At 39.2% G+C, this 124,425-nt stretch overlaps 9 protein-coding genes across 20 annotated transcripts in view; 3 read left to right on the forward strand and 6 right to left on the reverse strand.

Annotated features, from left to right (window-relative positions):
• Positions 1-35,780, reverse strand: part of ablim2 (actin binding LIM protein family, member 2) — an 83,769-nt gene extending 47,989 nt beyond the window's left edge. For 3 of the 4 annotated variants that reach the window (XM_066663440.1, XM_066663437.1, XM_066663439.1), the window contains exons 1-2: positions 21,740-21,879; positions 11,542-11,700 (exon numbers count right to left, since the gene is read on the reverse strand). In XM_066663440.1, the coding sequence (XP_066519537.1) occupies positions 11,542-11,700; positions 21,740-21,755 (175 nt within the window). In that variant the 5' untranslated portion in view covers positions 21,756-21,879. Of the gene's footprint in view, positions 1-11,541; positions 11,701-21,739; positions 21,880-35,562 lie in introns of those variants that run through there. The other variant, XM_066663438.1, reaches the window with a different exon arrangement.
• Positions 35,781-38,149: 2,369 nt separating this feature from the next.
• On the forward strand, positions 38,150-55,794 carry zcchc4 (zinc finger, CCHC domain containing 4). Of its 4 annotated transcripts, none has more exons than XM_066664320.1 (13): positions 38,150-38,359; positions 39,739-39,857; positions 39,940-40,022; positions 40,189-40,464; positions 40,832-40,912; positions 44,478-44,550; positions 44,659-44,806; positions 44,968-45,068; positions 45,275-45,396; positions 45,527-45,602; positions 45,688-45,739; positions 45,962-46,112; positions 55,160-55,794. In XM_066664320.1, exons 1-13 carry the CDS (start codon positions 38,278-38,280, stop codon positions 55,179-55,181), a joined length of 1,386 nt encoding a protein of 461 aa, XP_066520417.1. In that variant the 5' UTR covers positions 38,150-38,277; the 3' UTR covers positions 55,182-55,794. The 4 variants fall into 4 exon arrangements, with proteins under 4 accessions (XP_066520417.1, XP_066520418.1, XP_066520415.1 ...); XM_066664321.1 differs by having other exon boundaries at positions 45,986-46,112; positions 55,160-55,789; XM_066664318.1 differs by lacking the exon at positions 55,160-55,794 and adding an exon at positions 46,900-47,344.
• Positions 40,923-44,420, reverse strand: si:dkey-219e21.4 (nuclear factor 7, ovary). 2 transcript variants are annotated; one of them, XM_066664322.1, is made up of 7 exons: positions 44,143-44,420; positions 43,594-43,727; positions 42,778-42,873; positions 42,361-42,591; positions 42,090-42,109; positions 41,847-41,980; positions 40,923-41,694 (listed from the first exon to the last, which is right to left on the reverse strand). In XM_066664322.1, the coding sequence occupies exons 2-7, from the start codon at positions 43,723-43,725 to the stop codon at positions 41,099-41,101; spliced, it is 1,209 nt and encodes a 402-aa protein (XP_066520419.1). In that variant the 5' UTR covers positions 43,726-43,727; positions 44,143-44,420; the 3' UTR covers positions 40,923-41,098. The 2 variants fall into 2 exon arrangements, with proteins under 2 accessions (XP_066520419.1, XP_066520420.1); XM_066664323.1 differs by lacking the exon at positions 44,143-44,420 and having other exon boundaries at positions 43,594-43,936.
• On the reverse strand, positions 47,355-59,474 carry mfsd8 (major facilitator superfamily domain containing 8). 3 transcript variants are annotated; one of them, XM_066664314.1, is made up of 12 exons: positions 59,178-59,474; positions 53,456-53,529; positions 53,280-53,323; positions 52,656-52,896; positions 52,409-52,522; positions 51,317-51,461; positions 51,104-51,162; positions 50,728-50,836; positions 49,856-49,990; positions 49,355-49,458; positions 49,014-49,240; positions 47,355-48,905 (listed from the first exon to the last, which is right to left on the reverse strand). In XM_066664314.1, the coding sequence occupies exons 1-12, from the start codon at positions 59,234-59,236 to the stop codon at positions 48,696-48,698; spliced, it is 1,521 nt and encodes a 506-aa protein (XP_066520411.1). In that variant the 5' UTR covers positions 59,237-59,474; the 3' UTR covers positions 47,355-48,695. The 3 variants fall into 3 exon arrangements, with proteins under 3 accessions (XP_066520411.1, XP_066520414.1, XP_066520412.1); XM_066664317.1 differs by lacking the exon at positions 59,178-59,474 and adding an exon at positions 57,126-57,184; XM_066664315.1 differs by lacking the exon at positions 59,178-59,474 and adding an exon at positions 55,438-55,513.
• A 783-nt stretch (positions 59,475-60,257) lies between these two features.
• LOC136692633 (uncharacterized) lies at positions 60,258-71,537 on the forward strand. 2 transcript variants are annotated; one of them, XM_066666196.1, is made up of 8 exons: positions 60,258-60,854; positions 60,947-61,317; positions 61,876-61,993; positions 63,664-63,893; positions 64,246-64,362; positions 64,475-64,720; positions 67,482-67,763; positions 68,130-71,537. In XM_066666196.1, exons 1-8 carry the CDS (start codon positions 60,815-60,817, stop codon positions 68,673-68,675), a joined length of 1,950 nt encoding a protein of 649 aa, XP_066522293.1. In that variant the 5' UTR covers positions 60,258-60,814; the 3' UTR covers positions 68,676-71,537. The 2 variants fall into 2 exon arrangements, with proteins under 2 accessions (XP_066522293.1, XP_066522291.1); XM_066666194.1 differs by having other exon boundaries at positions 60,258-60,595.
• A 589-nt stretch (positions 71,538-72,126) lies between these two features.
• LOC136692947 (CD209 antigen-like protein E) lies at positions 72,127-75,247 on the forward strand. 2 transcript variants are annotated; one of them, XM_066666691.1, is made up of 7 exons: positions 72,127-72,241; positions 72,540-72,627; positions 72,812-72,922; positions 73,126-73,254; positions 73,633-73,793; positions 73,956-74,074; positions 74,595-75,247. In XM_066666691.1, the coding sequence occupies exons 2-7, from the start codon at positions 72,573-72,575 to the stop codon at positions 74,725-74,727; spliced, it is 708 nt and encodes a 235-aa protein (XP_066522788.1). In that variant the 5' UTR covers positions 72,127-72,241; positions 72,540-72,572; the 3' UTR covers positions 74,728-75,247. The 2 variants fall into 2 exon arrangements, with proteins under 2 accessions (XP_066522788.1, XP_066522790.1); XM_066666693.1 differs by lacking the exon at positions 72,127-72,241 and having other exon boundaries at positions 72,535-72,627.
• Positions 75,248-76,175: 928 nt separating this feature from the next.
• Positions 76,176-83,472, reverse strand: si:dkey-219e21.2 (E3 ubiquitin-protein ligase TRIM39). Its single transcript, XM_066666645.1, has 10 exons — positions 83,442-83,472; positions 83,156-83,301; positions 82,843-82,941; positions 79,830-79,973; positions 79,423-79,554; positions 78,896-79,024; positions 77,793-77,844; positions 77,609-77,635; positions 77,478-77,504; positions 76,176-76,880 (listed from the first exon to the last, which is right to left on the reverse strand). Exons 1-10 carry the CDS (start codon positions 83,470-83,472, stop codon positions 76,348-76,350), a joined length of 1,320 nt encoding a protein of 439 aa, XP_066522742.1. The 3' UTR covers positions 76,176-76,347.
• A 3,191-nt stretch (positions 83,473-86,663) lies between these two features.
• On the reverse strand, positions 86,664-103,269 carry capgb (capping protein (actin filament), gelsolin-like b). Its single transcript, XM_066664518.1, has 10 exons — positions 103,166-103,269; positions 102,917-103,073; positions 94,410-94,603; positions 93,367-93,521; positions 92,446-92,607; positions 91,833-91,982; positions 90,658-90,744; positions 89,733-89,865; positions 88,826-88,917; positions 86,664-87,622 (listed from the first exon to the last, which is right to left on the reverse strand). The coding sequence occupies exons 3-10, from the start codon at positions 94,600-94,602 to the stop codon at positions 87,557-87,559; spliced, it is 1,038 nt and encodes a 345-aa protein (XP_066520615.1). The 5' UTR covers position 94,603; positions 102,917-103,073; positions 103,166-103,269; the 3' UTR covers positions 86,664-87,556.
• A 2,630-nt stretch (positions 103,270-105,899) lies between these two features.
• polr2a (RNA polymerase II subunit A) lies at positions 105,900-120,008 on the reverse strand. Its single transcript, XM_066665018.1, has 28 exons — positions 119,775-120,008; positions 118,635-118,767; positions 118,384-118,520; positions 118,084-118,257; positions 117,687-117,968; positions 117,425-117,586; positions 117,079-117,299; positions 116,400-116,532; positions 116,177-116,301; positions 115,858-116,068; positions 115,496-115,705; positions 115,176-115,344; positions 114,981-115,075; positions 114,669-114,872; positions 114,343-114,565; positions 114,045-114,228; positions 113,755-113,926; positions 113,282-113,387; positions 112,608-112,813; positions 111,978-112,449; positions 111,741-111,841; positions 111,544-111,648; positions 111,212-111,394; positions 110,875-111,078; positions 110,562-110,748; positions 110,335-110,448; positions 110,034-110,183; positions 105,900-109,909 (listed from the first exon to the last, which is right to left on the reverse strand). Exons 1-28 carry the CDS (start codon positions 119,859-119,861, stop codon positions 108,759-108,761), a joined length of 5,901 nt encoding a protein of 1,966 aa, XP_066521115.1. The 5' UTR covers positions 119,862-120,008; the 3' UTR covers positions 105,900-108,758.
• Between the last annotated feature and the right edge of the window lie 4,417 nt (positions 120,009-124,425).

Below are 124,425 nucleotides of genomic sequence, written 5' to 3' on the forward strand. Positions count from 1 at the left end.
GCCGTCAATGCCGTCAATATAGCCACTGTCAAACGTCAAGTAGGGGAATTACAAGCTGAAATTCCGAACATTAAAACCCAATTAGACAAACAGCAGCAGCACCTGCAAACCATTGGGCAAACCCTACGTGGCACCGTCGTAGTGCTCAACGCTCACAGTGTCGCTTTGAACAAAACGCTCCAGACGGTTAACTCCATGCTTTCAGTAGTACAACTTGACCTTGCCCACATCCAGCTTGTGAATATGTTATTGTCTGATATGCTACAAGAAATCAGCTCCTCTGTAGATAGCCTAGCCATGGGGAGAATCCCTCCCTACCTGGTGCCCCTATCCTTAGTACAGGAGATTTTATCCACAGCAACTCGAGAAGTAGTTACTGATCTCCAGGCCCACCTAGCCTATACCTTAGGTAGCGCCATCCCAATTTATGTTAATCCTCAAGACCGAGAATTAGCATTCATTATTAACCTTCCCATAATGGCGCCTGAAAACATATACCGTTTGAAAGATGTTGTCAACGTTGGCTTCTGGCAAGATTCTGCCTACGTTCGTGTGAAAACAACATCTCTTGTAGCATACCAAGACGATAACCCTGACCTATATCTGGTACCCAATTTGCTTATGTGCACACTCACTAAAGACATTCACTACTTGTGCCCTAGCAAACCTTTCATTCGTGACAGCGCAAATGGGATCTGTGGCCTTAAGCCTATGATGAGTAATACTCAATGCCCGGTAGTCGTCACGCCCCGACGTTTGGTAACCAGTACTCAAGCTGAAATTGTTGGAAATCGTTGGTTGGTTAACACCCCCTTTAGAGAGGCCCTACTAACCTATGATCAACATGACACCTCAGAAAGGGTACTCCTTCCTAGCCAAACCTTCTGGGTAGACGTCCCCGTAAACGCAATCTTACATGTAGGAGACCTGGCCCTGTATCACCTAAACCCTGACCAATATGAGAGCGACATAGAAATCTCAGAGTTCTTCTCCAAACACACCATCGAGCTAGATACTAAAACCCTAACTCGCCTAGAATATGAGGGAACCCAAGTCATTGACCTAACCCCCATAGATAACACTCTTAGAGAACTATCGTCTCAACCCCTATGGCCAGTTCAGCCTGTCACCTATGCATGGTCCACCCCGGACACCTTACTAGTTACCCTGGTAGGATTAGGATATCTTTTGACCTTTGGTATAGCTTGGTTCTATTTCAAACGCACTCGAGCCCTCCAGAGCAGGTTAGAAACTTGGTCTAATAAAATGGTCAAATTCATTAGACATAAAAGAGCCCAGAGAGGTGAACCCCCAAGTTTTAGATATGAAGCCGAAGGCCATGTCGAAGAATCAGCTCTCGAGGTTGCGTTTGAACAAGACCTACCCCTAAATAATTAGGATCCCTTCAGCATGCAAACATACACATTCCATATACACCCATACACTAATAGGAATACATCAGCTCTGGAAATGTGTTTGAATATGCTTGCTGACCTCACCTTCCTCCACAGCAAAAGTTCTTTTCAGCTCCATGATCCCTGACGAACCATAAAACTGAAAAGAAAGGGGGGAATGTAGTGGAGTATGAGCCAAATATGAATATCGGACAATCAAGAAATGAAAAGTTTTGAATTAAAACTTTTCCAGTCTGCAGAAGACTTTTCGTCTGCAACATAGCAGCCCCCACACACACAACCAATCTAAAGACATCAAAAGAACCCTTTTAAGTAACACATGGCCCCAACACCCCCCTTCTCTCTTTTAACTAACAGGAACTGTCGAGATAACTAACTTAAAGAGACAGGAACCTCAAACAAAGAAGAGAGCTTTTACGGCCCGTTTTTATGACAATGGCACCTAAATGTCTAATCCTTATCTTTCACGGAGATCAACAGATGTTCAAACCAAAGTGACCTCGAGTGAACTCCCGTGAATCACCAACCGAAACACGGATTAACAACGACACCAAATGGACACTGGCGGAACTACACCTCGCTCGGAGTCGCCGCAAGACAATAGCGAAAATAGTCGATCTCTGAGTTATTTGTGTATAAACGAACGTATGAATGTCACTTTCTGTACCCTCAGATGAATGCCTACCTTCTAATGAAATGATGTATAATGCCGATTGTTTCTATTACAAAGATCAGTTTTGTCTCTGAATGAGAGAAAATGGATTAATGTTTTATTTTTCAGCGTATCATCACGAATTGGACGTGAACAATGTACTCAAGATGGGACCTTATGTAAATGTCTGATATTAATAGTCCAATGTACTCATTGTTATAGGTTGATAACAGGTATAAGAATTTTGATACGAGAAACTCATATTCCTTATGTATGAATCACAGAGTCAAACCCCCTCCTCCTACTCTCTCTCTCTCTCCCTCACGAGAGTCACGTGAGTCTGGACTCGCGTCCAATCAGAAAGAGGACGCCTCCCATTAGGGCGTGACCGCGCCAGCCTTGAAAAGGCCAAACAGCAAGACAGACAAGGAGTTCGAAGTTTGAAGAGTCGCGAGGACTCTACAAAGTAACGGACCACTAAAAAAGGAGAGGACCACGAGGAGATTCGAGAAACCTTAAACAACAAAAAAACGCTGTCTCTTCCACGCCGACAACGAAACAAAGGAACCCTCTCAGAGACTTCAGAAAAGCTTACGAGAGACGTCTCGAAATTAGCTAAGAGTATGAAGTTTAACTAATAAGTCGAATAATTTGAATATCTTTCTTTTCTTTTAATCTTGTTTATGTTTATTACCTATCGAAGTGTGATCTCACGAGTGATCAAGGCGGGTGAAACTTATTTGTGGCCAAAGTAAGGTATCAACCGTTTGAGTAATCGATAACAGATATATTAACGTTATAAGCTGATTCCTGAAGACATCAATCCTGGAAAGCTGAACAACGAGACTAGCTAATACTCTGAAAAAGCCTCTCCACTACGGTGGAAAACCAGCCACGCCTGTGAAAAACCGAAGAAGGGAAATCTCGATCGACGCAGCTCAGCTCGGAATCGAGGGTCTTCAAATCGACTGTAAAGAGATCCTCCATAAGCGGGCCTGCTTCTCACCACGTGGGAACGACGAGAACACCCCGGGACACGGAGATTAAACAACAGGACGCGACGGCTCGGTGAAACGGCGAACGAGTAAGCTAGCGTATTTAACACCTTTTCAGTAGCTGATGTCTAAACAAACCCTCTTTATAATTTACCATTTAATTAAACCTTAGTTAGTAACCTTAGTCACAAGTTAGAAGTGCCTAGCTCACCTTAAGGTCAAAATCAGTTCCCCCTGCCGGACACCGTGAGATTACAAGGTTGTGCTATGTTAACTAAATATCTTCTTTTTATTAATAAAACTCTCATTATTTGAAGTCACAGTGTTTGCAATTTATTCATTAGAATTTCTGAAAATCCTGAAGAACTCATTTAGCATGATTATTATTCATTCTCAAACTAATTATTAATGTTTTAATTGCTTAAACCAATTATAAATCTTAATTAATATCATTAAGTCAAATATCAGAGGTTGGAGGAGTTTGAATAAGGTCAAGGCTATAAAACAAATTATAAAATTATATATATATGTGTCGGGGTGTATGACCAACATCCACTACACTTACTATACCCCAAACAGTAAATCAGTGATGGTGAAATCAGCTCTATACAAACACAATGTGTAGGAAGACTGTACTATGTGCACATACTGCATCATGCCACTGTGGGAAGATTTATCTGCCTCAAACAAGCATTATCAGAGGTTTTCATATTCATCATGAGCTATGAGTGTGAACTTATTTCTAGTGCATAACCAGCAGCCCACAAATATAAGGAGCAATAGAATGTAAAGAAATAAACTGAAATCTGACAACTTGACTGCAAATGGACTAGTGAAAGCAATCATACTAATGGGCTGAAGAAGAGAGCCAGAATGAGTACTTCAGGGAGACAACAGTGAAACTCAATCTGCTCTCAGCTGGCTCTATCTTTCACATATCCCACACCAGTAATGTCCATTAAAATTCATGTGTTTAGGTTCTCACCAAGTCAGGTTGTGCTCTGAAACTTTCACTGAGCTGAAGCAATACAGTGTATTTTTATGCATTTGGTGTTCCTTTGCTGCTGTAAAAGTTATACTCCTCTTAGAAGGATTTAGACTAAATGGTGGTGCATTACTGCAAATATTTGAAAGCACTCAGTCATGGGAACATTAGTGAGGTCAGGTACTGTGTTGAACAATTAGTTCTGGATCATAACCTCCGCTCCAACCCATTCCTAACATGCACTTCACTCAAGAAAACACAGTTCCACTGCTCCATAGCTCAGTGAAGGGGGGCTGTAGAGCAACCCATTCTATTATTGAATGCTTTTCTATGCAAACTTAAAGCAAAACAAGAATTCTTAATTGCCATAAATTACCTTTCTTTCACCCACTCTGAAGAGCACAGTGAATCATAGCTTTCTTTCATCCTACATTACAAGTGTGTAGGGTATTATTGATTTCCATGATGCATGATTTACACAAGCTGGTATAATGCAGTGCACCTTAACACATAGTACATTACAAACAGGACAGGTACACTGTTCATTATTTCTCTATTTAGAGTAGCAGAACACAGCATGTCCATGCTGTTTGAAAAGCATTACAAAAATATTCTCATATATATGGGAATTCATATCACTTTAGCCAGGAGTACTGCAATTTCCCATCAGGAACACAGGTTTTAATATGAATTACTTACATCTTTTATGTGAGTACATTTAAAGACAACAGCCTAATTACTCACAGCTACTGCGATGACAGTAATATAACACTTTCTCTGTTATATTACTGCCTTGCCTTGCCTTGTTCATCAACTATAATAGCAGAAGGATGCTATTATAGTTAGCATTTATAATGATTCATTATATTTTGCAATGTGGTAAGGTGAAGAACAACATTCATTCATTCATTCATGATCTGTAACCGCTTATCCAATTCAGGGTCACGGTGGGTCCAGAGCCTACCTGGAATCATTGGGCGCAAGGTGGGAATACACCCTGGAGGGGGCGCCAGTCCTTCACAGGGCAACACACACAGTCACTCACACTCTCACACCTACGGATACTTTGGAGTCGCCAATCCACCTAACATCGTGTGTTTTTGGACTGTGGGAGGAAACCGGAGCACCCGGAGGAAACCCACGCAGACACAGGGAGAACACATCAACTCCTCACAGACAGTCACCTGGAGGAAACTCACGCAGACACAGGGAGAACACACCAACTCCTCACAAACAGTCACCCGGAGGAAACTCACGCAGACACATGGAGAACACACCAACTCCTCACAGACAGTCACCCGGAGGAAACCCACGCAGACACAGGGAGAACACACCACACTCTTCACAGACAGTCACCCAGAGCGGGAATCGAGGTCCCTGGAGCTGTGTGACTGCGACACTATCTGCTGCGCCACCGTGCCGCCCTGTGATGAACAACATAATATCCAAAAACATACAAATATATACTGGGTAGATGTATAGTATTTGGGGTGCACTGATATTTGCTGCTGGGAATTTTGGGCCAACGTCAATATCTGACGTTTGCATGTTTTGTGATCTTACTGATGCTTGTGTTTGAACATTCTAAAATGCAAAAAATAGATTTAGATGCAGAGATGTTTAAAACATATTTCTATAGGGTTACGTATCAAGTAAAATGGACCAAACTTAAATATTATAGCACAGCAGCTCAGTCATTCATCCAGTCATTTTTTGTCTGTAACCGCTTATCCAATTCAGGGAAGCATGAGGCCTGAGGCCCCCTGGAATCAATGGGCACAAGGTAGGAACATAACCTTTACGTGGCAGCAAAGCAACTCAACATCAACAAAGAATCCTTCTGTTCTGTACAAGTACACCAAGTACATTATCAAATATAATCACTGATCTAATCTAACATTTGTCCCATGCATATTTACATTCACATTTTAAATTTAATATCTTATGATATAAATATTATTCTGATGTTATCATGCTTCCCTCCTTAAACTGTACATTCACTTACTCTCCCTGTGATCCGACCTCATGAATTATTGTGAGAGTTGTATTATAAACAACATTAATATAGACGAGGCTGTAGCAGTGTCTGACATAACAGAGCATCCTGGGAAAAACAGTCGAGTAAGCAGATGAGTGTGCAACACACATACTTCCCATTTACTGCACTCTCTACCAGCATTTGCAGCTTAAACTCTTAACCCCGGAAATATCTATTTATGTGTGAGGTATTTTATTTAGTGAGATATTTACATTAATTTTTTTCGTTAAACATGAAATTATGCAAACACTGCAGCTTATGTTTTTAATGAGTACCTCATGTTTGTCTCAATAATAATAAAATTATAATAAATAATAATAATAAAAATTATAATAAATATAATAAATAAATAAAATCCTACTTCTAAGGCTTTACCTGAAAATATGCCTCTTGGAGAATTAATAGCACATTACAATATGATAACCTCAGGCATGCAGCTGCTGTCTTTCTCTGCATGTGTCTGCATGTCACTGAAGAATATATCTGTGTTCCCTATTCTATGCAATCTCCTGGCTGATAAAACAAGTTTTTTTAGGTTTTCTTGCCTAAGGCCTCAATTATTATTAGTCTAAGACAGTTAAACTGATGATGCCTGTACTCAATGATGCCTCAATGAGCCACATACCCAGTCATATCAGAATGTAAGTACCACTTCCTTGTTCCTACATAGACTCTACATTCTTTCAGCCCCACTGACCAAACAGGAGCACTTTGTAATTCTACAATTACATACTGTAGTCCATCTGTAACTCCTCTTTTTTGCCCCCTCTTCTATGGTCAGTACCCCACCAGACCAGCATAGAGCTGGTATGATTTTTTGGTGGATAATTCTCAATGGTGAATAGGCACTTATGTGTTGTACTGTGTACTGATTCTGTACATTAGACATTTCTGTCATTCATCAATATCCTACTTTTGTTGCTTTCATAATACTGAAATCTTATGGGGTGTCCTTTAATATACCCTTCCAAATTAAAAAAAAAAATGTTCTTACACAGAGTTACACCCACCCTCCATCATTACACCCCCCCCCACCACCAACGCACACACATGGCTCTCCCCACCCCACACCATTATCTGTAACCGCTTATCCAATTTAGGGTCGCGGGGGGTCCAGAGCCTACCTGGAATACACCCTGGAGGGGGCGCCAGTCCTTCACAGGGCAACACACACACACACACACACACACATTCACACCTATAGACCCTTTGGAGTCACCAATCCACCTACCAACGTGTGTTTTTGGACCATGGGAAGAAACCGGAGCACCCGGAGGAAACCCACGCATATCATTTATTATGTATTATTGTTTAATAATCAATATTAACAAGAATAGTATAGACTGAATCTATATATACAGGTTAGATATTACTGGATCACTAATTTCAAAATGTCTAGTAAAAGCACTAGTAGTACTACTAGAAACAAGATGGTGTTGTTGATCCTTATGTGTTGTTGAAAATATGACCTACATGCAATAAGTGTAATCTGGCTCATACGTGTTGCAAGTGCAAAAGTGGAATGTTCCTAGACTCCCTCCTCTGTGTGAGATCTGAGTATCCCCATTATACTCATATCTTTTCAGTTTCTTTCCCCTCTCTCTGCCAAACTCCCAACACAATCTGATGACCCTCCTGGACTATGGAGTATTTAAGTGTGTTGTGTGTGTTTTGTGTGTGTGTGGGACACGTGTGTTTGAGTGTTGGAAAAAAACAACAGACACCATGGGACTGAGGAAAATAAAAGGCAGCTGCACTTGGGTGTTCTCAGTAGGGTGTAGGTCACTCATTGTAGGAAAGGCATTTTCTGGAAAATTGCACATGCACACACACCCACACACACTGACAGAGAGAGAGAGAGAGAGAGAGAGAGAGATGCAGAGAAACAGGAAGAGCAAACAAACGTTATTATTAACATGTATTAATTAAGAACGTTTAATCATTAATGCATGTAATGGGGGAACAAAGCTTATGTATTTGCTACTCCAGGTACTGCTGCACTACAGAATCTGCACTATGTAACATTTGGAGGCAAGCAGATAGTTGTGTTGATCTTAGGTTAATTGTTTATTGTACATTTAAATATACATTATTAGAAGCTTCAGGGTTTCAGAACTGTGTGATTGATTAGTTCATATTTTAAAATCACTAAAACTGATTTATCCCAAAATTGGGATACGATAATACTAATCAAGGCCCATTTCCCGTTCATTGCCTGACTGCCAATCACGAAGCACTAGCTAAAGTTTACCAGTGTCTCATCATCATAAATATCTTGCAGAAACCCAAGTGTCTGTTGCTATGACATTATTATACATTGTCAAGCAAATATCAGTTTATCAAGTTAATAAATGCCAAGGAACCAACTGCACAGTACTACTGTATTAAGTAGTAACTAGAAAACAGGAAAGTACATTTTAATGAAATGATCATGGTGGCTCTACTCCATTTATAAGGGCCTCAGCTACAGTGAAAATGTAAATGGTAAATTGCAGCTATACTGAGGACCATGTTTGAGCACCGTGTCCTCTCTTGACTTTTGATAAATGAAGAGCAAATAGCTCTGTATTCTTACACATGGATTTGCTTTTCATCAACGCATATAAAGCCTTGTGTGGGTGTGGGTCCACCGTGTGACGTAATGCCCTCCCAGCGGTGCAAAATAATACTCTCATGTTTTCATGGTCTGTTCAGAACAAGAACAGGCAGCTCTTTTCTAGAATCTTTCCCAATGTCTTCTATCGATCTGCCAGACAGCTATCAAAACCTTCCAGTAGGGTTTGCGCGTCCAAAAACAGCATTACAACAACATTATCTAGCCTCTAAACACTTTACATAGCAAAGAAGTGAGTGAGAGGACAATGTGTGTTGAATACATACACACTCACATACACAAAAATATTTCCTGTGAAAATAAAACCAAACAACCCCCTGTGGCCAGTGTGAGGTCATTCTATAAGAACACTGTCACTCCCATGTCACTCAGCATTTCAGAGCAAAAATAAAGGCTTGTATAAGATTTCCAAATAAACTGATCCATAAAGCTCTTAAGGACAAATCTGAACTGTTATCAAGCCACAAACAATTAAGTCCCAATAGAATTCAAAACATTACAAGGAGCATTGAATGAAGATTGGTGCACATCTAAAATAATGGAAAAATCAAAAACCATCTTTTTATTTTTATTTTTTCCAAAATATAATAGCACAATTGCTATTATATATTAATTATTAGGATTTCAGGCCTGGTTCTGAGTGTCATGAATGTTTACATCTGGTGTGATTTGGATCTGTAAAAAAGGATTAATGAATTAATGTGAATTAATGTGATAATTGCAAAAGACCAACACGTTCTCTGGGAGTTTTCCTTCAGGCAGCTGGTACCAGGAGCCTTCTGGCATGTTCATACACACACACACACACACACACACACACATGCCAATACCCATGTACTGCTGTCCACTGGCCTTAACTGAAATTACTTATCAGTACAAACCTTTGATTTGTGTGCAGGTGAACATGGAGTTTCAGAGAGAGAGGGAAGAAATGTCCCTTTAGGCTGCCATGTCTCTTCTCTACTAGTCCAGGATGAAGTCTTATCTATCACAGTATTTGTGTCATACAGTTATACAGATATTAATCTGCAGCAGTATTGATGAATAACTACAGCTGTAAGGCATGTAAAGTGTTTCAAACAAATAGATTTGAAACAACAAAGTACAAAATGTCTAATGAAATAATAATAAAATAATAAAAACATTAAGTTTCATTTTTGTAACTTAGGTTTCAGTTTGGTTTACATTTGAAACAATGTGTTCACTTTGCCAGGTTTCTCCCAGCAGTACCAGTATTCGTGATAGATGGGTTCATGTAATTAAATATACATTGTCTGTTTCATTTGATGGAGTAATAGTGTGAAATATTTGGAAAATATTTGATCACAAATTGAATCAAATCCTATCAAGCACAGCCAAAGTTTAATTTTATTTATTTACTCTAGCGTCTCTCTCTCTCTCTCTCTCTCTCTCTCTGTCTCATTCTCTCTCTCTCTCTCTCTCTCATTCTCTCTCTCTCTCTCTCTCTCTCATTCTCTCTCTCTCTCTCATTCTCTCTCTCTCTCTCTCTCTCTCATTCTCTCTCTCTCTCTCTCTCTCTCTCTCTCTCTCATTCTCTCTCTCTCATTCTCTCTCTCTCTCTCTCTCTCTCTCTGTCTGTCTCATTCTCTCTCTCTCTCTCTCTCTCTCTCTCTCATTCTCTCTCTCTCTCTCTCTCATTCTCTCTCTCTCATTCTCTCTCTCTCTCTCTCTCTCATTCTCTCTCTCTCTCTCTCTCATTCTCTCTCTCTCTCTCTCTCTCTCTCATTCTCTCTCTCTCTCTCTCTCTCATTCTCTCTCTCTCATTCTCTCTCTCTCTCTCTCTCTCTCTCTCTCTCTCTCTCTCTCTCTCTCCCCAGTTTCTTGACACGTAAACCAGATGACAGCTGGTAGAAACTCTATATTAGATAAAATGTAATTTATCCTGAATTCAAGTGTAAGGAACTCATTCACAAAAAATGTGTGTGTGTGTGTGTGTGTGTGTGTGTGTGTTTGTGTGGTTCTTACATACTGATGTAAGAATATCTTTGCTCAACTCTCACTAGGGTCCCCCCGAGGTCACCTAGCAACCAGCATCTGTGTTCACAACAACATTATACTTACAACAGCCGCTTGGAGTAATAGTCCTGCTTATAGTACACAAGCAGGTGCACACACAGAGAGACACATACAGTCACAGTCACACAGAGTACAAAGCTGGAACCTTTCTAAAAAGTTTCCTAAATTAAATTTGTCTGCATGTGAACTTTTAAACATGAAAATTTGCTGAATCTTTTAGCTAGACAGGTCAATCAGGATTGGTTTCAAAAACAGAGTTTGCTTAGCTTAGCAATTCTTTTGTTATCTCCAGGATTCAAGCTCACAACATAATCACTCAATGTATACCTACCACAGCAATACAGTTAGATCTGCACAACTACTGTTTATCTAAACAATGTATGTTAAATTAATCAAATTAATCAAAATCTAAAAAATTAATTGTTATAACACAAATGGCTGCTAACTTATTTAAAAATTAATTAAGATTAAAAAAAACAAAAGATAAGAACAGGAAAGGAATCTTCAAGAGATATAGGTAGCACCACCTTCGGTAGAATTCACCCTGCATTTATCTTTTGTTTCCTCAAAGATTTCTGTTCTAACTGGCGTGTGGTTTCAGATGCGCTGGCATTTCCACAAAACTTTTAAAAAACACATTTGTTCAGTCAGATAATCCTGAGACTCATTTAATGTAAATGTCAATAGATAAGCCTCTAATACACTGCTAATGACTGCGAATGAATGAATGCCAAATCACTGACATCTTGTAAGACTTATCTCGGTGAGCTTGGCAAGTGTGAGAGTGCATGATTTGACTTGTTACCTTTACACACGAAGCATTTGATGTGGAAGTGTTTGTTCTGAACTCGCAGCACCTCGCCCTTGCAGGCCTTGCTACAGTTCTGACACAGGATCGGACCGCTTTGAGGTGGGGGACCCTTAGACTGATCCAGAGGACCATGAACCGCCTGCTGCTGAAATGCTGTAGTGAATAAGAGAGGGGGGAGGAGGGGCAGAAGGAGAAGGAGAGACAGAAATGCAGAGAGCAAAAGAAAGATGTAATGACAAAATGGGTGACGGGGGGAAAAGAGACATAGAAAGTGAAATGAGGAGATGACCAATAGACGGAGAGATAGTAAAGAAATACAGAAAAGAGAGGAATAGAGAGAAGAAGGAAAGGACAGTGAGATTCAGAGAAGGTAAACAAGGGAGAGGGGGGAGAGAGAAAAAGGGAAAGTTAGATAAGTGTTTCATTGTCAAATTAAAGAACTTGTTCCCACTCATCCCTATCACAACAAGTGAACACACACACACACACACATTGTGCACGTCCATGCTTCTTTGAGTCTGCAGATCGCTGAAAATATACTGTCTCAGAAAATGTGATTGAATAGTTTTCAGAGCTAAAGGGCAGGCAGAAAAAAGGTGATGGATTCCTGTGTCATGAGGTCACACATGAAAACATGGTTTGTGTTCTTATAATAGCACCTGAGATTGCTAGTTTCAGCTTGCTGCCAGTGACAGAGAGGTTCTTCTGCCTGTTTTTATATGCAAAGCATTTTACACCAAAAAATTTACACTTAGTGAGCAGGTGTCTACAGATGTTTGACCCTAAAGTACATACTGAAATTGCTTGAACGTCGGTAGTTTTTAAAACTAGGCGAGGAAAGTTAGTCTTGTTGTGTACTTGATGTGAGGATTTAAGATCATTTTCAGGAGCACAGCATTGTTTCTGTTTCTCAGCTGCACTCTCTTGCTTGTGAAAGGGTGTGGAGTAAAACCGGTTTCAGTCGGATATCCCACCTTCTTCTTTAGTGGACTTAAACAAGGGATGTTCCTTTAGCTGATTATTCTCTGAGGCTTAAAGCTCACTTTGGAGCTCATTCACTGAGCATTTTTCGACGTGAAGCCGGTTTGACAACTGTTCAGAAACAGGGCTGCTGGGCCTTCATTTTGATCAAAGAGCTTTGAGCTGAGAGCTCAAGATCAGGAGAGGAAGAATACAAGAATACAAAGCACATTTGAAGCATGTGATGAAGGAAGGCAGATACTTAGGAGCAATCACATGTTCCCCTGTTCCCATCAGCCTGGGAGCATGTGCATCTGCCAGGAGCAAGTCAAAGCTCATGCAGAGTAAATAACTTGTGCCTGTCATAATGCTGTATTTGAATATATTTTCATTAGGCAAGTGGCAATGCACATACTTTGATATTTTACTTCTATTTCTAATTTTGAGGTCAAGGTATATGTCTTCACTCTAAAGATCTCCCATTTTAAACTATATATTTTATACAAAAAGGTAGCATGTTGTTTTGTAATGGTCTTAAAAAAACTATTTATCTCAGTAAGAAACAACACAAAATCCTAGAAACCTCCAACAGCAAGTATGAATGTCTTAAAATGTAAACGATTCCTGTTTTGTGGTTACTGTTAAATAGGAGATTAATCATTATTATTATTATTATTACATTGGGGCGGCACGGTGGCGCAGCAGGGAGTGTCGCAGTCACACAGGTTGTGGGTTCGATTCCCGCTCCGGGTGACTGTCTGTGAGGAGTGTGGTGTGTTCTCTCCGTGTCTGAGTGGGTTTCCTCCGGGTGACAGTCTGTGAGGAGTGTGGTGTGTTCTCCCTGTGTCTGCGTGGGTTTCCTCCGGGTGACTGTCTGTGAGGAGTGTGGTGTGTTCTCTCTGTGTCTGCGTGGGTTTCCTCCGGGTGACTGTCTGTGAGGAGTGTGGTGTGTTCTCTCCGTGTCTGCGTGGGTTTCCTCCGGGTGACTGTCTGTGAGGAGTTTGGTGTGTTCTTCCTGTGTCTGTGTGGGTTTCCTCCGGGTGACTGTCTGTGAGGAGTGTGGTGTGTTCTCCCTGTGTCTGCGTGGGTTTCCTCCGGGTGACTGTCTGTGAGGAGTGTGGTGTGTTCTCTCTGTGTCTGTGTGGGTTTCCTCCGGGTGACTGTCTGTGAGGAGTGTGGTGTGTTCTCCCTGTGTCCGCGTGGGTTTCCTCCGGGTGCTCCGGTTTCCTCCCACAGTCCAAAAACACACGTTGGTAGGTGGATTGGTGACTCAAAAGTGTCCGTAGGTGTGAGTGTGTGAGTGAATGTGTGAGTGTGTGTGTTGCCCTGTGAAGGACTGGCGCCACCTCCAGGGTGTATTCCTGCCTTGCACCCAATGATTCCAGGTAGGCTCTGGACCCACCGCGACCCTGAACTGGATAAGGGTTACAGACAATGAATGAATGAATTTTTATACACTGAAATTAAGTTTGATTTCAATGAAAATCGTCCATATATTTGCCACAGAAAAGCTATGACCAGGAAGTATTCTGAACCAATAAAAATGCTCTGAATTGGCATGTCAGAATGTAAGGGCTCTGATTTAAAGTTTGGAAATTTCCCTGCCCAAGAACCTTGTTGATGTGGAACCTTACAACAATGCTTGTTGGTTTGTTTGTTAACAGGCGTTAAATCTATGGGTGGTTTCCCTTGAATGGTCAGTTAAACAATCAGCTCCGAAATACAGTAATTTCCTTTAGCAACAAATCTACCACTACGAGAGCAAGTCACTGCCAATGGTAATTAAATTAAGATTAGCTCATAAAGAAATTCAATATGGAGGGTTCATGGTCTTAACAATGCATGCACTGCTTGACACCAGTGTAACATACAGTGACACTGCTGACCCGGCCAGCACAATTTATTGGTCCCTATAAGAATTCTTTTATGCAGCTGCACCTAAAGCAAAGCATGTTGGGAATGTTTAAAGGCCCCTTTGAGCTAAAATGATTTCCTGCTCGGAAATATCAGGTACACTTGTTAAACAGCAGAGGCCACACAGACCAAACCCAATACAAACACATCTCTTCCAGCCCTAAGACAGTTCACAGTAATCACACAGTAGATCAACCTGCTGCAGCTGCCAAGCTCAGGAGGATTCTTGTCTTTTCCATTCCACATTTACTGAATCACACTTTGGCTAACTTGCTATTTCAACAACACTGACCACACAATAATCATGTTTCATGTTCATGACTCTTCCAGGTTAAGGTCTAGAGATTTAGAATACTGACAAGCACAAAGAGGGAAAATACAAGTAATGAAAAGAAAACTGAAGTGAATGTAAAACAGTTACGGGAGTGATGCCCACTGTTTGACGGTTCCAACATGAGTCCACTACGAGTGTACAACATGAAAGCATGTTTCCAATAAAAACAAGAATGTTCAGGTCAGGCAGCCTTACAAACAAAGGTGTTTTAGAGACTCAGGTTTACTTTATTTTAAGGCAAAGCCGAGTGTTTAATGGTAATGTTAAAAGATGTAGGTGAAACAGCGCATTGTCCGCAACTCAGACTCTTACAATCTACATCATTGGTGCATGGATTAAATATTATAAATGAAACAATATGGAGGGGCGGCACAGTGGCGCAGCAGGTAGTGTCGCAGTCACACAGCTCCAGGGGCCTGGAGGTAGTGGGTTCGATTCCCGCTTCGGGTCTGTAAGGAGTTGGTGTGTTCTCCCTGTGTCTGCGTGGGTTTTCTCCGGGTGACTGTCTGTGAGGAGTGTGGTGTGTTCTCCCTGTGTCTGCGTGGGTTTCCTCCGGGTGACTGTCTGTGAGGAGTGTGGTGTGTTCTCCCTGTGTCTGCATGGGTTTCCTCCGGGTGCTCCGGTTTCCTCCCACAGTCCAAAAACACAGGTGGATTGGCGACTCAAAAGTGTCTGTAGGTGTGAGTGTGTGAGTGAATGTGTGTGTGTCTGTGTTGCCCTGTGAAGGACTGGCGCCCCCTCCAGGGCGTCCAATGATTCTAGGTAGGCTCTGGACCCATCGCAACCCTGAATTGGATAAGCGGTTACAGGTAATGAATGAATATGGGACTTGTGGGCTAATGTCAAGTTATTTCTTTACATATCACTTATCACATGCTATTACATACACAGTTATTAAGTAAGACTTACTCCACCTAGATCAGTGACTGTCAATCCTGGTCCTGGAGGCACCCTGCCATGTACATTTTAGTGGCTTCACTATTTTAATACTCCCACTATAACCAAGAAAGTACATTTAATAACTGATTAGTTGAATTAGATCTTGTTTTGAGAAGAGAAAACAATAAATGTGCAGGGTAGGGTGCTTCAAGGACCAGGATTGAGAAACCCTGATCTAGATGAACATAATAGAGATTCATTACAGAAATACCACTTATATATTTATTAAGTTATAAACACAGTATCAACTAATACACCATCAAATATTTGTTTGTAGTACTGGATAAACCTAAACATATGTCAACCGTCAATAATTTGAAAGCAAATATTTAACAATACTGATATGATTCAGATATCATACATCACTAAGAAAAATATCAATTCACTACATCGAAAGAAAAAAACTGATTTTAACTGAGCATTCCACACCCAAACTTGGGTTGTCCCTATCACGTTATTTGCCCCTGACCTCAACAGGAGTCATTTAATATTTAATATATGTCCACACTACAGACATATTAGCCATGGCCTGAAAATTTACTCACATTTCATGTAGCTACTTAAGGAGTTTAAAATGTGGTATGAAATGTACTCTGTGCATTTAAGGAAAAAGGAAAAAACTTAAACTGTGACCACAGCAATGGTAACGTGAGTACTAAGTAGGTCTTACGTTACAAGATCACCAGTAACTTGACAATTAATCAATACCTTTGGGTTTAATATGTCACATAACTAAAATGAATCCTTGTAACCCTCTTAAATCTGGTAGAACACATCTATATGCTCAATGCATCTAAAGATCCAACTCCCAGAGCAATGTTTTAATGGCTGGAGCATTAAAAAGCTTGGAGCAGTGGTAGGATGTCTGCAAGTATATTAGACCCAACCTTCTCCGTTACACTGAGCTGTGTGGCACAGATGTTCACACCATCCATCATCTCCAGCTCACAGTCTTAGCCCCTGTGGCTTCACCTACCAAATGTCAGCACATGAGGGAAAACGGACACATGCAGAGTTTCATACCAACACAGTATACACCATACACACACACAGTTAAACTTACAAACACACCCATGCACTTGGGCCTTGTTTTTTATTGAGCCTGTTTGGAGTGAGTTGACACAGTCGTCCATCTTTAAGCAGGTTTTCTATAAATAGGGGGTCGTTCAAACTCCATCATGCTGTGCAACATTCCGGTGGGCTTCTATATGCTCAACCCTTCACTGTACTCAGGTTACCGTTTGTCCCTCTGCCACACACCACACCAAGATACCTTAAAGCAAGGGTAATAAAGCAAGGAAGGCAAGATTCACTTAACTACTGTTCAAGAAATTTAGCATGAAAATAACTTTTAAATAACAGGAACATAACTATACATATGCTCCATCACTTCAAAGAACTTCAGGTCCACAACCCAATGCCAGGGGTCTTTATACTTTAGCCAGTACTTGACACAGGTTACTCTGTGCCTGTTTGTCCTTGTGCAGCTGCACCAGAGTATCTCATTCTATTGATCAATATGTTACATTAAGAATAAACCAGCTCCATGTGAGTAAAGTTCGTTAATTCATTCATTCATTATCTGTAAGCGCTTATCCAAATCAGGGTCGCGGTGGGTCCAGAGCCTACCTGGAATCATTGGCCGCAAGGCGGGAATACACCCTGAAGGGGGTGCCAGTCTTTCACAGGGCAACACACACAGTCACACACTCACTCACTCACACCTACGGACATTTTGGAGTCGCCAATCAACCTACCAACATGTGTTTTTGGACCGTGGGAGGAAACCGGAGCACCCGGAGGAAACCCACGTGGACACAGGGAGAACACACCAACTCCTCACAGACAGTCACCCGGAGGAAACCCACACAGACAAAGGGAGAACACACCACACTCCTCACAGACAGTCACCCGGAGGAAACCCACGCAGACACAGGGAGAACACACCACACTCCTCACAGACAGTCACCCGGAGGAAACCCACGCAGACACAGGGAGAACACACCAACTCCTCACAGACAGTCACCCGGAGGAAACCCACACAGACAAAGGGAGAACACACCAACTCCTCACAGACAGTCACCCGGAGGAAACCCACGCAGACACAGGGTGAACACACCAACTCCTCACAGACAGTCACCCGGAGGAAACCCACGCAGACACAGGGTGAACACACCAACTCCTCACAGACAGTCACCCGGAGCGGAAATCGAACCCACAACTACCTGCTACGCCCCAGTAAAGTTGGTTAAATATTTTAAAATTTACTGTGACAATATATGGTAACTTATAGTTATATAAGAAAACGGTATCTGCCTAAAATTGTCTACCATTCCTTACATCTACACAGCTTTTTTTTCCATTCAGAATCTCACTTTCATGGATTTACATCAGCATGTGGCATTTGACCTCAATATATCACTAAGAGGTCTCAGGTCAAGTTAAACCTGATGATTATTCCTGAGCACAACAGTGGGACTAGTTCTGGCCGGAACAGTCATTTAGCTAATATTACACTAAACCTCAGCTGAAAAAGTGACTGGAATTGAAAGGTAGGCAGGAAGCTATGGTACAAATGAGAGTAGATGCAAGATGGTAAAAAAACAGCGGACGCATACAAATAATTTGATGTATCATTCTTTAACTGGCACAGCTGGAAATGTTTATTGCCTAACAATGTGCAACATGCTATAACACCATTACATAACTATGACAGAATTCATGTTAACACATAGTTATAACGACAAGACATTCACTGGTCTATAAATAACAATGCATTGCAGATAGGTTGGAATAATTCCTCTAACTTGGAACTGTGTATTGCATCCCAATCTAAGGCCTTCTATGTCAATAGTGTAAAATAGGAATGGTAAGTCTCACGCCTCACAAAGGAACCTCATGTACAATAAGAGATCACACCCAGTACTTTGGGCAGTCCACGTGTTTAGCAGCTGTTTATTTGCTTAAAATACCACTGCTGCTAAATGTTGTTGTATAAGCAGAGGCTCTATGTAAGATCTTATCATGTGATAAGCTGCTCATCATTGTTTGTGAACTAAAAATGTAGGTTGGCGCCCAGATATAGGAGTCTTTATTGTTATTGTGCTCATGTCCAGGACGTGTAAGAAACCAATCAAAACACTAATACATTTTCAAAAGTAATTAACGCATGCAGAGGGCACCATCATTCATTTAACTCTGCGTTACATTAAAGAATAACATGCTGAATAAATCTGGTCAGAACAGTAGTCTCTGGGGGTAGAATAAAGTTCTGGAAGTGCTGTAACACCATTAGAGTGAAAAAGGATATGTAACTAAAGTGTGCACCACAATGTTTCTAGTTTGTTTATATCACATGGTTTAAAGTTTCACCTTGTAAACTGGAACTTTGATAACAGGCTAGATTCCCATATCAAAGAATGAACTCTTTGTCCTTAAGGGAATATTAGCCAAGCAAATATGAGATGAATTATCCATGCATTGCAAATGATTCTAGTCTAATGGCTATACATTTTCAATACATTAGCTACATAGATTTTAGCTTCAGTAAATAAATAAGGAAGCAACCGTCTGAGACCAAACAACTACCTGAAAAACAATGCAACCAAACTCTGACCAAACTGTCATTACTTTTTTAAGTAAGTGTGCTGTGCGTCAGTGCTGTGTCAGTGCTGCGGTGTGTCCAGGTCTGCCATCTCATGTGACAGAAGCGGTAGTCAGTCAGTTTTGTTTGTTGCTGCTGTTGCTGTCAGTATAAGGGGCGTCTTTCTGACTGCAGGAAGAGATCCAAATGTTACATCATATCTAGTCTCTATTCCAGCTGCCTTCATCTGAGCTGAGTGGAATCTGATTGGTGCATAACACCGTCACTGTCACAGATACAATTATATCCAGAATAGTGTGACTGACACCACTACGGTCCCACCTACATTTTTAGCAGGGCTCAGTTATAGCCCAGAGCAAATGCATTCCACTTAATGAATGAACAGTTAGATAAAGTGTTTATTCCCATAAACTGCAGGTATAATATTATATTCATTAACTCAAAGCCGATATAGTATGTATTAGGAAGGTAATATGTAAATTAGGTAATTTTGGAAATGAGGAATTAATGTGCAAAGAAAAATTCTTGAAGCTGAAGGGGCTAAATCAGCAGGTAACTACATGACTGCTTTAGAAAATAATACATTTATAATAAATAATTAATAAATCTTTCCCTGCCCTAAGGACTGTACTTTAGTAGATGCAAATGACATCAGCATCTGCCTGGAAATCAATAGCCCTCATGGTATCAGGAATGAAAAATAAATAGTTGCATAAGCATCAACTCCACCTAAAATGTAACAAACACTAAGCCTGTTAGTCCATTCTTATCAGAGCCAAATACACACATACCAAAATCTCATGACCAGTACGCTCCTCTGAGACCTTCCCTATAGTTGACTAGGCCAGTATAATAAACTTGCTAAATGTCTATCTGCATTCAGAAATGATGTCACCCAAATGAAATGATGAATCACTTTATTTCGTGATGATCATAAGGTCATTACTAAAGCATGGATTCTAACTGAAAAGTTATCATTATTATTGTTTTAATAGAAACCAGTTTACATGCAAACCATCTGTGAGCATCTTGTGAACATTCACAGTGTTTTAACAAATCTCTCTCACCCTGGGTCTCACATATTTACACACACACACACACACACACACACACACACACACACACACACACAGAAGGTCCAGATTGCATCAAAGATCCTGGAGTGCAGAAGCAAGCCATGCTGCCTGTGATTGTTTATTCACTATGTGTGATGCCAATACTGTTGTTTTCTGGACTCCTCTTTAATCAGTAAATATCTATGATATATCAGCTCCTTGTGTTACTGGGACAACAAGGTCTAATTGATCAGGATTTATGCAAAAAAATTATTTTGGAATGCACCAATGTGTGAATTGTAGGCTGTTATCCATTATTTCTCCTGATGCTGATACAACTTCTGTAACACAATCATTTACAAAATGTAGAATAGAATGAGACAGAAATACAGTGTTTGGAATACAACATGCAACCACCCTGCTCTTCAATGGTCAGGACCCCCACAGTGCCACCACAAAGCAGATATGATTTGGGTGGTGGCTCATTCTCGGTGCTGCAGTGACACTGACTTGGTTGTGATGTGTTAGTGTGTGTTATGAGTTCTGCTGTATGAGTGGATCTGACACAGCAGGGCTACTTGAGTCCTCAGTGTCTCTGCTGGATTAAAAATTGTACACCAACCAAAAATATCCAGCCAGTAGCATCCTGTCGGTGGCGTCCAGTGTCCTAAAGGACAACCAACACAAACTGTGCAGCAACAGATGAGCTACTTACTTTACATCTACAAGATGGAGCACTGAGTTAGGTGTGTCTAACAGAGTATAGAGTGAGTGGATAGAGTGTTTAAAAACTCCAGCAGCACTGCTGTTGTCAGTGTCGTTGCAGCACTAAAAATGATCCACCACCCGTATCCTTCTCACTCTGTGATGGTCCTGTAGCGGTCCTGAACAGCAGGATGAAATGGAGATATGAAAGTATGCAGACAAACAGGTGGACTACTTTCTTTAATTGTAGAACTACAGGGTGCCTTTGTGTGGTTAGTGGACAATCAAATGGGCAATAAGTGTAAATACAAGGTAGGTGTTCCTAATCCAGTGATTGTTCAGTGTACTTCGAAATATCTATCACATTATTTGAAATATATGATTGTAATTATTGTGTCATTGATGCCCTATTTCCCCATTGACAGAATTAAACATTTAATCATGGCATCCTTAAACTCTTTACTCTTTTTACTTTACCCCTTGTCATTGCAGAAGTGTCTTAAGGCATTCTGAGGTCTGTGTTCAATGTCATTGCCTCCCTGAACTCAGTAAAGCACAAAACAGTGTCCTGATTCAGACCAAAATTAAAGGTAAAAGTGGAAAAGCATGTAGCCTGTCCAGCAAGGTAAAATAACCACTTACTAAACAGAATGACAAGGATACACCAGAGTGCAACTGTACCTTTTTCCTCAGGCATTGTCTTTCTTGTTCCCCGTCAGGTTATATATCCAACCAAATGTAGGTCACTGCTCCAATATCCAGGCTGCAAATTACAGAGGTAAAGCACTATACTGCATCTTCCTCAGACTGAACTCTGTGAGTCGTTGAGGTGACACTGTGTTCTCACTGAGCTACAGCAGCACGTAATGAAACATTTCCACACCCGTTTTCTGACAGGCCACGCCTTCGCCACGGGGATTGGTTAATAATGTTTCGGCTCCTGCGCTGGGATTGGCTAGTAAAACCCAGGCTCCTGTCCCAGGATTGGTTCGTTATGATCAATCTCCTCATTGGCAAGGGGTAGGATGTCCCCTAACGTGGTTCAGTTCGTGAGCTAGAATTGGCAAATAATGTTCATTCTTCTTCACTGTGACTGGCTATTGGTAGCATTCTTTCTACTATAGGATTAGTTAGGAATGTTTAGTCTCATGCCCTGGGATTGACTAAATGCATGCTTTCTGTTTTATTCTTTTGTATTTTGCTTCTTTACTGATTTGCTCATATTATTTTCTTTTACATTAAATGGCTGTTTTTCATGCTACTGCTTAATTCATTACTACTTCCAAGAATATGCTGGGCAGGTAGTGTCGCAGTCACACAGCTCCAGGGGCCTGGAGGTTGTGGGTTCGATTCCCGCTCCAGGTGACTGTCTGTGAGGAATTGGTGTGTTCTCCCTGTGTCTGCATGGGTTTCCTCCGGGTGCTCCGGTTTCCTCCCACAGTCCAAAAACACACGTTGGTAGGTGGATTGGCGACTCAAAAGTGTCCGTAGGTGTGAGTGAATGTGTGTGTGTGTGTGTGTGTGTCTGTGTTGCCCAGGGTGTATTCTCCCCTTGCGCCCAATGATTCCAGGTAGGCTCTGGACCCACCACGACCCTGAACTGGATAAGCGGTTACAGATAATGAATGAATATATTTATCATAGTGTTATTATTAATTAATAATAACAACCCCAATAATTTAGTTAGTGTATTCTGTATTCTATGTATGGGCAAACATGATTTTACGCTGCTCTTTTTTTGAAGCACCACAGCATAATAAATGTACCTTATCTGATGCATGGAGATGATCTACACCGCCTAAAACCAGCGTATGATTTTTAGAGTCAAGATTGAGTAAATATGTGCTTGCATGTAAGACACTTCTCATCATGGACATGGTGTAAAATGCATTAGAGCACTTTACATTCGTGTTTGAGCAATTTCTCTGAAGATGAAAAGCAACTTCTACTGGTGAGAACTGAATAATTGATGTGCCCGCAGAGAGGATGCAAGGCTAATGGAGTCCTATATGAAGTTTCATGTGTCGCGATTCCACTCAGACATATTACATTCATTATTTTATGAAAATCAACCAGCTTTCCAACGTAGTTCAGTACTGCATACTATAGTATACTAAATTATATATAATAGAGAGTAGTACAGTGTACTGCAGTATAAGCTTAAAATAGACTGTGTATCGCTGTGAATTATTACAGTGCTCAAGAATTCCTCACTCCTGCTACCTTCTGATCTAGTAGATAAATACTAACGTGTGTGGTTCCATCTGACATTAGTGAGACAGCCCTTACATCAAATTGCCAATGGTTAATTATATATTTTTAAGGAATAATCAAACCAAGTATCCATACCAAAGCACTGCCTTTGAATCTTCAGTTCCACTTTCAAGACACACCATCACAAGGTGGTTTTCTTAGGGTCAAGACCAGGGATTCTTGTTAACAGAATTGCAGCTACATTGAGAGAATGAGTGAACGTACCAGATTTTTAATTTTGGCCAAAATTACCACTCCATTGGTATGAACAGTTAGAATGTTTGGCAAAGCTGGCTTAAAAGTTTATAACTCCTTGCAGAATGTTCTGTATTTCATCATTTTTATCATCTCTAATGTTCACCCCATTGCCCTCCAAATCCTCTCCTGACAGTGTTGACATGGGTAGGTTGGTTATAATGGTTTGAAATTTATCATCAACTCTCCAGTTGTGAGGTCATACCTATCATCTTAATGAAAGCTGTGAGACATGACTAATGTTTTTACAGCACAAGGAGACATTTATGAGGCTGGGACCTTTTCACACATCTAGTGAGTTTAATTGCAGCATCTCCACAGGCTTGATCTCAAACCTCAGTCAGAAAAGGCATATTGTATCTCTCTCTCTCTCTCTCTCTCTCTCTCTCTCTTTCTCTCTCTCTCTCTCTCTCTCTCTCTCTCTCTCTCTCTCTCTCTCTCTCTCTCTCTCTCTCTCTCTCTCTTCTATATCTGTCTGGAAATGAAGTTTGAGCTGTAAATGGAATTTTAAAAAACCCAAACCCAAACTCAATACACTTGAAACAGTTCCATACATTTGAAGACTCCTTATCATTACCGATTTGAGAAATATATGAGCCTAAGGTCACAATTCTCAATGCATTGGCTCGAGGAGCTGTGGAGCATTGAGCTATGGACGACAGAACTTAGTCCTCTAAAGTGATAAAACTCCTTTCAGCACTGCTGTGATGAGATGGCATTGTTTCAGGTTCAGAACAAGTCATCTAACATTAGTACTCGATCACAAATGCTTTCTAACCTCATCTAAATGGCATCAAATTTTCACAATATTCCTACATCTAGCGTAAAACCATATCTAAAGAATGGAAACTGTGAATATAATGTGAATAATAATTTCAGCCATTTATCATTTAATTCAGTCATTTGAGTCCATATCAAATAACTACAGATTCTAATACCATGGAAAAAACAAAGTTACTGTTGCACAATGTGAACATTGTGGGGAGTGAAGATGATGGAAAAAATAAACTCAGCATCAAAGAGGCATTGTTCCCAGAGTGTGTGAGAGGGAAATAGCCGAGCTTGGCCTTCAAAGAACACATATTACATAATTCACTCAAGCTCTTCCTATGACTTTAGTCTGATTGATATTCCGCTCTTTTATTGACTTTTCATGCCCTAAATCTGTGCTTTATCCAGTGTGAATATTGATATCTGCTTGTGCCAGGTCGTGTGCAGAGAGGTACAACTTAGTTTAGATTGTTAATCAAGCTGACAGAAGAATCGATAAGGCAAGCAGGATAACATGCTGCAGCAAAGGAATCACTCACAGCCATCTCGACACATCTGTTGTTTTATTAGAACTCTTAGAGTGTACACATCAGTGTATGAAAACACACCACTACAAGCTGTTTGAGCTTACATATCTTGGTCTGTATATGCGCTTTACAGTAATGGTAACTGTTTAGTTTTCAGACCAAGTTACGTATGCTATATCTAATGTTCTAACTACAAGCTACAAGGTGTACAAGCATCCCATACATCCCTAAATGATAGAGCATAATACTATAACATGTGAACAAATGAATATGTATTAGGTGTACGAATAAGATATTTACAAGTTATTTATAAGTTATTTGAAAAAGGCAAGAAGAACTTATTTGTCACTTCAATTTCATCAAGGAAAAGGCACTTCCAAAACAGGTGCATCAATTTGTTCTGTTCTTGAAGATATAAGTTCATGGGAGTTTTTTGTGTAGTTTATTTAAATATGATTATTTTGATGTTAGTGACTGTGAACATAGAGTATTAAAACTTAATTTTTAGGGGTTTTTTTTCCCGCTCCGTGTGACTCTCTGTGAGAAGTTTGGTGTGTTTTCCCTGTGTCTGCGTGGGTTTCCTCCAGGTGACTGTCTGTGAGGAGTGTGGTGTGTTCTCCCCGTGTCTGCATGGGTTTCCTCCGGGTGACTGTCTGTGAGGAGTGTGGTGTGTTCTCCCCATGTCTGAGTGGGTTTCCTCTGGGTGACTGTCTGTGAGGAGTGTGGTGTGTTCTCCCCATGTCTGAGTGGGTTTCCTCCAGGTGACTGTCTGTGGGGAGTGTGGTGTGTTCTCCCTGTGTCTGCGTGGGTTTCCTCCGGGTGACTGTCCGTGAGGAGTGTGGTGTGTTCTCCCCGTGTCTGAGTGGGTTTCCTCCGGGTGACTGTCTGTGAGGAGTGTGGTGTGTTCTCCCTGTGTCTGCGTGGGTTTCCTCCGGGTGACTGTCTGTGAGGAGTGTGGTGTGTTCTCCCTGTGTCTGCGGTTGGTAGGTGGATTGGCGACTCAAAAAGTGTCCGTAGGTGTGAGTGTGTGAGTGAATGTGTGTGTGTTGCCCTGTGAAGGACTGGTGCCCCCTCCAGGGTGTATTCCCGTCTTGCACCCAATGATTCCAGGTAGGCTCTGTACCCACCGCGACCCTGAACTAGATAAGCAGTTACAGATAATGAATGAATGAATGAATGAATGAATGGAAATGACGATTGTGATTTTAATACTACACAAAATTTACCATAAAACAACAAAAGAGTGAGAGAATGTCTGGAATTTTGAAATATAATTATACACTACACAAAAACAATTAAACATATTTGTGCAACTAATAAGAGAAAATAAACATAAACCATCATGTAATTATCTAGATATATGCTATCTTTTATTTAATCTCACATTGAATTCCATATAGACATGGAAACTCAATGCCAATGCAGAACAAGCTGTGCTAGGTTTCAGTCAGATTGAACTGTGCTGTTGTACGTTCTGGCCCACAGAGCAGCAAACAATTAATGACACTCTACATACACTTAGCGTTACTTAAACATCATGAATTGATTTGAGTTGATAGAGTTGATATCAAAATTGAATTTATTGAGTCACTTTAGTTAGTTTAGTCAGTTTAGAAGGATAAAAAAGACTGCAGGTTTAATAGTTTTGTGTTGTTGTGCAGTTTCTCCAGATTCTCATCACTGAATGAATTTTTGTCTTCATACTTTTATCATTTCCCCTGTTCAGTAAGTCCCAACAGGGTGATTAAGAGCCAAGCTTACCCGACAACAGTTTTCTTATATCAGACCTCTGTGTAGATTAAGTAGCTATAACCAGGTGTCTGATGAATCATTTAAAAAAAAAGAAAGTGCAGATTATTTTAGTGATATACGTTCCTAAGTAAGTTTTCCCCTGTGTTAATAACTGGATGACTGATTGTCTTTTAATTAAATACAGCAAAATGCCATGCAACAGTCGAAGCTAATTTCCAGCCATTTGTCAGACTGCAGTTAAGCATATGCTGAAACAGCTGTTTATCTGCCAGTGTGGTGGATTACTGTTGTAGAAATGGTTCTATTTGCATATTATATAACAAAGTTTCTCCTCTGGCCCACATATACATGAACTCAGAGGACATCAGCTAGTAGTAGCTGTAAAAATTAATAAACAAAGAGGATACATTTAGAAATGAGAGGCTTCTGAAGAGTTTAAACATATTGCTGTTAGAATATGCTTTCTTCCAAATGCTGTATGGCACTGTAGATAGATAGATAGATAGATAGATAGATAGATAGATAGATAGATAGATACTTTATTGATCCCCAGGGGAAATTCTGTAGCGGTATATGACACTTTGGGTAAAGAACTCTGGTCTCTTACAAATAGCTGTACTTCCTGCTTAAACAAACCTGATTCATGTGTAGCTGAGAAAATCACAATCCAGACCCCATCCCTTCATTATGGGCATTTATTTGCATGTCTGTGCGTTTGTATATGCGGAAACTAACTTGTGACAGAGAAGCAACTTCCTATAATACATTATATCTAAGTCTCTGTACTGTTCTGACCCAGCCCTGGTAATAATCCAGTAGGACAACATCACAAAAGTGTTAGCTGATGCTACAGCTGTAAAGCCAAGACACAGAGCCACGCTGAAGTAGTAGAGTAGTAGATTTGAGAAGCTAAAGCATGACCCACATTCACAACCATGTGTCTCTCTCTCATTGGAAGGAGTCTGAGCCTGCAATTATCGCTAAGCTAAACTAAGCTAAGCTCTTCACTTTATTCTTGTGGAGCAATGCTGCTTTGCATCTCATTCGCTGTAGAGGAGACTCCCAAAAGAGCGGACACCCACACACAGCTTTACACTTATTCAGAAATTAAAAGAACCACTGCATTGTTATGAACAGGACATTTTGATTATAGATGCAGAAGCAGCTCATTTCTTTTTGCTCCAATCATAGGAGCAGCAATAAGACAAGTTCATATTTTGAATTTGTCCTATCCGCAGTTATACCTACACCAAAAGTTGTAAGTACAAGGCATGCTGTATCTTAATCAGATTTAAAATTCTCTGCCTCCCTAATAAGACCTGGTTTATATTGTGGGCATTTATTTATGGAAAAAATCTGTGTTAATACCCACCAATAGTGTTTATTAATCACATCTGTCTCTTACCTCCAGTTTATAGCTAAAGAACCAAAATTTGGAAACTGAACATGTTTTGTCAGCTACATCAAGAGAAAGTGGAAAGTTGTATTAATTGTATCCATCACCATAGCTCCATGCCTTTAAAAAGCAAGCAATGTTATTTATATTGTAACCATGGCTAAGGAAATGTACTGGAAACGTGCAAAGTGCGATTCAAGGCCACACTGTGTGAACTTCAAAGGCAATGAAATCTGATCAGAAAAAAATGCCTTTTGCCAATTTGACTTTAAAGAATTGGGTCATTGCCGGTCATGCAGTTACAGTTATAAACCACAAAACTGTGGTCTTACTGCTATCATTAGTAGCTTTTTCCGCTGAATTAAATGTATAATGACATTTAATATCATAAAATACCAAAACTGAATGTTCAGGTTTTTTATTACCATGGGCACATTTGATTCTCTTAAAGGCCCAAGTAGACCTTAACAACACAGATAAGAGCATACAAAAAGAAGCAATGAAAGTGCTGAATGTATTTTTAATACGTGGGAACCGCCCCGCACCCCACCACCACAACCACACACAAAGCCTCTGTTAAAATAAACGTGTCCATTTTCTCACACTGTAACAATCACTTCTGTTATCAATATCATATTTTCTAGTCTAATTACAATATTACAAAGGCCTTTCATTCTTAATATCTACTCCACATCACACATAGAACATATGTAAAAGGAAGTTTCACATTGAAATATAAAGTTTAGTTAATGGACATCTGTTGTGTATCAGACTACACCCACGCTATAGCTATGTGCATTCATTACACACAACACTGTGATACTGTGACATGTCCAAAGAGGAGGAAGATAGAGAGGGTTGGAGGAAATGCTTCAGCAGCAAATACCAACCCCTCACGCCATGTCCACTCATAAAGGCATGAAAAAGATGACAAACAACCCACAAACAGGGCTCTCTCTGGCCCTTAGTGCATAACATACTAATGTGGTCACAAAAAGCTAATAACAAACACTGATTACACCAGTCCAGACCTGTCGCTTTTGCACAAAGATGTTACACTTGGGTTGCCAAGAGTGCGCGGAATTCCTGTATCTTCTGTCATTCCCGTGGTAACTGTTCCTGGGGGAGGTTTATTTACGACATTCTATTGATAAATTCCACTGGAACAACTTTAGAACTGGCATATCACAAACACCAAGTTTTATCTATTCTATCACATTATGGTGAAAGTTACTGGCCTGATACAGGAATACTGTTCTTGTCTGGACCACTATTCTTATATTATATCATGTCTATGTATTAGAGATGGAAGGATCGATCGGCTATGTATCGGTATCGGCCGATTTTTAATCAAAATATGAGATCGCGATCTGCCGATATTTCTCAAATTTAGCCAATCCCGAGCTAGCGTTTCATCCAGGAGGAGCCTCCTTAAAACCTCCCCGTTAAAGTCCCTGCAATTCCTATCCGAACTGTTAGAAAACATGTCGTCAGTCTGGCAGTTTTTTCACCTTATGTGACACAGACTCATCCAGGGCGTTTTGTAAAATTTGTAAAACCAACGTGTCTCGTGGGGGAACCAAAACATAGTCATTTAACACTACTAATCTGATACGGCACTTAAGAGTACACCACGCGGCTGCATACAGCGAGTATCAGAAAACAGCAGAGCTAGCACAAAACAAATAACGCAGAAAACCGTGCAGACCACATTTGACCGGTACAAAAAGTACAGCAGCAACAGCCAAAAGGCTAAAGGAATCACAGCCAAATTGATGGAATTTATAGCGCTAGATAATCAGCCCTTTTCGGTTGTAGAAGACGAGGGATTCTGCCGCTTAATATCCCACCTAAGGGTTTTGCGCAAACAAAACGGGAGCCGTGTTCCGGTGAAGAAATGCCAGGACCAAGTCAGATGAACACAGCCAAGCCAACAGAAAAATCACGAATAGATTCCTTGTCTGCCATGTACAGTGAAATACTGGAGGTCCAGGAGAGCAACAGTCTGATCGCATCCCAAGTGCGCTGATATTTTTCGGAGCCCACCATCTCACGGAGCGCGCAAGCACTAGCGTATTGGAAAAGCAATAAGGCCCCGCTCTTGCCGAAATCGCTCGAGCCTATCTCACTGTAACTTGCACAAGCGTGGATAGTGAAAGATTGTTTAGCGTCACTTCAAATATACTGACTGAAAAGAGGAACAGACTGTCATCCCAGAAAGCTGAAATTTTACTCTTTGTGAAAAGAAATATGCCTTTAAAACTCAACATTAAGAACCAGTAGTTCGGCAGATGGGCCTTTTTCCCATTAAAACAGGCCCGGTTGTTTAATTTCAAACGTTCCATATTTTATACCTGCTGTTTTATTTAATCTATAATTCATCCAAGACCTAACTGCACAATTTCAGTGACGCTATGCAGACATTTTTTTAAAATTTATTGTATAACAATAATTCAATATCTACATTTAATGGTTGCAATTTTTCGTTTTTATAATAACCCAGGTTCTGAGTTTAATACCTGCAGTTTTGACTGTATTTATGTAATATACTGTTTTTTCGTGTTAAAATAATTAATGGTCTAAATTTAATGATTGCAGTATTTTATTTTTTTGGTGTACTCTTTTAAAACAATTCAAGTTCTTTTTAAAACAATTGTAAAAAGAAATATAAATCAAAACTAACGGTTGCAGTTTTTCATTTAAAATAACCCAGAGTCTAATGACTGCAGTTTTGACTGCATTTAATTACATTTTGTTTTTTAATTAATGAATGGTCTAAAAGTAATCATTGTTTGAACTTATTTTCGTATTTATTGCTAATTTTCTGTATTATGCTGTTTCACATGAGTTCGTTAAAAATGGTAATAAACCATTTTAGACCAAGTTTCGTGTCTTGCGTGCTAAAAATTGCATGTTGCCCTGCCGTGGCATATAGCCCCGCCCTCGATCTGTATCGGCTATCGGCCGATAGTGCTGAAATATGATCAGGGATCGGAATCGGCCTCAGAAACTTTGATCGTTCCATCTCTACTGTGTATATTCGGCTAAAATCTTAAGTTGCTGGCTAAGATTTAACAACAGTCTTATCTGATTTAGCATGTCTAAATCATGTCTCTTGTCTTATTGATTTAAAATGTTTTACAAGAGCAAGAAATAGGGGCGGCAGGTAGTGTCGCAGTCACACAGCTCCAGGGGCCTGGAGGTTGTGGGTTCGATTCCCGCTCCGGGTGACTGTCTGTGAGGAGTGTGGTGTGTTCTCCCTGTGTCTGCGTGGGTTTCCTCCGGGTGCTCCGGTTTCCTCCCACAGTACAAAAACACACGTTGGTAGGTGGATTGGCGACTCAAAAGTGTCCATAGGTGTGAGAGTGTGAGTGAATGTGTGAGTGTGTGTTGCCCTATGAGGGACTGGCGCCCCCTCCAGGGTGCATTCCTGCCTTCCGCCCAATGAGTCCAGGTAAGCTCTGGACCCACCGCAACCCTGAACTGGATAAGCGCTTACAGATGATGAATCAATGAAAAGCAAGAAATAGCTCAATATAATATTGTATGTAGATTCCTACTGGCTTATAAATTTAATTTATGTTAATATCTTGTGTTCTATGAGCCACTGAATGCTAAATAAAGATTCCTACTTCCCCTCTTCCTGAGTTGAAATTCATGGTGAGCATAGTGTTGGAGAAAAGAATCAATTCAAAGGGTGTGATAAATATAGACTGAGAAGGACATCAAGATATTTTTAAAGTTTTCACAGAGACCTACATAAATCTCATCAAAGGAAAACAAATCAAACACATGAGCCCCAGGGAGAGAGCGTGATGGAGTGCAGGATTGTGTGGGTTATCATTGAGCTGATGTTCAGTTACAAATCCAGTTTACATTAACTAACTAACAAAAAAACCCATAATTCTTCATGGTCTTTCTGTGTGTGTGTAGCAGGTTGGGGCCAGCTGTGTCTAAACACAAGCTGTCCACACAATGTTAAATTGCTGACCTTTGCTGACACAGTCAAACACTCAGGGCACACTGTGTTAACATCACACTGATCCAGATCACTAGCTTCTGGACTAAAACCATATTAAAAAATGTACAATAATTCATTATTTGGTAACTAGGAAACCATGACTTGTATTTATATGTAGTATGTATGTAGTATATGTGAAAAGAAACCTGAAATATGTCTCAACATATGGCTTTTTAGGCTTTAAATATCATATGTACAGCAAGTATAAATTTAATACACATCAGTAAGCCCATATGCAAATGCAGCAGAAATAGATTTATACAGTATAAGGATCATATAGGTATTGGCAGGGGGGAAAATCATTATTTAGAGTCAAAACAATGTTTAAGCTGAACCAAACATTTAAACAATCCCATATCACTAAGTCTCCAAATCCACACAAATTAAATTATTGTCTGAGCCTATTTTTATTATTCAGAATACCCCCAATTCGCTTTCTTTCTCTCTCTCTCTCTCTTTCTTTCTCTCTCTCTCTCTCTCTCTCTCTCTCTCTCTCTCTCTCTCTCTCTCTCTCTCTCTCTCTCTCTCTCTCTCTCTCTCTCTCTCTCTCTCTCTCTCTCTCTCTCTCTTGCTCTCACTGGAGCACAGATCATTTTGTCAGGTCAGCCATGGGCCATTTTCTATGTGTAGGATAAATAAAGGCCTGTTTTGCCTGGTTGTGCCAATTAGAGCTGTAATAATAAAGTATTTGCTTTAGACGGGAGAGTCCACTGCAAATGAAAACACAAAAAACACACAGAAGCAACTTTCAAGTGATTATGTGGTAAGAAGAAGAATCATCTTTATTAACATCTTTAGGGAAGTTGATTCTCTGCATTTAACCAATCCATGGTGGACACACTCACACTAGTAAGCAATCCTTTTAGCCACATACACTAGGGGCAGCAATGTGTTTATGAAACCCTGGTGTCAATAAATGGGTCTTGGTCCAGTAGGCTAGACATTTGAAAAGCCGTTTGGAGTTTTTTAGACAATGGAGAGAACTCCACATTTTCTAAAGCATGAACCGAGATGAGGATATTGCTCTATTCCTGCTCCATAGGTGAGTAATATTGACTTATTTCACATAATGTAGAACTTTCTCCAAAATCGAGAAATGGCTAATTGCATTATTGCAAACAACTCACGTTACTTATGAGTTTCTGTGGTAATTCAAACAGTGAATAAAACTCACAGACAAGTTCAACTTCAGCCACGTACAAACAACAGTCATGCTTTTATCAAACATACCGTTCCACTCTAAAAGACGTGGAGCTTCTGACCATAAACAAACCAGAGAGAACAGAGTTTCCCCAAAATTGTAGAAGTCCCCTTTAGACATACACACACAGACTCACACACACACATATTATACATAAATGCCAGTAGCAGTGATTGGTATACACTCCTTGTAACTAGGAAATGAAGCTACTAAGATGGACCCATTGTGGACACAGATGTTCAAATGTGCACACACAGTTTGGCCATAGAATGTATTTCCAAACTGCTAAATAAATGTCGTTTTTCATTATTTTCTCTTGAGTGTTGGTGCTTGGCTGCTGTTTAAAAACCATGTTTGGGAGCTGTGTGGTTGAAGAACTTTTGAACTGACAGTATCAACTGGAAGCCACTCCTTCCCTCAATCTCACGCACAAATAAAAGCCAAGACAAGAGAAATGTCACAAGCCAACATTACATTTCAGAGTTAATTACTAGCAAGTATTTACCACCACCCCCATGTCTGTCTGTCTCTCTCTCTCTCTCTGCCTCTCTGTTTCTCTGTCTTTCACTAGCCTTGTTCTCTATTTCCCTCTCTATGTCATACACTGACTTATAAGAAGTGACATAATCTTGCCACTGTCTGTTCCTCTGTGTACACACCAGCTGTGGCCCCTTGCCTCCAGACAGCTATCACTATTTAAACTGTCCACCTACACACAAACATCCACAGAGCAATAGTCAAATGTACACAGCAACAGTGACTTACACCCAGCAAAATAGTTTTTATAAAGTACTTCTGCTTCCAATGTTCACGTCATAAAATAAATCCTGGCTATTTCTATAGCTCTAAAAAACATGAAACTCCTTTTCAGTATATCACTTCCCTGAGGTTGTTGGTTATCTAAGGACTCATACGTATACTTCCTTTACAGTGACCATACGCCTGCACGGTTTATTCACTCTAATGCAAGAGTTTAAGCATTGATCCTTTCACTGCGCGATGCCTCACCCATCCAAGCCCAGGAGTCCATTTGGCCTTGCTCTCTCACCCATGGTGGGCTGAGTAAACTTATTTTGACTAAGAAAAAACATGTCATTTGTCCATCAGCAGAGAGGAAAATACACATGAACGTGCCACTGCAGTGCGTACAGTGCACAGAGTAGGAGTGGAACAATTTCAGGAGGAAATGCACTTCTACAGAAAATACAGAGCCTGTCTAGACAGCACTGACCAGCGCTGCCTCTCTGAATAACTAACTAAACCCTGCACTTAGACAGCGAACTAGTCAGATACAAACAATTCTGCACTATAATACTGTTACTGATCAAAGTCAATCAGGGCTTTGGTTTACACTTTAGCGTAAACCACTGACAAAATCACCTTATTTTATAGCCCTTCCTATAATTAGACAAACCATATCTCAGATAATGAAGTTAACCGCCTCTTCCTGGGCAAACACACACAGGTCTGCTCAGGTCATGACTGTCATGGTATCACTAATTTAACTTGTCTGAATAGAGGTTAACTGGCAGACTGGATGAGAAAAATAATGCCAAATCTTCTTCTTTCTCGTTGTCTGTGGTGATTAAATAATAGGTGCACTGTAAAACGTGAATAAACTCATTAAAGTTTGTGTTTAGAAAATTTGCTAATATTGTAAATATATATTTATTAATAATCTCTTTTAGTTCATTCTTTTATTGTGATGTAACATCATAACCGTGGAATACACTGTAATATAAATCTGAATTTGTAATGCCTTACCTAGCCTTCAATGACTTCTCAATGTGAGAGAAACTAGGAAAAACTGTACAGCATCTTAGTGGTTGACATGTTGTACTCACCCTACAGCCTAATGAGTGCTTACTGCTACGTCAGCTTTAATTTCACATTGATCAAGCCAAGGGTATATATAATTGCATGGAATCCTTGTACAAAATTATAGATAAACTGCTCAGAAACAGGTTAGGGTCAGGTAACCTGCTGAAATACAGGGCACTGCTGGTAATAGAAGACTGCAATGCAACATAATGAGAGGGCACTAGACTCTGATGGAGCCCAAACTGCACCCACCCACATGTAAAGACACTCAATCACACACACACACATACACACACACAATCAACACATGCAAATAAACATAGAAAATTTCCAGAGAGCTTGATTTAATATGGCCTTGTATTCTGTAGTAAGAGGAGCCGAGATGGTGCCAGTGGAGGTCTATATAGCTTATACCTCTGAATTGAATACAACAAAAACAGTAGCTCAGTTCACTCAATAATCCATGCTACACATTCATGATATACGCATGCACTGTACACAACTCACCGGTGCTCATGGCTTCGCCTACAAATCCGTCCTGCTGAAGATCTTTACGCACCGTCTGCGCAACGCAAAGATGCTCCAACAGGCCCCTAGCAGCCAATGATGCTGAGGAGAGGACCACAGCTCTGTTCTGCGATCAGAAAAATACAGCTCGGTGTACAAGCGTTGCTGTATGTTGGTGCGCTCCTGTGGCCTGTTTGACAGCGCTCCTGACCACACCTCTCTGCTCTGCATCAGCACCATTGAGCCTGGACGAGCTAGAAAACAGCAGAGAGCCGCTTCATGAAGAGACTGATCACTTAATCTAAATCTAAGCAAACATCAGACTGAGCAACGCTAGAGGGCGCCAGAGAGAGAGAGAGAGAGAGAGATGCTAAACGTCTATATATGGAAAAAGTACACAGTTTATGGGCATTCGTGTATTTTTCGAGGTTATAGGAAAGTAGTAGGACTAAAAAGAGACAAAGCTGATTTCGGGAGCATCGCAAATAATGCACGCACATTTTAGTCCATGAGTATAGGACCAAATGAAATATAACAAAATTGATAAGATGACAAGGCATGTTGGAAATGGTTCAGGCATTAACTAATTTATGTTACCAAAGCATTATTCAGAAGTCTAGTTAGATTTATCAACAACTCTAAAAACATCTGACAACATATTAAACAGCAGTTCTGAACACAGGTGTTGTATTCTTCATAATTTATTTGTTTTAAAAAAATTAGGGGCGGCAGGTAGTGTCGCAGTCATACAGATCCAGGGACCTGGAGGTTGTGGGTTAAATTCCCGCTCCGGGTGACTGTCTGTGAGGAGTGTGGTGTGTTCTCCCTGTGTCTGCGTGGGTTTCCTCCGGGTGACTGTCTGTGAGGAGTGTGGTGTGTTCTCCCTGTGTCTGTGTGGGTTTCCTGAAGAAATGAAGAAAAAATAGGGTGATTCATACATTTCTTTCAGTATGTAATAGTGGAAGATCAGCTAAAAGACAACAAGTTGGTTGAACAGTCTTCTTTATTGCAGTTAATAATATACTCAAAACGCCATGATCGAGGCAGCATGTCTTGCAGGTTGTCAGATAAACAGATATTTTATTACAGTGGGTCGTTTATTGCGCCCTCTTGTCGCATAGTGACAGGAACCACTGCTGAGTGGTAACTCTCCCTAATTAAACACTCTCTGAACACTGCGCCCCAGGCGCAAGACACCATGGGAATTTGAGTTCTTTTGCAAGACGATGGAAGAGAAATCGTACAACAAGAAATTTACATCATGACGTGTCCTGACATGTCCAGGTAACAGCTCCGTTAAACTCGATCTGCTGATCATTTAAATGATTAAACAAGTGAATAATGGGAATTATCTTTTATAATTCTGAATATATATATATATATAAGACATCCCAGGCTTTACTGATTATAACTTTTGAATTGTATTTTAAATAATCTGTGATATCAGGTATTTTTTTAACCCATAAAGCATATCACGATAGGGATCAGATTTGAGCTCAACGTTCAGTGTTTTATCAAAGCTGAGGATGTCTGTAATCTCAGCACTTTATTTATAATTACATGTATTTAAGTTTCTTCAAATCCTGAAGTTTAAATATAGTGTCTGTACTGGTGTTATGTCGCCCCCTTGTGTCAAGCTACTGAAACACCACAATACACGCGGAGCAGAAAAGGAAGGCCATAATAAGCACACCACATATAAGTACGTACTATGAAAATATTATTAAAGTGCATGTACTGATATTAGTCCCTTATATTACATGGAAAAGCTCAGTATAAAAAATTATGTTTGTGCAGTGTTTTTATTGGTTATCTAAAACTCAGAAGTGCTTGGAAAATTGTTAACCCATTAGAATGTTGTACATTTCTGCAAAAAAAAAAACACCTAAAACAATCAGAAATCCTAAAAGTACATCATTTGTTTTTATCATTTATTGAGGAAAATGATCCAGTATAAATCTGGGAATAGCAAAAATATTTGGTTCCAGTTTGTGTATCCTCTTGTGTTTTTTTCCGACTTGTAAATTGCACCCGAACGGCGGACAAAGTAGGGTGACCAAACGTCCTCTTTTACCCGGACATGTCCTCTTTTTTAGACTTAAAAAATGTCCTGGCGGAATTTCACAAACGTCCGGGATTTTGTTTTTCTAGAGCTTACATAGAACTTCGAGAAGCGTTTCGTTCACAAACCAGCCCCGCCCTCCCCTACTCCGATTGGTTCGCTTGAGTGAGAAGGGGGCGTGGTGAAGTAGCCTAAAATCTTCTGATTGGACGCTCTGACTGTAGAGCTACCGTTATTGGTCGATAACCTTCTCTGTAAACATTTAATTGGTCAGTCTGCCTTTTACCTCTTTCCCAGGAGAAAATGGCAAATATGCATTAGAATAGTTTTATTATTAATGGTTTTTGTAATTAAAAGACACTATTTTGATGAGAGCTTTTATTACTCAAAAACTGTTTAGTTGTTATTTAATGATAAATCATTTTTGGGGATCATCTAGAATCCCGTGTTTACCAGTGGTAAATACGACGTTGTCTGCCGTTTGGGTGCCATTTACATGTCGGAAACGGGGAAATATTCGGCGCGCATTCTGACGTATACGGGACGTTATATTTGAGCGACAGATCTGAGCACGGTGTCGCTGTTCATGGAGCAGTGGGAGGTTCAGCTTTGAAAACATTTTGGTCACACACAGAGGCGCAGACACGGGGGACATGGCGGACATGGAGGAGTACGGAGATATAGAGGTTATCTTTGAGGGAGAAGAGGAGAGACGACCTCCAGAGTGTCCTCACGGTGTGTTATACTCTGCTGTTATGAGGCTCACTACCCACTACCGCCTATGTATCTAGTGCACTACATATGTAATGAAAAAGTAAATGAAATGACACCATCTGCGTTAATGTGCCCACGAATAGGTTTTAATTAGAGCGGCACTGTCCACTATAAAGATACGAGTTAAGCCCCCAGGCTCTGCACTTTGGAACAGAGGAACTGTGAACTCTAAACTGACCAGCCTTGAGAGGAGCTAGAACCTTGTGTTTGTGATCCATATCTAATCACCCAACATCAGAAGCAGACCTCAAGCTGCTGTTGCTGGATGTTTGGTGATGTACTGTACTGTGCAAGTTCAGGTACTCGAGAAAAAGAGATTTTAAAAGCATGTTATTTGAGCAATGAGAGAGAATTTGCTCCCCCACCCCATATTAGAATAAAACAAATAACTTTATTACATTAAGTAGTGATATTCTGTGTGAGAATGTGTTGGTTTAACCCTTTTCAAATCCCTCCTCATGGCAGTCCAGTATTATTTGGGGTTATAATCCAATATGAAGTTTTATTGGTTAAGAAATAGTTAATGTTTTAAATCAAATGTGCTGTGGATTTAAAAAATCCATGTGTTCAAGAAGAATATCTGGAAACAAACATCGCTCTTCACACCATTCATTCATTCATTCATTATCTGTAAGCACTTATCCAGTTCAGGGTCGCAGTGGGTCCAGAGCCTACCTGGAATCATTGGGCGCAAGGCGGGAATACACCCTGGAGGGAGCGCCAGTCCTTCACAGGGCAACACACACACACACACACCTATGGACACTTTTGAGTCACCAATCTACCTACCAATGTGTGTTTTTGGACTGTGGGAGGAAACCGGAGCACCCAGATGAAACCCACGCAGACACGGGGAGAACACACCACACTCCTCACAGACAGTCACCCGGAGCGGGAATCGAACCCACAACCTCCAGGTCCCTGGAGCTGTGTGACTGCGACACTACCTATTTTTTTTGTGAAAACCAAGTGCTCTGTTTTTCTGCCGCAGTAAAAAAAATATATATAAACATTTATAGGTGGATTGATCATAATTTCCATAGGTGCGAGTGAATGTGTTTGTGTTGTCCTGTGTTGGTCTGGGGCCCGTCCAGGGTGTGTTTCTGGGTTGGCTCCAGACTAACCACAATGCAGAATTGCCTAAGTAGTTACAGACTATGAATGAATGAATGAATATTTGTATACAAGCACCAGGAATATGGACAAAAAGTTGTAAATGATAATAATTAAAATAAATATCGACCTAATATTTTACATAGTACTGTACTTTGTGTGAAATTTAAAGCATTGAAATAATTGGTGCCTTACTTTGTGTGTATGATGTGTTTTTTTCCCTCTAGGACCTACAGTGCTGTTTGAGATAAAAAGTAAAGGAAAGAAAAATGGGAGGAGATTTTATGCATGCTCTGCATGTCGTGACAGAAAAGAGTGCAGCTTTTTTCAGTGGGAGCATGAAAAGGTAAACGAGTTGGAGCACACCATCTTTACTGTTTTATATGGACTGTATTTAAATTACTTGATGAGAGACATTTTTTTAATAGATATCAGAGGCAAGGCTGCTAGCAAGAAGACTGCAGACCCCATCAAAGATGCCTCCTTTCACTCATGCACAATACTGCACGAGGTAAGTTGCAGAAAAAAATTTCATGCAGAAAAAAATATGGGAAGCAGGCCTCAGGGAAGGAGATGTAGATTTATTATACATATATTAAAAACACATCTAAATCAGGTAATGAAAAAGCCAAGTATAGGCAAATTAAGTTCAAAGGTGTTTGCCATTCTGTCCTCAGATTCAAAGAGTTTGTGTCTCTACCGCTGGATCAGAGGAGGTTTTGTGTGGATTGTCAGATCCTGCTTTTTCCTGGGGAACTGAGTAGCCACACCTCACACCAGATACTTTCTGACATCACAGTATCACAGCTGAGGAGGCCCAGTCTTCTGCTCTGCCCTTTGGAAAATAAGAAGAGTAATGCACAGTTCCTGTTTGCTGATCGCAGCTGCCATTTCCTTCTCAATGCACTTTCTGGATTAGGCTTCCGCAAAGTTCTTTGTGTAGGGACACCACGGTGAGTTTGGATTCATGTCTAGTTCAGAAGTACACTATATCTAACATTTCTACTGCAGTTAGGATTACTAATAGGTCGTTTTCTGCAGTAACAGCCTCTACACTCCTGAAAAGGCACAATAGGAACATTTTTCTGAGGAATGGAGGGCATTCAGTCATAATACATAATTGATATCATGTACTGATGCTGAACAATTAGATCCAATTATTCATAACATTATTGAATTCCCTGTTTATAGATATAAACACAGAGCCCACAACGCCATTGAAAAATAACTATTTTGATTTAATAATTTGTTTTATGATGTGCTTATTCAAATGTTTGTGTTATTTGAAGCATGAATCATTTTTTGCCTAAAACTTCACAGATTACATGAACTAATTAAGATGCAAAGCACAGACAACAAAGGAGATGCCATGCGGAGTCTGCTGCTGGATATTGATTTCAGGTAAGAGCAACCATGACTGCTGTCACATACTGGTATTTTAAATACTACATAATTTTTAAAAGCCTTTTTTCTCTATTTAAAAAAAAGTATTACAAAAAAAGCTTTATAAAGTTATACTCATGCAATGTTGTACATCTCTGGAACCATTCTGAGTTTAGACATCAGTTGGATATTAGTGCAGGTTTATTACATGCTAAGATCACATATTTCCATATGATCTGGGACACTAGGCCAGTCTCTGGGTTTAAAGAAGCGAAAAGCAGGGAGGAGTGGCTCTGTAAACTGATATGCCCTCTCAAACACCGGTGTGGAAGCTGCTGAGATTTCCTGCAGTACTTTCATACTTTCAGCATCATAGAAGGCCACACGACCCTTCTTGTAGTTAACGAAGATGCCCACCTTGTCTGGTGCCCCTCGGCCTCCTCTGAAAGATAATGCCACATGCCGGTCATTGTGCCAGGCTGAGAGATTTCCATCCTGAAATTCCAGACTCCATGACAGTTTGTTTCTTCCCAGCTTTGTACTTTTGTCCTGCCCTTTTCGGTTCAGGCTGCTGTAAGCCACACCCACAGCCCATGCAGAGCAGCAGTGTACATCCACTTCCCAGTAATGCTGACCTGCTGTTATTGCAGCTGAGCCCAGGGCACAGTAGACCTGATCAAACTGCTGGGGCTGGTTAGAAGCAGAAGAGTCTTCTGGGGAGATGTGCATGGCTCGGCCTCTTGGCATCACTTTGATCTGTCTGTGGCTGGTGCTTTTATCAATCACCACATCGGCAGAGTCTTAAAAGAAAAAAAAATATTATATTTTCAAATGAGTCACCCAATTTTTGTCAAAATGACTATTTGTCACTTACTGTTTGTCATACGTAAGTGACAGTAAATATTTATTAGTCTAATTAATAGAAAGAACATTACTTGGAATAAGGGTTTACCCAGGAGTAGACTCTTTTTCTGTAGTTGGGCTTGCAGCTGTTTTGAGATTTTCCCTAAAGCCTTCATAAGCTTCTGGAACTTCTCTTCATTTAGCTTGATGGTCCCCTCGGCTGCATCTAGCTTCTTATTGCAGCTAGAGCAACGTTTTGCATCAGTTGGAATGTTATTAGATATTGGCTGTTTTAATAGAAATGTAAATTGAACACTTACTCTTCACAGTATTGAGATTAAAGTAGATTTACCTGAAGTCTTCAGCTAGGACCTGAAAATGGTTTAAAAGGAATTTAAGATGGTAATGCATCACCGATACTTCTCACAACAAAACAGTGCAGTTAATTTAAAACAAACCATATCCAAAGTAGTACAAATCATATATCACTATAACCATATCATCAGTTTTTTTGGAGAGTATTGAAGGAATTTTAGCTTTTATACTCCTAGCAGAGTACACAGTTACAGAACAGCTTATATATTCAAGGCAAGTTCTAAAACATGTTGTTTGTGGAGTATTACCTCCTGCTGGCCCTCAGCGCTGCTCTCCTGCAGTTTCTTGATAGTGGTGATGTGTTTGCGCACCAGTTTCAGGTGCTGAGCCCAGTCCTGCTGGAGGCGGGTCAGTTTACTGCTGTTCTCCCTGTGGTCCTGTTCTAGCATGTCCAAAGCTGCCTGTTCATCCTTTTCTAAGGCCAGGCGCATGTTCTCAAAACGCTCACGTACCTGCTGCTCTATCACCTCTGCACTCCCCTTCACCCCAGGCACATAGAGGAAAGAGTGTTTGGTGTTAGGTGTGTCATAATGATTATGCCCTTAAAATTTAAAACCCCAGGGCTTTAACTCCAAATGTTGAGGATTCCTGTTTTTTAAACTAAGCATACAGCTCAAATGTAAGAAAAGCAGGAATGCAAGAATAATTCTTTGCTTTACACTTACGCTGAGGTTGGCTTGCCGTTTTTTCAGAGATGCAATGCGAGCATCTGTCCTTTTGCTCTCATTCTCCAGCTCCTCTAGTATACATGACAGCTGTTCCTAGTGTTCACACAAATAAAGATTTCATTAGTAAGCCAGATAATTTTTCAATCGGTTCTGACCAATAGAAGAGTTGGGACCGTCCTATAGGACACCTGTAAATTTGATTTTATATAACTCTGATTTTTGAGAAGGGCGGCACGGTGGCGCAGCAGGTAGTGTCGCAGTCACACAGCTCCAGGGGCCTGGAGGTTGTGGGTTCAATTCCCGCTCCGGGTGACTGTCTGTGAGGAGTTGGTGTGTTCTCCCCGTGTCCGCGTGGGTTTCCTCCGGGTGCTCCAGTTTCCTCCCACAGTCCAAAAACACACATTGGTAGGTGGATTGGCAACTCAAAAGTGTCTGTAGGTGTGAGTGAATGTGTGAGTGTGTGTGTGTTGCCCTGTGAAGGACTGGTGCCCCCTCCAGGGTGTATTCCCGCCATGCGCCCAATGATTCCAGGTAGGCTCTGGACCCACCGTGACCCTGAACTGGATAAGGGTTACAGATAATGAATAAATGAATGGTTTTTGAGAAATGCCACTGTGTGAAAGGCCACTCGGAAGTCACCATCATTTTGTAGGTATTTATTTACCCATGGTGCAACATAGAATGGCAGATTGTGTAAAGATTCCACAGTTTTGTATTGCACAAACATTTGATCCAATAAATCCCATTTTTGAGACAAATTTACACATTTCAAGAAAAAACTTGGTTAATTGAATTATGAAGATTTTCACACACCTGTGTGTATCTGACTGAGGCAGCAGCTGCTTTGTGGAGCATTTTTGGAGAGCGAGGGTAGGGCTGGGTCACCGGAGCCAAACATGCTGTATCAGCTCCTGGAATCTGGACTGTGCAATCATCTTCTGCCATTTCTGTTAATCATGTAAACATGAAAATAAATATCAGACTTTAGGCAAATTCCAAGACTATTCTGATTAATACTCCGTAAAGAATTTACTCATTTTTGAAACATGGCACATTTGTTCACTAAGTATTCTTCATTAATACATTGCATATTTAAAGTATGTTATACTTGAACTGTAGTTGCTAAATTGAGCTTGCTTTTTTCCTGTGAAGCTAGTTCCTTCCTTGTTGAGGAAGCAGAGGTGTTATATGCTGCAACATGTCTATCAAAGTCTCTGCCAGTTGCACCCAGCATTTATTAAAACACAACTCGCTAGATGCAGAAACCCCCGATTTTAACCAAATGAATATTTTAGGATTCGCTCAGATCCACAGATCTTAAACAGTAATAAAACTACAATACAAAAGAAGAAATGTACTTACTTTGCTCTACAGTGTGTGGAGTGATTGTTTGAGTTCTCCCTCTCTGCAGTCTTCACAGGTATGTGTGTGTAAAGCTGTAAATGATCGTATAATATCCACAACAAGCCAAAGCCTGTTTGTATCGTCACACATGTGCGTGCATGCATCTGCATTGTTTCTTGTGCTGGCTCAGAATTTGGCAGGTTAGGATAATTGTTCATGTGGAGACATAGCCTGTGGGGTTTATGGCCAACATTTTTGATGATACATTTAATTTAAAAATAAACTGGAAATCAAACTAAATGTACACAGTGGAGAGTCATGACCCTTTATTCTTCTTTGTTTTTCTCTGTCAGATATTCTCAGTTTTATGGACAGCATGAATTTTGTCATTATAACATGTTTAATCATCACTTCTTTAATGGAGAGGTAACAGCCAGACATTTCATCCACCTCTGACTATATTTGATTAAGATACATTTTTCAGAGTATGTGTAGGATTATAGTAAAGAACATTACAATTTTCTTGCTTCATAGGAAACGGCCAATGTTTTCCTGGATTTCTTGACCGAGGATGGATCTAAAGTAGTGATGGTGGCAGATCCTCCTTTTGGGGGTCTAGTGAAACTTCTAGGCCACACGTTCTCTAAGATTTCACACACATGGAGAAAGCTTCATGGAACTGGTGTGTAACAAGGCAATTATATATTATTATATTTGTAAAATTAAAACTACATGTGAATGTTTGTACTGGGCAAATTTTAAAAAGCTTCTTTAACCAGGAAAGCTGTTATGTATTTACACATCAGAAATATGCAATTGTAATCATTTTAAAAACTTCCTCAGAGAGCAGTGTGTCTGAAATGCCAATGGTGTGGATATTCCCATACTTCTTTGAGCCACGGATTCTTGAGTGCTTTCCTTCCTTTACCATGTTGGACTATCAGGTAATACTGAACAACAACAAAAAATAGAATTATGTAAAGTAGGAGTTATTAATTTATTGATAATTATCAGTAAAATCCGTGGGAAATTCTTAATATATATGTATTTTTCCCCTACTAATGCACATAACTGTACTGGAAAAAACCTAAACAAGGAACTGTACCTAATATATGTTTTTTTTAATTATTATTATTATTTTTAACGACAGATAGATTATGATAACCACCCTTTGTACAAACATGGAAAGTGTGGCCGGAAGCAGTCTCCTGTGCGGCTATTCACCAACCTCTGTCCAAAAGACATCATCCTACCAAAAGAGGAAGGCTACAGGTAAATCCATACCACACTTTATTAACAGCTCCCAAACCAGTTTAGATTCAGATTTCATTTGTCAAGCATTTGCACTAGACTGAAATATATGAAGCATTTTACTAATTCGTCCATTAATTTCTCATGTCAGATTTTGCAGCATTTGTGAGAGATATGTGGCAGCTGAGAATAAGCACTGCTCCATATGTAATGCATGCACATCAAAGGTAGGTCTTGCTTTTCCAGGCAATTTTCTGAATTAAAAAAAATTCAAAGCTAAAATATTTGTCTCCATATATATTTCTCCATCAGAATGGGAATGAATGGAAGCACTGTACTGACTGTGGAAAGTGTGTGAAACCCTGTAAGTGTATGAATTTTTATGCTGTAAAATGATTCTGAATGTCTGTATATTATAGATTTTTGCTCAGTATCTAAACGAAAAACATTTTGAATTATTGGAGGAATTTGTGCCTAAATTTTGTAAAATTACTAATGTAAAAATAACTGCTGTGTCTGTGTTAACCCGTTTGTTTTGACAGCACTAGTATTTTTCCACCTCTATGACATCTTTACACTGCATTAGTTCTCCTTATGTTTTGTTTCTTAGCCTGGAGCCACTGTTCCCTGTGTGGTCACTGTACACTCCCGAATCATCACTGTGGACAGACAGGATGCTACAACTGTGGAGACCAAGGGCACAAACACAGAACGTGTCCCAACAAAGGCAAGAAAAAGTGAGTGTATATCTGTTCACACTATGATGTAAAACTGTTGAAAAGAGTGCGTTGCCACTAACTACAAACCACATACACAGCGATTTTTCTCACACGTATGCAATGAGTAATAGTGAAAGTGTGTTACTTCCTACAGTTGGTACATATTTTATATTTATAATAGTTTGGAAAAATCATTGATCAACACAGACAAGAACAAAAAGCATTAGACCACAGGAAATAACTAAGCCTCCAACATGAAATTATACCATTAAATTAATGTAAGTATTTACTAAGTATTTAATTTGTCCACTCTTCTGCCGTACATCTATTCTTCTAAATGTAAAGTAAGAGGCCTGATGGATAATTAGAAATACAGATTTAGAAATGAGAAAATCAAATCAATATCTAATATATGCTTAGTTCAGGTCACTACGTTCTTGTCTATTATGAGATAAGTAACTTGGGAAATAAATTTGCTTTTAATCACTAAAATGGGGACGTTGAGATGTGGAGTGAGGTGTGATGGCCGGATAGCTCTAATGAGAGTCAGAAAATGCATCTAACTTCTTAGACTAACATTTAGATGTGTGGAAAACTGCAATTTCTTTGAAAAACTGAAAGCAAGTTTTGTAAAGTGAACCTAAGAAAACTGGTTCAGAAGCATTAATAATTTGCTGTATGTTTAGCCTAGAAATCTATAATTTAAAGGGTGGTCTTCTTTGCAGAGTACTGTACTTAAGCATAAACATAACTGTATACTAGGCACATCGTACTGACACTTATTGCCGTGTGGTTTAACTTGCAGCTTACAGCAGCAAAACAGAGGGAGAAGAGCTCAAAGGACATTCAAACATCGCACAAACAAAACCACAGGCCAAAACAAGAGTGGCAAAATTGCACACAAAAAGCATAAAAAGGTCATATGATTTCACTCACTCAGCAAGTTGTGACATTTGGATGGCACCTTAGTCCTTAGTTACTAAGTCAGTCACTATGCATGCCTCGTGTGAGTTCTGTGACCCTTTCATAGTTCTTTCAAGGCTACCTGGACTGCTCAGAATTGCTTTTATAAGTCACTGTAAAATTTGTAAAACTGTAAATCTTATGGTATTGTTTTAAGTGATTGGGAATAAAAAAAAAGAAACATACATGTGTATATGGTTTTAGTGTATGAGTACTATTTAATTGTAAGGGATGGAAAAATATACCCAAAAAACTATGCACACAATTCATGGAATCATTATAAACATATACTGAAGCAGTAAAACCTGATTTTATTTGTGATAACACAAAACCTGATTATGGAAAATAAATGTGCATCAGATGTTACAATTTACCAATGGTTCTACCAGTGTTGTCAGAACTATCTCTGTAAAACATGATACAATTTTCCAGTCTTAAAAAACTAGTGGCTGAAATATATGCTTGAGTTAGAGTTAGACACACCTTTACCAAAGTGTTGGTTAGAAACTGTTCAGTTCTAAATGTGTACATAGTAATATTTCATACACAATTTATCTTAGCATGATCTCTAGTGTATTGCTAAAACACGGGCTCTAGTCTATTATAAAGCCTTTTAAATAATTATGATTAGAGTTTTTCTCCTCTTTATATTACATGGCAGAAGTTCTCACTCCTCAATCCTTAGTACCCCCTGTCCTAGACATACCCATGTTTTTACCTACGGTTGAAATGAAACTGGCAATAACCAAAATATTTGCCAATACAAGAACAAACATTTCTGAAATATAGCTTTATGTGAAAATGCTAAATATTATATAAAAATGTATCAAATTGTGACATTTTTGCTCAATGGCCCAGATTCTGCTCTATAGAAGTACAATAAATTGCATCAATGTTTATGAAATATTAAAATAATTTCCCATAATAACATGCATCTTTTTCCCCTGTTCTAAACACACCTGATTCATTTAGTCAGATAATTAAAAAGCCCTTCCTGAGTCCATGTGGTGGTATTCCCAGAGCAAATTCAGGAACCTATCCAATGGAATACACAACCTGCATTAATTATACATTCTGTTAAATTAACAATAAAAGAAGGAAGTTAAATCACACAAATGTTTTACAACTTGGACAAAAGCTAATTCAGCTAATTCATAAAAACAATAGTATTAAAACAAATTATTTAAAAAAAGTTAAACCGTAAAAAACTTTCATTATATTCTCAACGAGGGGAAAAATATTAACAGAAGGGTTGTATTAATGTCAGTCTATATTTTAAAACCATGTAAAACTTGGAAAACCTTAATTATGTGCATGTGCAGTTAAATCTGGTATTTCTGTCAGTTTATAAAGACAATTAATTTGATCTTTTCTGCCCAAATACACAGATGCAATGTCCCACATTGAGGATTTTCCATAGTTAAGTATTAAAAAAGACCTGTTTTAGTATATAAAGCAACCATTCCAATGAATGTAGTGTGGGTAATGGAGCCTGTCACCTGCTTCTACATCAGAATATAATTTTAATGCACCAACCCCATTAAAGGTAAGTGTTTAACTTGGATGCCTGTATATCAGTATATACCCTTAATGCACCAACCCCATTAAAGAAAAAGGTAAGTGTTTAATTTGGCACGATCATCTTTCCTCTATCCTTCCGTAACGCACAGAGAAAGCAATAAGTCTCTTGTACATTGCAGTGAGCAGTATGATTGCTGCCAACACAATGGCACATATTAGACTGAAGGCCCATCGAGGTCCTAAGAGAGTGTAGACCTGAGAAACAAACACTGGCCCCAATGTCCGAGCACCACTGCCTGAAGCAGTGAGCCAGCCCATGTACACACCCTGAAATCACACAAACACAGACAATAAGGACACTGTATAGTGGTCAGTAAATAAAAACAATTCACATGTACCAATACATCATATGACATGACAATAGTCGAACCTTACCTGTGGTTTGGGTCCCAGTATCTTTGAGTATAGTGTGTAAGACATGACATTACATGCAGGGTAGCCAACACCAATGAGAATGTCAGATGTGATGTACTGTGCCAGGTGGATGGCAGGGGTATACTGGCACCAGATCTGTTCAAATGGACATCCAGTGGGGTCCACTGTATCATTAGGATGTGGGTTGGCTGCCAGAGCAATAGCTGGCATAGAGTTATTCTGAATGTCTGTTTGGAGCCAGAAAAATAGAGAAAGAAAGTAATGAAAAATCTTGCTTGGATAAGTCTCATTACAGTAGAGTACATTACAGTAAAGATAATATTATATTTAAAACCACTCACCTGCCCATTGAATCTTTGGGTAGCGATTTCCCCAAGGTAACAAAATAAAGAAGCCAATAAATATGATGACCAAGCCACTTAAGAGAACAGGGCGATCACCGATCCTGACAACAATGAGGGGGTAAAAAATGTCTTAGAACAGCCTCCCTCACAACAAAATGAGTCTACATCAGGAGTGCCCAACGGTGTCCAGCAATGTATTGCAATTATCGGAGGATTTGAATCAAATGTGCTTAAACATAATAATCACCAAACCGTGCTGGACACCAACCCTCATTTATGCTCTTATTAAATATATTGCATTGGTAGCAGTGCATTAATGAGGGTTTATTAGCAACTGTTTCCTTACTGTGTTTGCACAATTATACCAGACTTCATGGAAGGTAACCAAATTTGAGGAAGTGTTATTTGGCAATGTAAATAAACTAAATATACAAGAGTATCCTGTATCAATCATCCACTTAATGTCACTTTAAGCTGGAGTGCAATATGTGAACATACCTCATTGAAATCAATTTAACTGCAAGAAATACTATGATAGACTCAAAGCCAATTGCTGCCAATATGATCCCATTGTACAGAACAGCATCCTTCCTTGTCCATGAAAACATGTCCATAGATAAAGGGGTGGATATACTGCAGAGGAAGAAGCAAAATCATTATGTGCATGGATGAACTTTAATACTATTACAATTTTAAACTTTGTCTGGATAGCAGAAGTGAATACTTTTGTTATCAAATTATTTTTTAACCAAATATCAAATATACAGTCCTAATAATATATCCAATTAATTTCAGTCTTTAATTTATTTAATCGTTGTCTATATTTGCTTATCCAGTTCAGGGTCACAGTGGGTCTGCATGTAGTCCAGGAATCCCTAGGCATAAGGCAGGAACACACTGTGGATGGGGCACCAAACATTCACACCAATTTGTTCATTCATTCAATTCAAGGTTGCGGTGTGTCCGGAGCTTACCCAAGGTCACTGGGCGGCAGTCCTTCACAGGGCGATACACACTCACACATTCACTCACACCTATGGACACTTTTGAGTTGCCAATCCACCTACCAATGTGTGTTTTTGGATCGTGGGAGGAAACCCATGCAGACACAGGGAGAACACACCAAACTCACAGTACACCTATTTAGTTTGGACAATCAGTTTTCTAATTTAATTTATTCTGCCCTATTAATAACTCAAAATTATACTTTTTTGCTTGGTGGCAACACTACTACACATCTCATAGTGTGAAAGCTCTTGATGGATGCAATATAAAATGTGTTCCTTCTGAACAAATTTTAGCATGCCCCATCTTTTTGATACATCCAGGATTAAGTGAGGGTCTAACATGGATTCAGAGAAAAGACTCACGTTTCAAACACAGCAAAAATGAAGAGGATGATGAAGAAAAGGATGTTAGACGTAAGCACTGCAATTTGGTCAATATCTCCCTCTACATCAGGGGCAATAGATACTTGCTCTGTTAGGGGAAGAAAATGTAATCCAACTGCCTCAGTATCATAACAGAATGAAACTGTGAACATTAAATTGTTTTAGATTGTACAAGTTTCATCGTATTCATATTTGACGTAAATAAACTAGTTGTGATGACTGAAACATTACCTAGTTGGACAGCTCTTTATTTAGTTTATCATGACAAATGTTAGATGATAAACAGTTAATTGTGTGGTGGTATTGCCCAGCACCCCCCAAGATGTGTATAGCTGGATTAAATGTATATTAGTACCTTCTGAGACGTAGTTAATAGCTCTGATCTGTTTCCCGTGGTCATCAACACGATGCTCCCTGGTGAACACACATACCATTATGTATAAATTATATTCCGTTTTTATCCAACTCCAACATTTCCGTTTCAATTAGAATATTCAATCAGCTAATTAAGACAGAATAATTGCAGTGGAACTGCAATTAAACCTCTGTCTGACGTAATTGGATTTACCTCAAGACTATAATAACCAGCAAGACATTGATAACACCAAAGCAGGCTGCGAGAAGTGCTGGAGCCGTGTACATATTAAAATTCAGTTGAAGGAAATCCACAAAGAAGCCTTTTTCACCAATGAATGAAAGAGCGGCCTGAAGAGCTGAAAATACATAGAAGTCTTGGGTTAATAAGCATGCTAAATAGCTATGAATTTTGATAGATGGTATTAAATTATATTTAAATTAATTATTTTAGATATCCATTATTATTATTATTATTATATTATAGCAAACTAATCTTCATCAACCCAATTTTGTGAGTAATAGTTTTTTGACAAATATATACAACGTATAGATTCTTAATGTGAAAATGATTTAGCCTGTGAACTGCAAATTGGTGACAAGGGGCTAAAACATTAGTTCTACACCCATCACAAAACTACTACTTCCTCTGAACACTGCCACAAAAACAAAACCAGTGGCTATGAGAACCAAGGGACAGTTTTTCACTTCTGTAAAGCTGAAACCTTGATCTTACATGCCATGTTAAAATGTTATCTGGAGGAGTGTGTAGACCTACATGAGTCACTATCTTTTTCAAGAGCCTTTAAATAAACTGGTTTTGACCATAACATTAAAGACTATTAATATTTATATTAATGACATCATCACCTCCATATTGGAGCTGCCAGGGAGAATCTGCAGTTTTCTTTTAATTCAGTTTGGAGCCATCGATAATGTCATTGGCCTGCCGTTAAAACAGTAAATTAACTTGCATACAAAATCTAGAAACTGTAAAATGCAATGTGCAAAAATAAGATAAATTCAAAATTTACTAACTGTGCATGGCATTTTTGAGACCTTTGGAAAATAGATTTAACATATCAAGACAAACTTAGGCCTTTTTTTTTTAAATAAAAATATTTAAGGCTTAAAGGATCCACACCCTGTAAATGCAGCCCTGAATCTGGAACTATTCATTAAGGAAATAGAGTGCTCAATAAACTACCATTAAAGGACAAAAAAACAAATTCCGGTTCAAAACGATACTATTTACTGACAGAATGCAGAAGTACTCCTGCCCCACTGAACATGAAAATCAATCTACCCGGTCCAAGAATGAATCCCAGGGCTTGGCAGGCACTCATGTTGGCCATTGCACTGGTTCTTTCCTTCAGGGAGGTGGCACCTGCCACGAAAGACCTCACGACAGCTACATTACCTGCAGGAGATTTATGAGAAAACCCAAAAACAGTGACTGATACAGAGTACATGGTATCTGTCTGACCAATTTTTGGAATGTGCCAAACTTGGTGATAATAGTGACAAATCAGAATCGCTTTTGTAGTTTTCACCTGCTCCAAATCCAACAAATGCCCGAGCCAGAAGCATATGGTATTTGTTATAAGACGGAGGGAGGTAGACATAGGAATAGTAGATGTTGGCAGAAACATTGATGAATATGGAGCAGACCAGTGGTTCCCTTCGAGGCCTGTGATTGGACCAAAGTCCAAAAAGGGGGGAAGCTACCATTTGCCCCAAGCTATAGGCAGCCACTACCCAGCCCAGGAAACTGGCATCAGCGGTGTGATCAATCTAAAATGACAAAATGAATATATCTGAGAGACTAGCAGAAAGAAAAAGTTCAAACTAAAACTTCTAAAACCATATAGATATAATATTATTTACTTTTAAATAATGTATAGTCTTTCTGCAGTAATTCAGTCATTTATATTCAATTCTTCTGAAACATTGATCAAAATATTACTAAGTTTTTGTGGACCTTTGAATGTTAACCTACTGGACTTACAAAAAAAAAACTTTATCAAGGCTTATTACAGGCATCCATCTGTCTAGTTAACCTGGTTCCTTTTTTCATTTCTCCTTTTACAAATAGTATTTCTAGATATAATTAACACTTTCTTGGAAACATAAATTGTATTTTGTCAAACCAACAGTTAAACCAGAAACTGCTTTACCTTTTGAAGATATGGCCATATTGAAGTGATGACAATTGTAAAACCTGTACAAAATATTACTATCATTGTTATAGAGTACTTTTGGAGAAAAATAAAACATTGCTTATTGCATGATTAACAGGACAATGAATCAGTACTGAATGAAAAGGGTGATAACTGAAGAAATGACCTCTTACCCACACTGCTGAGGAACATGGTGAAATACATAACCCTGATAGATTTCCATCGGCTCCTGTCAGCATCTTCAATGCTATAAATAGACGAAAAAACAGTTTTGGTTCATGTGAAAATCAGTTAAAAAGCCTGACATTTTTTTATTTTGTAAGTATTTCCTAATTGTACCCAAACATAAATGGAGAGCACAACTGACATTTGAAAAGTGATTTGAATTTGTATTTTACTACTATATCGTGACTACTTCCTGCTTCACTAAACCAAATAATTTGGAATGTAACAGTATATTATTGTTTCCCTTGTTACATGAATCCCATTATTTCAATATCTGAACTGTTTGTTATAATGGTGACGGGGACCATGTCTCAGATTTTTAAATGACTCTGAAAGCTTTGCAAACAATGTACTGGCCTTAGGTTATTTATTAACACCTGTATGGTCGTTACAGAATATAAATGAAGGAATGCAGGCGCTGTGGCAATTTAGCACAGCAAATAAAATGGCTGTTTTTGTGTTGTAGACATTGTATCACCTGGTTAATATTAAAAACAGTTGTTAAATATTTTTGGTCTACAGGACTGGGCTCAAATGAACAATCTTTAAGATGTCACTCATGCCAGGATTTCTTCATGCGAGCACAAATATATATATATATATACACACATTCTTTAGCAAAAAAATGTCTTTATGTAAAAGGAATCAATCAAGTCAAATACAAAACCTGAAAACTGTTAGAATTTAACTTAATTTGAGCAGTCATAGCTCTTCGGTCTAAATCTAACTTGAAAAACAGTGTCTGAATAATAAGATTCTTCTGTCATCTCATACGGGAATGTAACCTAAATGTTTTGGCATGGGTGACTGTAAACTAATTTTCCTACAGAAATATTCCATTTTACATTTCTATGAATCCTCATACAACAACAGAAAAAAGAATGCACCGATCAGCCATGAAATTAAAACCACCTCCTTGTTTCTACACTTATTTTCCTTATCCGCTCCACTGAATCTATAGGTACAGTCTGTAGTGCTACAGTTACAAGATGTTGCTCTGGATACTTTTGTTAGCCCACTTTTAACCTGTCCTTTAAAGGTCAGTGCCCTCAAAAATGGTGACAATGTTTTTTTAATGCCTCAGTGTAACTGCTGGACTGACCAAATATACCTAGCCAACAGCTTTCTGTAACGACTGATGAAGGCCTAGGGTGTGACTAACACCGAATGTGCAGCACAGTATTAACTTTACTCTGTCCTGTATTTCTGAATTTGCATCTACAATGTAGACAAACAATGTAGGCATGTAAAACAGTGGCCAGTGAGTGGACATCTTCTTTAAAAGCTCCAGCAATTGGATATAACTTATACAGTAACCAGCAACAAATATCCCTCTTTGGAAGCCATAATTCTCACATGGAGCTTGTATTTAATACATTTTTAAAAAAAGTTACTATATAGGCTAAATTGAGCAAAACATCAGGAAGCTGTCTTGTTTATGTTCACTATAACAAAATGTTTTATTTTGTAAAGCAAATAATAAGCTTAATATTTCTGACTATGATCAAATGAACACTAGCTTAACACACATGATTCAGCAAAGTGTGTCAAAATTGTAATTAAATATAAACAAATGTAACGGCAAAACAGAATCTGACGCTATGTATGTTGATATGTTGTTTTTGTTTTGTTTTTTCATTACTGCTTCGTAGATTTCCACGTCGTCAACAATAAACAGGAACAGCCAAACCAAAACAAAGTGTGTGGAATTGAATCCAAAGCTTTGCGGCATGAGTCGACTCTCGATTCCGGAGCAACCTGTGAGGCGCGGGACATCACTGTGTGAAATCCATTCTGAAGCTTTGGAGTCGACCCTTATGATCCCGTAACGGACGAATTTAGGAATTGACTCTTTTCGGGATCGACCCAACGCCCTATTAAATCATCCAACAGTATAATGAAAATATGTTTCTCTGTTATAAAAAAATACCTCGAAAAACAAACATTCAGCCGCATCATCCGCCGAGGAACAGATTTAAGAAGTGAAGATGTGTAGTCCCTTAAAAAGTCAGACTCCACGAGCCCGTGTTCAACTGCAAGCTAAAATACTAAACCCGATGTGACACACACAATATGTCCCTCCATTATACTGAACAGTATTGTTTTAATGTTTTTTTCTAAGATTTCGCCCTCGAGATAAAATGAATCCCCGGCTTTTTCAGCCTCTCTTTGTGAGTACTAGGACGAGTGAACTGACATCACACCCAGTGACTACGCAGAGTCATAATAACTCCTCTAATAAGGGTAAAGCCCAGAAACTTATACATGACTTCATCAAAGTCATGGACAAGGGGCCGTCTATAAACTCACGTACTGTTAAAAAACGTAAAACATTCGTGAAGACAGGTGCCTGTTTTTTGTAATTAAACAAAATAAAAATCAATAACAACAATTTACTCCGTTTTGAAATATGGTTGTGTTTTAGCATTTTGACCTGATATATTTGAGATCACTGACAAAAACAGAAGAAAAAAAATGACATAAACAACCTCACTTTGCACACAGGATTTAAGTCTATTACAGTCTATTGGAAATGTATTGCTCTAAAGCCTAGCCTATAATTAGTTTAGAAAAAAATACAACAGCATACCTGTTGGGGGGAGTAGACTCATTCATTCATTATCTGTAAGCGCTTATCCAGTTCAGGGTCACGGTGGGTCCAGAGCCTACCTGGAATCATTGGGCACAAGGCGGGAATACACCCTGGAGGGGGCGCCAGTCCTTCACAGGGCAACACACACACATTCACTCACACACTCACACCTACGGACACTTTTGAGTCGCCAATCCACCTACCAACGTGTGTTTTTGGACTGTGGGAGGAAACCGGAGCACCCGGAGGAAACCCACGCGGACATGGGGAGAACACACCACACTCCTCACAGACAGTCACCCGAAGGAAACCCACATGGACACGGGGAGAACACACCAACTCCTCACAGACAGTCACCTGGAGCGGAAATCGAACCCACAACCTCCAGGACCCTGGAGCTGTGTGACTGCGACACTACCTGCTGCACCACCGTGCCGTCCGGGAGTAGACTCTCTCAAGTGATTTGAATTAGGACTGTCATAGCCATTTTAAACATTTGTTGTCAATAGTCCATATTGCATCTTTACTATGTATTTTAAATGACATATACAAGTAGACAAATTGTACACACCCATTACACATACAGATCTACAAATACTGATGGTTGGCACAGCAGGTAGTGTCACAGTCACAAAGCTCCAGGGGCCTGTGGGTTGTGGTTCAAGTCCTGCTCGGGGTGACTGTCTGTCTGTGATCTCCCCATGTCCACGTGGGTTTCCTCTCATGCCATGGTCCAAAAACACACTTTGGTAGGTGGATTGGTGACTCAAAAGTGTCCATAGGGGTGTGTGTGTCACCCTGTGAAGGACTGGCGCCCCCTTCAGGATGATTCCATGTAGGCTCCAGACCCACACCAACCCTGAACTGGATAAGGGTTACAGACAATGGATGAATGAAATACTGAGACACATCATCTACTATGTGTCTTGATTTCAGTGAAAGATCTTGTTGATACTGTGACACATGTAAATGACAAAGAAAAATGTGACAGTTAGAAAAATGATAGATTATACATTTTAAATTACCTGTAGCTCAATGAAACATCTCACAACTACTATGATATATTAGCCAAACGTATTCCATATAATCTGTGAGGAGTCGGTGTGTTCTCCCTGTGTCTGCGTGGGTTTCCTCCGGGGTCTCCGGTTTCCTCCCACAGTCCAAAAACACACGTTCATAGGTGGATTGCCTGCTCAAAAGTGTCCGTAGGTGTGAGTGTGTGAGTGAATGTGTGAGGGTGTGTTGCCCTGTGAAGGACTGGCGCCCCCTCCAGGTTGTATTCCTGCCTTGCGCTCAGTGATTCCAGGTAGGCTCTGGACCCACCGCGACCCTGAACTGGATAAGCGCTTACAGATAATGGATGGATTCCACATAATTTTAGTACAACCATTAAAATATTGAAAATTGTTTAAGGAAAAAAAGGAAGGAAAAAAAAAAACACGGCTACCTGACACCAATCATATGTGCTGTACAGATCAACATAGAGAACAATTTACATTTCCCTACATTTCTGTTTCCCAGTTCAATCCAATTTAAAAATTCCTAACATGATTAGAACAGATTGTGAAACTTTATTTAAAAATCTTCTATACTGTAATATAAAAACGTAATGTGAATGTTCAGAACTAATCATTTAGAAACCAGTCATCACTGTAGCAGGTAAAAAGCTTAGAATGTAATGTTTGAGAGCAGGAATGCAGCTTTGAATGGCTTCAGAACATCTGCAGCACCAGGAGAGCACCAGTTTCCAATTATGATAGTTCTCTTTGCATATTAAAAATAAACTGTTACTGATGCACATTCATATGCTACAGATCTAAAATCACTTGTAATTACCAACCTACTACAACTTATTGTCTGGACCAAAAACAGATGTGTTTTTTAAAATTACTTACTACACCTTCATTTGACATACAGACTACATCTGAAGTTACTTGTAGTAGCCAAAGATGCATCATACAGTCCTACTACAATCTTCATTTTGAGTCATGAAACCCATAAAGATGGGTCTAGCGGTTAACCAACAGTGCAAGTATAAACACATGGCCTAAATAACATCTTTTGATCATATTCAAATCACATCATCCCATTCAAAGTGATTAGTAGCTAAATATAAATATATGAATATTGATCTTTTGCCAATGTTTAACCACAATGAAAGCATTCCAGAACAATCTGATTAGAAAAGCCTCTGGCAAGAGACATATCAGATGAAACGGTGTGGAAATGCGCTTACATTCAAACGTTTTAGTTAAGGCATATCTGCTAAATATAAATTTGGTTGCGTGTAAACTCTTTAAAAGGTTAATGAACCCTTTTTCTTATAAATGTAGCTAATGTGTTATATGTATTCTTATTTGGCTATATTATGATTTATATTGTTCAGTAGAATATGCTTTAAAAAAAGGAATTTTGAACACGTAAACTCTCTGAACATGTAACTGTCCTTTTAATTTAAGAGATCGTACCACTGCTAATGAAAAGACAGGGAACAGAAAACAGCACTAAATGGGGTTTGCTTGCTTTGGTTTCTCTGGACTTTTGGACTTCTCGTCACGTGTTTAATGTTGTTGATTTATTTAGTACCAAAGGGCCATTTTGAACATCAGTGGAATAAAAAATGTCCAGAAAGGTAACTTAGGTCTTTAGCCCAAATTGGCTTGACCTCACATCATCGCAGATATAAACCTCAAAACAATTCTGACCCATACTGGAAAATGCAGCTGCACCAGTATATTTTAACTACTGCCCTGCTATTAAAAGGCTTGAAGTTGGTTTTCTTTGAGGTTATTATAGATATTTTTATGTAGAACAAAAAAAAACAACCACAAAATATTCCAAAATAAAGCTTTGGTTCATATGAAACCTGCAGCTCAACTGAAAAACAGTTTGTTTCTGTACTTTAAAGTTCGTCTCCAGATGTGGACTGTAGGTTAAGAAAGTGCAAGTATACTTAAGGACTTAAGGAAGTATACTTAAGGAAGATTTAATATAAATAATAATGATTAACAAGACACCCCTCGTAAATGTCAGATGTAAGCAAATGGCCAGAGGCCAGGCCGTTTGTTTGCACTTACATTTCAGCATCGCCTGGGAGCAGAGGAGTGTTTTCGTCCTCAGATTCAAGCAGCGACATGGTGCAGAGAGTGAGAGGCTTGTTATGTAAGAGGAGAAATCTATATGAACCTCACATGTCCTTATTGCCTTAGTGATCTTTCTAATTCGCATTTGCTAGAGCCTGGAGACAGCAGCGGGACGAAGCTCCATAACGTCGTCTGCAAATGGCTTAACAACACTGCCATTTTAATAGAGAGATATAGTGAGTGTGTGCGATCTCTCCCAGTCTGAAGTCCAGTAGTGTTGATGACAGCAGCAGTCATCAGACCTGCTCTTCTAGTGATGACATCAACCACAGGGAACAACCAAGGGCCGTGTCCCCAATCTGTCCACACTTCATACGCAGTGCATACTGTAAGTCAATGATCGATGGGTTCAAAAACAAACTGCATATCCCATTCTTATAAGAAAACATTTAACTTTTTTTTTTTAACATAAACTTATCCATGAGCTTAAAGGCCGTCTCATTAACACTCATTCATTTGTTCTGAGCCAAGAACCCATAAACTCAGTATGGCACTTTGTAGGGAACACAGAGCTATTTGAGTTTCAGCAAAATGGCCGCGAGTACCGCGTGTATATTTTTCAAATGTAAAGTCCCTTGGCATTTGTTTTGTTTTTGCGACATAAAATATATATAAATTGACGTCCATATAAAACGAGCTGGATATTCATATTATTGCAGTATATCGGGGATCAAAAGGTTTATGGAATAATTAATTTCTATTAGAACACCTCTAAATATCACTCATATACTTTTCGCTGCCCTAAAGATAAAACACTGCATGTAAAAAAAAAATAAAAAAAAAAAAAATAATAATATATATATATATATATATATATATATATATATATATATATATATTAAATTCCACTATATATATATATATATATATGTAAACATGTGTAGTATATATTAATTGAAATAAATATAGTGGAATTTAATACCGGGGGGAGTGAAGATTCCACAAAAATGATTTTTTTTTGCCAGAAAACTTAATAAGCCCACTTTGGAGGAATGTCTTCGCCGCCTCAACCGATGTGAGCAGCGCAAGGCATTGTGGGATTTTAGGAAACGGTAGGGAGAGTGGTGAGGACGACGTCGCTGTTCTGTTTATGTTATTCAATGTAAAACGTGGTGAAATGGTGAAGGCTTGCTGTATTACCAATTGCCATAATCGTTCTCATGACCGGCGTGGAAAGCGTATGGGTGTGCGTTTTTTCTGTTTCCCAGCTTGGAAGCAAAACAACGGACCTCGAGTGGCCGAGTTAACAAAGCGACGTCGCATGGCTTGGGTAGCAGCTGTTAGACGAACAAACATCACATTCAGCAACATTTCCCGACACATGTTCGTGTGTTCAAGGCATTTTCACACTGGTAAATTATCGCCCAAACACGTAACTCTTAGATATGTGGTTACGGCTAGCTGCACATGAATGGCGCAGGGTTGTTGGCTTGTTTCTAACTTACACAGCTGACTTTGCACAACTATAGCCATCTGCCCATTTACACGTGGAAGCCAAATTCAGCCACTTGGGAAAAAAAAGTTATACAAAAATTCATAATTATGAGGTAGAGACAGAGAAAACTAATGACATGGAAGTCAATAATACGAAGGGCAGTTATGAGATACAAAGTAATAATTATATCTTATTCTCTAACATTTTTTTTATTGCGATAATATGACTTCATACATGTCCAATCAATTTCATACATTCTATTTTCCAGGTAAACCAGCCTATGAAATGCTGGAGCGTCACCCTGACTGGGTACCGTCATTACACCTCGGGCACACAGAAGTAAAAGCGAGGAACATGGAGCGATTTAACCGTAGGAAAAAGAGACAGCAAGCTGTCACAGGGAACACTTTACCTGCAACACAACAGGGTCTAGCTGACCAGAGATCAGAGATGGATGAAGCTGCACCACCAGGTATAGATGAACAGAGATCAGAGATGGATGAACCTGACCAGAGATCAGAGATAGATGAAGCTGCACCACCAGATAAAGATGAACAGAGGTCAGAGATGGATGAAGCTGCACCACCACATATAGATGAACAGAGGTCAGAGATGGATGAAGCTGCACAGAGGTCAGAGGTGGATGAAGCTGCACAAAAGAACAACACTAGAGAAGATATTTTATGAAATATGTCAAAAGACTGGCATGGGCTTACTTGGTTGTGTGGTACCATTTTAAACCTGTGTGTATTACTAATAAACCCACATCATGATTTACTGACAAAACAAATATTTGTTAAAGGCAATTAAAAGCAGCAAAATATTCAGTAACAAGACAAAATGTCCAATCTACCCTTATTAATGATTGTTTGCCCCCCCCCCTCTCTCCCATCACTGGACACCAATAACTCTCAATATCATAATATTCACCCCTAAACACATTCAGTATGATTCATTAAATCTTTTCACTATACAGTTTGTGAAATTGAATCCTAGTATACATCCCAACTCTTAGGTCAGTTAGGATTGCTACTATGTTTTATTGAGGTGAAATGTGACAATAATATGAGACACAATTGTTTATTTCAACTTTTTTTACTTTCACCATTTTATGTGTCTCTGGCAGTGTTATGGATGTTTAAGGATGTGTTTTCAGATTTTGTGACAATTCAGTAAACTCACTCGTTCTTTTCTCAGGGGATAAAAAATGAGTCTACCGAGGAAGTGGTTCCTCACAAAAAACGAAACAGTGTAAGACCGCTAAGGAAGAAAGAAAACAACTGGGAAGGAAGCTGTGATACAATGCCAAGCACAGGTAAGACTGAAATATTGTTTGTGTGTATTTCTGTGCATATTTGTGTATATACACTGGTCAAAAAACTAGAGGGAACACTAAAATAACACATCCTAGATCTTAATGAATGAAATGTTCAAGTTGAAACTCTATTCATTACACAGTGGAATGTGCTGAGAACAAAATAACATAAAAATGATCAATGTAAATCCCATGGAGGTCTGGATTTGGAATGATACTCCAAATAAAAGTGGAAAATCAAGTTACAGGCGGATCCAATTTCAGTGAAAATTCCTCAAGACAAGTTCAAATGAGGTTCAGTAGTGTGTGTGGCCTCCACGTGCCTGTATGACCTCCCTAAAATGCCTGGATATGCTCCTGATAAGACAACGGATGTTCTCCTGAGGGATGCCCTGAACAGTTTGTGGTTCAACATGGCGTTGGTGGATAGAACAAGACATGATGTCCCAGATGTGCTTGATTGGACAGGTCTGAGGAACAGGCAGGCCAGTCCATAGCATCAATGCCTTCATCATGCAGGAACTGCTGCCACACTTCAGCCACATGAGGCCTAGTATTGCCATGCATCAGAACGAACCCAGGGCCCACTGCACCAGCATATGGTCTCACAATGGGTCTGAGGATCTCATCCCGGTACCTAAAGGCAGGGTACCTCTGGCTAGCACACGGAGGGCTGTGTAGCCCTCCAAAAATTGCCTCCCTAAACTATTACTGACCCACTGGTGGAGGATGTTGCAGGCAGCAGAACGATCTCCACGGCATCTCCAGACTCTGTCACGTTTGTCACGTGTTCAGTGTGAACCTGCCCTCATCCTTGAAGAGCACCGGGTGCCAATGGCGAATCTGCTAATCTTGGTGTTCTCTGGCAAATGCCAATCGCCCTGCACATTGTTGAGCTGTAAGCACAAGCCCCACTTGTGGGCCCTCATACTACCCCCACGGAGTCTGTTTCTGACAGTTTGCACAGAAACATGGATATTAGTGGCCTGCTGGAGGTCGTTTTGCAGGGCTCCGGCACTGCTCCACCTGTTCCTTCTTGCACAAAGGATGTGGTAGAAGTCCTGCTGCTGTGTCTTTGTCCTCCTACGGCCCCCTCCACATCTCCTGGCCTGTCTCCTGGTATCTCCTCCATGCTCTGGACACGTTGCTGACAGAAACAGCAAACCTTCCTGCCACAGCTCACATTGATGTGCCATCCTGGATGCACTACACTATCTGACCAACCTCTGTGGGTTGTATACACCGCCTCATGCTACCTCCAGGGGTGAGAACACTGACAATATGCAGAAGTGCCCAAAACATCAGCCAGAAAGGATGAGAACTGAGAAATGGTCTGTGGTCACCACCTGCAGAACCACTACCTAATGGGGTTGTCTTGCTAATTGCCTCTCATTTCTACCTGTAGTCTGGAGTTACATTGTGTGACTTAAGTGTCCCCTTAATTTTTTTTTTTTTAGCTATACACACACACACACACACCCGTTATCTGTAACCGCTTAACCAGTTCAGGGTCACAATGGGTCCAGAGCCTACCTGGCATCATTGGGCGCAAGGCAGGAATACACCCTGGAGGGGGCGCCAGTCTTTCACAGGGCAACACAGACAAATTCACTCACACACTACCTGCTGCGCCACAGTGTAATTTTCTGTGTCTCTTTGACTGTCCTCAGCATCAGGTCTAGGAGAACTAGCACTGGCAGCAGAACTGATGGAGGAATGCCAGCAGAGGATTCAGCAGGCTTTCCAGAATGACCACAGTGGTCTTGCTCTCCCATCTGACCCAACACAACTATGTGGTCTAGTTCAAAACTTGACCAAAGAGCGACACTGGCAGGACGAGACTCTTCTCACCCTCCAAAAAGTCCTCAAAGCCAAGGACTCTCAGCTGCAGGAAAAGAGGGTGAGCGACACCTCAGTACAAAAAGTAACTGACAGGATGTGCCACTGTGTTAGGACAAGGGTTTTAAAGCTCCACTTTATACTCTTGGTATTTGTTGCAGTCATGACAACATTATACATGATAACATTAAACATCCAACAACAGTACATGACCTCACAAATGTTTATGTGGTTTAATTCAGTCAAATTCTCACTGCTAATACATCTATTTAACATCTATCGAAAAGTCATCCTTGACAATTAGAGGCTGTTACTCTAGCAAAGGAGGAGAGAAACTATTTTGTCAGCTGCAACTGAAATGGATGATGCAATGTCACAGAAAAATTGATCTGTCTAAATTATGCTCTGTTCAGAAAATGCTGTCTGAGCAGCGTCTGGAGCTGCTGAAGGTAAAGGAGGATCTTGCCCGCAGCAGAAAGCAGCTGGAGGAAAGAACAGAGACTCTCCACTGGGTGGTTTCTAAGAGTCAGGTGAACTTTTTAAAATGCATCCTGCCATCATTTTATTTTTTAGAATAGTTTTTCTGAATTTGTGTTTATATACCCAGCTATTCCTTTTCTTTCCCCTACCCTTGTCTCTCAGGTCACACCACCCTCACGTCCCATAATGTTCACCGTGAAAACTCTGTGTCGTGGCTCTGTGAAATGGCTCCGCTTTTACACAGGCATTAAGTCCTACGCACGTTTCAAGGCACTGCTGGCTTTCCTGCAGGGAACAAATGGATGTGCCCTAGACTGGAAAGACCAAGAGGAGAATGAGAGGAGTGATGAAGAGGAGGAAGAAGGGATGAGTGAGAAAGAGGAGCACATGCCAGCAGCTGAAACAACAGTAAGTTCCCAAATTTTCACATCATTCTTTACTTGAAGTGTTATTATTATTATTTTAATTTAAGGTATTTTCATGTTTTTATTTATTTTCTAAATTTTGCTGATAGACTAGCACAATTTTTGGGGTTACAGGCACCTGTGGGACATCACATGACGCCACAGTTGTTAGTAGTGTTGTAAAGGGTCACAGTTCGTATTAGATCACAGCTTATTGATTGATTGATTAGATGAAAAAATGCAGCCTGGTAGGTGACCAACCTTAAAAACTGAAATTTGGTTGAAATAATGTCAGTTGTTTCATTGAAACAACATTCAATGATTGTTAAAATGTTAACATAATACTCATAAGTCAAAATGGACATTTGGTTAAAAAGATTTTTTTTTTTTCTCTTTTCTATTGTTGTTTCAATGTTGAAACAATGTTGGTTCACCTTTCAGGAGATTCAGGTTGACCCATGAACAGGGTCGTCAGAGCCACGGGAGTGAACAGGCATTTGACCCACCAATTTTAGAAATACTTTTGGTAACAACTGAAACTTTTTAGTTTTGTTTAAGTTGGTCATAAAAAAAAAAAGAAAACCTCCCGTAAATGACTCCAGGGCCGCTTCTAGCAATGACCTTTAGGTACAAACCCGCTGATGGTCTGACTAACACTGGGAGGCATAAACAGTTTCAATATTAATTTCACTTTGGAGTTGAGATATTGGAGGAGCATTTCTAAAAGTGTACATCTTCATCTTCAGTGAGGAGACTGAAGACAACTGCTCACACTTGTGAGTGGTTTGTGGTAAAATGGTTTATTGTAGAGACTCATTAAGTTCAGGGGAAGTGGTTCTGAGGTGGTAAAATTTGCTCTAAAAAAATGTGTGGAGATGTTTTGTTTACAAAATATCCGATGTACAATAACACGGTATTATGTAAGAATTAGGGCTGTCCCAAAGACCATTTTTTGGGCTTCGCAGCTTCGGCCGGGATATTCAGTGAATTTTCGAATACCCGGGGAGTGGGGTGGTGTATATTGTTGTCATGAACAAAATCTGCTTCTGACCCCTGCTTTAATATCCCTCTATGAGCCTGAATATGGGTGGAGAGGGGAGAGCACTGTGTTTACTGCTGGAGCCTGAATTTGGTGGAGCATTGCTATGGAAGCAAATCTGTCTCATCAGACTTTGAAATATTACCACCTTTGAATTTGTAGCACTGAATTTTTTTTTGCACTGAAATTATGCATCTGAATTTTGCTGCTTTTGAACATAAGTCTTCATATTTACACCTCTGAATATTTTGCTTCGAAATGATGCATCTGAATATAATTGCTCTTGAATAAAACTCGTGAATTTTCAAGAAAAATTATTATTTAAGGTTAATTAATTCAGATAAAAAAATTCAAACAATATATTTAGAAGTTGCTCAAATTCGGTAGACGAAATTAAGATACCAAAATACGAGTTACAAAAAATACAAAAGAGTACACATCTGGGATACGTTGCCTTTATCGATAATCACATTTATCTAAAAATATCCAAACCTCAAAATTAGAAACTGAATACATACCCAATGAACAAATATCTGAATACCTGAATATTTGGGGCCAGCTCTTTTGTTCAGAAACTCAGCTTTACCATGCTTTATTGTAAGTAGGTTGCTGTAGCATGTTAGGCTCGTTCAAGACTTTTATGTTGACAAGGCTGAATGTGGAGTGGAGGGTTGCCTTTATCGCCACATTTATCAAAAAAATAAATAAATAAAAATGAATATCCGAATCTCAAACCAAATACCTACCCAACGAATGAATATCTGAATATCCAAATGTTCGGGGTCAGAATGTCACATCACCAAGAATATTGTTATCGGCAAAATACCCTGAAATGACGTGGTGGTATTTTAACGCCCACCAATTTTCCACACTTTTATGGTCAAACTTTGTTGATTAATCTGTGGTTCACATGCACCCCTAACCATGGGGGTAATTCATACAGATCACAGATTACCGTTTATCCTCTATACCACTAGTAGACCTTCTAATCTACTTTGCAGTTTAACTTACAACTTAGAAAAATTCCAAGTAAGTTAGCATGTAAAGTGGCAGTAAGAGCTCACCCTCCAATTATTTCATTTCCAGTCAAAGCAGCCTATAAGTAAGTACAAGTTACTGGTAATTTAGTTGAATTTCTGGGAAGGTAAGATGTAATAATATCAAATCTATAAGGAAGAGGATTTTCAACTGGGGAAAAAAATTAAACGATTTACAAATTTCTAAAACAAAGAAAGATATTTACAGACTCTTTTTAAAAAGGAAGCTACTGACAGATTTGGGCTAAACTTCACATCACTTTTCCATGATATCTATTAAATTATTAATTTAATTATTAGAAGTTACTAAATAACCTTGAAGTTAGTGAAGTAAGGCTGAATAACGAGCCTGAAATTAAATGCTTAGAGGAGAGGAAACAGTATTTTGCTTGATGGATTCTACTGTGATCATTATTCACTTTTTTAGTTTCTAATCAATATGACTATTAAGTTTGTTTTGCAGCAAAAAGAAAAAAGCAGAAATAATGTATTTAACAAAGCGACAAGATAAGACACCAATTTATTGATCCTGAGGTATAATTGTAGATACACAGATGCTTCAACGATTAAATAATATTGTTGAAGTTTTCTTTTATCAGAAATACTTGTTGGCACTTATTGAAAGAAATCTGCAGGATTATTTTCCATGTTTACAGGAGGCTGGTTTAATGCCCCCTTTTCTTATTTAGAATCCAACGCATCAGGAATCGGATGATGATTCTTCTACAGCCTCAGTCTGGAGCTGTGAGGAAACGGCAGAGACTGTGCGTTTGCGTCTCCTGGGGACTCGGAGAGGGCAAGATGGCAAAAGACATGCTCTTAGCTCAGAGGACCAGCTTCTGCTGGTTTTGAGCCGCTTGCGTCTTGGCCTACTCACTGCTGACCTGGCCTTTCGCTTCCAGGTATGCGAGGCCACTGTGTCTCGCATATGGATCCACTGGGTGGAGCTCCTGCAGAGGAAACTGCAGCAGGTACAGCAGGATGATCTTTTTGTCTGTTACAAGAGAGCAAAGAAATACTGGAAGAGCAACTGTTGGAATGTTTGTCAGTAGACTAATGACATATGAGTTATTGGATTTTTTTCCAGTTTTAAACGAAAATATTCAGCACAGAAAAAAACGCAAAATACTCAGCGAATTAAACAAAGGTCATTAAGTAATGCACTACACTAATAAATCAAATTTATAAATGTTTACTTGTTGCTTGCTTTCTTAATCATCAATGTTTTTTATAACAATACTACTCTTATATTGAAGAGGTTTTTGAGTGGTAGGATGAGAGAAGAATGAGTTTGATTGTTGACGGGTTATTTACTTGGTTATTCTGTTTTTGTCTAGATCCCAGTGCGCTGTAGCCCTCGTTATGTTTCCAGCTTTCAGCCCAAACATGTTTTGTCTTTAGTTCCTGGTCGAGAGCTGACCGTCCTGGAGTGTGCTGACCTCCTCTGCGACTCCTCAAAGCGAGAACGGCTCCAAATGATCAAGAAAACACATTCATCCTCAGACGGATCACACACAGCAGACATGCCCTACCGCTTTTTGCTTCAGGTTCGAGCCTGTGCTGTTGCCTCTCCTGATGGATTTCTAGGCTTCTGTAGCTCGACTCGACTGGATAACTGGCAGGAGTGGATGGCCTGTCAGGAAAAACCCAAACCTGCTCCTCTGGCCTTACCTGCATTTGTAACTGGTGGCAAAGGGTCAGAGCCTATTGCTGGTATGCCATTCCGAGAAGTGCTGAGTATCAAAAGTTTGACAGATCAAGCAATGAAATACCATTACCTAAGGGTAGTCCATCCACACAGGTCAGAAACTCTACTGGACCAAGCCTGGGAAGTGTGCTGCTACCTGGCCTGCCTTTTGCATCAGCCAATGGGCCTCCGCTAACTTTCAGACTCTTGATCTCACTAGCCATCCATCGTCCTTTCTGATCTTAAAAATTCCACTCTCAACAAGCAACTCAGTTGTATGGGTTTGTAACTATTTAGAGCTGTCAAAAAACACAGTACTGAGAAAATAAAAATCACAAAAGAAGCTCATGGCTTTCTTATAAACGTAGACTGGTTTTCTACTAGTTGTGGAAAAACATCCCTGCAGAAAATTTGAAAAAAATTGAAAGCAGGTATCAAATAACGTGCTACACTAATTGATTAACAGTCTGATATTGTGTTTAGTTTCTTAGTTTCAGTTGTGTAATTGTCTCTTGCTGGTTTTAAAGACTAGATTCGAAATGAAATCTGGTCTCTGGTTTATGGAGAGCACTTTACTTGTTTTAGGCCTAATTAAAATGATTATTTTCATAAATGGATAGGAAACACTGAAGAAAAATTAATAATATGTTTGTGTTTACATGTCTGTAAACTTAATTGTTGGTCCTGTTGTTCTGGACATTCAGCTTCCATATATTTTTGTGCATTGCTATTGTTTGAGCCCACTTTCATTTTGCTGAACTCTTAACTCTCCTCACAGTAAAAGTTTACATCCCTATTTAATCATCCTTTTGAAAACTGTTTTTTTAACAGGCTGAAAAATTTTATGTAGCCTACAGTTTGATTTTAATAGTCATTATATTAATATATTTTCAAGTCTTGAGAATGTCTTTACAACTATGTTGCAATCATAACCGTGGAGTTAATGATGAGGCACTGGGTCAGAGGACTCTTGGATCTACAGAGCCATTGGTTCATTAATTAACAGCAGAACTATCATAAAACCTGTAGAATGACTGAGGTTTTTTGAAGTGACAAGAAAAAAGAAGTCGTTTTCATATGCAGTTCTGTTATCAGTTGCATTAAAATCAACTCAAAAGGAAATGCTAACCTTGCAGTGTATTCCGCCTTCAACAAACTTTCTAATCACTTGCTAAAGTGGAAAAATGTACGTCTTCAGCAAAACGTTGCTGCTGTAACAAGTTACATTTATTCAAGTATATATTTAAAGCAGTGTTATACCAGTTTGAAAGTTTGGGAAACTAGCAACTTTTCTGGTGAAAATATAGAATTACATGGTGTGTGTGGGGGAAAAAGCATTTTGGGGTTTTGTTGTGTTGCATTTGCCTGAGAATATTTGGTGACTGATAATGTACACACTGTAGGATTATTCAAAGGGAAGTCAATGATGGAAAAGAGTTGAAGATGAAAATCAAATCAAAACTTGGGACTTTCCAAACAAGCTTTCCTAAACTCACTCACTCTGCTTCATGAGTTCAGCCTCTTTATATCAATGCTGCAAAACTAAACAACCAAATCAATTCTAAAAAATATTCAAAGAATTTCATATTCGAATACTTCCTCTATAGTTTATTCCATAGTAACAAGCGCATATATTTTCTCTGTATGTCACCCTGATTATGGGCAGCTGTTTTGGCACTATAGACTTTTCTTCACACCATAATGGAGCAGTGGGCTAGTCAACAGCCTACTACCAGAACTCCTTAGATTTCTCTTTTAACTTTCAAATGAGCTCTTGCTTTAAAATCTTAGAACTTACGCTAGACACTAAAATGTCGATAGTGAAGTTTCTGTGAATTTCTGGGCTTGTTTTAGTCTAGAAAGACATGCTGTGTTTATTTACACTGCACACTGCTCTCTCATTTCCCAAAATGAATGCTGGTGGGGTTCAATTCAAAAACAGCAGGTTCTTTGAGTCGGAACATGTCCATGTAGGTCCTACATATGTGCCCCTGGCCCCTCAATATCAAGTGGGAACCTCTTATCTACAGCAGGCGATATAGCTCAGCTTTAGCTCAGGATGTGTGAGGTCAACATTTTTGCTCTGTAATGAAAATTGTTTAGAAAAAAGGAGGGGTTCTTGAGGGTATATGTGATGGGAGGAAGTGTTCATATCGGTCACCAGCACAGTCACAAGCCCTCAGCATAGTGCAGTACTACTACCTAATTGTTTCAAATGTTGGTAAATATACACTGATAAGACAATTCCCACCTCCTAGATTCTATACTCACTGCCCATTTACAGCTCCACTGACCTTAAAAGAATACTTTGTATTTCTATAATTACAAATTGTAGTCCACCTTTACTTTACTACACATACTTTATCTGCTCCCCTTCACCCTTGTTCTTCAGCGGTGCCCCACCCCCCAGAACAGGTATGATTTAAGTGATGAATCATTCTCAGTGCTGCAGTGACATTAATGTTGTGGTTTTGTGTTTTTGTATGTGGCCTTGCTATAAGTGGACCATCGCTGGATGCTGTCGGCTGGATATTTTTAGATTGTGCGGGAAATTCTCAATCCAGCAGTGACAATGAGGGGTTGGTGGAGGTTTTTAAAACTCCACCAGCACTTCCGTGTCTGATCCACTTATGCCAGTACTACACACACACTCAGTGTCACTGCAGTGCTGAGGTTGATCCACCAAATCATATTAACTCTGTGGTGGTCTTTTGGAGGTTCTGAACACTGAAGAACATGGTGAAAGTGAGCTAACAAAAATATGCACAGCAACAGAACTGAACTGCATTCTGTAAACATTAAAATGCAAAGTGCTCCTGTAATGTTAGTGGGGCTGAAAGAATGGGCAGTGAGTGCAGTAGTCAATGCTATGGCTGATAATTTTCAGCCTATTTTTTTAGAAAGTACATAATTTCTTATTTAAACATTTTACGTTTAAATTACGTATTAATTAGAGGACAACACAGTTTTAAGAAATTTAAGTGCCTGTTCACACCAAGTGCTATTTTATATTTTGTTAACCATTAAAAAAGGCTTTGTTCATTACATTTCATTGAAATTCTGCAATAAAAGTATTTTTTTTTAAAGTATTGAGTCCTCATATGTTTTTTAATAAACCCACTATTTGATTAATTAAAAGCAAAAATGTTCATTGCAGCCCTATTTTATAACAATTGCATATTAATCCATATCCTGGCATATATTACTTGGGCAACCACTCTTGGTACAGATCTTTTTGAGTCTGTCCGTTAAGAAATGTATTGTTATCCTAAAACCTCCCACCATATCCAACTTAACAATCCAGATTTCTGATCAAATATTCCAGGCTTTGCAGAGCGACTCACAGCAGCAGCATTCATACTTCTACTCAAGAATATACTAAATAATTTTCATTTAATTCATTGTTTTGGTGCTGCACTGTGCTGATAGAAGCTGGGTGTTTTTTATTTGTTGCTGGATTTGCAGTTCTACACAAGTTGTTTTGCTCAGCTACTCATTCTTGTATTTGTATCGTTATCTTTCCCAAGAAACTGTTCTTTGATGTGACTGATTTTTTCCCCACAATTAGTCATTGTGTAACGCACTGTAGGCCTACATGACCTACCAGTTTAGAACCACGCCTGCAGCTAAACATCACAGCTGTTGAACTGAAAGTAACTTGCTGTACCTCTCAGAAAGCAGGTGGGAGACCTGGTGGTCTCCTGCCAAGCTCAAGTGCTTGTGCTGCACTTCAGAAAAATGCAGAGGAAGTGGTAAGACCAGGTTGTTACTTTTGTTTTCTGAAACACCAGAGCAATGAATAGAAGTCACAAGAATGATGTTATTTATTGACAGTTACTGACTTTAGGTTATTTGGTGACTTCTGCACTTATGAAACTGTTAGGTGGTTAGTTCACACCCTTTCTCCAGTTCCTTGTAATGTTTCACAGCTAAGGCAGAAAATGTAATTTTTCACCCCTTCCTGAAAAAGGGGTGTAGCTGTTGATACTGTAAGAGGAGGGAACATTCCGGGTAGAGGGCTTCTTACTGTCGTTATTAACCTCAGGTCGTGTTTCATCAGATCGGCAGGAAAATATGGCCTGAGGACAGTGTGATGGAGTCATCGCAGATCAGCTCAGGGAATTCGAATCACACCAGTGCAACATCAGGTATGGTCCTCTCTTAAATTTATTATATTTTCATTACAGAACACTAGGAAGTGTTTCACCCTTAAATCTTGATTTTTTTTTATGTTTATGTAAGTATGCAAGTGAGATGTATGGGTCTTCAGTTCTTTAAGTGTTGAAGTGTTTTCTTATTTCTGTTTTTGTTTTTATTGTTTTATTTACACAGAAAGCGAAGCGAAATTGGAAAAAAAGTCTGGAGGTGTTTGGATGCACCTGGCCCTTCTCTTTATGCTTGTCATACTGGTTAAGGGGCTTCTTATTGCATTCACAGCTTTCTGTAAGTCTCATAGCAAAAACTTGGTATAAAACAAGACAATTATTCAGAGAGACTAGAATATTATCAACTCCATTATCTAAACTACTTGTAGGGACCTGTGTGCTTGAGTTTTAATTTCAATCGAATCCTTAGTAACTCTTTCAAAAACTATGTTCATGGGCATTGACACAATATTTAACAGTGTTTTTTACCCCCTTTTTCAGTACTGGGAGTGAATGTATCTGACAGTTTGCAGAGTAACAGAGTTTTTGGGAATAATGAGAGCAGGGAGATATTACAACTTCGTACTGTCCTCCAGAAGCTTACAGCTGTGCTTCACAATGTCACCAAAGGTAATGTTGCATCAGCAGGATGGCCTTTTAATCTCTGAGACTGCACTGTTTATTTTAAATGTAAAAAACATAGACGTTCAAGATTCCCGGAAAAGTAATTTTAAAGTTATAATCATGGTAATTGACAGCAGATATTTTGTGGTAGTTTTTCTGTACTTTATATTTATATCTTTGCGCGCTTTATTATAACGAGTTTTTAATTGTTTTAATCTTTAGATTAACCACTTTTAACTGCATTCATTCATTACTTTAAGTAATTAGCAACTGCTAAGAAATTAATAAACAAGTTATTATACTGTAACTCAACAAACAGACCTTTGTAGTTCAAGGGTTTACGAATAATCTCTTTTTATACGCACCTCACATTCTTGTTCATAGATTCCAAATGTCAGCTTTGCCCAAACCACTGGTACTGGTTCTGGGGCAACTGCTACTTCTTCTCTGTTGGTTTGGAAAAAGATCGCAAATGGGCAGAGAGTGTGGACTACTGCAGAGAGCACAACGCCAGCCTGGTGGTTATTGAAGAGGTCATTGAAATGGTATGAAAAAACTGATGGATGGATGGACTGAAATATAACATAAAAACAAACGAGTATAAAGCAGGTTAAATTAGAATTATTAAACCTTTTATTAAAATAAATGCAGTAAATACTACCTCTAGAAATAATTTTCATAGATTAACAAATTAATTCCTTTTCCAGGAGTTTATCCTTGGACATATGATGACGTTTCCTGAGATGCCTTTTCTTTGGATTGGCCTTTCAGACTCTCAGGAGGAGGGTGTGTGGAGGTGGCAGGATGGGACACCACTACACAACAGGTTGTAAATATCTGCCAATGAAATTTGCATCCAGTCAGGGATCCTTGTATTATATTATTAGGGTTGACCCTAATGGCAGTCACCATCAAGCAGTTGTTCATAGTTTTGGTACACTGATCTCTTTAAAGACACTACATCACCAATATGTTCATAATTTGTAGATGATTGGAGTCTGTTTTGTCAGAAATCTGGATAAATCTGGAAAATTGAAAAAAGGAAGAGTAATAAAGCTACAAAAATGTTCTAAACTATTGGAAAACTTTAGATTTAATATTAAGCACCAACTTAAAAGTTAATAGAAGTTAACAAACATGCTTTGTTACCATGTCCATATATTTCTGTTAGTCTCAGAAGGAATTAAAAGCAACTTTATTCAGAAAGATCTTAATTATTAACTGCTCAAATATTAATTGAGAAAGGATGTGGAACAAAGCACTGATGTAAATAACAGTTAAGAAGGTTTTTGTTTTTCTTTTTTTGGGTTGCATGTTTGGTTAAACTGCAGTATGTGTTTTTATAGCATAGAGATGCAGTGGGACTCGAGAGAGAGAGACTGCGCAGACCTGAGGGGGAATGGAAATGCGTTTGCTGCTGACTGTAATGTGTATGGACCCTGGATTTGTGAGAAACCAATGGAGCCTGCAGAGTCTTGACTGTAATTTATGAGATGTTGCCAGTTAGTGAACCACTTTTCACATTGGAAGTGAAAGTGAGCAATGTTTCAAAAACTGGTCTCCATGGACTTGGGGCACTCAGGAGGGTAACCAGAGGTATTTTTGTAGAATTCAATTGAGGGGCACCTGATGGAGTTAGATGAGTGGAAAATGTGTAAGAAAGCTTTCAATGTAAAATTTAACCAAAATTACACAAGAAACATATGGTTGAAAAATTGCTAAAGTACTGTGCTTATGGTTTAGCAATAAATGTATAGCATTTACACGCTAAGGCCCAAATCTATTCAGTAATAAACTCAATGCAATATATGTATCAGGCTAAACTGTACAGTCCCCATATAAAATGTGATGATTAAAGGAAAGAGTTACTTTGAAAAGTAAAGATAATGATTTGTTTAAACCGGTGTATGTCCTTAAATAGTACAGACAGTGTTAGATATTTACAAACTTTATTTAGGCATATTTTGTCACTGAAAACATTTTATACATTAGCAAATATATTAGCAATTCATCTTTGTCTTTATTAAATTTTGTAATTACAAATAAAAGAGGTAGTGATGCCTTTCATTGTGAAAAATGATTTTGATTTTATACACACACAAATATAATTGCATAATAATTTGAGATTTTCTATGTATTATTTATAAAATAAACTGCACTTCAATAACAATCATAGCTACAGATAAATAGATACAGTCTAACACCTATATAGTGCATGGAGCTTTTTTAAAGTATGGGTAGCAATATATATATATTGATACAATTTATAAATATGCAAATACTATATTTACATCGATAGAAATGTGAATAGGTTAAGAATTAAAAGATGAACAATAAGCATAACGTGTAAACGCTCTCTGTAAATTTACACAAATTGAATTTACTGCAGGTTTTATTTTTTTTGACTTGGACAGAGAGAGAAGGTTGTGGGTCCTGCCCACAGAGAGGGAAGAGAGGGGAGATACAGGTCTGAAATCTCGCTCCAGACAGATGTGTGTGAGGGTGAAGTTACAAGTTGTTTTGGAAGAGCTCTTAATTATAGGTCCATTGGTAATCTCATTGTTAATTCTATTTTCCCCATTCCTCTCTGGGCTTTTTCTATTTATTATGGAACTTCAAAATTTTAATATATTTGCAATGATTTTCTGGATTCCAAAATGTTTACGCACCTGTACAAAATTAGCCAAGTAATTTACATTTTATAAATATGTGTATATATGTTTAATATATTAAAATATTAATTTTTAAAATATTAATGAAATATATAATATAATTGTGCATCTATTTATAAAGCATGGCCCAAAACATGTTTTATACTTTGAGCCTGTTTGTATTTGATCTGTTCGTGTGACAAGTATCTAAATTTTATCCTGGTATTTACCATTTTAAACCATTTTAAACCATGTTAAACCATTCCAAATGTCCTACAGTGGAGTCCTGGGTTCAGTTACACTTGCATTTTTCTGTGGGCTGGCTTTATCAAGATATTATCCAGATACTACAGACAAATAAAGAAGAACAGACTGGATGTAAATGGGGTTGTAGTGTGCTCAGAAAAAATAGAGCAAATTTGTGGAATTTTTCAAATGTTGTGCACCATTAAAAATCACTGGTATCTGTAGGAGATGATATAGTAATGAGAGTCTTTCCATCCAGTGGGGCAAACAGAGGATACAGTTTCTCACGGAAGTGGCCTGAGAAGGTGTAGATGTGAGATTTGCTCTCCACATTGTAGAAGGAGATCTGTCCCTCCTCATAGTCAAGGTAAATGCCCAGTCTCCTAGGCACTAGAGTGAGGGGCAGGGGGGTCTCTGGATCAGTGCATGCGTAGAACTGCCTGGTACTCCGCCACAGGGTCCAATAGCCTTTGGAAGGCTTAATGGGAAATCGGCCATGCCTCTTGGAGGAAGCAGTGGCAACACCCACCCTCCAGTAGCCATTGTTTGCTATGTCTACCTCCCAGTAGCAGCGGCCACTTATGTAGCCCTCCCAGCCCAGCACACATGGCCAGCTATCAAAACGCTCAGGACTGATCGGTAGCGCTGCCTCCTTCAGGCTCTCCTGGACCTTTTTCTGGTCATCAGACAGCAGCAGCCATGGGTGGTTAGTCATGGGGTCAAGTACAACATCCACTGTGTTACAAAAGAGATGAAGAAGGAGAAGATTAGTGTTTGGGTTTCACTAAAGCCTGTTGGGCTGAAATTATAAGTGATTGTGTTGATTAAAATAATAGAAATTTTATATGGAATGTCATTGTTGTCCGAACAAACATGTCAGAAAAACCCATAACTTAGACCTATCAGCCATTGCTTTTACACTCAGTGTCCATTCTCTCAGCTTCACTGACAGTACAGGAGTAGTTTGTAGTTTGTATTGGGTAGTTTGTACATTTACAGACTGTACTCCATCTGCTGGCCTGCATTTTCTTTGCCCCATTTCACCTTGTTCTTCACTGTACCAGTGCAACACACTCTAACACACCAACACCCTCTCGTACCTGTTCTGTGTTGGTCCTGTGGGGTTTCTGACCATTAAAGATCAGTGTGAATGAAGGCCAAAGTAGTGAATGGACAGTGAGTATAAAAACAATGTAATGTTATGGCAGATCTGTATATAATGGAATTTAATGTATAATTTTTGCAAGTATGTTGCAGTTTCTTTGGCCATTATTTATGAAATGTCCATGTTCATATAAAGAGCATTTAGGCATTATGTCAGTACAAACTTACCTGCTGCACTAGTGATCCAACTCCATACTACAGAAAATAAAACATAGCTGTTTAATGACATCTCCAAAGTACACAACATACTGATCCTTTAACTGATATGGCAAGAAGTGGTGATACTTATGAAAACATACCTGAGTTGGGGATGTATCTCTGTGTGCCTGTTTTAGAAGATTAGGGCAGAATATAAATGGCTGTTACTGGTAAAACTTGATCAGAAACGTGATTAGAAACACGATTCAATCATTTGGACTCCTTCATTTGAAATGTCTCGTACTATTTAAATAATCATGACTGAGAAATCTTCATATATCTTACCTGCTTTCCAAGAACGTTGCTTAGCAGAAAGCCACAGCTGAGAAACCATATCCTGCGTTAAAAAAAGAAACAGAAAGTTCATATGAAAATTATGCCCAGAGCACACTTCATTTTCTGTCAGCTGTATGTATGAAAAATACATGTGTGCAGAGAACAATTCTTTTTATTAATATTATTATTATTAATGATAATAATAAAAATATTGTTAATAATGATAACAAAAATAAAAAATATAATAATGATAGCAATAACAATAACAATCGTTATTATTATTATTAATATGATGTTTCTATTTTTCATAGCTCTGTAATATCTAGACTACTGCTTGTCATGTATCCATAGCCCATATCATAAACTGGCATATACAGTATATCTCAGGTAAACTAGGTTCAAGGGGGATTTACACTATACACATTCCTTCAGAATGTGCCATGTTATGCTCCAAACATCAGGTTTTATTCTTCTCAAAACTATATCTTATCATGCAGTCAAGTATAAGATGTTTCAAGCCAAGAAATCTATTGTATGCACACGTCATATCATCACTGTACAAAGAAAAACCTGTATCTCTATTTTTGTCGATTTTAGTTTACATCACAGCTCTTCTGTGATGAATGTCATGGAGAAATGCAATGCTACAAATTCTTTTACACCGGCTTCCATTGAAAATTTGCCCTTCTCCTATAAAGTTCTCATTTTGGAGATTCATATTATTTTTTTGGGACAGCAACAATACTGTGTGTTCATTCTAAAACATATATAAACTGATCAAAAATAATGTTGAATATGGTTTTAAAGTTAAACCAAATACACACAAACTTAAACTAAGGTACAGAATTCCTACACTGGACTTTGACCAGTATAGACAGTAACGATCCATGGCCTCAATTTAGCGACACACTTGCATGACTCATAAAACACATATCTGTTTTATTATGATTGGTCGTTGCCCAAGTGCGTGCAAAAACATTATATGAGCCTGCTGGTGAAACCATCAATGACTTATTACCTAAGCATTGTTCTTTTTGCAGTTCGTTGCCTGGTGTTTGCCTGAATGTAATATAATCTCTGAGACCTAATAAAGCAGAGCTGAGGTGACTGACCTTGCTGTCCTCCTTTAGTAAAGACCAGGTGATGAACTCCAACAGTGGCATCAGAGACACAAGTCTCTTCTTTCTCAAACCCAGAAGACGAAGTGTCTGTGCCAGCTCTTCTCCTAGCATTCCACACCTCTGATGCACACAAACACACAAGCATTAGTCTGGTCTTACTTTCCACTCAGGTCTGTTCACCAGCCCAGAGAAACTGTTGACCTAATATTTTGGAGTGCCCTCTAAGCAAAAGTTATGGCATATTGCAAGTGTTATGTTTAAAAACAAATGACATTGGGTTATATAATTTTGTACTATTGATGTTGCTAATAGATAATGTGTTAACATAAAGGAAACTTGGGAACATTTTGTAGAAATGCAGTTTAAAAAAATATTAATTGTAAAGAATGTCATCAGTTCATTAATTTTCCAGGGTATAAGTAGCAAAATGATGTCGTATATGTAGCAGTATTGCTTTAGTATCTTAAGCAGAATAAATGATCCACTTTGTGATAGGTTTGCACTGATAAACCACTCACCTCTGAAACATTGTGCAGCTCTCTGGCCCACTCTATAAGCCTCTCCTGTGGTAGCGAACTCTGATCCTTTTCTTTATCTTCAGCCTTGTCATCTTCAAACCTCTTTTTCATCCATTTACTCTTTTTAGATAACTGCAAGGACATACAGCACCTAGGTTAAATCAGCCAACTGGCGTGTATAGCATTTGATAGTGCTTGTTACTTTAATTCTCCTGATATGACAGTATTAGGACTTCTGTGTTATTAATAAGTTGGATCTTGGTTAGATAGTTGAGCAACTGATTTAGCTTAAAGGGAATAAATCAGTGAAGGAATGATTAGCCAAGACAGGTACTGGATAACAAACTACTCCAAGGGGAAATTACGCTATCACAATTTTATTATATGTTTAATTTTCAGTGTCTCACCATGTCGACATTGTTGAGTTCATCTGCCCACTGCAGAATGAGTTTACGGCTCTCCTCAAGACTGCGCTCAGTTCTGGGGTCTTCAGGATCCTCTGATGATCCACTGTCCCACTTACTGCATCCTTCCCCAGCATCATTACCCTTCTGTAACCCCACAACACAAATATACAAAACAGTACATTAGTGCATCGTGAATATACCTGAATACGAGTTACATTAATTATGTTTGTTTCATAATAGTGATGTATATAATACTATCATAATCACGTCGTTTTTATACATACATGCTTATAGTTCGTCTAATTTTTTTTAACATGAAAATATCCGCTTCCATTTGCATTGTGCCAGACTTTCATGACAAACCCATCAAAATCAAGTGGTTCAAATAGATGTAGAAAAAAAGCTATATCAACCACAGAGTATTAGTCCTTCTTTCTTACTTATTAATATTTACTTGTTATTTTTTTTAGCTAGAGAGACAGTTATGTGATTTTTATTCTCAATATGCTATATATATATATATATATATATACACTCAGCTGCTGCCCCTCTTTCTGTGATGTTTCTGAGTCACCTGTAATTCTCAGCCTCCCATGCAGAGCCTGCGTGAAGCTACAGTTACTGAGCAACTGTAAGAAAGTCTAAAATCACGAGGCCATAAACAGAGATAATTTTCTTCATCATCAGCTGTTTGAGTTTCATAAAACCACCAAGAGATAAGCTGAGAAGATACACGTCTCCAGTGACAACGCTTATCTGCTTTAACAGGCTTCATCACTTCTGGTAATAAGCTCTCCACGGTGTTCGCATGCAAAGGGAGGGTCTCATATGTAACTAACATACTTTGTTACAGGGTTCAATAACCTCAAGGCTACATTCATAGGGAATTCATATCTCTTAAATCTTGTATACTGTTGGGTGTATGAAAAAATGGGTGTACTGATGAACAAGCCTGCAATCACAGTTTGTGTGGTTGTGTGTTTATCCTTTTTTCAGAATTAGAAATATAAAAATTAAAATAACTCAGGAAGAACAAGTATAATATACATGATCAGTCAAAGCATTAAAAACACATCTTTGTTTGAAAGCTCCAGTGTCCATTCAGCTCCAGTAACCTTATTAGTGCACGTTGTGATTATACAGTTACAGACTGTAGTTATTCTGATGCTCTGGTTAACACTTTTTAACCTCTTGCAAATAGTTTCACATATGAAGCCTACCAGCTCTCCCCTTAATATCATTTCCTTACTTCTTCTTAAAGAGACATTTAATGCTGTCAGCCCTTGTATTATGACTACTGTAAATGGCAGTCTGACCACTGGCATTGTGCCTGCATGCTGTAAACGGACAGTGGTCCAGCAGTTGTTAAAAAGTCCAATCTTGACACTAGTAACTTAATCCTAATAACGTTTGACCTATTTAAAAAACATTACTAAAGGTTGTTTCAGTCCAACTACCATCATTTCTTAGTGAAAACGACATACTTTAACCCTTTCAATCTGGTTTTAGAACACTCTCCAGTACAGGGTCTGCTCTCTGAAAAGTGACTAATGATTTATTACTTACTGTTGATTCTGGTGACTGTGGTATCTTAATACTTGGGGAAAGCTTAAATATTTAATTACCTGCTGAAAGCTCAAGAGTGATTATGCTTTAGCAGTTGTTGCCCCAAGACTGTGGAACAACCCTCCCTTCCACATTAGGTCTGTACCATCCATATCAGCTTTTAAATCTCAATTTAAAAAAAGCTGATTTTATTTTTTGGCTTTCAAAGCCCCTTAAATGTCTGCGAAGGATATTCCTCCCTTGTTGACATTCTGTTTAATGTTGATTAACAGTTTATATCCTCTGGTTAATTTTATTGTATTCCTTTCTGTGCCAGATTTAATTCTATGCAGCCAATTCTGTTGTATGTGTCCAATTTCATGCTCTGCCCTCTCCCATCCACTTTCCATCAATATCTATATATTTTTGTGATCTTTGCATATTGTGAAGCATTTTGCGCAACAGAAATGTACTCTATGAATAAATATTAATTACTTACTTATTCTTTTTCAATGGTCAGAACTGATATATATCCACCACAGAGCAACTATTATTTTGTGGTAGATCATTTTCAGCACTGCAGTGACAATGATAAAACAATGGTTTACTGGGGTGTTTCTGATCCATTCAAACAAAAGAAGCACACATAATATGACAAAATCATGTCAATGTTATTGCCTTGCAGAGAATGAGCCACCCTAATAACACCTGCTCTTTGGGGACCTAAGCACTGAAAACATGGGTGAACAGGAACTAACTAAGTTTGCTGAACAACAGATGCACTGTATATAGTCTGTAACTGTAGAATTACACTATATATATGCACATATATGATTACCAGAGATGATAAAGTGGACAAGGAATATAGAAGGAATTTTAATGTTCAATAGGCATCATACTCAGCAGCAGTAAATAAAGAAATCTTTAATAAAATATGCAAAACTGCAGTCAGGCAGATCATGTGCTAAGACTACAACTTCATAAATATGTGGAAAAGTCTTTTACTGAGAGATAATCAGAGCTAAGAGAGAGTCAAGCATCTCAGAACCATGGATTTATACAGCACTGAAACAAAGCATGGAGAATGTGTTTGAGCCAGCTGTCAACTGCCAGCTGTCCATTAATTTTCTTAGTCATATACTATATAGCAAAAAGTGATAGAGGAAACAAATTAGAAAAAAATGAAGGAATTAAAGGAAAAATCCTTCACCACACAAGAGTCTAAATTTCACTGATTGACTTGTCTGTTGGAAAAAATCCTTAGTCATTTCCTTCCTAGATTACTGATAATGTATAAGGCAAATGTCATCAGAATAATTGCTAGACAGCAGTCTAGTCACAAAAACCCGTCCACAAAACAAACAGCAGAAAATACAAACAAAGGATAAGGAAAATAAAGAATGAAACTATAAAATTATACTTTAACTTGTTAAAATGGCTCATGGCTCTTTCTGTCTCTTTCTCTTACCTTACACACTTCTGCAACTTGTAGTTTCCAGCGGTTGAGGAACTCAATACACTCTTGCAAACTTCTGAGATCTTTTAGACTCTGCTGCCGCTGTCTTTGCTTAAGGGAACACACAACATACACTCTGTAACATAACTACATAAGCAGATTGTATTGTATGAATATTTGGTCAATCAAACTTTTCTAAAGCCAGGTTTGGTGTAGGTCTTCCTGCTGACTATTCTTTTAAATGAGTTATGATATAATAATGTTTCAAACAGTGATACTGAAGTATTTGAGTGTGGAGAAGCTGGTTGTGTGAGGTAGATGTTACCTGTGAAAGTGTGACCAATGTGGCGCTGTTTCTTAAACAACCACTGGGAGCTGAGCTGTGGACCTGCATTGTTTCCTCAGGAAATTTCCACCGCACAGCTCCGATTGAGTTACTCTGCACTTCCACATTGACCAGGGGGTTCATTTCTACAGGCAAAATGACATTATTGCATTTTAATTATTATTATTAAGGTCCTTATGAGCAAACTCTTGATAATTATAGAGATGTGACTCTCCACAGCCACAACATGTTAAATGCAAGTGACTATAAAATGATGATCACTTACTCAAGGTTTTATCTTTAAGAATGCCCTTCATCTTGTTTAGTTTTTTCTGCTCATCTGTAAAACAGTGCAAATAAGAAGTCAATACTGAGTACATTGGGCCCAGTACATATAAGTAATTATAATTTCTAAGCATATTATGATAACAAATCATTTTTTTTAATTATTACCAGCATCAGTTTTATAAATTTCACACAAAATATATAAATTGTCTAATAATTATTTAATTACATGCATTACTTTCCAAATATTATACATTTTTTAAAGCATTAATTTGCATTCAAGAAAATGGTCAGTGCTATAGTGTAAAAAGTCTAACAGGACTTACCCAGTGAGAGCAGGTGTCTCTGTGTGTGTCGAGATAATCAGAGAAACTGGAAGACTGAATGCTCTGGTCTCGGCCTTTTGTCTGCTGTTATTGCTGTGTGATCTTTGGACCTGCTTTATTGTCCCAGTGAGCAGACACGCAGAGGGAAAATCTCATATGCTCACTTACTGTAACAAGACCTGCCCAATCTCAGTTTATGGTAAATGAAGTGGCTTGTAGAGCGTAACACATTTTTTTTTATCCTGAAGTGAGGAGAGAATCCTAAAGAATCATTGTAAGAATTATGGGCCTTTATTGTCTGTGACAGTTACTGATCACTGATCAAAATGAAGCAATTCTGTTTTCTAGTTTGGTAAATGGGATGAATTATTTATGATGTGGCTAAAGCATTATGTTCCATTCAGAAATTTGTAATAGTGAAAGCTCATTAACCATTTCATCATGCAATACAACATTTTGGGCGGCACGGTGGTGCAGCAGGTAGTGTCACACAGCTCCAGGGACCTGGAGGTTGTGGGTTTCATTCCCGAGGAGTGTGGTGTATTCTCTCTGTGTCTCCGTGGGTTTCCTCCGGGTGACTGTCTGTGAGGAGTGTGGTGTGTTCTCCCTGTGTCTGCGTAGGTTTCCTCCAGGTGACTGTCTGTGAGGAGTGTGGTGTGTTCTCCCTGTGTCTGCGTAGGTTTCCTCCGGGTGACTGTCTGTGAGGAGTGTAGTGTGTTCTCCCTGTGTCCGCGTGGGTTTACTCTGGGTGCTCCAGTTTCCTCCCACAGTCCAAAATCACACGTTAGTAGATAGATTGGCAACTCAAAAGTGTCCGTAGGTGTGAGTGAATGTGTGTGTCTGTGTTGCCCTGTGAAGGACTGGCGCCCCCTCCAGGGTGTATTCCCGCCTTGCGCCCAATGATTCCAGATAGGCTCTGGACCCACCGTGACCCTGAACTGGATAAGGGTTACAGATAATGGATGGATGGAATACAACTTTTATATTTATCTTATTATTATATGCTTTTGTTTGTTTGTTTTTGTTTCATTTGCTCCAGAAATTGTGATTATGTTTGATTTTATGTATATAAATCAAATACTAATAAATGTTATCTCAAATGCTTAGTGTGAATTTCTGGCATGATTTATTGTACTTATTTCATAAGAAACAACTTCAGATTTTTTCCCCAATGTGGCACCTATATCAAAAATAAAATTCCGGTCCTTCCATTTTTAATCTTAATGATGCATTCTTCATGTCAAACCAAGACTCATTTGGCCAGGCACATAAACATGGATATAGCTTAGCAATGCTTTTACATGGAAATTCTCTATTCTAAGTGCACTGGATAGGCTTTTCTAGACATTATTCTAGAAAAAGACTCTGCACTTTATATCTAGTAGTATGTATCCAGTGCCATGTTTATTGACTTATTCTAAACTACTTAACACTAAAAACTAACTACCTTACAAACTATCCTACAAAACTACTAATAACAGCCAAATTAACACTTTCTCTGTAATAACCATTTCTAATGTGAACTAATCAGTCCCTTTAGAACAGTATATAGTGAATAATATATAATGCATTAACCAAATGTCATTAAATGAACTGAACATGAACTGGGTGGGCACATCGATTTAGCACACATATTGTGGCACGAACTTAGGTCATTCCACTATCAACAAAGCTATCCCTTCAGTGATAAGCATAGTGTATTCACGCCCAGCCGTTTCTCTGGGTTGCACAGTAACATAAACTACACCAGTATTGCATAAAATAAAGACATGACTTTGTCATGGATTAACGTCACCTTAGCAGCACATTCACAGAAAGGTTCAGTTACCAGGCGTGCCTTTGAGAGTGTGACGTTAATCCATGACAAAATCATACCTTTATTTTATGTAATACTGGTGTACATAATGCTTCTGGAAATTTTATTGCTTTGTTGAAAGCAATAACATTGTTTATGAAATATTTGGAAAAAGAATATATAACTACAAGCTGCTGCGGCCTATATTTGTGTTGTTTTTTTTTGCAGTTGGGTTTTAAATTTGTAAAATTATATTGCAGCTGTTGGGACAAAATGTTGTATCTCCCTTTTTGTCTATTTTTATTAATTAATTAATTTATGTTTTGATGCCATCTGCTCTCTACATTGTGTATAAGCTTCACAGTAAATTACCTGATAGAAATGATGTAGAAATGTATGTAGATGTACATGTAGAAATACATGCAGAAATTAAAGTATCTTTTTTCTCCGTCTGCTTTTAAAGTTAAAGTTTTCAATGTATGTATTTTAGTTTACATTATTATATTCACAACATAATGAAACGTCTGCTCTATGTGAACCCAAGTCATTTATATAAACATTTCTAGAGTTCTGTGCAGAATAAGAAGTGAAACTGAGTGACTGCATAGTTACAGCTGAATCCTATTATATGATCACAGACAGAAACCACAGTGACTCGAGTGACACACAGCTCAAGATCTTACTCAGTGTTGATGAGCAGTGAATGCTTTGAGGTGATGTGAGCTGGCAGGGGTTTCAAAGTAGAGGGCAAAGTACAGTTACAATGTAACTGCATTATATACTTGTAAAATTCTTAGTATATATTAGTAAAACCAAAGTTAATTCCTTAAGTGTGAACTTCTGACATTACTACGTATACACATTTGTCATAACACCATTGACTAAAGGATCAATAGCATTTAAATTAATAGCGTTTTCATATATATGTCAGCAATTATACTGTGTAAACATACTGTTCAAACCAGAGAGGGGGAGTTGTTTCTAAAGTCTTATCACATTGTAATGCTGTTGTGTCTCTTTGAGTAAAAGTCGACCACCATGGCATTTACGTTTAATATTACAGTGAAAGAACAAGACTCAGAAAACCATTTTATTTGTTGTTTCATTAAGATTTTAATTTCTTCAGATTATTATCAAACAAAATGAGTAAAAAAAAAACTAACAAAAAACAGAACTGTCTATAGGTTGTGTTAAATGTCATATTGGCCTGGACACTGGTGAATAACACAGATCACTCAATAACAGTGGCAGTTGCTTTACATTTTTTGAGTTTGATGTGACTGATTTGGGTTTAGGTGTGTAAAAATGAAGTAAGATTTTGTCCTTATTTAAAGGGAAATTTCACAGATTTTTCCAATTGGCTGCATAATGCAGTTCTGAGGAACTAAGTCAGATTTACAGTGTGTATGACAAAAGCAAGAGCATTTTATTTACTATCCAAACTTTTAGATCATCAGATATGGGATTTATGTTTAATTCGTACATGTATATCAAAAAGTAATCTTTTTGGAGACTCATCCAACATATCGCTCCAGTATAAATGGATTTTTTAAATTTAGTTTCAGATCAATGTTTCAAAACTACCTTAAAACAGACATAAGGCATTATATTTTAAGTTTTATGCGTATGTGTGCTGTGAACAATTATGGCTCAAAAGCTCCACTAGAATGAGTCATTTCACCTTATAATCTTGAATAGTAACATCATTTAACATTTTAGTTTTACAAAAATATTCAGAACTTCTTTTTATACTTATTGAATTTCTCAGTACACACACTTTCTACAATTTGTCCCCACAATACACAACATAAGTGCTATGATGATATAAGACTAACCATGGCTTTTTGTTATTTTTTCTTAAACATCTATTTGGTAGCTTGTGGTAAGAAAATACTGAGTCACTGTGACATTATGATAAAAACAGCAGGACTGTTCTTTACCCATTGTGCAGTTTACATTTTACAGTACCCTGATGTTGAACAAATATTGAAAAACTCAATTCCAGTTTTGGAAAAACTGTTTGAAAATGACAGTCTCTCTGCCCTGGGGTAGAATCTCCACCTGTAGGATGTGAAAACCATGGAGTTTATGAAAGTGTTACAGTTTCTATTGCAAGTCTCTTGAACGTATAAAACAAGGCAGGTCATGTGCTGTGCAGAGTATAAGCATGACATACAGGGGTTAGACAATGAAACTGAAACACCTGTCATTGTAGTGTGGGAGGTTTCATGGCTAAATTGGAGCAGCCTGGAGGCCAATCTTCATTAATTGCACATTGCACCAGTAAGACCATGTGCATCCAATGGTTCAAACTTTCAATCCTGAAGGCAGTGAAGTGTATCAGAACGACAATGCACCAATACACACAGCAAGACTGGTGAAAGATTGGTTTGATGAACATGAAAGTGAAGTTGAACATCTCCCATGGCCTGCACAGTCCCCAGATCTAAATATTATTGAGCCACTTTGGGGTGTTTTGGAGGAGCGAGTCAGGAAACGTTTTCCTCCACCAGCATCACGTAGTGACCTGGCCACTATCCTGCAAGAAGAATGGCTTAAAATCCCTCTGACCACCGTGCAGGACTTGTATATGTCATTCCCAAGACGAATTGACACTGTATTGGCCGCAATAGGAGGCCCTACACCACACTAATAATTATTATGGTCTAAAACCAGGTGTTTCACTTTCATTGTCCAACCCCTGTATGTCCAAATAAATAGATTTACAAGATTCTGAGAAACCTTAAGAAAGTCATGTATGTCATGTGACTTTTTCACTTTGTAGAGTAACATGTTGATCTGCATGCTTTGTTAGCCACTTTTCAACATGTTTTAACGGTCAATACCCATGCAGGACCATCCACTGAGCAAGTATGATTTGGGTGGTGGATCATTCTCAGTACTACAGTGCTGTTTTAGTGTGTGTTGTACTGGTAGGATTGGATCAGACACAGCAGTGTTGCTGGGTTTTTTAAATCACTCAGTGTCACTGCTAAACTGAGAATAACCCATCAACTAAAAATATCCACTACCCAAATAATATCTGATCTGTGGTGGCCCTGTGGGTGTCTTTAAAACCAAAAAACAGGGGGTGGAGAGATAGATGGACTTCTTTCTTTAACTGTAGAACTACAAATTGTGTGTACAGTCAGAGGATTATTAGTGTGGAAACAAAGAGGTGTATGCAGCTTATATAGATTATAACATGACCTAACAACTCCATTCATATTAGACATTTGGGATTGTAATATCAATACAACAAACCTGAGTTTTCATCCTGGGGTAATTCATTTTTTGTATGAAATCATCTGCCATCTTAAGAGCTTCCCTCTTTTCATCTGCATTTGCACCACTTCCTGTCAATAAACACAGACAAACACCAGTAGGTCAGTAAAAATATGATAATTTGCATAAAAGAATAAAACAAGCATTATTAATAAACAGGGCAACAGATGTCCTAGGTGACATCACTGATTCTTTTTTCTACCATATGGATGCACCATTGCCAATGGTTTGCGATTATCCAACATTTCTTTGTCAGTCTTATCTGCGGTAACAGCTTTTACTAATCTGAGAAAACCTTACACTATTTTTTGGCATATTTATTCGATTTCATTGATATTCTAGTTGAATGTCTTAAAATTCTCAGATCCTGATGCTGAATGATTAGTTCTGGATAAAAATAAATCCACTCCAACTCATCCTAGGGGTAATAAACTGAGCTCCATCACTCCAAAGAATATATTCTGACCACAGCCCAAAGCTTTAAGAGCTTTATAGCCCTCTAGTCACAGCTTGGCACCAGACATGACTACTATATGTGCAGATACTCTGGAGCATCCATGCTTCTCTATGGCTCAGTTTACTCATTAGAATGAGAGCCCACTTATTACTGGAAATATAATGTAGCAATGACTGATTAACTAACACATCTCCAAAATATTAACAAAGATTTGAGTGTTTAATAACTCAGTAAGAGACGATTTCTATTCCAGTGGTTAATAAACTAACCCAAGAAGACTTTTCCTGTCTTAGCATACTAGCAGAGCTCCATTATCAATGATTTGCTTATAAACAAGTGATAGCATTCACAGGGATCAGGTTCATGTATAGATATGTGATCTGTTATAAGTTCATTATTAGTAATGGGGCTCAAATATCTAGCTCTCACCTTTCCAAACAAAGATCTTGCCATTGGCTCCATTGTCTAAGATAAAGCAGTCATCACGTATGAGCAGGTCCTTGGCAAATGGATTTTTTTCTGAGACTTTGGTCAGCTTCATTGAGCCTGTAGCATCTGAAACCTGTGAGGGAGTTTAATATCACACTACAGTTTTGCAACTCTTCTTGGCATGTCTTCAATGGCAAATAATCCAAAAGTATTTGACATGTAGACAAAGACTCACCACCAGTTAATCAACAAGTACACACAGCATCAGTTTATTCATTACAGATATTTGGTCACAAAGTACTTTACAGTTGTACTGATGCACCACTACAAATATTGGTGGATAAATATATATTTATTTGTCCGTCCGTTCAAGCTTTTGTTTGTCAGTCTGAATCTTTCTATGCACATTATTTAAGCATCTAGAAATGATAACAATATGAGAAAAGTAAATATATGTTAATTAAAATTAAATGCATTTTGATTTTGCATGTGGAATAATAAATAATAAATTGTTAACTGTTTGAGGCTCTCAGTTTAAATAAAAGTGTCACAGGCATGAGGAAGAGCAGAGGAATAATGCCTTGGAATGATAAAAGGCCATGGGTTTTGTCAGTAATTTTTATGTACTTCAAAATACATTTATATCAGTTAGAACAAATTAAATTAGACTCCACTTATCAAACATAACACTAGCACGTGCCTATTATTGTGTGGCCATTATTAATTTCTTACATTATATTCAAGACTTAATTTTGCAAATCTAAAGCTATAAATATACTTTTAACTGCAGTGCCATATACAACAGGCTCCCCTTGAGTGGATAACCACAGCAAAGATAATCCAAGCCAAATTGTTCCAAAACAGTGTGTATTATGTTATATAGTTACTATAAAATGTTCCAAGTGTTAAACAAGTGTCCGGGTACCTTGTAGAGGGATGCAGAGTTAGATACATCTGCTTGGCTGTCATCCTCTGGTGTGCTGTCTTTAAGCACTGGCACTGAACCAAGCACCTGACAATCACATAAAGAAATGTAAAAGTGGTTTTTCCAGTCACCACCTATTTATTATATATGTTTATGCAAATGTAAAGGAAGCAGAGAGTCATTTCTATGACTGGAAAGTCTTTAACAGCACGAGACAATACATACTGAATGTTATAATGTACTGCAGACAAAATTGTCTTGTGTAGTATTATATAAACGCACACTGAAATGTATGTTACATTCTTGATGCATACACTGATAATTCACATATGTTCACAGAGCTAAATAAACAAAAAGCATTTTCTGGAGCACACTGTGATGATTGTTGCTACTTAATCTAAACTGATTACCTGTTAATGAAGATAAATGTAATATTGTTATAGATACAGCTCTAATTTAAGCCTTATGTCTGACATCAGCTCACGTATAGGAATGGGTTTTATTATTCTTCTTAATTACCACTGAATAGGGTGACCAGATCTGAGATGGTGAAAAAGAGGACACGTCCATGGGGCTGAGCTCTCGCCCCTCGCTGCCGTTGTATGCTTAGCTGAACCTATGTGTGCTTTTATGTCCTTTACACCTTTATTTGCTACACATGGGAAAACATGGGAATTTCTTTTTTAATTCATCCGAAAACTTACATTTACGTTTCGGCATAGCTGCTAGAGATGAGGGTAGGTACTTTAGCTTTGCCTGACGTAAACAAGGACTACTGACGTGCAGACTGACCAATTAAATGTTTACAGAGAAGGTTATCGACCAATAACGGTAGCTCTACAGTCAGACCGTCCAATCAGAAGATTTTAGGCTACTTCACCACGCCCCCTTCTCACTCAAGTGAACCAATCGGAGTAGGGGAGGGCGGGACTAGTTTGTGAGCGAAAGTTCTCGAAGTTCTATGTAAGCTCTAGAAAAACAAAATCCCGGACGTTTGTGAAATTCCGCCCGGACATTTTTTAAGTCTAAAAAAAAAGAGGACGTCTGGTCACCCTACCACTGAAGAGCATAATTTAAAAACATTTTTTATGAACTTGAGTTTAAAGGCAGAAACAGAAAACCCCTATAGAAAGTGTATAAGATCAGAGCTAAAACGAGCTGCAGTAAAGACAGACCTTCAGCATTTCTGCTGTCTCCTCTCCCTCGTTGATGTGAGTGATCTGGGCTTTTCCATGTCTCTCTGTGTCTCTGATCAAGGTGGAAATCTCTCTCACTTTCTGCTTCTCAAAGATGTTGGCCTGAGAGCCCACCCAGGACACGATTGTCTGGAAAGTGAGCAGCAACAAGCTGGTTGGACTTTTTGTGTAAACGAGTACTATCTTGTGACATTTACAGTTAAACATTCTTAGGGATTCTGAATATATTCAAAATGATAGTAGTTTTACTGCTGATCAAACACATTTTAATGGAAGGTAACTGCATTGGAGTCGTAATTTAGTGTCATATAGATGTGTATATCCCCTCTGGTTACACTACTTACTTTTTAAATCTATTGTTTGGTTTTGGCAACCTGCCATACAAGATTTAGACAGTAAATCTGTTCCCATCAGATAAACTGCACTAAAGTGTGTATAATTGACAAAGAACTGAGGAACTGAAAAATGGCCCACAAACAGGAACATGGGATTTAAAGTCACAATAGATTATACCAGAAGGACTTTTTAATCTGTCAGTTTGTCTGTGTGTGTCTCTTTTGTCCCTTTCCCACTGTCACACACACACACACACCTCTCCCAAGTCGAGGATGAAGCAGTCTCCTTTATTGAAACTGTCCCAGCTCAGCTCCACCTCCTTAGCTCTGATATTTTTTTTCCCCTTGATGTGATATAGTCTTTGAACTGGACCAGATCCACTCTGTGCTTTCCTAAAGCCAGACTCCACTCCTCCTTCCTGAAAGAGAAAGAGTGAGTGAACGAGAGAGAGAGAGAGAGAGAGAGAGAGACTCATGACCACAGGAGACACAACTGAAACAAGCTACGCTTGAAGATGTGTAGAGATTATGTCTAATTATGTATATATAATTATGTAATTATGTGTAATTTGTGAACTGAAATCAGAAACTTGGGTATAAAAAAAAGAAAGTAGCACATCTTTACAGTCTCTTAAATGACGGTCCACTTATCAGTCAGGAACAAGAATTTATACTAAGAGTGTAGCTTAAAAAATGCACGTAATTCCATGCTGACTATGAGTCACTGCCCGTCCATTAGACTCTGAGGCATAAAACTCATTGGAAATTTCCCCCCTCATTTCCGCTGTGCTTAGTTCCTCTATGGAGATTGTGAGTAAATTTACTTTACGGCTCGAACAGGAAGCTGTCACTGACCATTCACTTCTATAAAACTTTATAACAGTTTTTAAACTTAGAAGGATACATTCCTCATAGTATTCTTTTACTGGAATATATTATTTGAATTAAATCCTTCTACGGTGTGGAAGTGTTAACATCTAATAATATGACAATATTATATCAGTCAAAATTGTCTGATACTACTTTGCGAGTGTTCCTGTTGAACTCCTTATGATTAGTGCGTGATTACTAGTCAATAAAATGATACACACATTTATCTTACTGACATAGGAACTATGTTAGTACACACACATGTATGTATGTATGTATGTGTGCAAGTGAGAGATTTCTTTCCTTACCTTATAGGTGACGCCCCTGGGGAACAGGTTCATGAACTGTGGTGACTCATAGCCCTGCACCTGCCTGTGCTGGACTGGCTCTCCACCCAGAAAGTTGTCCAGCTGGGTAGCAAGCATGGCACATGCAACCTGCTCATCACGAGATGACTTCTCTCCTAAGACAGACAGAGAGCAAGAGAATCACAATGTTGTATGTAAAGCTGTAATTATATTTACTGTTAAAATATTATCATATGCATATATTCTCCATGCCCAATTCCAAGTTTGGGCTAGAGATGCATAAAGTCCCCCATCATAAGACTTTATAGCAGTGGACCTGTGATCTGTAGTTTGACAAACACCATTATTATATATAAACACTTAGAAATTTCCTAACAATTTATTGTGGAGGGAATCCATGGGTCAGTGAGTAGAAATAATGAGGATGGCCATGAAGATGTTAGAGAGGGCAGTGTAGCAGGGAAACACAGGCCATTGGAGCAGTTGGTTCTAATGGAGCATCCACATGCTGACAACCAGCTTAATGTTACATAAAGCACCGGATACACACTGGCCCAACAGGCCCACTGCTGCCCTGTCACACACCTGCTGAAACTTTAATAAACCACACAAGCACCCGCCCTTCCCTTTTTCCCCTGGGACATGGCCCTCTTTATCCCTTGGTCTTCTCTTTTCACCATCCCATCTTTCTCTGTGCACGGTCATGCCTGCTAGTCAAGCGCATCGTATAACCTTAATGTCATCATTAGGATCACATGATTATTATAGTAACTTTGGATTATGTTGCTTTGTAGTCTATAAATAAACAAATTTATAATCCATAGAGTTGGTCGTCCACTTCCAGTGAGTTAAATTTTGTGACTTCAAGCCATTTTTGAAGTCTGGTTTCTAGATATAGAGCGTGCTTGGTACACTCATTCACTACCTGTAATAACTTATCCAGTTCAAACTTGTTTAATATACTGTATGTAGTGAGTATTCTGGTTTTCTATGGTGTGGGCCAAGGGTCTCTGTACAAATACACGTGTGTATGGGAACCTTACCAATCCACATGTGCAGGTCTGCTCCCTGATCTCCTCTGTTTTCCAGCACCAAGTAGGCATCTCCATTGAAGAAAGCTCCCACTTCAGAATTCTCTAAAGGCACAGCCTTCATTTTCTCCACCCTCCAGCAGTGCAGCCCTGGCTCCCTGACTGTCACCGAAAACTGACCTGGAGCTGCCTGGAAGGGGAGCATTCTGCACAAAGAAAAAGAGAGAGAGACTCATGACCACAGGAGATAAAACTGAAACACGCAATGCTTGAAAATGATAGAAAGGAATAATATGAAGAGACGAAGAGAGAAGTATCCGCAAAATGCGTGACATAAGGGCAAAACTGGAGGTAGGTAATAAACAGGAGAAAGGAATTGAAAACAAAGGGACAACAGAACAGCCATAGATGCAATTTCCAGAGGATTCATTGGATTTTAATCCTCAGTAATTTTAACTCGTTTATTTAGTTCCCCAGCCCCGATTTATCCCCGATTTAACTTTTCAGTGCTGGCTTTTGAGCTGTGTACTTAGAGCAGGTAGCATGGTAAATCTCATCTTTAGCCCAGAGGACACAGCACCCATGATTTTAAAAAAGAATCTGTTTTGTTTTGCCAGACCAGAGGACACTATGCCACTTTACCTCAGTCCATCTAAAATGAGCTCCGGCCCAGAGAAGGCAGTTACATTTGTGAGTTTTACTTGCATTTGTGGATTCAGCATTGAACTGTGTTATGGGAAGTGTTTCCGAGCCTTTGCAGTGATTTCCCGTACAAAATCATGTTTGTTTTTCATCCAGTGTCACCTGAGGCCTTAATACCATAGCCAGCCAATACTGGTTTTGGGGCTTGTACTTTGCATTTAAAGATTTCCCTGGATTCTCTGTATCTTTTAATAATATTATGTATCACAGACGAAGAAATCCCCAGGTCCTTTACTATTTTAAGTTGAGAAATGTGATTATGGAATTTTTTGCACTATTTGCCCACATAGACTTTTCACAGAATGGTGAACTCCTCCCCAAATTTATTTCTAAAAATATATATATATATATATATATATATAATAAGAATAATAATAAAATACATTTTTAAAAATTGTAGGGCGGCAAGGTGGTGCAGCAGGTAGTGTCAGAGTCGCACAGCTCCAGGGGCCTGGAGGTTGTGGGTTTGATTCCCGGTCTGGGTGACTGTCTGTGAGGAGTGTGGTGTGTTCTCCCTGTGTCTGCGTGGGTTTCCTCCAGGTGACTGTCGGTGAGAAATGTGGTGTGTTCTCCATGTGTCTGCGTGGGTTTCCTCCGAGTGACTGTCTGTGAGGAATTGGTGTGTTCTCCCTGTGTCTGCCTGGGTTTCCTCCCACAGTCCAAAAACACACGTTGGTAGGTGGATTGGCGACTCAAAAGTGTCCGTAGGTGTGCGTGTGTGAGTGAATGTGTGTGTGTGTCTGTGTTGCCCTGTGAAGGACTGGCGCCCCCTCCAGCGTGTATTCCTGGCTTGCGCCCAATGATTCCAGGTAGGCTCTGGACCCACCGCGACCCTGAACTGGATAAGCGCTTACAGAAATGAATGAATGAAAAAAAAAAAATTGTACTCTGTGTAAACCCAGATCATGTCACTGAGCTGTTGCCAATTAACCTACATTTTTATAGCATTGCACAAATTTACCTGTCCCGCCTTTTTTGGAACATACTGCTAGCATTATATTTAAACTGGGCATATAATTTTGAAAGAGAAAAGTTTTTTTTTATTTACACTTTGTACAGCATCTTAATATTTCTAGAAATGTAGTTTATAATTAAAATGATATAATTAATATTGAATGGCACGGTGGCGCAGCAGGTAGTGTCGTAATCACACAGCTCCAGGGACCTTTAGGTTGTAGGTTTTAGTTCCGCTCCGGGTCTGTGAGGAGTTTGGTGTGTTCTCTCTCCGGGTGCTCCGTTTTCCTCCCACAGTCCAAAAACACACGTTGGTAGGTGGACTGGCCAGACAAAAGTAGGTGTGAGAAAGTGTCGCCCTGTGAAGGACTGGTGTCCCCTCCAGGGTGTGTTCCCACCTTGTGCCCAGTGATTCCGGGTAGGCTCCGGACCCTGAATTGGTTAAATGGTTACAGATTAATTAATTAACAGATTAGTTAATGAATAAATGAATTAAATTATTTTGATTGAAATAGTTGTTTTAGATAGGGAGGAGCCTGGACTTGTCAAAGCACATTGGTTGGCTCCTAGCATGCCTTGAAGCTTCCCAATAAGACACTATGAACCAGTTAATTGTGCACTTTATTGTAGGATTATGCATAACGGGATTGTGTGCATGATGGGGTTCACGTTTCTGCCTGAGGGGTGAGTGCATTTGATTCACTGTAATATTATGGTACCCCATGGGTTTCACCACGCAGCCCAAACTGCTTTCATGCCCTTGTTAGGGCATAATAAAGCGCAAAGATTCCTTCTTTGACACTCGATACAATACATTTCTATCATATGCTTTAGCCAGCTCTATTCTGGCTTCATATATTGGCTATCTATATTGGCTTCATGCTTGCAGTCTGCATATATTTAAAACCTACAAGTCATGTGATGACAAAGGAAATGACAGCAAGAACAAAAAGGAAGTGAAACAAATGTGTCACCATTAACAACAGACACAGAGGTACTCGCTATGATGTTATGCAATACAAACATATTTGCTTATTATTACCACACTTTCTTTACTGTTAGAGACTGTCAAATGCTGGTTAAAAACCACGCTCAAGACAAAGAATATTGTGAAAAATCAGGAACCACCCTTCTGTATTTTCAATCAATACAAATAATACTTCTACAATTAATTTATTCTATTTTCAGTGTCAAGTGAAAAGAACACAGTTTAAACAGAAAATAGCACCCCATAAACTAATATCAAAATGTTCAATATTTAGTGTACAGATCTAACCATGCTTAGGAAAGTTACTTTATATTCTGCAATGAAATCTGCAGTGACACAGATGTTTAATTTCCCATGACTCAAGCGATCTAAATTACTGAACTGGTTAAAGAAGCCCCTTACTGTCATTTCCCTCCTTACCAATTCATCAGCACTGCCATCAGTAATGAAGAAGTGTAATCTGATTGGTGCTCTGCCCTGTCAACCTCAAAGGAACACAGCCTGAACATGTTGGACAAGAGAGTACGTAGCTAACAAGACTTTGCGATGAACTCAAGTAGCTTATATATACACTTACTGGCCACCTTATTCACTGTTCTCTTGTCAATATACAACATACAACACTGTGCAAAAGTCAGTAACCACCATTCATTGTATAAATGTCCAATCAAAAACACAAATTAACAGAATATCCAGTTTGCAGTTGTTTTTTTTAAAGAGTCCATCATTCTACTGTAAGGGGACAACCCAGGACTATGGGTCTGAAAGGTGGAGTAGCTGTTAAAAAGCCATTTTTAAGGAATGCTTGACCACAACATAGATGAGTACCTGCAGATTCAACACCATCACTACCTCATCTATGAATCTGAATGTGTCTGGGATCATTTGTGGCATTGTGATAAGAAGAAAAGACAACTCACTTCTAAGACTTGATCTTAAATATATGGAGAAATCAATGCAGGTTTCTTAAAAAATAAAAAAATAAAAAACTAATATTTTCCCCATGTATTGAAAAATTAGGAACTTATACTTAAATATGTATAAGTACTTTCTCTGACATTTATTGTGCACTTTGTTGTTCTACAGTTACAGATTGTAGTTAATTTTTTTCTATATATAATATTTTAACTGCCCTTCAACCATTCATTAATGTTCAAGACACCTACAGGACGACAAATTAGCAAGTATTATTTGGATAGTTCATTATTCTGCAACCTGCAAAGATACGACCAGAGTTTATATTAAATGATTTTGTGGGAGATTAACTTCTGATTCTATGAAATGAACCTATTTACAATTAGTTTATTTAGTTAATGTTATTATTTTACAGGAACATTTATCCAAACAACAGAATACATGCAATATCATTCATTCATTATCTGTAACCCTTATCCAGTTCAGGGTCACGGTGGGTCCGGCACCTACCTGGAAACATTGGGCGCAAGGCGGGAATACACCCTGGAGGGGGCGCCAGTCCTTCACAGGGCAACACACAAACTCACACATTCAATCACACCTATGGACACATTTGAGTCGTCAATCCACCTACCAACGTGTGTTTTTGGACTGTGGGAGGAAACCGGAGTACCCGGAGGAAACCCACACATGACACAGGGAGAACACACCACTCTCCTCACAGACAGTCACCCGGAGGAAATCCACACATGACACAGGGAGAACACACCACTCTCCTCACAGAAATTCACCCGGAGGAAACCCACACATGACACAGGGAGAACACACCATGCTCCTCAAAGACCGCCGGAGTGGGAATCAAACCCACAACCTCCAGGTTCTTGGAGCTGTGTGATTGCGACACTACCTGCTGTGCCACCGTGCCGCCTTACATGCAATATATTCTATTCAATCAATTGAACAGAAACAGTTATTATGCTTTTAATCAATAAAATGGAAAGACTTTATTAAATGAAAAAATAAAGCATATTGGCTTACAATGTCCTAAAACTTTTACAACTTGAGAAATTAATTAATTATTTTTTATATAGAAACGGCAAACGGCCTTTAAAATAAAGGCAGTAGTAATGCAGTGTGTGGAGGAACAGGAAAGGATCCCACAGTGACACTGAAGCCTCCTTAGAGCAAAGAGCAGGAGTTCAGGAGGGCCGCAGCCGTTTGGGTATTCGTCAGAGCACTGAATTAACATTCTGTTACATAAGGGGAGGTGAAAAGTGCATATTGCCAGAGTGAGGTGTGTCCCTGTACAAGTCCCTACAAGTCTCACTGAGACGTGCTCAGATACAGCCATCCCATTACTATGATCTAGAGAGCAGTGTTTAAAAAATGTGTAAATACATGCCAACAATCTACAGCAAATGAACTTATGGATAAATTGGAGGGTTGCTCCTTCTAACTTCAACACATCTCTCAGACAGTCTCTCGTGCTACAGGTACTTAATTCCATATGATTTTTAGTGTGTATGATGTGGGTATGGCACTTGACAATCTCTATACATCCCAATGAACTGCCCACCATTTCCATTTGCAAAAGTGAAAGTTGAACCACTTGTACCACACCCTTCTATTTACTCTCAGTGAGTAAAGCCTGGGGCAATACGTGTAATGCATACTAAAAGGCCTAAATATGCAGGTGCCTGACAATTATTAATTTCAAGATCACCTCCATCCCAAATGACATTCATTCATTGTCTGTAAGCGGTTATCAAGTGTAGGGTCGCAGTGGGTCCGGAGCCTACCAGAAATCACTGGGCACAAGGCGGGAACACACCCTGGAGGTGGCGCCAGTCCTTCACAGGGCAACACACACACACACTCACACCTACGGACAATTTTGAGTTCCCAATCCACCTACCAACATGTGTTTTTGGACTGTGGGAGGAAACCGGAGCACCTGGAAGAAACCCACGCAGACACAGGGAGAACACACCACACTCCTCACAGGGTCACCCGGAGGAAACCCACGCAAACACAGAGAGAACACACCACACTCCTCACAGACAGTCACCCGGAGGAAACCCACACAGACACAGGGAGAACACATCACACTCCTCACAGACAGTCACTCTCAGACTCGAACCCACAACCTCCAGGTCTTAAAAGGTTTTTATGAAATTTTATAAATTAAAAATGTGTCGCTGTCCAATTAAAAACATATATTTATCTCCTAAACTAGCAACTTTACATGAGAAGGAGAAACTTTCTTAACTTTCAATGGAAATCAATTCCAAGTAATTCTGGAGCATTTATTTGGATCCACTCCATGAAATATTCACAAAATATGAAGGACACCTGCTGTGGTCATATGATGTAGTAAACTAAAAACCCACAAAAATTGAGATAATTTTTTTAACTGGACAGCAACAAAATATATTTGTATTTTAATATTTGTCCAGTTTAACGTGTACTATTCTAAGATCATAAAACTAAGTCTTCACAAAGTGAAATACAGCGACACTCAATCTTGAGAGATGTTGGCAGAAAACAAAGCATTATTGTTATTTATATTGTTATATATGAGTATGGGGCGGCACGGTGGCGCAGCAGGTAGTGTCACAGTCACACAGCTCCAGGGGCCTGGAGGTTGTGGGTTCGATTTCCGCTCCGGGTGACTGTCTGTGAGGAGTTGGTGTGTTCTCCCCGTGTCCGCGTGGGTTTCCTCCGGGTGCTCTGGTTTCCTCCCACAGTCCAAAAAACACACGCTGCAGGTGGATTGGCGACTCGAAAGTGTCCATAGGTGTGAGTGTGTGAGTGAATGTGTGTGTGTCTGTGTTGCCCTGTGAAGGACTGGCGTCCCCTCCAGGGTGTATTCCCGCCTTGCGCCCAATGATTCCAGGTGGGCTCTGGACCCCCCGCGACCCTAGATTGGATAAGCGGTTACAGATAATGTATGTATGTATGTATGTATATGAGTATGTTTACTGAATGCGTTGTATATTATTTAAATAACTTACATAAGTATAAATATATAGCATTCTCTGTCAAATACAGGGAAATATATAGTCATATATGTTATCTTTCTCCAGGACATTCTGCTGTGTTATCTGAATGAACACAGGGTGAGCAATCATTCTCCTCAAACAAAAAGAGGAAGCAGAGCCAGGTTGGTACTCAGGCACTTTAAAATAAGACTGAATGATCTGGAACACACATACACACACACACACGCACACACACTTTCACAACATGCCACCAATCTACAAAACAGTCTGCTCAACAGTTATTTCCTGTGGGCTGCAGTTCAGCATTTGTGGTGACTAGGTGGAGCAAACCAAGACCGTCAAAACTGCAATGTATTTGTCACCTTGTTTTATGTTTAGTACAGTATATAATTAAAAGAAAAAAGCTACAATATTCACAAACAAAGATTGACAGAGTGCAAAAAACTCATGCAGTTAAAAGTCCACCAAAAGGAGTTGTAGAAAAAAGACTTCAATTTTTTTATTAGTGTGAAACATTCACCTAACAGTGGAATTAACCTTCTACTCTATTCCTTAGAGATGAAAATTCCTACGTCGTATTTTAGTGTTAAAACAGACATTACTAAGATCTAGAGTACTGACTGTTACTTTAGGATCAGACTGCCAAACACAGGATAAGGTAGATAACAAGGTTTATCACTCACTCAACATCATAACAGCTGGTTTATAATATTTCTCAGTCACCCTCAACAGAAAGTAAAGTTGAAGGAAGAGAGTAGACGGACTGAGCTGAAGGAGAGCATAATGAGGCGCTACAGGGAGAAAGGTGCAGAAAGGTGTGGCCACAGAAAGACCTCAGTGGACATGTCTATGAATATGGCTTAATAATTCGTATTATATTATGAGCTAAGAGAAAAGGCACATTTACTTAACTGCAAGATCCCCTCAGCAAGCTCAGGCACGCTTTCTGACTCCAACTCCATTCTGCCTGCCTGCCTTCTCCACAGTGTGTGTGATACTGAGGCAGTGAGTCTGTATGAGTTTGTGTCCACCTGGCCTGGTTAGCTTATATGTGGTCAGTAACTGGACACGCAGGAATAATTCAAGTAGCCCTGATGAGGACACCCCATGGGGAGGAGAGTCAGGTTGCCTGACAAACGTTGAACACCACAGTGATAGTTACTCTGTTTTCATCCATCCATCCATCCATCTATTGCTAATCTGTCCTGATTTTTTCCTTTCCCCCATGAAGGAAAAATGCACCAGTCTCGTACTAGCCTTACAATATAAAATACACTACACTAAATTATTAGTCATACATGTTATAAACAACATCAAAAAGTTTACTGTTGACAAACTGTATTGTTAAAATTATTAAGTATAAGAAGATAAACAGTGTTAATACATTTGACATTCATTTAAAATGTTGGGCTTATTATCAACACAAGAATACAGATTTATAATACATCTACAAGTTTTAAACATGAGTGTACAGGCAGGTGGAACCCAAACAATGGCAACATGAGAGGTAAAGCAACAGAGGTAGTGGGAGATGAAAGACGTCTGCGACTAGTGGATGAAAAGAAAGATGAGGAGATTGACAGGGGTCAGTGCCACAGTATCTGAATCATATGCGGCATGAGCCATACACATCCACTAATCAGAAAGATGATAGCAGGCAATAAAACAACAAGCTGCCAGGGGCAGGGTGGAGTAGCATGAGACTGTAATCGCATTCCAGACCCTCATTTAATATTTCTCACTGTTACAAAAAAGAGCACTAAACCTTTGAGGAGACAGTATCTATTCACAGACACACCTAACACATGACATTCGTGTCTTCTGTCTCTGCATGCATACAGATTTTTCCTCAAGAAAAAGACAGAAATACAGGCAAACACAAAAGAGATTTGTCACATGTTCCAAAGTAGGTTTTAACTGATGAGAAAATAAGGATTTAATGATAAAAGGGACCTTACCTTGCAGTATTTTTGGCTGGAAAAGACTTGAGAGGACTTTGCAGAGTATGAAGAGAGAGGAAGAGATTTTTCTGGGGAGGGGAGGCCTAAAAACACACTTCCTGGTAGAGTGAGTCACAGCCCTGCCCCAAGGTTTAAAAACCACCCACATCTAAAACTGAGACGAATGAAGGAAAGAGCATGGTGGTTGGTATAAAGCTTTCAGAAGTAGAAGTGTGATCTCTGGAGTGATGGTGCTCCATCCCATACCTATAGGATGCGTTTGCATTGTGACTGTGATCCAGAACTCCAATGTACCTTGCCTCATTAATGATACTCTGGCTGAATACAATCAAATTCTCCAAAATGTTTAACTATGGAGAGAGATTAGTCTCAAAACACTTTACAAATGCACAAATGTTAATCCAAAAATAGAGTTACATTCATAAATACATGTTTTTGGTTTTCATAGATATATCCCAATTTTATGCGAAAATAAATATATTTGTTTAAATTTACATTGCAAATATTTGTAAAGTCGAAGTTTCGAAATTAAAAGTTATTTGTAAAATCAAGTCACTCACATGTTTTCCGTGACGTGTATTTGTTCATTTCCTCTCCAATGACGATCCAAATACAAATGCAGCCTGATCCATAAATGTGGCCAGGAGGCGAACAAGGCACCGCTAGGTGGCACTATTGTTTTCCCCCAGTGTCTCAGGACTGACCTGTTGCTCTTAGGGCCTCAGCTCACAACCCCCTGTAGGCGGGACTATGACTCCATTGGCTGCCGCAGTAAATGATAGACAGCTCACTCTGGCTGCTGATTGGCTAAAATAAAAGTGATGACCAATGAGAAGCGCATATTCTGTTGTGGAGCCGTTGGGTATGTGTTCCTCCCTCCGGCTGAGGGAGAGCATCTGTCTGAAACAAATCACCCGTTTTAACAATCCAATCTCAAACTTACGAAACATATCAGTCCAATAAGCAACACGGTTTTAGTAACAAATACGGGATGAGTTTAACGTATTTTATTTGACAACCCTAGTCTGCAGCGAAATTAGGGAAGTTCCGCTGGATTTTAACGTCGTTAAATTTAAGGCGCCTTCAAAAGTGTTCCACAGTGATCCCCCTCCTAACTGTCTGTAATATGAAGCTGAATTCAGCAGCTTGGGGGCTTTTTGTTCGAACTACCACATTAAATATTGCGCAAATTCGTCTTCATTTAAGTTGGCCCCCACGTCCTAAAAAACAGTGCCACCTAGCGGTGGCTTGTTCGCCTGCTGGCCACATTTGTGGATCAGGCTGCATTTGAATTTGAATGGAATGCGGAAGAAAAGTCTCAAAATCCAAAAACCCGCGAGAGGATTCTCAAACGCAGATTCAACAATTTACAAATAAATTTTAAATCGAAACTTCGACTTTACAAATTATTGTTTTGTAAAATTTTGTTAAATGTAAATGTAAACAAATGTATTTATTTTCGCATAAAATTGTGATATATGTATGAAAACCAAAAACACGTATTTACGAATGTAACTGTATTTGTACAAATTGCAAACTGTGAGACACAGATTGGGATGTGTTCATTTGTGAAAAGTGAAACATATTTGTGACTTGTGTTCAATTTATGTATTAACATTTACGCATTTGTAAAGTATTTTGAGCCTAATCTCTCTCCATAGTTAACCATCTAGAGGCTGATTCAGCAACAAAGAAGTTCCAAATACTTTTTTTTAACTTACAAAATTCCAGAAGAAACAGTGAGTAGGTCATATTTGTTGAGGTACTTAAATACTTGCATGAATTGAGCTGAATAAAAGCACTCATAGTAGGATGGTGTTTTCTAGTGATCATTTATAGACCATCTTAATATTGTTTTTACTATCTAAAAGACAAAGAACGATGCAAAAGTCCTCCAGTAAGCTGATAAAGAACTATTCAAACCTTGAGAAAATCCCTATAATGGATGAGCTTAACTTCAGACAGGCACACCTAGTCTGACATGTACTCTGTCCTCGCATATGGAGGATCTCATGTCAGAACACGCTGACTGACATAACCACCACACCTTTAAAAATGAGGACCTTTATTCAGCTGCTGAACTGAGACAACAATTGATAGTGCTCATAAGAGTTCCAGACCAGCCCATACCTATAATTCTTTGGTTCACTATAGATCTAACCCAGATGGCCGTAAAGTGATTATTATTAGTTTTACTTACTGGACCAATGGTGTGATAAGGGTTTATTTTATGAGATTATAGATTTTTATGCATACATTAACATACAAATACATATACAAATCTGTACAAACATTACTGGACAGCTTCTTCTACACCAGGCCATCACATTTGATCAGATATTAAGGGTATACATGCTGTAGTTTGTTTCTCTTTAGATGCAGCAACATCTACTCTGCAAACCACAACAACATTTGTAACATAAGATAGTATTGGAAAATGTATTCAAATATTTGTGGTAATTCTAACAGTGAATAAAAACTTACAGACAAGTTAATCATCAGCCACCTACAAGCTACAGTCGCTTCTTATTCCAAAACACTGTTCCACCTTAAAAAGACTTGACGCATCCGACCAGAGAAACAGCAATTCCCCAGAATTATAAACACTGCCTTTTAACATAGGAATAAACAAGTTATTCTTTTAAATAAGAAATGTAAGACCTGCAAACAAGCACAAAAAGCATCTTCAGATTAATCTTTCAGACATTTTTAATTAATTTTACATAAAACTGGATGCAAGGAACAATTTTGACACAAATGGTTAACACTTTTAATATTGTTGATTTAATATTTTAGTTTTTCTCCCATTGGACTACACCTTGGACATGGTGGACAAGAGAGGCTGAGACTACAGAGAGAGCATGTCTGACCTGACCTGAAGTTTCTGGCAATTTTTGTTCCTCTTAAAAGATAAGTGGTGCATTGTAACACTAGGGATACAGAAGAGTAAAAGGGATTTTAAATATATATAAATAAATAAGAACACATGCTAGACTAAGAGGAAGACTTGGACTGGCAGCCAAGTTTGAGTCATTTCACAATCCATTTTAAAAGCTGTGTTGAGCCAAGCACAACCTTTATCCATGCAAATGTGTTGTTCTTTAAATATGGCACTACAACAAATGCATCCTTATGTCTTTAATGAACACTGCTGAAAGAGGTCCTGAAACTAATCAATGAGTCAGTAGACTGCCATCATAATTTCAGTTCCCTCTGGTGAAGGCAGATGTGTCATTCTGAGTTTCTTGCAAACCACTGCTCTACAGAGATTTGCATTTAACTCAACACTACAAATACCTCTTGAAGGCCTTGGTAAGTCTACTGGGGATTCAGATGAGATGTATGTTAAGAAACACTAGGCACTGTGGAACTGCATCCAGTGCTCATACTTAAAGCCTAACCCACTGCCCTATTAACTCATCAGTCCTGTCAAATGTTGTTTAGGACATTACCAGACTAGTGTTTTGCTTCAGCATGTAGAATAAAATGCAAATAAAGTGTAGACAAACTTTTTATTGTTTTATCAAGTCAGAAACAAACAAAAACATACAGAGAATTAAGTCATCTATACAGTGGCAATTTAATTTAAATCTTCACCCCCCCCCCCGAAACTTGACCCAGTATTTACTCAAACAAGAAAATCTTGCAATTTACACGCGCACACCCAAACATTCGCGCACTCTACTGGGAGCCCAGGTAAATAAAACTCAAAAGAACCTTGCTGAGACTGAAGGCAATCTAGGGTGTCAGAGACTGACAAACCTGCTCACCTCTAAGGCCTTAAATCTAACATTTTGTACAATTCAAGCCCAAAGCTGGGCATCACTTTGTGAGACAAGGCTCTCATTCTGCACCAGTTAGTCAGCGCCCAGTAAATAAGGAACATCTGCGGTTCATGACAAAACACTGCCAACCCACAAGTCTAAAGAGCAAAACTGCCTATTTGTATCAGGAGTTAATCCTGCTTTTCAAAAAAAAAAAAACTTCCTGGAAACAGTTTCTTTATAATCATACAGTATTATAAAGCCCTCCCACATTCAAACCCCAAATCACAGGAACAGACAAGTAGAGGGGGTGGGGGGTGGACGAGGAGAGAATGGAAAGAAAGGGAAATACTGGACCTGAATGGAAACAATCAGTTCTGCCAGCATGATTCATTTAATCAGTTTGCATGTTGTTACCATTGAGCTCTAAAGAGGATTCCCTTTAAGTAGGGAATGTTCACTCAGATTTACAGCTCTGGCCTTAAGGGTTATTTAAATGTGGTATTTTAACAATATACTTTTCATATCTAAAGCCAGTAGGATGTTAAAGTGGCTTTTACTGCCCTCTGCTGTTGAAGCGTACAACTGCAGATCTGCATTTAACCACCATGTTGAAATCAAACCTAACTTTATTTAAAAAAACAAACAAAACATTAAATATATATTAAAAAAATGGCGGCACACAATCTACAAGAATCCACATTAAACACCCCCTTCTCCACCTCTTAATCCAAAAGTACACTCTAACATCAAGCTACAGCAATATAAAGCCAACAAGAGGAGAGAAGTTAACATCCCCTCAGTAATTTACAAAAGGCAATATAACTTTTGCTTAAATAAGAGCGTTAAAAAGAGGACAAGTATTTGTACATATGCTATTTAGAAAATGAAGGTATTGATCAGGACTGAGTAGGCCTTAGTTATCCTTTCAATCTAAAAGGAAATGCAAAACATTACCTGGTGCATTTTGTGCAATCTGTATCAATGAATAGACCCATCCTCCTATTCCTCTCTAAAATTAACACTACTAGTATGCTCTATTTCCTCTGGGGTCAGAGGCATGTGACCACTGGCCATCACTTAGGCTTTTGTGGTTATTCTAATTTGTATATTGATGCTGGTGAAACATAAGGCTTACGTTTAAGGGAGAGAAACTTTGGGAAGGGAAAAAAAAATGAACAAGAAACTAGGGTGTCAAATGCTACAAGAGAACACCTTTTACATCTCCTTTAAGAAGTGGCCACTCTCTATGACCCTTCTTTGGTGATAGACAGTATGTGTTTGCCAGGCGTCTTAAACATAAACCTGCATAATGGCTTTCCCATGTGTAAAATTACATTTAAGAACTTTAAATCACAGCATTCCTTAAACTGAACCTTGTATAAACCCAATTCTTGCTCAAAAGGAACATTAGAGTTTCAGTTATGCACCCCCTCCCCATTTATATGGATAAACTAAGCGCATATTTACAGTGCGAACACAAATTAAACGTTAGATACGTTTCAGTAAATTTATGCACCTCACTTTAGTCAACTATAGTGATTTCAGAATTCCAGCTGCACAACCCACTGAGCTGTCTTCTAAAAGGCTTTTGGCAATACTTTCAGCTGATTTCATTTATATCCAACACTGAATTTCAAACCTACAGATGGATGGATTGAAGAGGTGTGTGTTTATAACCACACATGTCCTCACTTTTTTTTTCCACCCCCTCCACCAACTGTGGGGTGAGTTACTGCAGAATAACTACACTAAAAAAAAAAAAGTGATGTCTAATGAAAGGCAGCAATTTCTAAAGTTAAGATCTATGACATAACATAGTTTAAAAAAAAAATAAAAATAAAGACCTGTTTGCAAATGCTTTATAATTGTCCAACAGGTCCCCAAAAGAAAAAAAAAAAAGTTTCAAAACAAATTTCACATATGGGACCCCAATTTCCTTCGTTTCTTTCTCTGAATCACAAAACTGACAATGACCCATGCCGAGTGGCAAACCTTCTGTCTTTTCCCACAGGGTAAAAGGGTCAGTCAGAAAAGCACGAGTACATGAGATAGCTCCTCTCCTCCAGTCAGCATTAGTTGTTTTCCTCATCACTGTCATCGGGGCTAATAGCTGGACTGTAGGTTGGAGAGGTGGGGCTGTAGCCAGGAGATGTGGGACTGTACGTTGAGCCTTTAGGGCTAGTGGGCGAGTATGTGGGGGATGTAGGGGAATATTTAGGTGAAGTCGGGGAGTAGGTTGGAGAAGTGGGGGAATATTTGGGGCTGGTTGGCGTGTAGGTAGGAGATGTTGGAGAATAAGTAGGAGAAGTTGGACTGTACTTGGGGGTGGTAGGCGAGTATGTTGGAGAGGTTGGGCTATATTTGGGTGAAGTGGGAGAATACTTGGGTGAAGTGGGAGAGTATTTGGGAGACGTGGGTGTGTACTCTGGAGAACTGGGGCTGTAGGACGGAGAGGTGGGTGTGTATTTCGGAGAGGTTGGGGAGTACGATGGTGAGCTTGGACTGTAAGAGGGTGAGCTTGGGGTGTAAGTGGGTGACTGCGGGGTATAGCGTGGACTGGATGGTGAGTAGGACGGAGAAGTTGGAGAGTATGAGGGAGATGTTGGAGAATAGTTTGGGCTGGTAGGGGTGTAATTAGGGGAAGTAGGCGAGTAGGATGGTGAAGTTGGGCTGTAAGATGGAGAGGTTGGGGAGTAACTGGGGGAGGTTGGGGTGTAGTTGGGTGACGTTGGGCTGTAACTTGGGGATGTCGGAGAATAAGAGGGCGATGTCGGTGAGTAAGACGGCGATGTAGGGGAATAAGACGGCGATGTAGGGGAATAAGACGGCGAGGTAGGGGAATAAGACGGCGAGGTAGGGGAATAGGATGGGGATGTAGGGCTGTAGCTAGGTGACGTGGGGCTGTAGCTAGGTGAGGTAGGGGAATAAGATGGTGAAGTTGGAGAATAGGAAGGTGAAGTTGGAGAATAACTTGGAGATGTTGGAGAATAACTTGGAGATGTTGGAGAATAAGACGGAGACGTTGGGGAGTAGGATGGAGAGGTGGGAGAATATGATGGAGATGTTGGGCTGTAGTTGGGGCTGGTTGGCGAGTATGACGGAGAAGTTGGAGAATAAGATGGTGACGTTGGTGAATAGCCTGGGCTCTGCGGTGTGTATCCTCCAGGGGAGCGTGGCTCATAGGCTGGAGACGTAGGAGAATAATTTGGAGACATGGCACCACCTACAGGAGCAGAAAAGTAGATGCAAAATATTTAAAAGAACAAACCGTACCAGGTCAATTCAGTGTAAAAAGGTTTTTGGAAGAATGAAATTAGCTTAAAAATGGGAAATAGAAATAAGCTTACCTGGAGAGGGAATGTAAGGGCTGGCTGGTCCAGGAGAACCAGGAGAGCCAGGTGTAGGAGACCAGGCAGGGGAATAGCCTGGTGAGAAGCCACTTGCATCAGATGCAGCACTGGGTGAGAAACCTGCTGCCCCAGGAGTCATTCCACTTCCTGAATGTGTAAAAGAGCAAAATGATTAAACAGTGAACAGAATGGAGTATAGGGTCTGCAACTGTAAATTTATGGGCCATATTCCTTACAGTTTAAACAAACTAATAATTTAGGCAATCAATAATATTGATCAAAATTACACTGCACTCACCCACACTAGGTGACCAGGCACCATAAGCTGGAGTAGCACCTGTGTTCCAGGGAGTCATGGCAGGAGACATGCTACTCATGGGACTGGGAGCAGACCCAAAGAACATTCCTGTTGCTGTGAAGGGGAAAGAAAACATTGAAAGTCTTGGGGGCAAGCTAGACGGCCAACTGTTTTTAAAACAAAGAAACCAATTTAGATATAGGAATATACTTTAACGTGAGACTTACGTCCAGCTACACTGATCCCAGGAATGTTGGTGGGGATCTCCATTCCATATTTGCACTTCTCAGCATCCAGCAGCAGGTCAAAGCAACCAGTGCCAGCAGGTGCCAACTGTCCCAGCATAATGTTTTCAGATACTCCCTTCATAGGATCACATTCTCCATGGGATGATGCTTCCATCAATACATCCACCTACACGCGGAACATGTTCAAACAGTTAAACAAAACCTCCCTTCCCACATCATCAAGTACCCCATGGAAATCTAAGGTATATTCATGCGACTGTAAGAGCGGTAACTATGTTCAACTGTTTCTCACCGTCTCTTCAAACGAGCACTTCATGAGCGGTCCCGTGTCTTGTCTGTTGATGCCGTGACGCGTGATGGCCATCAGATGACCTCTGCAGGTCATTGTGTCACAAAGCAGGGCAAGGTGACGGTAGTTGACATATGAACCATCAAAAGAGATGACATGGTACAATTCTCTCTCTAGTGCCTTGCGCACTGCTTCAATACCAAGCACCTATAGACAAGAAAATAAATGTATTCAAATCAAAAGGAGCTGCCATGCATTTAACTTGCTACCAACATCCTATAATTATGATGCTATAATTCTAACCATCTTTTGTGCTAAAGATTAAGGCAAACAAACTTACAGTAAAGATCTCCACAATGTCGTTGGAGGTGGTTCTCACAGGGTCTACATCTTTCTCACTGAGGACTCTCATGAGACTGACACCATCTGTCTCCAAAATCCATTCCTGCAGAGCCTTAAACTCACCATCCTCTGTGATTATGATCTTTTTCTTGTTGTCTGTCTGAGGAAGATGCATGTATACCTATAGGAAAGGAATAAGTGTAAGTTCAAAACAAATGAACAACTTAAGAATCAGACTGTTCAAGAATTCACAACCAACTGAAAAAATGCAGCAGCCTGATTTACTATTTATATTGTGTAGTTCACTTCTTATAGCTAAAGCCATCTTACCTTGCTGATCTGTTCAATGCCTTGAAGGGTCATGTCAGTCAGCATGTTGGACTCAATGCATCGCAAAAACACGTCATCGTCCATCTTATCTACCACTTCCTCATCCTGGACGAAGGAACAAAATATGGAAAGTCAGGACATGCAACTTGCTATGTAGTGCTAAAAAGGTAATATGAATGTCATGATCAAAAACTCACCTCCTGGAACTTATTCTCATCACTGTTCATGATTCTGATTCGCAGCACAAGTTTCTCAGCATTATCATCATTGAAGATACAGTTCAGATCATCACCAAATCCTGATAGATGGAAGCAGATGCTTAAGTGATACTTCATAGAGCATAAAATCTACTGCAATTTTATTTTGGGGTGAGGGGATTAAATTCTGAGCTTACATGGTACATTGCCAAACCCACGTGTCTCATTTAACCTCACCTGCATTGATCTTTTCAGCAATCTGTTCCATGGTTAGCTTGCGGTCAGTCATATGTTTGCGGTCAAGCTCAATACGCAGCAGCCACGGTGATATGCGGGTCACGTCAAAGTCAGGCATCTCATAGTAAACGTTCACCCACTCCTGATCCTCAGCCACGACTGTGCTCTGTGGGTTGGGGTCATAGTAGATGGCCGTGTTGGCAGTGACTTTGCGCAACGTGGTGTGCTCTAGACGACACAGGATGTCTTTGGCTCGCTCTGCATCACGAGCTGCCTGACCCAATAGGAACACAGTGAGGGAAGGCGTCTTGGGACGTTTCGAGATGTTGATCAGCTCTTTGAGTCGAGGCACACCTAAAGTGACGTTCTTGGCAGACACACCAGCATAATGGAAGGTGTTCAGGGTCATCTGGGTGGCAGGCTCTCCCAGAGACTGCGCAGCCAGAGCACCAACCATTTCACCTGGATGAACCTAAATAGGATTGTTAAGATTAGCAGTTGGTTAGGGATGTCAATATATTTCCTAAACATCTTAAAGTACACCGCCAATGACACTATATTTGATACATCAGCTGGAGTCTGTAATACATGACTTAGTCCCCTGGCACTGATATACTATTCAGTACTTACTATAGACTGATTGAACTTTGTTTCAATCTCCCCTAGAAGCCACTCAAAGGCCTCTGTGCTAAGGCGAAATTCCTCTGTCATTCGTCTGGAGCAAAGGGTAGAGCGCAGATGTATGTTGAATAGCAATGTGGCATTTTGCTGAGCCTGCTTGCTTAAAGGGTCATCACCATTCACAATTATCAGCTTTCTACTCAGCTCATGGACACCTGCATGACAGAAGAGAATAGAGCAGGGATGTGCACAGATTAGTACGTATTAGACCAACAAACAACCAAGACAAGGCTACTGCCATGCACCTACAGTAAGCATACACCAATATTCTTATTACTGATTTAATGGGTAAAGATACATGAGGATTCATGTTCTATAGTTTTCATAGCACTGAATTTAAACTAAATATTTTGAAAACTTGTGAACAACACTGAATAAAGCATTCTGTCAACGTGTTACTGGGGGAGATCTGTGACCCGCTGTAAATCCTCAGCATCATTTATATAGCACCCACACGCCACGTGACTGCATTTAACTAAGGGGCCTGGGTCGTATTAAGTACCTGAAGTATTACTCTTCAGAAAAATCTGAATGCATTTCAGGGAAATACTTACAAACCAGTGTCAAAATAAACACAAATCAGCTCGTTTTATTCGCTACTGAGAGAAATTTCAGTTACGTACCCTCTACCACTCTTAAAGGATTGAGATCGGTAGGAGTTCGTGGATTGATGCGGAAAATCTTTTGTGCATTCCAGATCATTCTGGCCAGATTGCATGGCAGAACCACCTGCAGAAGGGTGGAAAATACAGGAAAGAGGGAGTAAACAACAAAAAAACTACACAAGTCATGTACATTTATATTTAACTACAATAACCAATTTGCATGTGAACTTAAAGCAACACTCGTTATGGTCATTATTTTTGTTTCAGCTCTCCATAAATTTGCAGAGTGCAATTCATTTCTACAGCACTGTCCTGAAATCAACGGAGAGGGATGGGGCTGGTTTCCTACCCACATCCAAAAGTTGGATAGTGCACTTTCTGCAGTGCTGAGCCTGGAGTAGGAACAGAGACTATTCCCACTATTGTAGGGGAGAGAAGCATTACAATGATTATGAAGCTATAATTAGTATGTTGCTATAAATTTTACAGACCTTGCTATCCCCAGTTGGGAAAATGGCTCTTAAGATCTCTCGGTCTTCCTTCATCTTCTCAAATTCCTTCTCTAGAGCACTCTGTACATGTGCGTTGGTCATTACATCCTTCAGCACGTCTTCCTGTAGGGTGCGTCTGAGAGCTCTCTCATTGGTGTAGTCAAACTTGAACCTTTCAAATTAAGAGGTTGAAGGTTCAGTTCATGATATCATAGATGACCACAGGCTTTAGTACATACTGACAGCCAACAAGCATGAGACCACCTGCAAACCTAGACCTGCAAACTCACTTTTTCTCAAAAGCTTTGTTGGAGGGCTTTAGTGTGGCCATGTTCTGGAACTCCACAGCCTCCCCTGCCAGACCATCTTCTCCGTATCTCAGTTGCACCACCTGGTTAATAGAGTTCCTCACAGTAGCATCATACTTCACCATGATAGATTCCATAGATTTGATCAGACGACGCTGAATGTAACCTGAAAAAAAAGCAAGACACGAAAATTTAGTAGTCGTAAGTGCAAAAGAGCTTTACACAGAATTTAAAAGGCCACATCGTCTGTTGTAAGCTGAGATAAGGAACAACTATTTACCTGTCTCTGCAGTTTTCACAGCTGTGTCGATCAGACCTTCTCTTCCTCCCATAGCGTGGAAGAAAAACTCTGTGGGTGTGAGCCCAGCCAGGTAGGAGTTCTCCACAAACCCTCTACTTTCTGGACCATAGTCATCTTTGATGAAGTGAGGAAGAGTGCGATGCTTAAAACCGAATGGAATTCGCTTACCCTCAACGTTCTGCTGCCCCACCACAGCAATAACCTACGTGTTGAAAGGAAGAAATAAATGAGGCTTCATCCAAACATTAAACTTCACACATGTAAAAGACCCTTTTTGGCCAATTACTTCTGATATGAAAACTCACCTGAGAAATGTTAATTTTGGATCCTTTAGATCCAGCCACCACCATGGACTTGAAGTTGTTGTACTCAGACAGTGATTTCTGGGCAGAAGATCCAGTTTTGTCTCGAGCATCGTTCAGAATACGGTTGACCTGGTTCTCAAAGGTCTGCCTCAGTGTGTTACCTGGAGTAGGCTCCAGTTCATTGTTATGTGCCTTCTCAATGACCTGAGGAAAAAATGGATGACAGTAGGAAGGTAAGTGCAAAAAATTTAAGAGTGGGAGCAAGATTTTTAGTAAACTTCTAGGAAAAGCATGAAGACTCTAGAAAGCTACCTCAATCACATCTTGCTTGGCCTTCTTGATAGTGTTCTGAATGTCAAGATATGTCTTAGCATCAGCAATGGAGTCTCCAATACCAATGGAGTGACCTGTGAGAGGATAACAAGAATTAAATAAAAAAAGAATAAACTTATTGATTTAATAAATAAATAAAAGGGAGGCACAAAAATTATTCATCTATTCTCTTACCCTCAATCAGCAACCAGTTGTTCACTACAGTTTGAATGTTTGAGTAGAAAAGGCGAGTAATATCATGCCCCATTTCCAGGTATGAAATGTGGACAAGGGAACCAGCAGAGGTACCTAGGGACTTCTTACAGAGGATCCCCATGATCAACTCCCCATTCTCCACAATTACCTGAAACAGCAACAAGGGGCTTTGTAAGAATATCGCCCACTAGTGGCATTTCAAAAGACATGTTCATAAGAGATCAAGTGTGTTATTAAGCTCACTGGCGTGACTTGAATATGTGCCAGTGGCATTTCCAAAAACTGACACTGAACTCTACCTTTGTGTCTCCAGGTGAAATATGCTTATAGGGGCCACTGTCCTCATCATCTGGATGTGTACTGTGTGTGCGAATGACGTTGATATGGCCTGGGATGATCAAGCTGAAGATCTGCTTGCCAGTCCAAAGTGGTCTTGGCTTCAAGATGGCTGGTTGTGGCACTTTACCATCCCAAGTCGAGAGGAACATCAGGAGATTCATCACTTCACCCTGGTCAAAGCACATAATGGACAAAGTTAAAAGGGCCCCATCTGATGACTACATCAGAACTATATTAACTACATTCTCAGAGTCCAGTTACACTGCACTGAGGGCATATGACATTACATTCTGTAAATAAACTGAATTGCTGCGAGAATTACCCTTTCTAAGAAGACATCTCTCTTTGTGAACTTGCGAACAGCAGTGAGTGTGTCCTGCACAATACCCATGACGGGTCTGTTGGACTGGGGTGTGACAATCATACGAGGTACCATAGCCAGTTCCTGGATCTCAGCACGAGTCTCCAGCGACTGTGGTAAGTGCAGGTTCATCTCATCCCCATCAAAGTCAGCATTGTATGGAGTTGTTACACTAGAGAACAGGAGGTAAAATGCTTATGGATATTTGTCAAGACACTCAACTCTACACTTCATGTAGTGATAAAACACATTTCAGCTATATCACAATCACAAAGCTTACCTGAGGTTGAGTCGAAACGTTGACCAGGGCAGAATTCGAACCCTGTGACCCATCATAGACATTTTGTGCAAGGTGGGCTGTCTGTTGAAAATGACGATATCACCATCACACATATGACGTTCCACCTGTTGAAGCACAAGATAGAGAGGCACCATTCTAACCAAAATGACAAACATGCTTGAAATAAGACATCTTATGAAACAAATGGCAGGCAACACCCTACTTTATATCCAATCTGAAGATGTAGGTCACTTGGTTTGGGGTGGAATCGAAGGTCAATCCTGTCTCCATTGTCACGGATGATGTACTTGGCTCCTGGGTACTGACTGTTACCTCTTCTCACAAGCTCCTGAAGCCTGCAAATTTTGAAGCACCAAGTATTTAGAAATTGACAAGAACCATCGCCAAATTCCAGTAGTCCAAGATTAATTTCTCATAAGTTGTTTTCAGTTAAGTAAATCCAATGACATGCAAATTCCAGATGGAGGACAGGAGGTGAGGAGAAAAGAGGAAAAATTAAAAAGGAAGTTGTGGAGTCTATTGTGTTAGTTTAGACGAAAGTGCAAGAGAAATGTACAAATAAATCATATGTTGTAAATTATGTTATAGAAAGTTGCCATTGTTTTAATTGTTCACTCTCACAAACATCAACTTTTAAATTGTAATTGATACAAGCTCTTCATTGTTACTCAGTTGAAATAAGTTTAAATGCCAATAAACAGGCATCAAGACCGTGTGACAGCGCTCCCTGTGTATAATAGAAATCACTTACTGTCCTCCATTCACAAATACGTGACATTTATAAACCACTTTTTGAAAAGACAATTTTTAAATAAATAGAATTAAAATACCCCCCCTCGAAAAAAAATAAAACCCAACACAAAAACAAAAAAACCTGTTACCTGTCGATGTTAAATGGTGTAACAATTTCTGGAAAGGTCATGTTGGCAGCGATGGAGCGAGGGACGCCCACCTGATCAATCTGCAGGTTGGGGTCAGGGGTAATGACTGTTCTGGCTGAAAAGTCGACACGCTTTCCCATGAGGTTACCTCTCACTCGTCCCTCTTTACCCTTTAGCCTCTGCTTGATGGATTTGAGTGGGCGGCCTGATTTTTGCATTGCCTGAAATCATGGTTATAGTGTTTTAAGCCTAAAATCAATGCTATTCAAAAACTGCAATACATGACCTACTGTGTAAATTCAGTTTTACATAAACATTTTAGACAACATATAAACATATGTCTTACTCTAGGTAAGCCAGGCAGCTCGTTGTCCACCATAGTGGCCACATGGAACTGCAGAAGCTTGACATCTTCCGCTATAACATGTGCAGCAGCTCCGCTCTGTTCATTCCGTCGCAGTTGGTTATTAATTTTCACAATGTCAGCCAACTTGTGTGTCAAATCATCCTGAAAAATTTAACACAAACGGTTGGTATATTCTTATACACACACCTGTGTTGGTTACATCCTGGACTGCTCTAAACTCTTCACAAATTAAAGAGGTTACCTGGTTTCTAGCTGATCCCTGCATGACGACAGCAGGTCGAACAGCGAGTGGGGGCACAGGCAACACCGTGACGATCATCCATTCAGGCCGTGCGTATTTGGGGTCCATGCCCAGGATTATATCCTCCTCATCAGAGATACGTTTGAAAATTTCATGGACACGCTCAGGGCTAAGGAGAATCTTTTTCTCCTGAGAGTCTTCATTCACATGCTTCCATTCAGCATAGAGCTCCAGGCCTGAGCGACGAATACGTGGCTGGTATCGCCCACAGCCACCATGTCCCTGTCAAAATCCATAAAATAACATCAGTAAATAAAAATTCACTCTTTAGGAAAATGACAGAAATTCTCTTGTTGGATCATTGAGGCCTCAGGTTATGTTCTGTATTTTACAGTACCTTCTCCTTTGTAATGTCCTCATCATTCTCCTGCTGCTCAACTCCAAACTTGTTGTCCATTTCCTCTCCACCCTCACAGATGTTTTTGCCCTTACACAGGTCATACACATGGGTCAGACGCTTTCGTGGCTGGCCTTTTGACTTTGACAGGATGTCTTTGATCTTTGGGTTATTCTGTAAAAGAATGCATAAAGGGCAAAGTTTTCATCATACAGCAAAACCGAGAAATGGTCACTCATTTTTCTAAAACATATGTAGATTCATCACACAACATACACAATGGTTAAGTACAATACATACCGCATCAACCAGTAACTTGGAGCAAAAGAAACAGACGCAGCGGAGCACTTTCATGATCTTTGATATGAATCCAACATGAAAGACTGGTTTAGCCAACTCAATGTGACCAAAGTGACCAGGGCATTCTGTCATGTTTCCTGTAGGATGTATGCATCCACAAATCAGTTCACAATCTCCAGGTACAGATTTGTATAATACACACAAGTTAATAACTATGAAGAGAATGGTGTTTTAAAAGAAACATTATGCACCTGCACATGTTTGACACCGGCCAGACCGCTCAATGACCCCCTGCCGGGGGTCCATGAGACCGCCCAGTTTTGGGCGGCCACCTTCTGTGGTTTCAGGGTACTTAATGCCCCCTTCCGTAACGGACATCCGTTTCTGCAAAGAGATGCACAATTTATAGCCATTCGCTGTCTATAAATATTATGTTAGTGCATAACCCCTGAGGATTCACCAGGAACAGCTGTGTACAAACAACTTTTCATTGTGGTGAATTTGTTTCTCTTTTTTAAAAAGTTATAAATTTATTTTCAAAAGAGTCAGTTTAATATCTGTAACAACCTCAAACATACTTTAAAATAATAAGTTCTTGAAAATATTTCCTTTAATAATGCTATATTCTAGCTAAAATATGATTAGACTCAATTGATCAATTTATTTAAAATTGAAATATATATATAATATATAAATTGTATAAAAAAAGAGCATGCATAATTTTTTCATATGTGTCTTTATTGTCAGAAACGATGGATGGAAAAGAGATGACTTTGGGCCTATCAGAAATATGCTTAAATGTGAACAAGGATATTCATAATGCATTGTTGAACTGCTAGCACTTTATAGATCCCTTAAAAGGTTTTAAGAATTACATAAAACTAGTTAGTTTCTACATTCTTTATGCATTTAACAGAGGGAAACTGACAAATTACTGTTATACTAGTCTATATGAAGCTGATTAAACATACAAAATGAAAAAGAAAACGGGAAATTGAGCAAATTTTGGGATTTAACTGGACATAGTATGTGCTCAGTTGGCAAGCAACATGTCACTGTTGCCCTTTTAGCCTGGCTTAAGAAAAATCTTATAACTATTAACCTATCCACTAAAATTAAACCACCCCAAAACCCTTAAGTAAAGGCAATGTTAAGTGGTTCTCTCACTTTTGCAGCTAAAGCCCAAATTATTTAAGAGCATTTGTTCATATCTGAGCAAACTTTCCTACAACGTGGATCATGGGCTGGCTAAGAAGCTAAGCTAACTATAAGACAGTCGCAGCGAAAACACCATATTTGTGTTCTAACTGACCAAACGCTAATAAACAGTTATGTTACTGCTGTCTAAAGAATTAATAGAGAATACCCCTCCCAAAAGGCAAGAGACCTACAAGCTCATCTGGGCTGAGGATGCCGAACTGAACTCTCTTGATGAGGCGCAGTGGGCATGCGCTGTCGCTGGAAGGCGGTCCGTGCATCCTGTGTCTATTCAAAGAGACGCGTCCTCCCTCGACACGCCGCTTTCAAACAGGGAACAGCACTCAAACGCCACCAAGACTCTCTCCTGGCACCCAAAAGGTGGCCGGAACCCGTCCGACGGCGGCTTCCCCACTGATCAGCGCGCTTCGGTACCCCAATGTGCCTATTTATTTATGTTTATTAATATACTACATAAACTACCGGCTAGACCCTTCCCTTTTCCTGATCTAAACTCCGGTGCGCTCTAAGCGCAACTGAGAGAAAACTGCTCCCACACGACTTTATATAGACTGCATGTGTCGCTACGGGTTCGCGTACACCCAAAAGCAGGGGCAAGACACTCCGTGGGCTGGCTCCGAAACGACGTTACTTCACGTTCATTGGTCGCGGGGCATGCGTAGCCGAATTATTCATAAGTACAGCCGCACGACCAATGATTTCTCGCCGTGAGGAGCTTAACGCGAGAAAGGCGGGAAAATTAGCTTTAAGACATCCCATTGGTCAATCCATACAATGGGCGTGTATACCAAAGTTCCGAACCTTCTCTTCTCGTAATATTCACCAAATAGCAACCTGATTCGTCAGTATCTTCATGAATATGTAACACCAAGCGTTGCCTGGCCAATCGTAGTAAAGACGGGAGCTCGTTACGCCTCTTTTCCGAACATTGCCGATGTTTGCCGAGTGATATTTTTTAGCCCCTTCTAAGCAAAAGTGAAAAAAACCGCCCCGCTCCGCTCCGTCTCGCTCTGGATCAGCCACGAACCTTGGAAAAAGAAGCTGCTCCACGAGAGGCCTACTTCAGAATCTTCGACGCTTATGCTTGTATTTTTCGATGAATTTCCAACAAAATATTATTTTAAGTTATCTCAGTGATGTTTTTCAACACGCTTGTAAACATTACTGAAGTCATTTTGTTGCATTTTTCTTAAATTGTTGACATTTTCCGGGAAAATGCAAGAAGCCTGGGAGTCGAGTTAAAGAGCTGGCTGGCGAGAGGGCGCTGATTTCGGTATGCGACGTTGGAAAGCCCCCAGAAAGCCTGGAGCTTCAAACCAACGATAATTTTTAACCTATATTATTTTAAAACTTTAAGAGCTTTGGTGTTTAGCGTTTTTGTGACCGTCGTGAAATGTATTAAGCAGTAGGTTACAGATTAATATTTAAATTAATTTTTATTTTCTAGGCCGCGCTTTAATCGTACATAGACAGTTAATGTTAAGTATAACCAGTGATCATTGTAACAGTTGTAAATGTCTAAATCAGCGATCGAACAGATAGCTAGACTAGAAAATTATTGTGATAAAGAGAATAGGGAGATATTAAGTACAAAACGGTTAGGTTGTGTGATATAAATAGTCATATTTAATTGTGTCTTATTGCACTATTGTACCGTTGTTTTTATAATTTACCTAATATGTATTACAACAACGGTGTTATAGTGGCATTGTATGAGCTCTTTGTGAAATAAGACTGTCGAAACCTGTTGTATTTGTATTCCTATGGAAGCGGTCGTCGAATCTATTGAGTAACGTTGTTAAAACATGGCGGCAGGTTTTGTGCTTTGCTAACAGCTAGATATTCGCTGAGCTTGAGCTCTCTCCGTGAATTTGTTTAAAACTAAATGAGTCCTTATACCCTATGTTTTTATGATAGATCGAGTCGGATGTGTTACGGTGGTGTAACTGTATATTTGAAGGTGGATATGGCTTCTTTGTGATTGACTTTTTATTAGGATTTTCCGTTCCACCTTAAATGGTGCAGTAGTGTCGTTCTGGCGCCTCTTGTTCCTTCTGAACTGAAATGACTGTGTTATAGGTCTAAGGTAACTTCTTTTTGTCGTACTGAACACACAAATAAGTTATTAGTGCGTTGTACACAGCTTATGTACATTAATCAACAGGATTTCAGTACTATAAGAATTTTGAAATGCCTTTGTTTTCAGAAAAGATCACTCCTTAGTTCAGTTACAGCCTCACTGTGGTATGTTCCATATTGGATTAACCCAAATGATCTCTGGTTTATATAAAACAAAGGCCTGACAAACCATGTTATTTCTTAGTCAATTACCAATAGCTAATAGTCATTAGTTAGCTGGTCTGTTGCTAGTTAAGTCTCAGTGATCAGTTCAGTGTTGTTAACATTGGCTAGTTGGGTTTGTAAGGCAACAAAGGATATTGAAATTCAGTCAGTTGTGATCATCATAGCCTTGTTAAAAATTATACATTCGAGTCTTCCTGGGAAGTACATGTAGGAACGTGAGCGGTTTTATCTTGTGATGTTAGGTGGCTGCCTAGCAAACTTGTGCACAAAGCTAAACCAACGTTCAAATGTTAGTGCTTGGGTATTATAAAGGTGGTTTTGTTGTTTTGTAAAGTCCACGTGTGCGTCTTGCTTTGATTAAAGAACCGCATCCCTATATAAGCATACACGTTTTTTAATCTGGCTTCGGTTAGGCGTTTAAAGCTAACTTGGCTCACCGTCTTTGCTGTGCTTTGTTCAGTTCTGTTATAACGTGCATTTGTATGTATTCGGCTTCGCTTAGACGTTGTTTGGGTGTCAGGTTTAAATCTAGTTGTGACATGTTGAGAAAAGTGGTAATGTATACACATCTGACTCTCTCAATATGGCGGAGTTGAGATACACTGCTGAACAAAAATGGAGACTTGTGTCTAGCCAGCAGGGAAGAGTAGGGCTTTTGAGCCGAATTCTAAGTGTCGAATCTTCCACAGACATTAAAGACCTGAGTCGACTCTAACTTTGGATCCGATTCCACAGTCATGTTTATCTAAGCCCATGGAATGAGACGGTTACACTGCACTTCTGACAAATGTATTCTATGCCGTACACGTCGCCAGTCCTGTTGTATTATTTTTTTCTTTTTGAACCAATGGCTTTTACTAGTGTTGAAACATTTAGACCTGAGTCGACTCCGTTGTACTGTTTGTCAGTCAGTGTAGACTCTCCAAGTATGGTTGCATAAGGGATTTGTAAATAATTTTGTGCTACTTGAAGTTTATTTTTTGTAGTGTGTATCTCCATTTAATCCGGCATCGTGTGAATAGCACAGTAAAGTTCTGCGTTTGTGAACTCGAGGTTACTGTATGGAATCGACTTCTATGCTTCATAGGACTCGGAATTTGAGTCGACTCCTTATTTTCAGGAATCTGGCAGCCATAAGGAAGAACGAGCCATGTTGCGTAATTTAGCAGCAAACGTTAACAAAGCAGTTTACTGTTTCCTTTACTGTAATTTCATTCGGGGCACTCAGTTAATCGTGGGACTGTTGCTGCCGGTGGATGTGAGCTTGGTCAGATGTGTGTTCTGGTTTTCAATGTTCAGTTTAAGCGCTGAGTTTGAACGCTTGTCAGTTTAACATCGAGAGGCTGTAAGAGAACAGCTCTGTTATATAACCTGATTATGTGCAGCTACTGTTCTCACATTTCTGTGCTCTTGGCTTACCTAAGTGTAGTTACTTGCTGTAAAATATTGCTGGCCAGTTTGCTCTATTCTAGTGTCTGAACCGGTTTATATGCCATGATTCTTAAAGTTTTGCAGTGTCTATTGAATTATTAGTAAGTTTCAGATCACTATATCAGCCCTGGTGTGACCTGTTTTACTGTACGTGATATTGTTAAAGATTATTACATAACCATTATTACTTGTAATTTCCTGATCTTGGAATAAAGTAACATTGCTTGAAACTGACTCTGTCTTTTCTGCTGGACTGTGTAGTGTATACATTAATCCTCAGTACATGATAAGCAACATTTTAGATTTTATTATTTGAGGCAACATGGGATACTATATCAATTGTCAAAAAGCAGTTGAAGCACGTAGACCAACCCTTCGAGCCTGCGCAGCGCCTTCTTGAGGCAGGAAAAAAAAACTAGGAAAACACCACTCTAGCCTCCTCTGCTGGACTGCAGCATCACTGCACGTGTTTCAGTTCGTCCATGTCAACACTTGACGTTAGGGGAACATTTAGTTCTCAATTTGCATATTTAGACCTGGTTTCTTGGACAGTAATTAAGCCTAGTCCTGGATTACAGAAGAGTTTTCTTTAGGGGAACAACTACTCAAGATAACTTTAAAAATGTGCTTATATTAAACGTGTACTTATATAAAATATACAAACATACAATTAATGTTTTTCCAGTAAGAGTAATCATTACCTCTCCTTTGGTCCAATAAATTAAGATTGAAGGAACAATGTTTTAACGTTTTTGCAAGAGGATGGTTATTTGCGATGTTCGGGTTGTTGGTATAATGTTAATATTTTTCCCCATGCTGCTCATATATACATTTGAGTTCAGTTTAAATATAAAAATATAACCTAAAGAATCTGTTACTAATATGTGGATAAATATTTACCTTAATTTAACAACCTTTAACAAACAAAAGGGATATTTTTACGAAATGAAACTCCAAAGTCCAGTTTTAAGTTATATTTTCATTATTGATCTGACATTTACAGATAATAGCTGTGTACCTGACACTGACTTTGGCTGATCAAAAAAAAAAAAAAAAAAATCCATAAACTAACAGAAACCAACATTTTTT

This window comes from Hoplias malabaricus, chromosome 3 (assembly GCF_029633855.1).
Source record: "Hoplias malabaricus isolate fHopMal1 chromosome 3, fHopMal1.hap1, whole genome shotgun sequence".
Classification (NCBI taxonomy): Eukaryota; Metazoa; Chordata; class Actinopteri; order Characiformes; family Erythrinidae; genus Hoplias; species Hoplias malabaricus.

What these genes read in the sequence shown, in the direction of transcription:
- capgb (XM_066664518.1), bottom strand. Translation starts at nt 94,602, where the DNA reads ATGCTCCCCTTCCAGGCAGCTCCAGGTCAGTTTTCGGTGACAGTCAGG. An exon ending in CCAGGGGCGTCACCTATAAG is followed by an intron (nt 92,608 to 93,366) that starts GTAAGGAAAGAA and finishes TTTCTCTTTCAG; the next exon opens with GAAGGAGGAGTGGAGTCTGG. An exon ending in CAAGATCTTTGTTTGGAAAG is followed by an intron (nt 88,918 to 89,732) that starts GTGAGAGCTAGA and finishes GTTTATTGACAG; the next exon opens with GAAGTGGTGCAAATGCAGAT.
- zcchc4 (XM_066664318.1), top strand. Translation starts at nt 38,278, where the DNA reads ATGGCGGACATGGAGGAGTACGGAGATATAGAGGTTATCTTTGAGGGA. An exon ending in ACCTCCAGAGTGTCCTCACG is followed by an intron (nt 38,360 to 39,738) that starts GTGTGTTATACT and finishes TTTTCCCTCTAG; the next exon opens with GACCTACAGTGCTGTTTGAG. An exon ending in CATGCACAATACTGCACGAG is followed by an intron (nt 40,023 to 40,188) that starts GTAAGTTGCAGA and finishes TTCTGTCCTCAG; the next exon opens with ATTCAAAGAGTTTGTGTCTC.
- LOC136692947 (XM_066666691.1), top strand. Translation starts at nt 72,573, where the DNA reads ATGGAGTCATCGCAGATCAGCTCAGGGAATTCGAATCACACCAGTGCA. An exon ending in TATTGCATTCACAGCTTTCT is followed by an intron (nt 72,923 to 73,125) that starts GTAAGTCTCATA and finishes CCCCTTTTTCAG; the next exon opens with TACTGGGAGTGAATGTATCT. An exon ending in GCTTCACAATGTCACCAAAG is followed by an intron (nt 73,255 to 73,632) that starts GTAATGTTGCAT and finishes TCTTGTTCATAG; the next exon opens with ATTCCAAATGTCAGCTTTGC.
- si:dkey-219e21.4 (XM_066664322.1), bottom strand. Translation starts at nt 43,725, where the DNA reads ATGGCAGAAGATGATTGCACAGTCCAGATTCCAGGAGCTGATACAGCA. An exon ending in AACGGCAAGCCAACCTCAGC is followed by an intron (nt 42,592 to 42,777) that starts GTAAGTGTAAAG and finishes CCTGGGGTGAAG; the next exon opens with GGGAGTGCAGAGGTGATAGA. An exon ending in GCGCTGAGGGCCAGCAGGAG is followed by an intron (nt 42,110 to 42,360) that starts GTAATACTCCAC and finishes AACCATTTTCAG; the next exon opens with GTCCTAGCTGAAGACTTCAG.
- mfsd8 (XM_066664314.1), bottom strand. Translation starts at nt 59,236, where the DNA reads ATGTCGCTGCTTGAATCTGAGGACGAAAACACTCCTCTGCTCCCAGGC. An exon ending in TATGGCCATATCTTCAAAAG is followed by an intron (nt 52,897 to 53,279) that starts GTAAAGCAGTTT and finishes TTGTCATTTTAG; the next exon opens with ATTGATCACACCGCTGATGC. An exon ending in GGGATTCATTCTTGGACCGG is followed by an intron (nt 51,462 to 52,408) that starts GTAGATTGATTT and finishes ATGTATTTTCAG; the next exon opens with CTCTTCAGGCCGCTCTTTCA.
- polr2a (XM_066665018.1), bottom strand. Translation starts at nt 119,861, where the DNA reads ATGCACGGACCGCCTTCCAGCGACAGCGCATGCCCACTGCGCCTCATC. An exon ending in CCAAGTTACTGGTTGATGCG is followed by an intron (nt 118,258 to 118,383) that starts GTATGTATTGTA and finishes ATTCTTTTACAG; the next exon opens with AATAACCCAAAGATCAAAGA. An exon ending in ATCTTCAGATTGGATATAAA is followed by an intron (nt 116,302 to 116,399) that starts GTAGGGTGTTGC and finishes GTGCTTCAACAG; the next exon opens with GTGGAACGTCATATGTGTGA.
- LOC136692633 (XM_066666194.1), top strand. Translation starts at nt 60,334, where the DNA reads ATGTTATTCAATGTAAAACGTGGTGAAATGGTGAAGGCTTGCTGTATT. An exon ending in TTCAAGGCATTTTCACACTG is followed by an intron (nt 60,596 to 60,946) that starts GTAAATTATCGC and finishes TCTATTTTCCAG; the next exon opens with GTAAACCAGCCTATGAAATG. An exon ending in TGCAGAGGAAACTGCAGCAG is followed by an intron (nt 67,764 to 68,129) that starts GTACAGCAGGAT and finishes GTTTTTGTCTAG; the next exon opens with ATCCCAGTGCGCTGTAGCCC.
- si:dkey-219e21.2 (XM_066666645.1), bottom strand. Translation starts at nt 83,472, where the DNA reads ATGAAGGGCATTCTTAAAGATAAAACCTTGA. An exon ending in TACTAAAGGAGGACAGCAAG is followed by an intron (nt 77,845 to 78,895) that starts GTCAGTCACCTC and finishes TTTTTAACGCAG; the next exon opens with GATATGGTTTCTCAGCTGTG. An exon ending in TTGGATCACTAGTGCAGCAG is followed by an intron (nt 76,881 to 77,477) that starts GTAAGTTTGTAC and finishes TTTGTAACACAG; the next exon opens with TGGATGTTGTACTTGACCCC.